The sequence below is a fragment of the Gordionus sp. m RMFG-2023 genome, chromosome 2 (genome assembly GCF_954871325.1).
Source record: "Gordionus sp. m RMFG-2023 chromosome 2, tfGorSpeb1-WG-v2, whole genome shotgun sequence".
NCBI lineage: Eukaryota > Metazoa > Nematomorpha > Gordioida > Chordodea > Parachordodidae > Gordionus > Gordionus sp. m RMFG-2023.
The window spans coordinates 34,831,066-34,975,244 of NC_088776.1; the positions used below are offsets into that span (position 1 = coordinate 34,831,066).

General features: G+C 26.4%; 2 protein-coding genes across 4 annotated transcripts; one reads left to right on the top strand and one right to left on the bottom strand.

Moving 5' to 3' along the window:
* The first annotated feature begins 55,410 nt into the window (after window positions 1-55,410).
* On the top strand, window positions 55,411-75,678 carry LOC135924539 (uncharacterized). Of its 3 annotated transcripts, none has more exons than XM_065459599.1 (4): window positions 71,235-71,313; window positions 71,525-71,671; window positions 74,319-75,358; window positions 75,565-75,678. In XM_065459599.1, the coding sequence occupies exons 3-4, from the start codon at window positions 74,354-74,356 to the stop codon at window positions 75,592-75,594; spliced, it is 1,035 nt and encodes a 344-aa protein (XP_065315671.1). In that variant the 5' UTR covers window positions 71,235-71,313; window positions 71,525-71,671; window positions 74,319-74,353; the 3' UTR covers window positions 75,595-75,678. The 3 variants fall into 3 exon arrangements, with proteins under 3 accessions (XP_065315672.1, XP_065315671.1, XP_065315673.1); XM_065459601.1 differs by lacking the exon at window positions 71,235-71,313 and adding an exon at window positions 71,418-71,480; XM_065459600.1 differs by lacking the exons at window positions 71,235-71,313; window positions 71,525-71,671 and adding an exon at window positions 55,411-55,452.
* A 10,086-nt stretch (window positions 75,679-85,764) lies between these two features.
* Window positions 85,765-113,547, bottom strand: LOC135923317 (uncharacterized). Its single transcript, XM_065458000.1, has 12 exons — window positions 113,253-113,547; window positions 113,107-113,205; window positions 112,904-113,065; window positions 112,588-112,691; window positions 96,201-96,324; window positions 95,980-96,111; window positions 92,028-92,101; window positions 91,294-91,353; window positions 88,194-88,323; window positions 87,842-87,926; window positions 87,550-87,648; window positions 85,765-86,053 (listed from the first exon to the last, which is right to left on the bottom strand). The coding sequence occupies exons 1-12, from the start codon at window positions 113,499-113,501 to the stop codon at window positions 85,842-85,844; spliced, it is 1,530 nt and encodes a 509-aa protein (XP_065314072.1). The 5' UTR covers window positions 113,502-113,547; the 3' UTR covers window positions 85,765-85,841.
* Window positions 113,548-144,179: the final 30,632 nt, after the last annotated feature.

Here is a 144,179-nt window from a genome sequence, read left to right on the forward strand (position 1 = left end):
ATAGTAAGTTATTTGATTGAATCTAAAAATGCTTTTAAGTGATCAAGATTTTTTTTAATTATATAACTTTTGATTGATTTTCATTCTTTGTAAACTATATAATTTCTCAAAAATTGAAATTATTATTATAGATAGAATGAATTAAACATAAGAATTTTGGGTTAAGTGAGTTTATTGTTGCTAAAAGATCGTCAATGTAAATGAAACGTTCAACTAAGTTGACTAAAACCTATGAGCCTTTGACAGGTTTCACTGTATTATACTTTATTTAGCCATTATATTTTTAAAATTAAATCATGGTCACTATCAAAGATTTCTTTAAATAACATATGCAATAACACCATGTAGCGCATGAAATTATTAACGAATTAAAAATAAGAATCATGTTTTAGGTCTTAAATTACATTTCTATTTATATCGCCTTCCCAATCATTCATTTAAAACTTCATATCATAAATGTGTTTTATACAACTGAATCGCTTTCCATATTTCTCACTTTTAGCCCCCCTCTTTCCCTCCTCGCATCTCCTAGAAAGAAAATAAGTAAATAAGTTAAAATAGTTTTTCTTTAAATAGTAAGTAAAATCGAATTTTTTTAAATAAAGATATATTTCAATATTTTAGAAAAAGTAGAGTTTGTGAAAAAAATCTTCAAAAACTTTTTAAGCAAAATAATTTTATCAGAATTTTTTTTTAAAACATAATATTTTTTTTTTTTAAAAAAACTTTGCAAAAAAAGTATATTGCAAGTTATTTTTATAAATAATACAATACAACATTTTTTAAATTTTATTTTCAAAAGAAATTAAATGATAACACAATTTAGATAATAAACAAATGATTGCACTGAAAAATTTACAATTTTATTTATTATTGAAAAAAATTATCAAATGCACCGAAAAAAATATAATAACAAAATATAAAATTATTTTTCGTTAATATTTGAGCTTAATAAATTTTGATTTTAATTTGCAAAATTTGTACCAAAATTTAGATTAGTTTTTCTTCAAATAAGCTTCCGTAGACTAAACAAATGTTCTACAGGAGCCCTCTATGTAAGTGATATACTCTATTTAGTAACAGTCAATTTAAATTTGGAAAATCTTAATACAAAAGCAATAAATAGATATATTTAACATATTTTAAACTTAAGAAATAAAGAGTTACTTCTGTCATTATATTCCAAAATATGTAAGAAGTTAATTATTATTTACTTATCAACACTAGAAAAAATAATCAATCAAAAATTAAATATATAATGCAAAACCATTATTATTTAAAATAAGAATAATCCGACATAAGGTCTGGAAGCACAAAGAGGGTATAGAGGTTTCTTGAATGAATCCTGGCTATTCCTATTACAACAGTATTCTCTTCCAGAATAACTTTAAAATATAACACTAGATTAAAATGGAAACTTTAATATTATAATTAATTAACCAACTGTCAACCTTCTAATTTAAATTATTATATTTGTCCTAACATTTCGATTGTTAATTATATTGTAGTTATAGTTGATTTTTATTATATTGTTATCAATCGAGATTTCAGCCAGATTTTTCTGTTTTTGGAGATGATGATAGAAGTAATCTATGTGTTCAGAGAAAATTTTTGTGATGATATATTTTTTTTATTAGACACCTTATAAAACAGGTAAAATCTACTCTCGTGTAATTATCTCTTTAGTATTTTATTCAAAATTAGCAGTATTTATTTTCAATAATAATAACAAATTATCAGTATTTTATTTATTCTATCAGTATACAAAATAATGTCAGTTGGATGAGTATAAAATTTTCAGTAAATATATTTTTTTTTCAGTATTTATAGATTTGCCATTAATTTTTTTTTTCTTAGTTATTTGATTGATTTCTCATAAAACATATTTTTCCTCCATTATTTTAATTATTACCAGCAAAATAAGTACATTATTTAAATTAATTTGATAGTAAAAAAAAAAAGATATTTGATTTGTAAATATTAATTAGAATTACAAAAAACGCTCTGCGGATTAAATATTATAAATTATATTCTCTAATTTTAATTATTTTTGATAAAATTATCAAAAGATTTAAACATATTATATTAAATACAAACAATAGGGCAAAAGTTACATTTAATCACAAGTAACAAAAAAGTTTATATTTGCGACTGCTTTATATTTGTGGATCCAAATGTATATATATACATGGGCAATTAAGCCTTGTCGACTTAACCTACATAGCATTTTTTAATAGAATTTTTATTTTTTATATATTTTTATAGATATAGTATATCAATTTTAGATATATGTATTTATTAATTTTAATCAAAAATTTATCTTATTGTAAATTTTTAATATTGAATACATGTACAAATTATTAATTTATTATTAAAATATGTATCCAGCATATTTATAATTAGTTGTTAATGTATAAGAAAATAAATTAAAACTTAATTAATAGAGCATATAAATAAACCTGCATAATTTGCAATTACCTTGACATTTGTTTAGTCAAACTTCATCTTTTGACTTTATTTGTCCAAATCTCCTACAAGAGGTGAGATTCGATAAAATGTTCGTCACATGACAGGAACTATCTCTAACCCTCTGAGTCAATCAGTATGAGAAATTTGAAAAGGGCACGATCACAATGACCTCTATCACTAACCAATTTCATTACTCGTTATAAAGAAAAATAAATATTTTATTCCTGAACAAATTTTATTTTATTGAACAAATTTTTTTTAGCTGATCCTTTTTTTTGTCATTAAAAAAATGCTGAACAATTTTATATTTAATTAATATTAATTTTATAATGCCAAGGATGGGAAAAAAATATATTGATAATTTCATTAAAATGAAGTTTTAATCATTCGTGTAAAAAAATTCGATTTTTTTGCTGTTTTAGTGAACTAAAAAGCATGTTTTGGAAGGAGGGAGGGGGGGGAGAAAATATTTATTAGCTTAAAATGATATCTATGAGAATAGGCAAATTTCTGAACAGGAGGAGGGGGCGATTTCCCTTTGTAGTTTGCAATTTTGACTATAAATAAAAATTAATCTCCTAAATTATTAACTATTTGATTAGAGTGCATCATACATTTATTTTTCTGGCACCTCCTCTCTTTCCCATCTAGCCTGTTTTTACTAAATAATGATAAAAGTCGAGTTTTAACATACTCGGCTCGAGTCTTATATTTTTAATATGGCTGGGTTTAGAAACAATATTTTTGGCCCTGCCCGGATTGGTAAAAAATTTTCTACAACTCGATCTTGGTATACGGGTCAAATCGAACTTCAGGCCTGTGTTAGTTTTATATAAGGGGGGATTCAAAAAATTTAATAAAATTCTTCAATTGGTTCTGGTTGTTTTTAAATAATTTTTAAGTCTGATAACTAATTTTAAGATATAGTATCCTGTGCTTAAAATCAATCTTCTGTCTTCTCTTTTAATTTTGGGCTTATTTTTTATTTTTATTAATTATGCAAATGATTTGGTAAAATGGATAAAAAAAGGTCAGTTTAAATCTCGAATTCATACCCAATTAAGTTACATAATATTTAGTTTTATTTGAAAATATTTAAAGGTGAATTTATGATAATATGCTATTATTAAATTAGTATTATTTATAAAGAGGTCGTAAATTTTTTTTCATGTAGTAATAATAATTTTACGTAAATTAATGAGATTAAAAAAAGTAAAACTATATTATATTATATATCCACATTTTTTTATATTACCTATAATATCAAAGAAATTTAGAAGAGAATAATAAATAACTTAAAAATAAAATTATAAAATTTAGCTTTTAATAAGATATATTATACTATTTATTTTCTACTATATTTAATTTTAATACACTTAAAACTTCAAAAGTAAATTCTTCTTATTGGATTAAATTTCAAATTTTACTTATAGTAAAAATAAATTTAAATGGATTGAAAACATTTTCGATAATTGTCATAAAACCTTTTCGCTTTTAAAATATTTTCTGTATTATGGTTGCCAAGTCAAAATACCTTTTCACCATAAACTTGTTAGTATATGCCATCTACCAATCAATACCATCTGGGCTTGTTAAAAAATAAATTCTCATGATCACGCGAAAATAAAATACCTTTTAGCCTGTATGTCAAACACGCTACCTAGCAACTCTTATAAATTATACAATATTGAATCTCCATAAATTTGAAATTAATAATAAATTTTGATTCTCGAAAATTTTTAATATAAATATGGATGATATATACATATAATATAAATTATTAACAGAAATAGTATCAAGTTTCTCTTATTAATTGGAAGAAACACCTGAGATATTTATCACCAATTTATAATTTTTATGTAATATTACTAAAATATATTCTTTTCATAAAATTATTATTAATCTTTAAAAACTAAAAATATTATATATAAAATATGACGACATTATGATTAATTTTTTAAACTAAAAAATAAACTAATGTAATCCTTTTTTTACAATTTTTTTGTAAAGTGGAACATTCAACAATTTAATAGTGGTTTTTTATGATCCTCTAAAAAAAATCATCCTCCGAGTTTCCACTTATATTGTTATTATAATTTAGATAAATTTTTAAAAAATAAGAGTTTCTGGAAACGATTAAATTTGTTATCAGGATTTTATAAGTATAACGGGGTTTTTTGAAATTTAAATATAATTATTTAGGCGGTTTAATTTTGTCGGTTTTATTTGACAAATATTTTAAATAAATTTCCTAGAAAAGAAATAATCTGAAACAATGCAAAAATTCGATAATTAAAGTTGGTCATTTCTACATATAGATATACGAATAGTGTGTTTAAACGTCTTGATTTGAGCAGATTTTTAAAAATAGCTAACTCAATATTTTATAAAGATATTACACAAGCTTGATGTTTTTGCTTATAAATGGTACAAAGTTTTGGACATCTATTAGCAAAATCTCGAAGCTTTGACAATATCTTTGTTAAAATATTGAGTTCACCATTTTAAAAATCGGCTCAAATCGAACCATTTAACAACACTATATAAGTGTATCTAAAATCTATATTAAAATGGCTCAAAAAAAGTTAATAAGTTTTCACTTAAAACTATTTCAATAGAGAATTCCCCCTATAAATATTTCAATCTATGTGTTATATAATATTTACTTATATAATTTTTTTATTGTTGTAATAATGTATTTATATTTAAAATGGTATATTAGTTTATTTATTCAGTTTGTTGGAGAATATCTTTTTCTTGTGAGATTAGCAAAATAATATATACGATTTAAACGATTATATTATATAATAGTAAATTTATTTTTATATTATACAAATTTAGAGTATGAGATATTATGTAAATAACTTTATTATAAAATAAATGCCTATAAGCGGCCGCTTATTACTGTGCGCCAATCTTAAACAATTGATCGTCTTTGATTTCTTTGTCTTTTAAATGAGAATGCAAGCATAGAAATAAATAAAGAAAGAAAGAAAAAGAAAGAAAGAAAGAAAGAAAGAAAGAAAGAAAGAAAGAAAGAAAGAAAGAAAGAAAGAAAGAAAGAAAGAAAGAAAGAAAGAAAGAAAGAAAGAAAGAAAGAAAGAAAGAAAGAAAGAAAGAAAGAAAGAAAGAAAGAAAGAAAGAAAGAAAGAAAGAAAGAAAGAAAGAAAGAGAAGAATTCATAAAATTATATTAAAAAATTCTAAAAAATTATTAGAAAATGTAATATTTATAATTTATATGGATTAAATATTTTTTCATGTATTTTCTGAGATTAGGGTATATATTTAATAATACATAGTTAAATAACGTTTTCAAAAAACTAATTTTTAAAATTTTTCTTGTTCGACGTTTTTCAAAGCCTCAATGAAATTTTGAGGACGATTTGAAGGCTTAATAGAACTGAAATTATTGTATCAACATTTAGTATTTAGTATACTAGTACCTTTTGTTGTTGTATGATATGATACAACTTACATTATGTAATTAAAGTGGTGTTTTCAATTACATTTACGTTTAATATTACTTTTTTGACAAATGTTTCACTTAAGGCGAAAAGAAGATATATTTAGATTGTAATAATATATTAAAGGTGGTTAATTGTATAACACGATTGGATACAATTGATTTAAGATATATAAAAATCATCTGAGATTATAATTTGTTATTAGTAATACTTTACTTTACAAAATTTTGTTATTTTAAAAGAATTTATTCCCATATCAATATTCTTTCAATAGGATTCTTAATAAAATTGAATTGATATTTATATTCGTTTTTCAATAATAACCACCTATAATATTGGAAACATATAGCAGCTTACATCTTTATACCAATCAAAATACAATCGGTTGTAACCAGGGATGCGAACCCTTCGACATAAAAAAAAGGGTCCAGGTCCGGGTACAGGAATAAAATTTGAAAGGACCCGGGTCCAAGGTTCGGGTTCAGGGAACATAAATAATGACTCAAAATAAGATTTTTTTTATTCATTTATTATTATATTTAATTTAAATTTACAAATGAAAAATTTTAAAATGAAATAATTTATATTTTAAATGTTTTATTCTCGCACAATCATAATATCTTCTAAAATATCATCCTTGAGATTTCCGCGTAAAGTAGACAATATATATTTCAAAGATAAAAATTCACGTTCTACCCTTACCTAAAATAGATAGTTATCTTTATAAAATTATTGTACTTGTATCGCCGGTACAGCCATGAAGATGCTAGATAAGATATATAATTCTGGATAAGAATTTTAAAATATTTATATCCTTATTATCTTAACCTCTTACAACTTTACTATTAAAGATGCAATAATAGGCATTTTTTGATCCCCCTTTCTATCTGAAGATAACTTGATTTTTTTTCTCTATCTAAAAGTAAAATTTCAAGATCATCAATGTTGCTATCATCATTATTATCTTATCACTACAACCAATAGGTATTGTCGTAGCCTCCAATATATTGTAAATAATGGAGTTTTGCTTATGCCATAAATCCTTAAGATAGTCTTTAGCCATTTGTTTTTGCTCAATACTCAAGGGTCTAATTATATAGAAGCGTATACAACATGCAAATATTGTTGCTCTCGAATTTTCATGTTTTCTAAAATTTCGTATAAAAAGGACTGTAAATTTTTCTAAATCTAATCGGCATATAATCCATATGCCTTAAAATCAAATAAACATAATTGTTCTGGTTGTAATCTTAATATTGTTATTTTTAAACGAACTATGACACTAGTAATGTCCTTTATTTGGCACCAATCATCTTCCGAGAAAATGATTTCACATGCTCCTATGATAAAATTATTACAGAAATCATCGTTCTAGCTTCATACAAATTGAGGACCAACGTGTTGGGCATTATCATTTAAATTAAAATATTATTATTTGTATTACAAAATAATTCACTTTCAAAATAATCAACGTATTTCTATAACATAGCATATTAATAAATTTATATAATAAAATATTATTACACTGGAAAATAATTTATGATATCAATCCCTAAATAAAATGGAAGTCCAGGAAGAAAATTGAAAGAAAAACGCAAAGATAGGTTAATAAAATTTTAAAAAATTTATATTATTTTTTAAAAAAATATTTTATTTTTAAAATTTTTTATAACACCTAGAACCCTTGGACCCTTCACTTTTAAAAAGGGTCCGGGTTCGGGTTCACATCCCTGGTTGTAACATTTCTTTTCTATAACTTGGTAATAAAAAAATGAAATGTTTTATTATTTTATTTTTCATAAATTTTATGTTATTAATGTTATTTAAAAATTTAAATATTGAGTTTTTATTAATATTCAAATGTTATTCTTGGGATAGGAAATCATGTAAAATATTCCAGGTTTTTACTAGATAAACTTAGTAAACCCATTTGAATCAAATAAAAATTAATTGTAGTACATTATCTAAAATATTCAATATTCTAAAATTTCTGTCTCTTTTAAAGTTTAAATTATGCTCCGAATTATCGCTTGATAACGGGACCTGAGAAATCCCAAATAAATGAATAAATTATTATAATGAGTAAAGTTTAAAATAATAAATTTTTCATAAGAATTAAAATGTGGATCATTCAATGAGATTATTGTTGTAAATGAACGCGTTCGTGAACGAAGTTCGTTTTTTTGAAAAAAGGTGATGAACGGCGTTCCTTTTTTTTTGACGAACTTTGAACGTGAACGCGTTCCTTTTCTTTGATGAACGCGTTCAATTTTACGTTCGTTCAATTTTAAAAACACTTTTTATTTTTATTTATTTGAAAAATTAATATTAATCCGCATTTTTTAACAAAAAAGTCTTATATTTTTATTTATTTGAAAAATTAATATTTAATCCAATTTTTTAACAAAAAAGTCTTATATTTTTTAATCAGCTTTTTTTACTTTTTCCTTTTTCATATTGCAATTAACGTACCTGAGTGCTACTGCTAGAGAAGATAAGATTAAAGTTTATTAATTTGAATATTTTATATTTTAATTTAATAGATTAGCATTTGAATGGAAAATATTTCATCATCAGATTCTGAAAATCAAAATTCAATATTAGATGAATTAGAATTACCATGGCCCAAATATCAAAAATATTTCACTGTTTTAAAATCAATTCCGAGATATCCTTTTTTTTTGACGAGGAAGAAGAGGGCAGATTGGAGGATGATAACATAGCTCAATTTTTTGAAACAATGGATAATAAATTCCCCCTTTTAAAAGAATTGTTTATCAAGTATAACACCGCAATCCCTTCATCTGCCCTTGTTGAGCGAGTTTTTAGTATAGCTAACGCTGTATTAACTGACAAGCGTTCATGCCTATCAGATGAAAATTTTGAAAAGCAATTATTATTAAAAATTTATAAGAATTTTTTTATAAATTTATTTTTTTATCGCTCTATTATATTGTATTTATAATTATATTATCAAAATAAAACTATTATTTTTTATCATGGCTAATATATTGTGTTAAAAAATATAAGGCATTTATTTATATTAAATTAAATTTTAAAAAAAATTCATAAAATTTTGAACGTATGAACGCGTTCATGAACTTGAACGCGTTCCTTTTTTTGAATTTGAACGTGAACGCGTTCGATTTTTGTCAATGAACGTTGAACGCGTTCGATTTTTTTAAAAATGTTTCACTAAATGAGATTGATTAATTTAATAATTATCCCATATAATTATTAAAAAATTATACATTAATATATATAGTGTAAACATTTTTGAATTAGAGGGTGTATTAACCCGGAATTACATCCCGTAGTTAGGCATTGTAAGTACTTGATTATTGTTTTTTTATAAAGGCTGTGCAATTGCATGTATTGGTATAGTAATATATTATATTTATCGACATAAGATTCGATTTAAAGATAATACAGATACGCAACATATATTTTTATAATTTTAGATATGTATTATACAAAATGTTATATTTTAGAATTTTACATTAAACAAAAAAACGTTAAGTGAGTTCTATATTTACAAATTTACAACCACACGCCCTTGCCTTCTTTAAAGAGCTGGGGAAACGGATCTCTACTAGAATCGAAGATCCCAACGAGGGTTACTACCTACGCCAAAGATTAGCCCTCAATATAATAAAATCCAATTACCTCAGCTTCATATTCTCAATGACTGATACCCCCTAATTACTTACAATTTATATCTAAATTTTATTATTGTTAATTATCTCGCAAATAGTTAGAATAGTTAATGCCCGAGTAATAAAATAATTATATAAAATACGATTGAATAATTTTTCTGGATTTTTTCCTAAAACAAGTCTAATGGTTTATTTTAATGATTTAAAATAATTATGATAATATTAGAAGGAATTTTAAAAAATTGACCATTTATGAATTTATTTTAAAAAACATTATGAAACCTTACTTTTTACCGTTGGTAAATTACAGTTAATTGGGATGACTAAGTTCCCTAATGAACAAATTCTGAATTTTTTAACCCATTAAAGTTAAGATAAATAGGCAGGCGTCATAATAATAATTTCAGAACAATTTTCACTAGTGTTGTTAAATGGCTCGATTTGAGTCGATTTCTAAAAATGGCTAACTCATTATTTTGTCCAGGAAATAAATTTCAAACCTTCAGGCTTGCTTAATATTTTCTTGGATAAAACATTAAGTCCGTTTTTAAAAATCATCTCAAATCGAGCTGTTTAGCGCTATTATTTCTACCCTTACCATCTATCTTCATTTTTATCAAATAATAAATAAAATTCCTTTAAGGTCACAAAAAAATGACTTTTTATTAATACAACATCAGAATTGATGTCAAAATTTTAAATTTTTGATTTTGATGTTTTAATTAAAATTTTCCCAACTGCGTTATTAGCCGTGAGTTATCTTGTTCCTAGGGTGGGGAGGGGGGAGGTGAATGGGATATTATTTGATAAAAAACATTATTTTATAATAATTTTTTTTATCCAAATTATCATATACAATTATATAAAAGATAAAACATATAATTAAAAAATTATATATACGTTGCACTGACAACATTTGGATACTATCGGCAATTGCACATTTTTTATTTGTACCTTTCTCATATTTCCTCTATCTTGATAATGAAATGATCAAATGTCAAAAGAGAAGAGTTGTTAAATTAGCGCGCTACTTTTTCGAAAATAGCGGTAGCAAATCTTCATTGAGTTTTTCGAATTTTACATGATGACTATTAAAAAAATACTAAATTTTAATCTATATTTTTATAATTAATTTCATGTATCTTTTCATTCCAATAGACCTAACCTGGCTCGCACAAGATTCGGGGTTAGAGCACAAAAATTTATCAAAACCCCCGATAGAGGGTTCTATTTCCGTGAAAAACACGCCATTCAAGTCTTATACTCAAACTATCATTGTTTATGTCTACGGACTTATCTCAAAAATTTAACATGTTATTATTTTACTAATTGTATTATTATAATATGATCAAATTTTTGATCAATATAAACCATAAAATTTATTATCGATACTTAAAAAATTTTCCGTTTTTAATTTAATTCTGATATATCCACATTATTTCTAATTTATCAAGTAATTTAAAATAAAAAAAAAGAGAATGAGACAGATAATAACTACAAGATCTTATAAGTAAGTGATGTTATGAAATTTCCTTTTCCAAGATTTGCAAAATATTTTGAATTTAATAAAAAAAATTAATACAGGATTTAACTTTAGATAATGTATAAGGTTAATATCGTCTAATAAAACAGCTTCAAACTATAAATAAATAGCGGGTATTATTCATTAAATTTAGTACTGTTTTAAATTTAGAATACCCACAACTCAAATTTTAAAAAGATCGTATCTCAATAATTTTGTTGTGGCTATATCCAATAAATCAAATTTCTTCTTAATAATCATCTATAATTGATTCAATTCAGATAATTTTCTTGGTCAATAATCTCTCTTTATCAATCTGATTGAGAGATCATATCCTGGTCATTGTTTTCAGACTTTAATGGCAAGAACCTTGTCCAGTTTTAAAGAATTAAAGACTGTTTATTGTTAGATCTATCAGATGTCCCTTACATCGGCACAGCAGGAGGTTGTTGGACTCATATATTTTAACTCACAAATAAACGATTTCCTAAATTTTGATGATTTTAAAGAGGTTTTTTAATATTATAGTAAATACACTTATTTATACAAATTAGGTTCTAACCTATATGCTGATGATAAGTTGCTAGCTGCCTTTATTCACACCCAATTTTAAGCCCAATTAACCTTATATTGACTTAATCCAAAAAGCAGCTAGAATACTTTAAGAACGGCATTTGCTATAAAAGATTTTTCTTAAATCAGTGATAATAATGCAGTAAAATTTTTTTGACACATATTTTTAAATCTAAAATAGTCAAATGAACATTTTTATTAAAAACATGTTAATATAAATAGAGCATTATCCTTAATTGCTAATATTGAGAGATTATTAAGTACGCCAAAGCTTATGCTTTCTGATTGCCACCCTAGGCGAGGAGAAAATATAGAGATACTTTTATTGTTAAAATGTAAAAAAAAACAGATTTAAAGTTTTAGTTATATTTTTATTTTAATATTCCTAAAACGCTATAATATTTCTCTTAAGGTTTTGTCCCAATTATATTAGTACTCATTTCCATTTCGAAATCAAGGGATCTCTATATATATATCTACTTGAAACATAAATGGTCTTTATAATAAAATATCTATCCTTACTAAATTGCTCTCTAATGAGAATATGGACATAATTGCCCTACAGGAAACTCATATGCGCAATGATTTAAAAGCAGTTTTCAATCAAAGATTTTACATTGCTGAGTTCTGGAACTACTATAAAGAAATGGTCGGGCACTGTCTTTTTAATTAAAAATGTTTACCATTATATCAGGAAATTTGTTCCTATGTCAGAAAGAATGGCTGCCCTATACATTAATACAGCCTTTAGACCAACTATTCTCCTAAACACATATATACACCCCCAATTCTATGGGAAAGAATTCTTTTTTTTGATGAGTTAAATATATCGATTCTCTACCCAAGAGATACAACTTGATTATTCTAGGTGACTTAAATACTAAGATCGGTAGAATAGAATCGTATTTAATGAACAACAATACTATCGGTAATGCTACATTATCATGCCCAAATGGGACAGCCTTTCTTTATTAGAATTATGTAAAAATAAAAAAGGTAGTTTCAACATAAAAATCAGCACATCTTCACTTTCTATAGAAATAAATATACTTCACAAATTGACTTCATTTTATCTAATATTCACAATTGGTTTTATGATGTGAAAGCGATCACTCTGACCATAAAATTGTCAAGGGACATATAATGATTAATAGTGAATTGTGGAGGAACAAAAATATACTATGTACATCTATGAGGAGAATGCCTAGCCAATAAAATCTTAAAGAAAATTAACAACTAATGCTTTCGTTTAAGATGTGGTTTCCCCAAAACTTCATTAGTTATAAATCGATTCTTGCAAACTAGTCGGAATTCAACTCTGGAATAATGCTGAAGCGATTTTAAACACATTTTATTATCCAACTGTAAGGACTATACTAGAGTGAGGGGACCTCCTCTTAAGGAATGGATTTCCCCACAGAATCCAAAATAGCGGAACTAAAGGTCAAGAGCCATAAAGATAAGGATCTGTGGAAAACTATACAGAGACGTCTAAGGTCAGATAAAAGGAAATTTATGGTTAACAGGGTAAACGAGATCGAGGCTGATATGAAATGTAATAGATTATACGACGCATATAAAAAATTAAAAATTTCCGCTAATCTTCAAATTTCAAGAGGAACAAATGAAATTATGGTTCAATCATTATTCTGAAATGTTCAACTCCAAACATACCACCTATGGAGAGTGACCTACCCCCCTCCCCCACCAACTCTTTTACTACTTTAGAGATTAGGAAAACTATACTATAGTTAAAAAAACAACAAGGCGGCTGGACTTGACTGCATCAGAGCGAAACATTCAAAAATCGCTACGGATTATATTTCTATGTTTTTTTAATAGTTTTTAACAAGTTTGGGCTTCAGGTGTTACCCCTAAGGAAAGAAATTTATCTTTTATTTGCAATTTTTTAAATGTTCCGAACCCATCCACTTTTGAAGACTATAGAGCTATGCGCTGACGTCTATTGCTTCTAAAGTTTTCATGGTACTCCTATGAAAGCGAATATTAAACTCTATGAGCCATTTGTTTTCAAATAATATATGTGCATACAGACCGGGTAGAAACATCCTGCAACCTATTTTAGCGTTGAAATTTACTTTACATAAATGTTTCAGATACAAACTTCCTTTTTTATTTATCTTCGTGGATTTTAAAAAAGCATTTGATTGCACTAAACATGAAGTTCTGTGGAAAATTTTAACAGACAGCGGTGTAGACCTGAACATAGTAAAAATCCTTAGAAACCATTATGGTTCGCTAATGTCTACCTTTAAAGTGGAAAACGTTCAACCTCCTTCCTTTTTCATACGAAAAGGAGTTAAGCAAGGTTGTATACAATAAATTATACTATTCAATATTATCATGAATAAGATCATCTCAGATACGTTGTGAGCGTTCAATTTATTAAGTTTATTCTGCCAGGATAACCTTCACATGAAACACCTCATTATTCTATAGACGATATAGTAATTATTAGTGATCTGAATCGGGCCTAATTTTTCAAGCCCGGCCTAGCCCGAAATTTATTTTATAAAGTTTTGCCCGACCTGGCCCGATTTATTTAAATATAGAAATTAATTTTTATAATTACTCAAAATAAACAATATATGTTATTTGGTGTCTACTTTCTATAAATAAAATCTTATATTTTTATTTTACATTAAAAATTCAACATAAAATTGATAAATTTAGATATATTTAAAAAAAATTTTAAGGCCCGACCCGGCCCGAATTTTCTTTAAAAAAATTGCTTCGGGCCGGGCACGGGTCGGACCCACTTTTGCAGATCTCTAGTAATCATTACTAAATCTATGGAAGAAGTTTCATGTATCCTTGATTACTTAAATTGTATAGTGGAGAAATCGGGCTTATGATCAACTTTAAAAAACAATCATTATTCCCTCTCTCTAAGTCACACTATTGAAAGGAAATTAGTTTGGTCAAGGAATTCAAGTACCTGGGGGTAAATATGGTAACAAAGGTCACATAAGGAACGAGGTAGAAATGAGATTAAAACATACAAAATCAGTATTTTACAGTTATCTTAAATTATGGATGATAAGGAAAATATCGGTTAAAAGTAGACTGCAGTTATTTAACTCGATGATCATCCCCATTCTTTTATATGGAAGTATATTTGGGATGTTAATAGAATACAGATTAATAAACTTCAAGTTTTTATTAACAGATGTCTGAGACTTATTAACGGCTATATATATCCTAGAGTTATTTCAAATGTTAGTTTATGGAAACTATCTAAACACACTCCAGTTGCAGTGCAACTGAAAAAAAGAAGAGTAAAGTTGTTTGCACATATTCTGAGAACTGTAGAAAACAACTTACCTATGAAGCCCTCAGCTGTTTCCCAGTTTACAAAAGCAAAAGTTACTGCAAAACGTACTGGCTTAACAAAACTCTAATGATTATCCTAAATATAAATATCAGCCTAACACAATTTACCCTTCTAAACAATAACAAAGGCTCCATAAATTAACTACTTAGATTAAAAACTGATTACCTTATAAACCATTAATTTCCCCTTATAATAATAGCCTCATCCTTTTGTGGGTTCATTCTTTTTTCTCTTCTTCTACTATTTCAAGTTCAATTTCAAAGTTTACAACGTATCCTTTATATTTCTAAACCTAACATTTTACACTCATTGGGATAGTTATTCGATTTATTTTGCTTAACGTAAGTCTTTAAACCTTATTTTAATATATTATCCTAACATTATGTTTCTATATTCATTCAAGCCAAATTTATATTATTTATTCATACTTATTTTAAGGTTTCTTTTAATACTAATTTAAAATAAAATTAATATAGCCAATATTACCTTTCCATAATCAAATTTTATTTAATCGCGCATGGTTGCCTCTCCTTTTATTTTCCCATGGGCGTTTAAGTAAGGGGCTTTACCTCTTGCGCGCACAGCTAACTGCGGCCTGCCCAAAAAACGTGGATGGTCCTCTTAATTATTTAATTATTTAACTATTTCCTATCTTTTATCCCAGTTAGATGGGTTTTTTCATGAGAGAACCAAGCGTTGCTCTGTTATATACATATATCTCTGATATATATATGACATTTTAGGACTAGTGCGCTTAATATCACATATCACGTAATTTTTGACATAGATTAGACATATAAATATTATATAATTTTTTACAAAGTAGCCATACAATATTTAAGTGTTTCCAAATCTACCTCAAAATTTTGAGGCTTTGAGAAACTTTGAATAGCATTTAAGCCTTAAGACCAATGTTAAAAATTGTTATTGATAGTAGACAAATGAGCATTTTACACATTGAATATATAACAGATTTTACTCCCAGAACCGAAAATAAAACGGCCTAATGAAATTCCTAATTTACTTAAACTTAAAAAAATCCTGAAAATAAGGAACTATATTCATCATTTTTAAAATGGGATGAATAAGTAGCTTAGAATATAAATTAAGTATTATTTGAATAATAAATTATATTAAAATGTAAAGAATTTGTAATTAATAACTTAATCAGGTAATATTTTAAACATAATTTATATATTATTATTACGTAATTTAAAATTACATTCATGATTAAATTTAAGAAACATAATTCGGAGGCCCTGGGCGGTTGCCCTACTCGCTATCCTGTTTACACAGACTTGCTTACTTCAAAGTCCCAGCCATAAGAATCTAGTAGAAAAAATGACTAATTCCGATAAGAATTAAGCTGACAATTTATTTAGATATATTTTTACATTATTTCTTATTTTTATATATTACCTCCTATGATAAAATTCAAATATTTTTACCCAATATATTTTTCTTATCCTTAAATTTTTTTTAGATTTTTTATGCAATTTTTATAAAATTCATCAAATATCGTTTCTTTACCATATTAAATTTATTTATTAAGGGTTTTAACATTTTTATTATTATCAGCAATTTTGTGTAATTATAGTTATGAATACAAAGAAATATATTTAGAGGTTCGTAGAGCAAATGTAAAATTTTGAAGCAAAATCTCACAAGTGATGCCTGCGAAAAATTTTTAAAATCCTGGTTACGCTACTGATCGATCATATATTTTCCGACACCTTCAAAATGCAATTGAAGCAAGGATAATTCAATTAATAACTAAATGTTGATCTAAATTCCTCTGGATAATATATTTTTTATTAAATTTTCTTATATTTTTTTAAGATTTTAGAAGTATAAACTTTATTAGTAATATAATTAAAAAATTTAGAAGAAAAATATGTAAAATTTCTATACTAAAATTAAGAAGCATATATTTATTATTATTAGTAGATTGTTGCTCTATGGGCTCTTATCCACCTCTTGAATAAAATCATAATTAAGAAAAGTATATTAATCAGAGAACTGTAGGCCCGGCCGTTAGCCCGACTCTAGTACACGGGCAGGCGGTATCTTAATTCTTAAATATACCCGCGCAGGGCCAAAAAAATTTTAAATACCCTGGTCAGGCCGGGCCGAATATTAAACTAAATATTTTAGATCGCCATTATTAACTATAAAAATTAAAAATAAATATCATATATTTAAAATATATCTGGGCCAGGTTTGAAATATTTTTAAAAAAAATTCGGGTCGGGCTTGACCTAAAAATATAACCAGCCGTTCTGAAGAAATGGTATCTATGCAGGTCTCTGATATTAATATAAAAATCTATTATTATAAAATAAGCAAAGTAAAAATCAATATAACTATCAAAACTCGATATTTTTATTCAAATTTTAGTATAAGCATAGATACAATGAATATCTATACATTTATATGGCTAACTCAATTTCTTTAAAAATCAATTGGAGCAATTCAATTATCGAGCGAGATAATTTAAATAAATTTATTTTAAAGTGTGGAAATAATTTATCAAAAAAATTAAACCTTCCATTTTCATAAGGAAATTTATTTCTATCCTAAATTTAAAGATTTTTGAATAATAAATTAGATATATTATTTTTGTGAGCTTAATATTTAAAATCTGAACCCCTCTCAATTATTTATCAATTTATATTATTTCAACTGTGTAGTATGAAGCGTCTATATTTTAATATCATTTAGAATAAAAGAAAGAATACTTAGCTTTTAAATAATATTAATAATTTACAATAAATAGAAAGTTCGGCCGATTTGAAAATTTTTTTATTTTATTCTTCGGCATTTTCATAAAATTCTGGAAAATCAATTAAATTATGAAATATTTTATCAAAGTTATTTTTCTAATAACTTCTAGAAAATCTTTAAATAAAGGTGGGATACTTGTTTGCGTAAAAACTTTCAAAAAATTTTTTAAATCTAAAATGTAAAATTTTTTTTATAATCAATAATAATGTAATTTATCACTGTTGTTTTTTTGACAATATTTTAAATTAGTGTTTTAGAGTGTTATAAAAGCAAAATAATGACCATAGGGGAGGACACGCAATTTATTTATTTAGTCTAATATATCTTATAAATTAAAACGATCATTTAACAATGGATTTTTGGCTTGCTATAAATATGTGACTTTTTGTATTTATTATAAGTTTAGAAATAAATTATGTATAGAATTAAAATATTTCATAGTTTATTAGATAGATTTTTAATTAAAAAGAAGATTAAGGAAACCGCACAATACTTTGTTAAATATGGCGTGGGAAGGGGGGTCTTAAGTATAGTATGGTTAAAATATTTAATGTGGGGCTATGGGTAGAACACACATAATTCCTATATAAAAAGATCTATATTTCTAATGATAACATTCTCTTATATCATAAATAAATTAGCCATAATATACATAGCATATATTTTAAATTTCCCTCTAAAAAAATTTTATTTTAACAAATTTAATTATAAAAAAATTTATTTTTAATTAAATTCCAGTTAAAAATTAAAAGTCAAAATCCCAACGAGAAATTTTTATTAATTTTTTGGTTGGATTGGGTTAGGAAATAGATTTTTACAATTTTAAATATAATCAGTATAAATCACAGTTAATGTAAATAATATGTTTACATCATTATTATACCTAAACAATTTCATTTAAAAAATCAAACATAATATTACAATTACAAGTAAGAGAGAAAAGCGGTTAACATTTTGCATTTGTAATTTTTGCCATAAAAATTAAAAACCAAAGCAAAACAGGACATATTGTAACAATCCCTCTTCTACAAATTAAACGAAATGTTACTCTCAATATTTTAAGAGTTATGATTTACATGAAATGTGAGAAGCACCAGGACAAAGTGGTAAAAAATAAAATTTACATAAACTTATTGTTTTATTAAATAAAATATTAGAGTTTTAATAAATATGTATAGTTTTCAATCAAAAACGAATCAATACAATAAGGGCAAGCAAATAAATATCAAAATTAGTATATTTAGAGTGTTCCTATACTAAAAGGTAATTTTTACATTTGATGGGGAAACGGCTTTAAAAACAAACCAGATTTTCCCAAAGATGAAAATGAGTAAATTATATATAAAAATACATGTACGCAATAAATTTAACGTCTTTATATACTCAAGAATTACAAAGTTATTTACGTTTACATTGTTTTCCCTTAAACAGGTTTTCCCAAGTCTTTCCAACATTTATGGAAACAAAATATATATAATTTATAAATGTTATTTTTTAGCAAAAAAAATTTTAATGTTATATAATAATAAAAAAAATATTGCAAAAAATGTTGAAGTGGCAATTTAATACAGATTCGTTTTGGGTTCGATAATCAATTATAGTTAATACCGGTTTAACCCAATCCCGGTCTGGATTCCTGGATGAAACTTCTTTTCTTAAACGACATTTCTATTTTATACAAGAATTTTACAATTTCGTATATTTTGTTTATTTAATCTAACATATGGAAAAATAAATAAATTTTTGTCTAAAAAGCTTTAATTTTGAGTGGGGAAAATATAATTATTTTATGTTCGTTTAGGTAAGTGAATTTTATTTTTTGGGGTTGATAAAATACTTTTTATCCCACTGTTAAGATTAGACCAAATTGTTTCTTCCTGGTCTATATTCCAGATATCAAAAATTTGTAATTATAACTTTCAAAAAAAAATATCCATTCCTTTAATATAAAGAACTTATTTTATTTTTCTTGATATCTAATAATTTATTTATTACCTCCGAGTACACGGTCTTTATATCCAGTATAAAAGAGTAGTTTTTTTTCATCACATCAAAGTTGGCTAAATGAACAGCTTGGAAGACACTTCTCCTTTCATAATATCTTGCAGCTTCAAAAATAGCGATCAAGCTCTCTAGATTATTTAATTTTGTCGGATCATGGAATGAATTTAGAATAGGATCGTTTACGGTAACATATTCATTGGGAAATAGGCCCAAGATATGAACCTTGAATTTGTCATTTATATTTGTCATGCTTATATGGCCTTTCTCGGTCTGTATGAACCAATCGTCGATTATATTTTTTATAAAATGGTATCCTTTTACTTGTGGATATTTTTTTGAATAGGACCGTTTTTTAGAAACCGATCCATCTTTTGCATATTTATGATTTCTTCTTTTCCCCTTGTGGGGTAAATTTTTATTATGTTCTTTAGGCACGCTTGATGAGGATTTCAAAGATAATCTATTGCAAAAAATATGCTCCCTCAAAGACTTATAATTAAAATTATTGTAGTTTATTTGATGATCGGTACTATACAGAGGAACTTGACATAAATTAATATTCGCTATACGATATAAGGAAGAAATTTTTGTATTGTTTCTATCGATTTCAGGGTATGCTAGCGACCAAAGAATATTTGAAAAGATTGCATAATTGTAAATTATAATCTGGACATTGATTTCTATGACTTTTAATTTCATCTAAAATAATTTTTCCTCTAATTAGCTATTAATTTTGATCATTTCTTCGCAAAACTTTTTATAGCGACATACATAAATCATAAGTTTGATCGATTTATTTTTGAAAAAAAATTAATTTAAAAATGTGATTTATATTAAGAAAAACTGTAAAAAAAATTTTAAGAAAAAATAGATTATTTAAAAAGCATTTAAATCTTCCCCGCTTCCTATATTATTATTATTTTATTAAAGAAATAATATATTTTACGTTTTCAAGAGTTTCTAAACCATTTAGTTGTGCAATAAAAAAAATTGCTCTAATAACAAAACTAAAATTAAAATTATTGGCTTATTTTGTACTAAGATTTTTTTTTAAAATGATAGAATATTAATGATATTTTTCACCGTATTAAACTATTTTTAAATGAATTATTATATATAGTTTAATTTGAAAATAATGCTTTATTTTACCTAAACTAAAGTAACTAAGCCGATTTGGGTTCGGATTATTTTATGATATGGATATGGCTAAATTATTTTTTTCAATGTTTATATTGAGGATATGGCTAAATTATTTTTTTCAATGTTCATATTGAATGAAATTTTTTAAATTTTTTTTTAAAAATAAAGCCGATAATTTATATACTTCAAATTTAATATTATTTATCAGTTAAATAATAATAATTTTATTTTGAAGATGTACAATTCCATTATAAATCCATGAAATGAAATTTTTATTTCCCGATTCATCTATTAGTGAGAGGAGGGAGATTTTAAATATCGAAAATATTTTTATCTATATATTTCTTTTTTATAGACTTAGAGAAAAGTGTAGTAAATTAATTTCTAATTTTTATTTTAAAAGGATATATACACATCATTATTTAATCATTTTATCAAGAAAAATCAATAAAGTAGTTAATTTTAAATCAAAATTGATGTTTTAATTTAACTAATCATCTCCAAAATCATAATTATTAAAAATATATTATAATTGAATTTTAGGTCAATAATTTTTGAATATAATATATTCAAAAATTTTAAATTAAGATTGAACTTTAAAATATTTAACTTTAAATTGATAATTTATTATTTAACAATAATATCGTATCATTTAGACAATGTAAAAATCTAGAATTAGTTAATATAATGATTCCATAGTATAAAATTAACTTTAATTAAAATAAATTTAACTTACTTTTTTCCTAATCATTTGACTTCAACTGACTCACGGAAAGCCATCGCATGAGGATATTGATTAATTAGTTATAGATGGATATAATCGCAAAGAAAAATTGTTTCTAATCTAAATATTTATAGATCCTGGATTCGAAATATAATTCAAAGATTGAATACATAATTTACACATTGAAGAATTATTACATTAAAAGTCACGAAAATAAATGATCACGTTTTAAGTAAAGTAAAAATAAAAAAGGCATACATACCCTAATATATCGAAGAGTTTAATTCAGTTCTCGTTCAGGTTGTGTGAGATCTATCTGCAAAAGAAAATCGCTTGTTCTTTTATATGATGAAAAATATAAGTTATAATATCGTCAATATTCTACCCTTTTCATAAGACTAAACAGCATTTCAAAAAAAATAAAAAAATTCGATTAGAAATAAGCATGCAGACTAAAATTCCGAAAAATTAATCAGATGAAAGCCGATTTATTTGAATACAGTCACTAATTTTAATCTTTTATTGAGCAAGAAAAAATTAAATGAAGGGATATGATTTTCTCCAAAATGTGGTAATCTGTGATTACATTAGTAAAAAGGTCTAGGAAGATAATTTTTTTAATGTTGAAAGTTAAAACTACAAAAAATAAGTTTTATAGCACCTTATTCAATAAGATATTAATGTTGTAAGTTCTTAAAACTACAAAAAATAACTCTTATAGCACCTTATTCAATAAGATAGATGTTATTTTAATATGTGTTTCAGTATATTGGAGTTCTTATAGCATTCGTCAAACAAATTCCATGTTAAAATAATGATTGTTAAATATTAAAAAATAATAATAATAAAAGTAAAAATCCCAAATTTTACAAATTTGCTTTTTTGGGCGTTTTAAAATTATAATTAATAATATTACAAACAAAATGTTTAAATTGGACTTTCATGAATAAGATTTGTTTATTTGAAAAGCATGGCACATGGCATTCCTTTTATTTTAAACGAAGTTTGAAAGTATTTATTTTTTCTGGCGAGGGCGTTGTTTTTTGCATTCATTTAATTAAAAAAGTTAAAAATTTTATTTTTTTAAATTTAAAATAATATTAATATTTTTGAAAAAATTTTTCAACCGGACTAGCATACCTTCTATTTATTTGAGATGGTTTATACTTAGAGGCTGGGTCTAGTAGAATCGATTTTTGAAAAATCAGCTATAACTCCTATGTTTTTTTTAGATATTATAAAGGACAATATATGAATCGACACCTATAACTTCCATAAAGGTTCCTTATAAATATTTTTAAAAATATAATCATATTTTTGAAATTATATTTTTATAAAGGTTCAAATCTTGCCCAACAAGCCCCAATAATGCATTTTATTTATAAATGATGATACGTATAGAATGATTTTATTTTTTTATTGCTAAAAATATCATAATACTTTTAAATTGAAACCAATTATATATAAAAAATTGAAACTTATTTTTGGTTAATTTTATAAACATTTCGTGCATATAAAAATAAGGATCTTAAGGAGAAATTATGATCTCTTCACATAAATCCTAAATACCAATCATATCAGTAATAAAATTTCCTAGATTTTAAAAAAATTTTTCATATTAAGTGCCATAATTGACGATATGGCTAGCAAGCCCAATTGGCTAATCATGATTGAAATAATATCTAGATAAAATAAATACTCATAAAACTTTCTTAAACTAGAGGGTTAAAACTTTGTTATAAAATTTAATTTATATATAATTGATTTTAAGATTTTTTGCCTATAGATGCATACTAATAAAAGCTATATAAGATAAAATTAAACTTTCTAGTCTATATAATTTAAGATCAAGAGTTTGCCCAAGCCTCGGAATTTATTTAACTCCAGTCTCCCCTACTTTGATAATTAAATTGGTAGATAAATTTTCAGTTTTTAATTAAACTCTAATGGCCTTAGATCCACAAAACGAAATGATAAAAAATATACTTATATCACATTTAAAGAAATCGACAAAAAATCTAGAATTGAAGAAGCATCTTTCAGTTCTTAAATCTAGTTTTTTTAACTATAATTAATATCAGGTTTTAGTATGCGATTGTCTATCAAAAAAATTCAAACAATAGATAAAACTAGGGAAGCTCAATCAGCACGTATCGTCTGAATGAAATGATTTTTGAAACCAAATGGAACAATTGGAAGAAAAATTTGTCATCTGAACCAAATCTTTAAATAGATCTGTAAACCTTTCATTTTAATATCCTAATTTAAATGATATTTTATTATAAATTTGAATAATAAGTATCAGTAGCTATTTAAAAATATTTTATATAATTGTATTTGTCCCAAGTTAGCGAATAGAAATGTTATCAACCATAAAATAATTTACTTTCCACTTAAAAAGAGACTCTAGTTTCCGCTTTTAACGTTTCCCGCATTTTACGTTAATATAGATTTCCTTGAAAAACATTAAATATGAGTTGACGTAGACCCGATTTAGGGGGCAATTATTTTTATTACCCCCCCCCCACCCCCATCTGCAACTCTCATTTTAAAAACCGATAGTTTTAAAATATTTTCTGCTAAAAATAATTATTGTTTTTATTATTACAATTATTTGCTATCTTTTAAATATTTTAACAAACAATATTTAGTTTACGAAAACTATCGGAGATTTTTGTTTCGATAAAGATGACTTAGAAGTTTGACTTATTTTTGTAATTTAATCTCAATTAAAAAATAGAAGGAAGTATAATAAAAGGAAGCCCGACTGACTACTAATAAAAATCTATATTATAACAAAGTCAAAAAATTTACAAACATAGAATCTGAAATCTATAATAGATTATTTATTATTTTATAACAGTAATTAAATATTGTTATTTCGAGTTAATACAAAGGTTTATCATGTTACAGTTGAAATCGTTATGTGAAATACTGTATAAATTAATGTTGGAATTTTTTTCTTCTAATGATAATAAATTTCAATATTGTAAGCAAAATTATTGCCTAAATACCGGAGTTGCCAATAGAGACTTAAATAAATTTAGAGATATATTTTTACACAAATTTCGAAGTGAGATAAAAAGTTTATTGAGCTGATATCAATCTATATACAAATATTTATAATTAAAATAATGATTGTGAGATTTTAATAATACATATACAAAATGTTCTCATTAAAATCATTTTTATATCTCTATCAATTTAGTTATTTTTTAATAATTTCAGTGCCTCATAATCCAAATTCCAATAGGAACCTAAGTCTTCATTAGGAGTGGTGAGATTAGACATGAATTAAAAATCATCTAAAAATCATCTTCCTCTACAATTGCTAAGAACTTATCAGCAAATTTTGCATAAACATTTGTATTTTTGAGTAAAACATTACTAATAATTTTATATCAAAAATAGGCTATTATATAATGTGAAACTATTATAAAATTTATTATCATTATTGCATTCTTATATAAATTTATCATTATATTTCTAACAAATAAAATTTTTATAATTAAAAGTTGTATCATTTACTTTATCCTTTTTTTTTAAATAATGTATATTGCTTAAATGATAAATAAACTATAACAGATCCCAGTTTTAATAGGTAAGTTTAATAAATTCGATTCCAAATAAAATAAATTTAAATTATTAAAATTTGTAAAATCAAGTAAAAATTATTTGGATAAAAATATAATCATAAGGAATTTTTGAGTATTTAGCAAGGAATAGGAATTTCGGAAATCTATTAGTTCGCTCTCAGTCAGATCTGAAAAGACTGAGAAAAGGGGGGGGGGGGTATTTTTATTGAAGATATTTGAGAATTTCCGTGCTCATGGGATGATCGATTACAGTATTATGATTTGTTATTCAACCATTGCAGAAGCAAAGCGTGTGTCAAGTTTCCTTCCAAAAAAATCTTTGATATTATAATAAGAATATTTAAAATTTTATATAGTTTTGAAGAAAAGAGAGTATGGAATTTATTATTAATTCAGTAGGCGCCCACGAAAGAATACATGAATATTGAGTTGGGTAGATATTTTTGTTAAAAATATAATGTTTCATTGAAACTCAATTTATAAAGTATTAAAAAATAATGGGCTTAATATATTATTGAACTAGAGAGAAAAGACGCGGGTCGGATCTCTTTTTTAAATAGAAGAATAAAAATTCAATAAATAAATGTTTTATATAAAGAATTTTTTTTAAATCTATCTCGCTTATATAAGTTCCCAGTTATAGCGATTTATAAACTTTGCTTTTGGCTATCTGACAAACATATAAAAGTCGGTAGACTACCCTTGTTTGAATTAATTGGTCAGATTCGTTTTTATGTAAATTGAATTATTATTTTTTTAGATTTTATATGCATTTTTGTAGTAATTTCGAATATATATTCAAAACAAATCGTGTTTTAATATGAAAAAAGTTATGAAGCTCGTTATAACAATAACATTTACATAATTATTAGATTGTAAAATTTAGTTTTGCCATAAGAACATGGATTATTTTTAGTCAAGTCAATATTAAGTACTCTAACCCAAATTTTTAAAACATACTTAAAGCTAGATAATTTGCCTTCCTATTTGATCTTTAACTTTTTAAATATTTTTGAACTGAATAAACCTAACTAACACTTTCTTGTAATTTAATCATATTTTTCATTACTAACGACTTGCGCTTAATTAATCTTAATATTATTAAAACATACTTTATACCATGTTTATAGCCATTCAATCAAAATGCATTGAGGTTGATGGTCATTGCCGTTCTCAGCTTTGCCATTATTACAATAACCGAAGCTACCAATATACAAATGTCCATAAGTAATAAACGTAGCAGTTGAAAAAATTTTGATTTCATCATTAAATATTTTTATACATGGAAATTACAAATGATTTTGGAATTATTAGGTAAAATTTGATAAAATATCTCTGTTCTTCAGAAAAAAATCTTTTTTGCTCAAAAATATTTTGAAATTTTTATTTTCAAACTCTGAAAATATATACTCCACACAAATATGCTTTCATTGGACCATTGATTTTGAAGATTAGAGAAATTTTAAGTCGCTCTCAGGTTAATCGAAGACTTAGATTATGTTTTAGAATCGAATCACTTTTCCTAGAAATCCACTTTTTTTGTAAATGACTTAAATTGGCTGAGTAAATTGTTGTTTAATTCAACTTTGATAAACCAAAAATGTTTTTAAAAAGGAAAAAACGATATATTATAATAAAAAATATAATTATTATAAATTCCTTTTATTGATTAAACTCAAAAGTCCTAATCAATCTTTATGTTATATTATACCAAAAAAAAATTATTCACTTAAAATTCATTATTCAATATAATATAAAATAAGGAAAGGAAAGGATTATTTTATGTTATTATAAAAAATAAATCTTATAGAATATTAAATATGAATTTATTCGAGCTTTGAACAAGCAAAGAAAAAGTAGAAAATTTTAATAATCCCTGTAGCTAGCTATCCATTTCCAAAAATTTATATTTGCAATAAAGATCAAGTTTTAACAATCCAATTTATCATCTAGAATCAAATAATGTTTTAATAATTCTAATGATCATTAAATCATGATCGAATTATTATTTATTTTATCTATAAACGCGAGGTGTTTATTTAAATGACCACAAAAAAGTATTGAGAAGATAAAAAATTTACACAAATTATATTATGTTACCGACAAAATGCCTAATCCTGGATGTGTGTAATATATATCTTATAAAATCCTCTAAAATTTATAGGGTAGGCATTTACGCATTTTAGAATATTTCTCGTGGAAATTAGATTTTTTTAAATTAAAAAAAATTCGCTAATCAAGGGATTTAAAATTGGAAGAACAAATAAATTGTTAAATACGTTTTTATATTTTAAAATCTGATTTTGCCGAATGCGTATTCGCATATATGCAAAATGCCTATTCTATAAATTTTAGAAAATTTGGGCATATTCTTGTTATTTTTAAAGCATCAAAAAATAATTTTAATACAAAGAAATTTTATTTAAAAAGGCACATTTTATGAAATATAATTTGAATAAAATTTTAATTTATGTTACACATTTATATAACCAAAAAGGCTCTAAAAAGAGGACAAAAATTATTCGAACAGTTGATCAATAGATATAATCACTCAAAGTTAAAACAATTTATAATTTCCATTTCTTTTTAATATAATAGTAAAATACTTTCACGTCATAAAAAATGTATCCATCATGTAAATGTTATTCTTAAATTACCACACATTTCTTGATCTTAATATTCACAATAAAAACAAATGTGAACTAAAACTTTAAATTAAAGCATTGAGCCCATATTCAATCACAATTGACCACCTCCATGGTGAGAGCTAATGTTATAAATGACTAAACAGTATACACGAATTTTATATACATATTCTATCCCAATTGGCCACTTACATGGTAGGAGCTAATGTTATAAAACTGTTGAAACAGTGTATAATTAGTCATGCCATTTGCACTATATGATCAGTAATAAACCCACTCTATTAGCAGAGTTCTTATGTAAACTTTTTCATGGGCACAATAAAAATCAATGCCCTTTATCAAATAAACTAGCACTTATTGAATTAATCATTTATTGAACTTTCCATACCCAAATTTTACCAACAATTACTATACAAAACAAAAATTCCCTAACAGACATATCATCTCAACCTTTAACCGATACCAACTATAACTTAAGCAACATGCAAAGTTAAGCGAATCTCATAAATGGCTCTCCTTTTTAGCAATGAACAGTTCTATACACGAGTATATTAAAAATAAATAATTTTCATACCTTGATATGTTTTTCTTTCTCTCCCTGTAGTTTACACAAATTTTATATTTTTGGTAATTTTTTTATGAACCCCTAATTTTTTCCCTATGTTTTAAAAATATATACCGAAATGTTTCATGCCCATCTGGATTCCCCAACAATATTTTGCCCCTTCCAAAAAACAAAAGACAATCATCCAACTCCAATAACTATTTAATCTCCTAGAATATCCTACATAAGAACTCATTTAATTGGAATAACTTCTTAGTGAGTAAAAAACCTAACCTCCTTTTAAATATTTCCAAAAAGATAAATCTGATTATTGGCAAGATATCTGATATATGAATGTAAATTTGAATTCTTCCTTCGATTATTACTTTAAAATTAGGATCAAAAACTATAATACCCTAATTTCACCCAAACCTAAGGATATGATCCCTTCTATCTTATTCATTTATACTTATCCCCAAAAAATAAAATAAATCTAGGAAAAATAATAGGGGCCCTAAATTTAGTCACATCGTCTGATAAATTAGCCCCGTCTACAAGCCACCTTGCAGGAGAAACACCAAGGCTCCCTTAGAATGTATCCCCAATCCCCGGATTCGCTTCTCCTCTAACATTTACCAGCAAGAAAGTAATTAATACAATTAAACTCTTCAATAGAAGTTCAGCCGGAAAACTTTGATGGCTATCGACCTTATTATTTTTTGACCCTACGTCCTTAATAATCCAAATTTTGGACCTATAATAATCAATCTCACCTTATTTTTTAATAAAATGATTAATAGAACCCTAATTGAGATAGCCTTTATCCTCCTTGAGAGACGGCACATTGCATTAACGAAGCTAGGTAATGGTATAAGGCCCATAGTTGTTGTTTCCTTTTTCGTGGATTAACAATCAAATTAATGTGAAAAGCTATGTCTTCATCGAAAATCTTCCTCCAAGTTTAGTACTATGCAAAATTGATTTAAAAATTTTTTTAAATAGTTTAATAGCTGTCCTTTTCTCAAAGTTTTTGAAAAATTTCCTGACTATTTCAATTATATAAATTCTTGTTGATGTCAAAATTCTTTCTTAGTTTTGTGGATAAGATTTTGATTATCGAAGAAGGGCATCCAACAAGATGATCCCTTAGTCCCACTGCTCTTTTGCTTAGGTATTCGTGAAACTGTTTATAATATTAATAGAATTTTATCTGTTCTAGGAGCAAGTGTATTGTAAGCCATCAATTTTTTAATAAAAGAATTCAAAGCTATGCGTTTAATATTAAATAAGGATAAAATTAAATAAGGATAAAATAGAGATTTGTTTTTTAGATGGATTTTGGATAATTTTAATAGTTTTAAGGTTATTGATTGGAAGTCAATCTCTTTATTGGGATCCCCTTTAAATCATGCCCATCCCTATAATAGTGAGCCTTAAAAAGGGAGAATTTTTCTTAGCAAAGAAGCCATCCTAGAAATATTTAAGCCCCACAATCTTTGTATTTGATAATGTTATTTTATATATGTTTAGGGCTTTATCTTCGTTTTTAAATTTTTAACCATTCCTTCCTCTTTTACAAAATCAAACATTTCCTTTAAGTCTTCCTTAACATTTATTCCTCCGAGTTTAATTGGTCGATTGCTCAACTTCCGAACAAATAAGGTGGTTTGAGGTGTCTCCCTCTAAATTTGGTATCTTTGTAAGTCCTCTTTTCTTCCTGTCTTTAATAAAAAGAGATTATTAGTAAGATTGTAGAGATAATCTAATTAAAACTGCCTGTGACTTATGGAGGAAAATTTTATGTTTCTTTCTCTTCCACAGTTCACGACACAAGGTGATTTTCCTAACCCTCTTCTGGCTAACTTAAAGATTATATTAGATAAATATCTCTCCATTTAAGGCACTTACATTCTTGGAACAAAACTCGGGCCATGAATGGCTCTGAAACTGTTCCAAATGCCAATCTTGATCTTTTACTATCAGATAAAGAGTTGAGGGTGATAATGGCTAAGATTAGGATGCGATATATGTTTACCTTATTGGCTAACTATCCAAATCTTCTATAACCCGCTCATTTTGATAGCAATAATCAGATGGCCTTATAAATATCCACTGGTTTAGAGGAAAACATTTTATTTGGGTCACCTGTATCTCCCAGGTCTCCTCTAACTTAAACAGTGACCCTATTATAAGACCCGAAAGATCAAAATCAGAAAGTACAAATTTTTATTTTATCCCAATAGTTATTTTTACAATTGGTCCTTAGCTAACCCCCCCCCCCTTCTCCAGGTTAGATTTTAAAAAAGTATTTGTAAAATAATGGGGATCGAGGTAAAATTTTTATCATTTCAAATAGCTGTGTTCGGAGACAACTAAGTTTCCACGGATCTCAAATGACTGTCTTCTTTCTTTTGTTTTGAATTCATTTTTTTCTTCCGTCTTAGATATTTTTTACATGATTTTTAATTTAATACCGTTTATATATTTCTTATTACATCTAACCATGTTTTTGTGTTTTTTCCCCGATTTCTACATTTGAAAAACAGTTTTATTTAAAGTATTTATTTTTACTTCTCTGCATAATTCTCTGCTACTCCGATTTTATTTTATCTAAATTCGCTTTTATTAATGTTTTTTTTAAGTTTTAACTAGATATATTTTTATCATCTATAAAAATTATTTTGTCTTTTATAATCTTTATAAATGTATATAACATTTTTTTTCTCTTTTAATTATGTCGATTATAACAAATCGACATGTTAGGAAATTTTCATAAATTTTAATTGTGTAAAGACCGGACTTCAAATGTTTTTTAAAAATATTTATTATATTTAAAGTGATATTAGATACATGTATAAGTAAAGAAATTAGTTAGTTAAAAATGGCTGATCAATATTTTTTATGGTCCTTATAAATTTAAATTACTTATTTTTACTACTAATCCCCTAATTGCTATTTTACCATCAAAAAAATAATGGAAAATTATTTTATGAATCATTTATCCTCTTAAAATACTTAATTTTAATATCTTTTTAACCAATGTTTTTTTTATTACACAAATTTTTAAAAATAAGCTTTATTTATAAATTAGCTTCGATTATAAGATATTTTTAATTCATCAGGAAATTTTTATGGTTATATAGTATGCTATGTAAATTAAGTTACCCATGAAGATAAGAAATGTCGCTTATTTTTACTAAGAATTTAAGCGAATATTATTATGATTGAAATGTAAAACTTTCCGATTATACTTGCCCACCGCTGACTCACACTACGGCTTTAGCAATTTTCTTTACACCAAAAAACTGCAGAGTTTTATAAACGATGGTATGTGTTGTAAAAATTTCAAATGCTATATTTTATTTAATTATCAAATATTTTATATTTATAAGTTAAAATAATTTTTCAAAGCATCATTATACCGGATGGTGCAAAAAAATATCGTACTTTAAAATCCTTATAACTCTAAAACACATTAGTCGATTGCTATGAAATTTCGCTCTCATAGACATGTAGGACTATAAGTTGGGGGTAAATTCCCACTAGAGAAAATATTACAGATAATTACATTACAAAATATTTAATTAAAATATATAAAATAATATAAAAAACAGTTTTAAACTATAAAAAACTATGATAAAAAGAAAAATCATACTATTTAATTGTGTCCTTAAAAAGAAAGTATAATAATATCTAAAACTTTCGATTTGAATTTTTTGCCTAATGTAGAGTTCCCTGGCCTAGTTTATTAGGATTTTTAATTTTTTTAAAGCAATTGGCCAAAAATAGGATTCTTATATTTGTAGGTTGGGGTCCGCATCATATAAATTTTTTTACTAAATTATTAAAAAATAAAAATATTGTTTTTTGAAAAGATCTCATAATATACATTTTTTTAAATATATTTAAAACCCCCAATTTACCCACACACTAAGAAAACAAAATCAAAATTATCAAGGAATAGGGAAATAAAATTCAGCAAAAAAAAAGGAAATTAAATACAGCAAAAAAAGGGATCCCAGGAAATTCCCCGTTTTCATGGGCCTGGAAAAATAATTAAGCAATTAATTATTAAAAAATAAAAATTATATTTTTGGAAAGATCTCAAAATTTACTTATGGCATAGGCTATTTGAAATAGTTAATGTATATTTTATTATATTTTTATTTTTCTGTAAAATCTAATTATAAGGATTTTATAACCAACATTCTCATACTCTGGGTACGTTGGTCAGACAATAAGTGATAGTCGGTCTTATAAGAAACTGCGGGTATAAATATAATGAATTTTTTTTTAAATATTATTATAATACTAGAGGCTTAAAATAAGTGATATTAATTTACTGGTAATCATAACTTAATACCCAATAATTAAGTAAATTACATTACATTAAATTTAGAGATTTTTAGAAATATTAGTAATTTTTGTAAAAAAAAATTATTTATAAAGTATATTGTAATGAAAATTAATAAAAATATTTAAAATATATTATAATAAAAACTAATATAAAAAATTATATTATAGTAAAAACTAATATAACAAATTATATTATAATAAAAATTAATATAAAAAAATTATTTAAAGTATTTTATAATAAAAATTAATATTTCAGATTGATAAATAATCATCTAAATTATTTGCATTTTGTATATAAATTTTTACAATAATTTTTTAGGACAACTTATTTCGGACCAACTATCAACTTGCCTTCTGATTCTATAAATACCATCTAAACTCATATTAATTCATGTTTTACAATTCTAAAAAATTGTCAGATTTAAAATCTATTTATTGAAATTTTTAAAACATAATTTATAAATCGAAACGATAAAGTTAGCAATTAAATTTATGCATTTTTATATGCTAAAAAAAGCATTATCTTTGTAAAAATTAAAATTTCTAATTTTGGCAAATGATGCATAATTATCTATAGTGTTATGATGATTTAAAGAAACATATTGACGATTTAATTAAAACACATGCATATATAATTATAATCTTAACAAATGTACAAAAAAAGAAATAATAAAAGAAATTTCAATAATGCTTTGTCTATATTTTAATTATTTTTGCAAATATTATCATTTTATATGAATGGGTTTGAATTTAATCGTCAATATGTTTCATTAAATCATCACAACAGTGTATATTAGGCAGAAACCTGCAGACCCGGCCCTAAGCCCGGCCCGGATACCAGGGCCGGGCCGTATTTTAAATTTTTAAAATATACCCGGGCCGGGCTGGGCCTGAAAATTTTTTTTTAAAAAATACCCGGCAGGGCCGGGCCGTATTTTTTTAAAAAATTTATACAACATGAATTATTATATTCGTCAATTAGATATGGTTATAATGATTATATATAGTTTTGATTAATATAATGTTTGGTGAAAGTTAACACTAGCTAACACTCATAGTATCTATTACATAATAAAATTATAGTTTTCCTGCCATGGAATAAATACGCAAAGGATTAAATACATTATTATATAATATATAATATATATGTTATATTTTTTATTAAAAATATCATTTTTATTATTTTTATAAATACATAGTATTTGTAATATACTAAATATCTGTTTAGAATAAAAAAAATTTTGCTTATTAAATGATAATACTCGCCGAAAAATATGATAAAATATGAAATAATGAATTTTTTGAATATACCAGGTCGAATATAATTTTTAAAATATCCAGCCGGGCCTAAAAAAATTTTTTTTTTAATAGCCGAATACTCCTAATTTTAATAGGGACCCCGCTAGTAATATGGATCCTGATGTCGACGCTTCTACATGAGCCTTAGGAAGCCAGAGATGAAAAATGTAAATAGGTAATTTTACTAAAAATGCTAAAATGATAAGGATTATTGTCCCTGAACCTCAACCTCTCAAATTATCAGATATCCCTAGTTCCGATCATGATGATAATTTGAGGTTGAGGTTCAGGGACAATAAAAGTAAAAGCAGCGGCGTTCTCCGGTCCCCAAAAATTTTTTTTTAAAGTATTCGGGCCGGGCTGAAAATTTTTAAACCCGGGCCGTAAAAAATTTTTGGAAAAAAAATCCGGGCCTGGCCGAAAATTTTTTAATCTGGGCTGGGCTGGGCCGTACAAATGGTACCTCTGCAGGTCTCTTATTAGGTTTTAATTTTCACTCTTATACAATAATAGTTGAGAATAAATGAAGTGGACTGACTTCCCCTCATGCTTCGATCTCCCTTACATGTAAAATTAAAAATTATAAAACTTATTTAATTTATAAAATTATAAAAATAAATTGGTAAATTATTAAGAAATAAAAATATTAACGTTTTTAACACTTATTAAAATATTAACTTTTTTTAATATTTATTAAAATATAAAAATGTTGGGCAGTAATTAATTACAACTCCATTCTTACAATTTCATTTTTGCAATTAGTTGCTGTAATTAATTCCACTTTAAAAAAATAAGTCGGTAATTATAATTAATTATATTTTTTCAATAATGTAATTAGGAATTAGCAGCTATAAAATCCATTTTTACACTATTTAATTAATTTTTATTAAAAAGGTTTAATAAGTGTCATTCATTCATATCTTTTATATATAAAACTATTAATAATTGCAATATAATATTTATATTTTAGACGGGAATATAATGAGTGATTCTGAATACTTTTACATAGGATCTGACGCTAACGCCAAAATTTTTCCTCCTTACAATCAGTAGAAGATAAATATAACTTATGAATATTTATCCAAATTACTTAAACTAACTGGAAAAAATGATAAAAACAAGCGCTGTTTGTGCACTCTGCAATCAAATCGTAAAGGGTTACAATCAAACACCAGTAATGTCTTAAAACATATAAATGTATTTAAATATTAACTATTTATTTCTAATTTTGTTCCTTAGAAAACATTATTCTATGTTAAGACAATTTAATCATTATAAAGTATTTTTAATGAATTATCAAAAACAAATATTTAAGAAGCTATCTCCAGAAATTTTTTCAAAGTCATCCAAAATAAGTCATCAAGTGGCTAGCAATTTAATTGTAAATATTTTCTTAAAAAGTTTAGAGCATTGCAATTTTCATCAGCACATTAAGAGAGACTATCTAGCTTTACCACTTTGCTAAATAAGTATTAGAGAACACTTTTAAATAACGAAAAACATTTTTTTTATATATTAGTTAAGAATATATTCGATATTATTTGTTAATTAGAATATAAAAAGGGCTTCAAATGTTAATGCCCATAATATCTATTTATATTTAGACATCTTAAATGATATTGCATTTTGTAACAGAAAATTTGATTGCATTTCTTGACATCAAATGTATAATATAAATAGGATATTTATAATAATTTATATATGTCTTATCTATTTTATATTAAACATGTAAAAACTTTATATAAACTTTGGAAAAAATTGTAATAAAGAGTAAAATTATTATATAATATTATATACATAAGGTATCGCGTTATTTTTTATGATTTTTATCAAATCCTACTTTAATTATGAATTTTACTAAGGGAATTATAAATATTCTGGAAAATCACGATTAAATGTAATTAATTCCCTTTTTTTACTATTTTTAGTTAAGGTATTAGTAATTATGGTTATATGCAAAAATTTTGTAAGTAATTCTAATAAGAATAAATTGCTATTTTGAGTAATTATGCCCACCCCTGCAATATAATTCAAATGATAGAAAAGTAATAAATCAATCATGTTCATAATTAATCATTTTCCTTTATATATTTTGCAAAATAAAATTCCCATAGATAGAAAGATAGATAGATAGATAGATAGATAGATAGATAGATAGATAGATAGATAGATAGATAGATAGATAGGTAGATAGATAGATAGATAGATAGATAGATAGATAGATAGATAGATAGATAGATAGATAGATAGATAGATAGATAGATAGATAGATAGATAGATAGATAGATAGATAGATAGATAGATAGATAGATAGATAGATAGAAATGCCTGGACATTGTTTGATATCTTCCAGTCTGACGGGATTCTTTCCCGGGATCCGCTATCCCATATGCGTTTGAAGTGACTCTGTACTACGCTGTACATGTGGACTCCACCTGCCGCATATAGTTCGATGGGAATGCCATCGGTACCGGCAGCCTTTCCGTAATCCATACTATTTATTGACGAGGCAATCTCCTCCATCTAAACGGTTCATCAAACTCGTAGAAAGTCTGTTTGATTGGGACGTCCACTTCGAAGTTAAAAGCGTTTTCGTTTTTTCGTAAGGTATACGGCGGCGTAATGTTGCCTTAATTTTTCTACATCCACACCGTTAGACATTCGTTCTTTTGTTTGAGACTGGCCCCATCTGTTACACCCTTCTAGGAGAGTCGAGATAGCGCGCTTAGCCTCCCAGAGATCATTGCGATCTAGCATTCCGTTGATAGAGGCGGACTGTTTCGAAAGCCAATCTCCTTTTTGGCGTTTACCTTTTTAATCTCCTTGTCGAGTTTTCGATAGGCAACCCAGTCTTTTTGCTTCCCGCCCTCGGCTGCACTACGCCTTAATCGATTTTTCAAAGAAATCATCGGTCTTAGCTTGCCAGCGAGAAACCATCCTGCACTTTCTTTTGCCACACCGCGCTTTCTCACCATGCCGTAAGCCGAGCGAATTTTCTTCTTTAAATCAAGACACCTCTCTTCCGTAGTATAGGTATCTTCGTCTAATGGTAGCGTTGTCCGAATCAGATCTGTCTAAGTTCTTCGGTACGGTATCTCGGCACCGACTTAGCTGGACAAACAACGCGTTCCGGTTTCCTGGCTAGCTTTATATAAATAAAATTTGCCTGGTTTACCTTTAATGGTACAGACAACCAGTTTATGGTCACTATGAAAACCAGAAAAGTTAACCGACTTGACATTTTGTAACTATTTGGCAAGCCGGGTTGGAATAAGGAAGTGGCCAAAGATGAAAACATCCTTCCCATTAGGATGCGTCCACAAGAAAACCAAAACCATCCTTCCTACCAGCTCCTTCATTACTCCCAGAGTTATAGAGGATATGGCTCCCCATATCTCTAACTACATTACCTTCAATGTATGTCTTTTGGAGACATAAGACGCTGACGCCCTGGCGCTGCGCCTCGAAGACTAGGTCGAGAAGGCTTAGAGGGTCATTCACCCCTCTCACGTTCCAAGAACCTATTTTCACCACGGCTTTGTTCGGGCCGTTCCTTCCGCCAGGCTTTGGTGTCGTTATCATTTTATTAATATTAATTTCATTTGTAACCATAATCATATTTTCTATCATATTTAGTTGTAATTTCATAAATGGAAGAGAGCAATTTGTTCGGTTACCCAACAGCTTGCAAGACGCAGTGGATTGCTTTCTATCTCGAGACCTAGCTAACCGTACAAAACTAGGCCTTGCTATTAATTAATCTATCATGACTCGCTGCTTGGCCGCCGACCGAGGTTGACGTTTCCAGGTTGGATCCCGTGGAGGTGAGCGAGTTATACCTGTACAATAAAATACTGGGAAATGAAAAGATCCCTCAAAAATAGAGGCAGAGCTATCTATTCCTATCTTCAAAAATAAAAGGAATCCACACAATTGTCACAATTACAGGGGCATAAAACTAATGTCACACTGTCTTAAACTCTACAAAAAAATAATAGAAAAAAAGGTTAAGAGACATAATCGAAATAGGAGAGACTCAGTTTGGCTTTATGCCTGGAAGATCAACAACTGATGCAATCCACACAATTAGGCAAATAAGCGAAAAATACAGGGAAAAGAACAAAAGTCTACACATGGTCTTTCTCGATCTAGAAAAGGCCTTCAATAGAATCCCAAGAAAACTTATCTGGTTAGCGCTACGCCACAAAAAGGTTCCCGAAAAATATATAAGAATAATACAGGATATGTATATGGGCCATACAACAATGGTCCGTAGCACAACTGGTACTTCAATAGGCTTCACAATAGCTGAGGGAATTCATCAAGGGTCGGCTCTCAGCTCACTTCTCTGCATAACAGTAATAGATGTATTAGCACAGTCTATACCACAAGCAGTCCCATAGAATATGATATTTGCAGATGATATTGTGATACTTTCTAATCCAAGGATGAAATGAAAGAAAGATTAGTGATTTGGATAAATATCCTAGAAAAGCACGGACTAAAAGTAAATAGAGAAAAGATGGAGTATATGGTGATAGGAGGAGATGAAACAAAAAGCATTGATATAAATGAATGGCAGATATCGGCATTTGAAAGCTGCAAATATTTGGGCTCCACTATACAAACAAACGGCACAATAGAAAGAGAGATAAAGAGTAAAATTATTCAAGGGTGGTTAAAGTGGATATCTTTATCTGGAGTGCTATTTGACAATAGAATCCCACACAAATTAAAGGGGATAATTTACAGTTCCATAGTACAACCAACTATTCTATATAGTTCGGAAACATGGCTAACCAAGGAATCAGACGAGAGAAGTCTACAAACGATGGAGATGAGAATGCTGAGGATGATTGCTGGGGTAACAAGAAAGGATAAAGTGCGCAGTACAAGAATACTAAGTAGTTTAAAGGTAGTGCCCATTAAAACTAAGTTAATGTTAAACAGACTTTGGTGGTATGAGCACACAACGAGAAGGTCTATGAACTACATAGGAAATAAGGTTGAGAGTTTGGAAGTGATGGGCAAACGTAAAAGAGGAAGGCCAAAACTTCAATGGGGCCATAAAGTTAGAGCCAATACGAAGAAGTATAAATTAAATAAAAGAGATAGTATGAACAACATAAAGTGGAGAGAGATATTGAAGGAGCTTACCACCAGAAAAGATGAGCTAAAGAGAAAAAAAAATTATTCATCTCAAATGAATATAATAAATTAGATATCTTTTCTTTTCTTTTTTTACGTGTTTTTAGGAAAGCGATTTTTTCTTATTTGAAAAACAGTTACGAGTTAAATTTTCAATACGAGTATATTTTTGATATTATTACAAACTACTATTATTTTAAGATATAATATATCAACCAGGGTGCGACAATAATATATAAAATCTTAATTGCTTTCATCATATCACTCTGGTTAAATTGTTTCATTTCTAATATGGCATCCTTGCCGTGTAAATAATTTAAGGCTTCAATATATTTACATAATTTCTTCTAAAGGTTTTTAGTGTTTTTGATTTATCAATTTATCTAACATAATAAATTCTGATATGAGTTAACATCACGAGTGTCATGGCTATGACTGTAAATAAACCAGCATCTATTATTTGTGTGGCACTGTAAGTTAAGATTATTACTACAGCTGCTGAGAGCATATGATTGCATATTTTAGATAAGCAATAATGGTCAACTGTGTAGTCGTTTATATATTAATAAAAATGGAAGATAATCTTTTAGAAATTTAATATATCACAATAATTTTTCTATTACTTATCTAGCTTCCATCATATCATCTAAGAGGAAGTTCTAAACCACAATATAGTTTTATGATTGTCGTTTATAATCTCTTCTTCAAGAATTGTTGACTTGGTTAGGCCTATAAATTTTTCCTTATTTGTTGTTTCTATAAAACATTGTCTAAAATGGTAACAGAGAATATTAGTTTCATGACATTGTAAGTTGCTTTGAATTATATTATGTGGTTTTTAAAAACCATTATAAATTGAGGCATATGTAAGAATTAATTAACCTTTTTCACTTGTAATTCTTTAGACGCAAAATATTTTTATATCAGCAATCAAAAATATTTATACTGTAATAAATAGATTTTGTATTAAAAAATAATATTTTTAGAAATGTCTTGTATTGTTTTAATTATTTATATGCTAGTTTATTTTGTAAGCATAGTGTAATAAATGACAAAATATGAAATTTAGAATAATTGTTCAGAGTGAGCAAATTTTTAAAAAGTATAATATACCCCATATAATTTTTTTTAGTTGAGCCCCCTGAGATTGTAAAGGCTAGCGACGCCCCTGTAATATTTATATATTTGACATTTATATATTCGATATAGATATATTTGTTATTTATAAATGATGTGGTGACATTTATATAATTGACTTTAATAAATTTGACATTATTACATTTGATATTTATACATTTGAATATATTTGGCATTTACACAATTGTATATATATATATTTGTTGATATGACCTATTAATACTAACCTTTAAATTGTTTTTTTTGTGTTTATATAAATTGATTTTTTTTTTATAAATTGTGAAAATTAATTTTTTTTATATAAATTATTATATTAATATGTAAATTGATTTTCTGTTTTGTAACATGCTATATAAGCATTACATTTTTAGTTTTTAAACTGAGATAGAATTTTAAAAATAAATTAAATAAAATAAAAATTAAACTCGTTATACTTAATCTCTCAGAAAACATTTTGGTGGCAGTTCCGCTACATATTCGAGGAAATCGTAAATAAACAAATATGAAACAGATTCCCAATAATAATTTTAATATAAATATTGAATTTCGAATATACTCAGGCAATGGCGATCTTTTTTTGAGTAGATTCGAAGACATCTTCAAGGACACGCAGATCTCGGACATCGAAAAAGCAGGTTCCTTTACAAGAAGACTACCAGATGAGGTATATATCAAGCTCAAATCGATATGTTCACCTACCGACTTCATCAATCCATTGATATTAATTGAAAAATTTAGGTTATTATGCGGAGGAAATCTACAAGTTACAACTTATTAGTATTTAACGCAGCTGCACAAGGTAAAAACTAAAGTTACATCAATTGGGTAAGTAGATTATGCATTTTAAAAAATGAAAGTTTGCTAAGTGATAGTAGAGTTATTGAAAAAATAAAAATTTCATCAATCAGCAAAAATATTAGGCAGAAAATTACGTTAAAAGAAAACATTACATTAGCAGAAGTTCTTAATTTAAGAGATTATTTTGAAGAGTTAGAATTAAAAGAAAATATAATTGCTAAAGTTGAAAATATTTCTTTAAACGAAAAAACAGAAGATAATACAACCGTGAAACATGAAGAAAGGCAAAGAGGCAGGAAAACAGAAGAAAATAAACATTTGGTGAGATATGGAAACCATGACGAACGACAAAATTTACAATCTAATTACGATAACAGACAACGATGGACAATAAGAGGCCATGACTTTCAAAGAAATAATTATCAAGGAAATAATTACTACCCTAGATATCAGAATTAAAACGCGAATTATTACAACAACGTCAGGGCAAACTATCCAGGATCGTACAATAATTCTTCGAGATTTGATAATAGAGCTAATTATTATAACAATAACTATAATAATTATAGGTTTTGATTATAATTACAGATGTAACAGACATTATAACGATTCAAGATTCAAAGACATAACGATAATCATAATATTGGAAATCAAGGAAGAAATCAAGTATGCAACTGTAAATATCAAAACAACGATAATAATCAATCAAGATATACAATAAAGTAAACACTGTAAATATAGAAGAGATAAAAGAAGATGATAATGACAAACTAGAAAGAAAAGAATATAATTTATACAATTTAGACATAAACAATATGGATACCGATAATGATTACACAGCTAATGATGCATATAAGGTTACTGTATATTTGAATGACATGCCTATTTTAATGCAAATTGATACCGGTTCCAGGTATAGTATCCTACCGATTCATATCGCGAAAAAGATTGGAGTAAAAATCTTAAATAAATAAGATATTAAATTGACTGGATATGATCGAAACACAATAAATGTATTAGGCACTACCAAAGTTAAGGCAATATTCGAGGACTCAAATCTTAACTGCTTATGTAGTCCAGAGTGATAAGATTGCACTGTTAGGAAGGACCTGGATAACAGTTTTTGGGAATATACTAGATAAATTTGTGAATATGGTCGAGGATGATTATGATAATACTATACAAGAATTAATTAAGCAATGCAATTTTAAATTTAACAAAAAACCAATGCTTCGCAGCTATGTCAAATTACGTTTAAAACACGATGCCACACCGAAAATCATACCGCCAAGGCGTATACCATATTCTAGAATTGATTTGATAACAAAAGAACTTCAAAAGTGGATAAACGACAAAATCATTGAACCTGTTGAAGACGTTAGATGGGCCAGTCCTCTCACTCCCGTTTATAAGAGCGATGGCTCACTTCGGCTCTGTGCCGACTTCAAAAATACTATCAACCCTGCTTTGCAAGATTTCAAGTACCCTATACCACGCATTAATGATTTAATCACAAAGTTATCTAAAGGTAAGAAATTTACCAAGATAGATTTTAAAAACGCGTTTCTTCAAATACCTATACATAAAGAATCAAGAGATTTTCTTACAATATCAACACATAAAGGCTATTATAGGTTTACGAGACTGCCGTTTGGTTTAAAAACTTCGTCGGCAATATTCCAACAAACTATGGATAACATTTTCGGAGACATGAAAGATGTGATATTTTATATCGATGATCTACTGATTACTGGGGACGACGAAGCTCATTTGAATAACATAAAATTGGTGTTTGATAAGATATCAAAATATGGGCTTACACCAAACTTTGCAAAAAGTATATTTTTTTTAAAAAAACTACGGTTCTTGGGGCACGATATAGACGACAAAAGTATACATCCGAATTCAGATAAGATAAAAGCTATTTTTAACATGCCGGAATCGAAGACAAAAGATGAATTGGCAACTTTTTTGGGGATGGCGAGCTATTATCGAAAATTTTCATGTAATTTTGCGGACATAATACAAAATGGTTAATAAAGACAAATGGTTATGGGATAGTACACATCAAGAAAGCTTCGACTACCTAAAAAACTGATAAGTACTCCGCCTATGTTAAATTTTTATAATCCGGATCTACCAATAGGTATTGCAACTGATGCTTCAAAGAAAGGTCTAGGCGCAGTCTTATTTCATATTGAAGGTGATGGCAAAGAGAAACCCATTGCTTTCGCGTCAAGAGCTTTATTAAAATCAGAGTTTAATTATACTAATATAGAGAGGGAAGCTTTATCTGTTATATACGCGGTAAAAAAGTTTCAAGAATATTTAATTGGTACGAGATTTACAATAATCACAGATCACAAGCCACTCGTTTATATATTTACGAAGGGACTCAAGGATAATTCATCCATATTAATGCGACTTCAAAAATGGAGTTTAGCTATGGGAGCTTATGACTTTACGATAATTCATAAGCCCGGGAAACGAAATGTAGTACCGGATTGTTTGTCAAGATTACCCCAAATGAACACAGAAGAAATGGTACAAGAGATAGATGATGAAATAATTGATGACAAATTTTGGGACTTACCAATAAATTTTAAAAGAATAGTTCAAGAAACTAGTATTGATATCGAATTAATGGAGGTAATTAACAATATAAAGAATCATGAACAGATAAAGAATAAAATATATAAAAATATGGAAATGGAACTGAGCTTAATTAAAAATTGACTTTATAAAGAGAATAGGATCATTATACTGAAAAATATGATAAAGGAGATATTACAGGAATTACACAAAGGGCATTTTGGTGCTGGGAAAACGTAATTGCTGGCAAGAGATTACTTGTGGTGGCCTGGTCTAAACGCTGAAATAGATCAGGAGGTGAGAAACTGTGATACGTGTAATAAATATGCTGACAATCCAATCTATAAAATCCATGGAAACAGCTGTAAAAGTGTTCGAAAGCGGGCACATCGACTTTGCACAATTTGAAGGTAGCAATTTCATGGTATGTGTTGACGCATTTAGCAAGTTTCCTATCATTAGAAGAATGAGAGATATAACTACTGAGTCAACAATCAAAGAATTGTTAAAAATAATTAGCTTATTTGTATACCCAATAAAATAATCAGTGATAATGGTACTAATTTTACAAGTAACTTGTTCAAGAAATTTTGCAATGATCATGGAATTGAAGACATTTTCACCGCGCCTCACCACCAACAGTCCAATGGTCAGTGTGAGCGAATGATAAGATTAATGAAAATATGCATGAAAAGGAATATGGAAAGTAATAATAAAATAGACTTAGATATAGCTTTAGAAAAGTTTTTATTCAATTATCGCAACACATTAAACGCGACAACCAACAAGATACCAAGCGAAGTGATGTTCAACAGAACCATAAGAACTAGATGGAATTTAATCAAACCACCAGAAGATAAAGTGAATGAATTTAATCGCAATTTATCGTCAAATAGAAATATCATGAATGGTGACAAAGTTTGGTATAAAACCTTCAGGGATAATATATGGGACAAAGGCACGGTAAAACGCAGAAATGGGAATTTAATATTTGAAGTAGATACAGGAAACAAAATTATTAGAAGACATTTAGACCAAATTAAAAAAAGGTCTACGAGTAGCACACCTCTTGATAAAACGACACATTTGAAAACAAATACTGAAAATGCAATACCTTTTACTTTAAGTTTTAGAAGAAATGATGATCAAAATTTAGGAATGCAAAAATAGAGTCTTGTTAGTCAAAGACCAAGCAGGAATATAATTTTGACCAAAAAATTCGATATTTTATAATGAAATAAAGACTAAAAATATATTTAAAAAAAATATGTATATAAATATATAATAAAATATTTTTCTTTTAAATAAACTTTCAATAGCAAAAGTTAATGAAATATACTAATGATGACAATATAACTATCAAGAAACGTTGCCTGCACGATAAGATTCAGCAAGAAACCCTGAGTGGAGATCGTTTTTTTAAAGGGTGGAATGTTGATATGACTGATTAATACTAACCTTTAAATTGTTTTTTTTTGTGTTTATATAAATTGATATTTTTTTTATAAATTGTGAAAATTGATTTTTTTATATAAATTATTATATTAATATGTAAATTGATTTTTTGGTTTGTAACATGCTATAAGCATTAGAGATCTGCAAAGTTAGACCTGGCCCGTACCCGGCCCGAGTCCGGCCCGAACGGGCTTCGGGCCGGGCTTGGGCCTAATTCTATTTAAAATAATCGGGTTTGAGCCGGGCCGGGCCTAATATTTTTTAAAAAAAAATCGGGCCGGATCGGGTCGGACCTTGGAAATTTTTTTAAATATATGTAAATTTATAAATTTTATATTGAATTTTTTATGTAAAATAAAAATATTTGATTTTATATATTGAAACTAAACGACATATAACATATGTCTTTTATTTTGAGTAATTATAAAAATTAATTTTTATATTTAAATAAATTCGGGCCGGGCCGGGTCTGTAAATTTTTTTTTAAAAAAATTTCGGGTTCGGGCCGGGCCGGTAAAACTTTTTAAAAAAATTTCGGGCCGGGCCGGGCTTGAAAAATTAGGCCCGATGCAGATCACTAATGAGCATTACATTTTTAGTTTTTAAACAGAGATAGAATTTTAAAAATAAATAAAATTAAATAAAAATTAAACTCGTTATACTTAATCTCTCAGAAAACTTTAATATTACATTTATATTACTAAATATTTACATTTATACAAATATATATTGGCATTTATACAATTGTATATATATTACATTTATATTACTATATATTTGACATTTATACAATTTTATATGCATATTTGATATTTATATCATAATATGTATATATATATATATATATTTATATTCCCCAAATAAATTTATCCTACTCGCTAAAATGCGCTTACCCCCTAACCCCCTCAAAAATTTGGATGCAAACTGCCCCCCCCCCACTCATTTAGACACTGCGTGTATTTTAAACATTGAAAGAAAGAATATAAAAATTAATAATTTTTTAAACTAAAACTAATGGTTATACTTCATATTTTTTGGAAAAAAACATTTACATTAAAAAGACTTACTTATTTTTTGATACCATCTCTTGCATATAGTAAATAGCAGAGTTGTTAAAAGATACTTTTTGAATGGATCTAGATACAGATACAGATACATAGTCTCAAAAGTTATCTAGATACAGATACAGCGTCTAAAAAGTTATCAAGAAAACCGGCTCACTCGTTGTTTTTAATTTAATTTATTTAACCCGTACGCCCACTTATAATTTTTTCTAAAAAATTTACCCGCCTGCCTGCCCACTTATCTATAAATAATTTAATGTTTAAAAATTATTTTATTGGCTTTATGAAATAAAACTATTATTTTTAATAGATTGAAGTTTGTTCTGCTCTTTTCACCTGGAAAATATTAAACGCCCACTCCCACCCATTACTTAAAAATATTTTAACCCCCCCGCCATCCTCCCATAGTGAACCCGATTAAGCCCGTCCGAAGTAGAGTTGGGCGGGAAATCTTTATTCTAGACTGACGATGAACTTATTAAAATATAATAAAAAGTGTAGATACATTAAAGTCCACAATTGAAAAGCATTTAGACGAAATGCGAGGTACATTTAGACAATATCTAAAAGGAATGTAGACGAATTGCTTTTAATGAACTACACCAAATGATATTCACTACCACTGATTTTATTATATGAAGGTGAGACCGGGGTAAAGTGATTGATGGGGTAACAATGTTAACGCGAATAACTTTGTAACCCTTGAATACAAAACCTTATATTTAGTTTGAACATGTATTTTAATATCTAATTTCTAATATGCTTAATTTTTGAAAAATTTCCCCAGCTTGACATATTTTGCCAAAAAACCGCTTTCTATCCAAAAATTATAAAAATTATTTCTATAGTTTATTTGGCTTTTAGAAAATTTTATTGAGGTTCATATTTTAAAAATTTGAATATATGTTCTTTAAAGTCATAGCTGTAATATAAAACTTATCAGAACTTTATTGCTTAACTAAATACGCATAACGATTTGTATAATATAAACACCTTAGGGTAAAGTTGATATGGGTAAAATAGTTAAAATATTCCGTGTAATTAAAACTGTAAAAAGAGAATTTTTAAATGTTAATGCCTACATCATATAAAAAGATATTCTTGAGCAAAAATGATAATAAAAGTTTATGTTTTATTTGGAGTAAAATATTTTATAAATAGTCGTAAAAGGGAAGAATAATTGATACGTATGATATGCCTTGTGCCATTTTTGATTTAAAAAAATATTATATTCCCTTATTGTAGTGATAAGTTTATAAATAGATCTCAAAATTGCAATATATTTTGTTCAATAGAACAATAAAATTATGTTCAACATTATTTTAACCCCCTTATAAGAATACTTAGCCATTTTACCCTGGGTATGAGGTAAAAAAGCGAAAATAAAACACTTCACTTAATCAATCATAGCCCTTAAAGTAATATAGGTAGAGAGAGCTATACTTTTTTTATTTTGTAGATGAGGGATATGGCTACATAAAAATATATAATTTGTACTGTTTTATTTTTGTTTTAAAAATTTATGATAAAAGTGCAAACTACCAATCGTTTTACCCCGATCTCCTCTATACTTTTGATAAATGAATCTTTAGTCTATGTCCATATTAATGCTCGACCCTGTCTTTTAAGTATGGAAAGGGAGAAGTTTATCCCAAATGAAGAAGTGGATTTCGGTGGGAACCGGTTGGCGATATAAAAAAAATTTGGCCGTCTTTAAACAGAGGAGAGAGTGTGGTTACTATTTTTAAATCTATTTATAAAATTTGGTTTTTAAAGGTTTATAACTCATAAACTAAAAACATAAATCATTTCGATTTACTAATATTGATTTTATAATGTTTAGAATTAAAAATAATATAATTATATAATTAAAAATAAAATTCTATTTTTAGACACAATTATGGTTCCTTTTTGGGGACTCAATTATAGAATTTTATTTTTAATTATATAATTATAAATTTATAAATTATATTATTTTTAATTAGGTTTTATGTAAATTAAATAAGAATATATTGTTTAAAAAAAAAAAAAAAAATGTTTAGAATTGAAATATAGTTGTACCTTTTTGAGGATATTTCTAGAAAAATATACTTCTTAATGAATATAAAATGCGCACCAAAATATTATCAAAGAAAGTCATGAAAATTAAAATATGGCATGGTACCCTTAAAATTATTATACAAAATTTATTACGTATAATTATTAGTGCTGTAAACGTTACTACAAAAAAGAAACGCCTTACCGTTACTTGTTACGTATGAAAAAAACGCGCTATCGTTACTCGTTACCTTTTTAACAAAAAACACGCGTTACTGACTATTCAGAAAAGTAACGGGTTACTCGTTACTTAAAAAATTAAATATTATATACAAAAAAATATTTATTTTTTTCCTACAATATATAATATAAATAAAACTATAGAAAAAGAATATATAATACGATAAGATCTTTTTATAAAAAAAATTTTCATATTTCTAATACACAGACCTCCCGTTTCAAAGTCGTATGTTTTAAGCATGCACCAACTTGAATATGATTAAACTTAAAATATTAATTATATATATATATTAATTAATAGCTGATATTTTTAAAATTCAGTCATTTATTACCATACTAGCTGACGGAGTTGAAGGGTAATTATTTAGTTTGTGTGTATGGTACTAAATATACTTTAATAATAAATTTTATATAAATATTAAAATTTAGGAGAAAAGAGGTAAAATTGTTGCAATGTATACTGTGAGCATATATTAGAAATATCAAAATTTAAATTTGTGATGGAAATCATATTGGATAAAATTTAAAATAGAGATGCTTTAAGATTTTGGAATTTTAAATATGGGTTATACATTGGCCTGAAAATTTTTTTTTTCAGACATAGGCAGGCCTGATCAAAAATCCAAGTCCCATGCAATTTTCATAAAATTTTGCCATTTATTTTTATTGTAAATTAATAAAAATGTCTTAAATTTAATTTTATATTTAGAATAAAATTTAGATTTGTGATAGAAATCATATTGTGTAAAATATAAAATAGAAATGCTTGAAAATTTTTTAGTTTTAAATATGGGCTTGACATTGGCCTGAAAATTTTTTTTGCAGAAATAGCCAGACCTGATTAAAAAACCAAGCCCATGCAACTTTCATATTCTGATTTTATTTTTAAATGAATTATGACTTTTATATATTTAATTTCAGTTCTCAACTAACAAAATTATTATGGTCTTTGGCGGGCTTGAGAAAATTTTCCCAACAATATGGTTTTCAGATATTTACCTATCTCCAGGCTTGGGAAAAAATACAAAATTATTATGGGTTGACCAGGTTTGAGAAAAAAATTTCAGGCCAATGTCTGGTCCATATTTAAAATTAAAAAATTTTCAAGCATATCTATTTTAAATTTTACCCAATATGATTTATATCACAAATTTAAATTTTATTCTAAATATAAAATTAAATTTAAGATATTGTTATTAAATTACAATAGAAATAAATGGAATACAAAATTAAATTTAAGACATTGTTATTAAATTACAATAGAAATAAATGGTAAAATTTAATGAAAATTGCATGGGATTTGGTTTTTTGATCAGGCCTGGCTATGTCTGCAAAAAAAAATTCAAGGCTAATGTCTACCCCATATTTAAAATTAAAAAATTTCCAAGCATCTATAAATTTTATTCAATATGATTTTTATCACAAACTTAAATTTTATTCTAAATATAAAATTAAATTTAAGACATTAATATTAAATTACAATAGAAATAAATGGGAAAATTTTTGGAAAGTTGCATAGGATGTGGGTTTTTGATCAGGCCTAGCTAGTTGTGTCTGCAAAAAAAAATTTTGAGGCCAATGTCTAGCCCATATTTAAAATTCAAAAATTTTGAAGAATCTCTATTTTTAATTTTACTCAATATAATTCCTATCACAAATTTAAATTTTGATATTTCTAATACCCTTAATGCTCACGGGTTCCATTTTACCTCTTTTTCTCCTAAATTATAATATAAAGCATATTTAGTACCATATACCCAAACTAACTAATTACCCCTCAACCCCGTCATTCTTGACGGGTTATTAGCTAGTATATAATATAAATAAAATTATATATTATATATAAGATAACATTTTTTTGTAACAAATTTTATTTTAACAAAAATTGATTTTCAAAATTTTAATCAGACAAACAAGAGCGCTTAGCACATTCAATTGGCGCGGAGGGTGGAATAGTTGTATTATATTTAACAAATAAAAAATTTAATTCGGAGAATTTATTAAGAATATTTATAGAATTATCTTTATTTTAAAAGCTTAATAGATCATATTCACAAGGATTTTAATTCATTTCCTCATCAAAAAAATTTAAAGCATCAAAAAAATTTAAAGCCATTTTTTTAAGTTTTAATATTATAATAGTTATCGTGGGAGTGAGATATCCCAAATACATTTTTCCTTCGCTCTCTAAAATTGAAAAAGCCGTAGCAATCGGTTCCATAACCTGTAAAATCATATATATATATATGTCATATTTCTTAATTAACAGCCATATAATATTCACCCATAAACGACTTGTCGTTAGCTGGAAATCTCTGTCATTCAGATTTATCACGATTCATCAGATTTTTGGCAATATACCTTAATAAGACTATCTATTAATTTCACGGATTTATAAAGAGTTCCATCTTGTTATAACCGGTTTAATTAGATATCTTTCAATATTTCCTTAAAAATGGCTGCACAGTTTGAAGATTTCCCATGTTTATTCCTCAATAGCCTTAGAAAATGTAATTTTTAAAATGGGCATCGTTACCTGCCTTTTCAATGGCAACAGAAATGATACTTAGGTAAGTATGAAATACTATTATTGGTATTTTGATTTTTAAATAGATCAAATAATGGCAGAGAAACTATTTCATCATCCGATTCCTCTCCTTGTTCATTTACTCCAATATATTTTTAATAAATATATTATAATTTTTTTTCTTGAAAGCTTTTATATAATTAGCATTCTGTAATGCATTTGGTGATTTATTTTGTATCTTATATGTAGTAAAAATTTCAAAGATTATTTTTGCTAGATAATGAAATATGTGTTTTTGGTTTAGCCTTTTACAAGCTAAGCAGGCTGAAACCCTCTCAAGAGTGTCTGGTTGTAACCAGTATACCGTCATCCCTAAATAAGAGCTTTTTTGAAGACAATATTATCAATTTATAAAATATATATTTTATATACCGATGATAAGCTAACCAAGAACCCACAGTTGTACAGGCAATTTTTGGGATACATAATAAATCCATTAATATCTTTGCCATGTGTCATATGCTTTGTTAATTTATACGTAAGTCTAGACATCACATTTTTAATTGGCTGTAATTTTTGGATAATATTAATAAATGCAGTGTTTTCTACAATTGAAAATGGTTGTAATTCTTCAATTACAAAATTAAAAACTTATTCAACAACAGCTTGTTGTGCTATTTTTATCTTTGATGTAGATGGATTCTGCATCTCAATTAGTGCGATTTGATTGGCTTTAATTTTTTTAATTACTATTCAAATGTTCATTAATCTCTTTCATTTTTGAGGAATGTACAGTCTATAATTTTTAATTAAAATATTATTAATACCTGATTTTTCTATAAAAATAACAGCTTTTTTAATAACTGAAGATAAATCTTTAAAAAATTTAATTGCATTTTTTAATCCCTCACTAAACTTATTGTAAAGGAAAACATTAAAAATTGAAATTATGATTCCCAAAGATAATTATTCAATTTCTTATATTTTCAGAACTCAGAATTATCATTTAAAAAGTAATCAGAAAAAATATCTAGGTTCAGTTCTCTAAAACAATACTGCTTCATAGTTTTATTCCATATATATATTTATTTAATATACAAATTTATTTAAACAAAGTATTTTAAAATCACTATTTTTAATTAAATTTAATAACAATTTGAATTTAAGTCAATAGCAATACTAAACAAGAAATAGAAGATATTGTTTAAATCCAATATAATATTTTGAACCAATACCAATATTTTGTTAATCTTGGGTTTTTAATGTTCATTCCCAGCCCTATACTATAGTATAATTTAATTGCTTATATTTTAATTTCATATTTAAACTTTTCAAAATATTATGAAAGAATACTTCTTTTAATGGTTATTTTATAATACCCATGATTTAATATTCTATTATTAAAGTAAAGTTTAAAATAATTATATATTAATTCATCTTTATACCATCATATACTTTTTTAAGTTTTAACTGCTGGACATTGAGGTTGAAATATTTACTTTGGGACATAATTTACATTTACAAAGTGTAGAATTTATATTCCTTAGTGGTGTAAAATATGTTTCAAAGGCCAGGGAAGGGTTAAATCATTATTAAAAAATAAATAAAAGTAATTTTATAGTATAATAAAGTATGTTTTTTTTTTAATATTTTTTAAGAAAAATATAAAGTAACGAGTGACGTTTTGCGTTACCATTACTCAAAAAAAAGAAAGACGTTACCGTTATTCGTTACCTCTAGAAGAAGAAATGGCGTTATTTTTCTTCAAAAAAGGTAGCGACGTTAGTAACGACGTTACTTTTTTTTTACGTTACTTTACAGCACTAAATTGTAATATTACAAACTTATTTATTAATCTTACTTGAAAAAATAGCTAATCTACATAAATTAAAATATATCAATTTTCAAAACATAACCAATAACTTATTTTAAAGCCCAAGAGTTTGATGATTATCAAAAAAATCAAAAAATTATTTTAAGAATTTCCCCGATACATTCTAATTATAAATTTTGTATATAGCTAAATAAAAAATTAACAATAAAAAGTGATCTGTATATGAAAAAAATAGAAAAGATTCTTGGTTTTATTAAAACTCCAAGCTATCTAGTAAAACGGTATAACAATATGTTATCTTGTAATATAATCAGTTTTATATTCGGGTTACATACAAATTGGAATTAGGTAGTGGATAACTAATTTAAGTTTTATAAATTAATCAGGCCTGATGTAAAATCAATTTCCTCAATTTATTTTGATATAATATTGGTTCTTTACCCGAAATTGTAAGAGGTCTTTAAAAAAATATATAAAGTTGCAAAATTTGCTAATTATATTCAGATTGAAAATTAAAAAGCTTTTTCTTTAAAATTTTCTTGGAATTGATATAGTTTCTGCTTATCATTACAGTTTTAGTTTTTTTGATGATCCAATTCTTCAGTGCTAAATTGTTGTATAGACATCAACAATAAAAATGTAGGAATAATATATGTACCGATTTGTAAAATCACTTTTGGCTCAGTTTCATTCCTATTATTTTTTGAACAAACTTCCATCGATTCATTCCGGTTTATAAATTGATATGATTCTTTTCGGTTAGTCCAGCTTAACTGCCAAGTCTCTCACCGGATATATGCCTAGGTCCTTAAGGTAAATAATATTATTAATAAAATAAATTTATTATTTATAGAAAAATTATAATTTTTTAAGGCTCCATTTTGCGTTATATAGCTAAATTCAAAATATTTATATTTTTAAATGTAAAATGTTTCTCTTTTATTATGTTTCTGAAGGAAAATATTTTTTGGTCAGAGTCCTACTTATTATATTTTATATTTAAACTAATAAATCAGCTATATTGTATTAAATTATATCAGAAATCTGCAGGAGAAAAATTCGCCTCGATATAAATATTTTGATTTAACTAATAGAATGAATTGTCTATCATTAAATTTTCATTCATCATTGTCTCAATCAGACACTTATACTAAAGTCAGTGACGATGTTGCCCCTCTAATATATATTTGCACCGATTTAACAAAATATAATATTTATCTTTCATAAAAATTTGGTCCTAATAAATTTTTATTTGACTTTTTTAAAATTTCTAAGCGCGCTACTTTTCTTCAAAATAAGCTTCCTTAGACTAAATAAATATTCTACAGGAGTGCATGATGTAAAAGAAACATTATATTTAATAAAATGTAATTTTAAATTTACCAAATCATCATAATAAATGAGAATGAATGAGAAATATCGTTATTTTAATTGGTGTCATTTATCAAACTCATAGTGATACTTTTTAAAAACATGTTGCCCGGATCTAATTAATATTAAAAAAGGATATTGTGAAATTAGGTTAATTAATATTAAAAAAGGATACTATGTGACCAAAAAAGCTATATATAGATCAGAGACCTGAAGGCCCGGCCCTAAACCCGGTCCGGGTATTTCATTTTTTTAAATATACCCAGGCCAGGCCCAAATTTTTTTTAAAAAATACCCGAGCCGGGGATGAAATTTTTTTTAAAAAAATACGTTTTTTAAAATAAAATATCTTAAATCTCCAAAATAAATATATTTTTAAAAAATGGGCCGGGTCTGAAATCTTTTTAAAAAAATACTGGCTGGGCTTGCAAATGATACTTTTGCAGGTCTCTAATATAAATATTTAACATATTAAAAATAATTGAATAGGTAATTTTTTTATCGTTACATTCAAAAAATATAATTAATTAGAATCACAAATACCAGTTGCATTTTTTTTTAAATCTAAGCCCCTAACTAGTTTATAAATTAACTGTATCAACATATAATATATTCGAAATTAAATTGTCTGAATATCCCCTCTAACAGTGCTGAAAAAAATATGTTCTATCTATGCCAAAATAAACATTGTATAATAATTTAAATTATATCTTTTTTTAATTCTAACTTTTATTTTTAAAATAATAAATCTAATTCAATTAAAATTTTTATTTTATCCGATAATTAAGTTCTCCATTGTATAACAATAAATAAATAACATATTGTGACTTGTTAAATAAACATATTAAATTTTATTAGAAAATATTATAAATAAAAAAGATACAATTTTAAATTATTTTCAAAACTTTAAAATTTTTGACCACGTTTGTAAAAAAATTAATAAAGTAAAAAATAAAATATTTAAATAATCATGAAAATTCTCCACAATAAAAATAAAAAATCAATATTTATTTAAAATATTATTCAAAATATTTTAATTTCAATTTCAATTATATAAAATTTTAAAAATCTTCTATTTAAAATTGCGAATTAAACGGAATATTATACAATTAAAAGGTAAAATTATAATTATAATATTTAATCCAATGATTTTAATGAACCATACCAGATGTTAAAAAGGGATATTATTTCTACTACATTTAATGTATATTATTTTTACAAATATTGCCAAGATTTAAATCAATAGGAATTCTATAGTTCAATTATTTAAGCAATTTATTTCAAAATATTTCTTTTGATTGTTTTATTTGTCATTCATAATGCATTTATACCATATAATTATATTAAGCAGATATTAAATTTATTTTTACCTAGCTCTACCAAATTAGTTATGATTTTTTTCGCAGAATTAATTAGTTTGCTGCTAAATTTGGTATTTAGTCCGACAAAATCTATTTTTTCAAACATCAGCCCTCTAATTGTTTTAATAAAAACGTTTAAAACTCAATAAAATATATTTTTAATACATATGTTTCCCAAAATTAGCTAACGATAATTCGTTTCTAATAATGTACCTTTGACGCGATAACATTAAATTTAGGCCATAGGCATATCTAAGGATGACATTGGGATATCCCCCTTCAGAAATTTACCTGTTTTTGTAAAAAAAATTAAGACAATAAAAATTATCCCCTTACCCATCCCCTCTCCCTTCCCAACTGTAATTCAAAAATTTTAGAAATAAATATTTTAAATTTTATATATACAAAAATGGTTCCTTTTTGGGGACTCAATTATGAATTGTATTTTCATAGTGTATTAATTATATAGTGTTTAAATATTATATTGTTTTAAATATTCTGATAGAAATTTTAGAAAAAAATATTTAAAATTTATATAAAAAATGTTCCTTTTTAGGAACACAATTATGAAATTGTATTTTTATTTTTATAGTGTATTCATTTTAAAGTATTTTAATATTATAGTGTTTTAAATATTATGATAGAAATTTTTAATAATATATTATTTATTGTCTTAATGATTTCCCAAAATCGCTTTTTATTAGAATATAAAGTTTCATTTGCGCTCCTGTAGAATGTTTATTTAGTTTAGGGAAAACAGTAACTTGTAATGTAACGGTAGTTAGTTACATTTAAAAAGTGACTTTTAACAATATTACTGTTTTCGTTTTAAACATATTATATCCAATTAATTAATTTATTTATATGAACATCCCTTGAACATTAAAATTACGCGAATCAGCAAACTTTCTATTCAAAAAAATTTTAATCTTTTTTTCGCAAAATTCAGTACATGAGATCTGCAAACGGAGCGTCCGTTTGAGCCCGTTAAGATTTTTGCGCACGTTTCCTAGCCCTCTTTGAAATTTATATATTTGTTCGGCCCGTTCCGGCCCGATATAATCTTTTACTAATTTCCCAGCCGGTACCGTTTAAATTTTATAAAAAGTCGGTCTCGGCCGGGACCTTTTATTTTTTTAGGCGAATTTTTTTCAGGCCAGTAAATTTTTAATGTCCATTTTTAATCTAAATCTAATTTTTCTCAATGTCAATTAGGGATCTTATATTTCTACTCTAATGGCTATATATAACAACCGTTTTATAAATTAATGAAATTTTGAAATCTGTTTTATATATATTTATAATTGAATACTATCATAAATAACTTATTTAATTTTTTGTAAATTTATTATTTTATTTATAGATTTAGTATTTTAGTTAAACAACAGCTTTTAAAATATAAGAAATAAGTATATTGTAATTTATTTTTAAATAGAATTTATCAGATTTAAGAAATATATCAAATTTTAATTCCCGGGTTGGGCCATTAAAATTTTACAAAAAATCAAAGATATACGAGTTGTCTGACCTGTTTATTTTTTATTTACAAATCCGGCCTGACCGTCAAATTTTTTGCCTGGCCACGCCCGTTATAATTTTTTAAAAGGCTGGCTCTCTGACTGGTCGGGTTTCGCTCTAGTACATACGCATTTTGCAAAAATACAATTTTTTTTAATTCGCTGATCCACGCAATTTTAATGTTGCGAACGAAGACGTAGGATAATGATTCAAAAATTTTACGATAAATTTCGTAGCGAATATTATTGAGCTAGGACGAGGTATAATTGAATGCAAAAAATGGTTCAAATAATGTTATAATAATTATTTTAATTAATTTGTGATTAATTTTAAAATTTCATCTTATAAAATATTAATCTATGAAAAAAGAATGATTTTTCTATAAAATGTTTTAATTTATTAATGCTATGGTAGCAATGATTAATTTAAGTTATTTTCATTATCGATCAACTAAAAATTAAAATAGTTTGAGTGAAAATGTTAATTATAAAAACTTAAATTATAATTTTTATAATAAATTTCCTTATTTTTCTAAGGTGTCGAATCGTTAGTATAACAGTTAGGTGCATACAGATTTTTAGTTTATTTTTCAAATGGTCTAGCTTCATTACATAGGTCCATTGTGGTATGTTGATCATTTAAAATTAATATAATTTTAAGAACTGATGTAAATCGGATTAACTCGGTTCGAAAGTATTTATAATGAACGGTTCTATTATGGTTACGGTTCAGAAAATTGGTAGACGAGCTACGCAGCCATGAGGCTATAATATAGTTTTTTCTATTCAAAATTATGTTTATTTTATAGTATTTTTTTTAAATTCAAATTTCATTAAACGCGAATGGTGTTAAACAATTTTTATAGACTTTTAATAACTTGATATATCTCGTAATCAAGCCCTAATATGAAATCGAGCAATAAGTGCATTTAGTAAAATTGTATGTTAATCCAAGAAAAATATTTCTAAAGGTATTTCATCAGGCGTGGATCCAGGAATTTGTTTCAACAAGAACATATAAACATTTTAGAAATTTCATGAAGCATAGTCTATAATTAAATAAATATCAAGAGGAAAATAGAGTTTTCAAATAAAATTTTTCTTTAATTTTTTTTTTTTAAAAAAAAAATTGTATATTTATTCAAAGCTGAAATGGACCTCCAGAATATCGAACGAATAATGAAATATTCATTTGTAAATTTCGAAACGATAAATTTAATACATATTTGTACTAATTGAATAATTGTATTATTGGTATTCGTTATATGAATAACGAATAATTCGATTTTTTAAATATTTTTAGATACTCTATTTAGTACATAAATTTATTTTACATTTTATTGAAAATTTAACATCATAGGTAAAGTACAATCTTAATAAGAAAAACTAATTGTAATTTTAAAATGAATTTTAAAATAAAGGCATAAGATTTTCCTAATTGTTTTTTCTTTTAGAGACATGCTATTTTTGGTAATCAATGTCTATGATAATAGATCGCCGGGGTGGCCTAATGGGTAAGATGTACGATTGGAAACACGAGTATGAACAAAGACGCAGGTTCAATCCTGGTAAGGAACAAAAACTTTCAAAGTTTTTCTTCGATGACTGATGTGTAAAGACATATGGTATGATGAATTTCGGAGCTTAGAGATGACACCCCGGTCACCGACAGGCCTGGACAGCCGGGTGATAAGGATACCTGTACAAAATGACAGAAATAAATGGAAATATGAATATGAAAGCTAGGGCGTTCCCTCCATGCGACGCGCAGGGTGTAGACCTCCATCCTGTGAAAAGTAAACTAAAGGTCAAAGCAAAGAAGACAAGACTGGCAAGTTTGAATATTGGGACGCTTAAAGGTAAGACGAGAGAATTGGCATCAATGTTGAACAAGAGAAAAGTTGATATAGCGTGCATACAAGAGACGAATTGGAAAGGTAAGAAAACTTTGATGATTGGAGATGGGTATAAATTGTACTATAATGGATTTGTTAGCAATAGGAACGGTGTCAGCATCATCCTCAGCCAAGACCTAACCTCTTCAGTAGTAGAAGTCAACAGGATCTCTGATAGACTAATGAAGATAAAACTCTGCATTGGTCAATCAATACTACACATCCTATCAGTATATGCTCCTCAAACGGGTTGCAAGGAAGAAGAGAAAGATGACTTTAGAGCTATCCTTGATGAAGCTGTAATGGAAATCCCTAAGGATGACCTAGTCATAATTGGTGGTGACTTAAATGCGCATGTGGGGAAAGCAAGAGATAGCTACAAAACGCATCATGGTGGTTTTGGATATGGAGAAAGGAATGATGAAGGAGAGCACGTACTGAAATTTGCGCAAGCCTTCGACCTTGCCTTAACCAACACCTACTATAGGAAAAAAGACAGTCATTTAATAACATATGAAAGTGGTACTAGGAAAACACAGATAGATTACATGCTAATCTCTCGCAGAAGATTAAAAGATGTAATAGACTGTAAAGTCATCCCAGGAGAAGATATCGCCCCACAACACAAGCTACTAGTCATGGATTTACAGATCTCAAATAAATCCACTCAAAACAAGATAAAACTGGAACCATGCATCAAATGGGGCAAATTAAAAACAATGGAAACAATAAATTGCTCACAAGTCAGTGAAAAAATCTGGACAGACCTTTCATCCAGATTAATAGACACTGCAAAATCGACGCTAGGCTTGACAAGAGGAGGCAACAAATCACACAAAGAACTATGGTGGTGGAATCAAGAGGTACAAACCACTATACAGGAGAAATAAGCCCTTTATAAAATATGGTACAAATCCAAAAATGCAGATGACAAGTCAAGATACAAAAAATCCAAGAGATTAGCTACAAAGGCGGTGGCTAGAGCCAAATCTATGGCATACGATGACATGTACGAAGATCTACATACCAAAGAAGGGCAAAATAAAATATACAGATTAGCCAAACAGCGAGAAAAGAACTCTAGGGATAAACGGAGCTCCGAAAGTAATCAAAAATAAAGATGGGAAATTGATAATAAAGGAAAAAGAAATAATGAATAGATGGAAAGAATATTTTCAGGAGTTTCTCAACTTTAATTCCTACATATTGCATCTCGACGAACACTCCCCTTGTCAAAACCTTGTACAACCTATAACAGAACAAGAAATAATCACATGCCTGAAGCATATGAAAAACAACAAAGCTAGGGGTCCAGACGATATTCCAATAGAAAGCCTTAAAGCACTAGGAGATGATGGAATACATCTCCTCACGAATCTGTACAATAAAATACTTGGAAATGAAGAGGTTCCCCAAAAATGGAGGCAGAGCTATCTAGTTCCTATCTTCAAAAATAAGGGGATCCACACAATTGTCAAAATTACAGGGGCCTAAAACTATACGAAAAAATAATAGAAAAAAGATTAAGAGATATAATCGAAATAGGAGAGACTCAGTTTGGCTTTATGCCTGGAAGATCAACAACCGATGCTATCCATGCAATTAGGCAAATGAGTGAAAAATACAGGGAAAAGAACAAAAAGCTACACATGGTCTTTCTCGATCTAGAAAAGGCCTTCGATAGAATCCCAAGAAAACTTATCTGGTGGGCGCTACGCCACAAAAAAGTTCCCGAAAAATATATAAGAATAATACAGGATATGTATATGGGACATACAACAATGGTCCGTAGCACAACAGGTACTTCAGCAGGCTTCACAATAGCCGAAGGAGTTCATCAAGGGTCGGCTCTCAGCCCACTTCTCTTCATTACAGTAATAGATGTATTAGCACAGTCTATACCTCAAACAGTCCCGTGGAATATGATATTTGCAGATGATATTGTGATACTTGCCGAATCCAAGGATGAAATGAAAGAAAGGTTAGTGAATTGGATAAATATCCTAGAAACGCACGGATTAAAAGTAAATAGAGAAAAGACGGAGTATATGGTGATAGGAGGAGATGAAACGGAGAGTATTTATATAAATGATTGGCAGATATCCGCAATTGAAAGCTGCAAATATTTGGGCTCCATTATACAAACAAACGGCACAATAGAAAAAGAGATAAAGAGTAAGATTAATCAAGGGTGGTTAAAGTGGAGATCTTTATCTGGAGTGCTATTTGACAAAAGAATTCCACACAAATTAAAGGGAAAAATTTACAGTTCCATAGTACAACCAACTATTCTATATAGTTCGGAAACATGGCCAACCAAAGAATCAGACGAGAGAAGTCTACAAACTATGGAGATGAGAATGCTGAGGATGATTGCTGGGGTAACAAGAAAGGATAAGGTGCGCAGTACAAGAATACTAAATAGTTTAAAGGTAGTGCCCATTAAGACTAAGTTAATGGTAAACAGACTTAGGTGGTATGGGCACACAATGAACTACATAGGAAATAAAGTTGAAAGTTTGGAAGTGATGGGCAAACGTAAAAGAGGAAGGCCAAAACTTCAATGGGGCCATAAAGTTATAGCCAATATAAAGAAGTATAAAATAGATAAAAGAGATTGTATGAATAACATAAAGTGGAGAGAGATGTTGAAGGAGCTTACCACCAGAAAAGGTGAAAGCTAAAGGAAAAAAAAAATGTCTATGATAATAGACTCTCAGTAAAAGCCATTATTTCCTCTCCCACTGATTGCATAATCATACAATATATATTTGTTTTAATTTTGTTTTAGAGATTTTTAAACGAGAAGCCATTATCGATATAGTTAGTTTTAAAAAAATAAAATATTTGATTAAAGTGGCTGTAACTTTGAAAAATTTAATCATTAATATTAGCAAAAAAATCAAAATTAAAAGAATAATTTAAATTTAATATTCATAAAATTTTCTAATATCATTATTCTTAAATTTCAAATCGAATAGTAAATCATATATTCAATAATTCTCTAAAAAAATACATGAGATCTGCAAATAAATCTAACATATATCTAATGTTTATCCAAATATGTAAATTTTTAAATAATCAAGATGGGGCAGGGGAGGGGGACTTCACACTTTTAAACAATAGATGGGCGGCGGACTAAATTTTTGAATTAATAGCTGAGGCAGACTTGTGGGGCTACCACCAGTTGTAACCTCACTATCATCAAACCCTTCCCCCATTTCCGCCATTGACCATATAAAGATTATCTAAAGAAGAAATATACCTAATGTAAAATATTTTTATCAATTCATTATAAAAGAAATTCAAAATAAAGAAAAATTTAATTTGAACATGGGACATTTTTACATGATGAATTTGATCAATTAGTTTTATTGAAACTTACAATAACTGTCACTAGCAATCATGTCATTAGGTGGGGGGGGGGAAGAAGCAGAGGCTCGAGCCCTCTGAAAAATTTGAAGAACCCCCTCAAAAGTTTACAATTTTTTTTATACCAATTGTAATTTTCAGAGTTGTTAAAAGATACTATTAAATGGATTTAGATACATATACAGATATATCGTCTAAAAAGTTGATACAGATACAATTTTTATTATACTCTTATATAAAGTTTGCATAACCCCAAATTAGGATTCTATTGTGAAAATTCATGCAATGACCTAAAAAATTTATTGACTCGATATCTCATTTATCAAAATATAAATAAAATAATTAGATTTTAATATTATAATATAATGTATGAAAATATATGATTAAATGATTAAATGATTATAAATAATTATTAGATTTCAGTAATAAAATATTTTCAAAATTTTGGTCATTAAGTCATCTTTATATGCAAAGGTATTTTTTATGGTGTTATTTTTATTGAATAACAATTTTATATCAGGATAATCTTTAAAAATACTAAAATCTCGAAATTCATTTTTGAAAAATTATATAAAAATAAACGAAGGATTTTAAAAATTGAAAATGACTGAATGCCAGCTATAATAAAAGCTGTTTATAAATCATCTAAATTGATTTGGGCTAAAGTTTAAGGTCCCTTGGCAAAAATATCAATGGATGATGAGCCTAGTCCAATATATTCTTTAATAGATTTATTCTCCTTCCCCTTTTTTATTTTCATTAACAATGTTTGATATTTGCACTTAAAATTTAAAATTACAATTGTAAACATTTATTTAGCATCTATACCCTTAAATGTTATACAATTTCGCAAGTTGAGGTAATGCTAATTTTCGTATTTTTTGGTAGACATGGCAAACATTTTACTATCAGTGATTGTTTTCTTTATTTTGAGATATTATTTTAAAATATGCTCTATAAATTGACCATGGAAAAACATCTGAACTTGTTTATGCTTCATTTATTATTACTTCTTCCTCTTCATCACTATTAAATCAACCTAAAGTAAATTTTTAAAATTATTATGATAAAATAAAATTAACCAATTTCATTGAAAATATAAATGGCAGATTCCTTGAGACGGATTGTAATATCAAAATTTGTCTGGTTTATTGATAAACTCGGACATAATATTTAATTAATATTTATATATACATTTATTTATATATAAGTTTTAATATTTTGTATAATATAATATTTGTATTTTTTAATATATATAATACATGCTCATATGAAATAAAATAAATTTTGAACTCAAGTAGTATTTTTATTTATAATATAAAAAAGCGTTAAATAAAAGTATATCAAAATGTATCTTAAAAAGTATTTAAAAAGTGATACAGATACCTTTAAAATAATATCTAGATACAGATATTTTAAAAAAACACTATCTAGATACAGATAACACATTTTTTTATCTAGATACTTTAGATGGGAGATTTCCCCTTGCCCCTTCCCCCTCCAGGGTCTATGCGTAGCATAATAGAGGTTAACCCAAAAATGGAGGGGGTACGAATTTCTTTCGATGGGCTTCGGCCCAATATGGAAAATTGTAATTTGATATTTTTGTCTAGAAAATTTTAGCGAGAAGAGCATTATCGCGAATGAATTACCGCGGATGTCGATTACCACTAAAAGTATTTTTGCGAATGCATTATAGCGAATATAATATTGCAAAATTAATATCGCGAGCTCATTTGCGCGAATATATTACAGCGAAAATATTATAGCAATGCATTAGTGTTAATGTATTACTGCGAAAACATTATAGCATATATTAAAGCAAATGTATTATATCGAATGTATTAGCACAAATATATTATCGCGAATGCATTATCGCGAATACATTCTCATAAATGAATACCTCATTTGCAACATTGAGAATACAGTTTGGTGGAAATTACATTTTTATATTTATCGGCCTTTCTCTAGGAAGGCATAATGGAACCTGAAAATAGGTCTAAATTCGGGCTTGGATCTAAAACAATTTTCTGTCCAGTTTGGGATTTTCATTTTTTTTTGACTCCAATTTTATAAAAAAGATTATAAGCAATAAAATAGAATGTTTTTCCTAGGATTAGGATAAAGGAATTAAATTTTTATATTATTTGTTTAAATGTACAGTTTATTTAATGCAATTTAGACCATTTTTTGTTTATAAATTTTTATAAAGTTTTTTTTATAGCTTAATCAAAAAGAAAAGGCTAAAGTTCATCATAACAATAGATGCCGTAATATTCAGTCATAGGTTTGTCGAATTGAATGGCTTTCTATTTCAGAGCTTAATTCATGTAATCTCTGATGATGAAATTACTATAATTGCAACTCATGAATTGTGAAACAATATAATGAATTTTTTTAATTTATTCTTGTTAGGTTCTTGCTTCCTGTCCAGTTTATCAAGAGAAGATCTGATAATGATAAAATTTTACCACGATAAGAAAAATTGGAATGCATTATGTTTGACTCTACATTCCCTGTGGAAAAATGAAAAGAATATTCATCCAGTTCAGCGAGATAAGATACCTCAAAATATTGGTTTTATGTACCAAAAAAATATCAAGTAATAGGCTACTATCTTTTGAATCATAAAAACTTGAAAGAAAAATTGGTAAAATATGCCCTTAATTTCGCAAGAAATAATCAAATTGCCGTTGATTGTTGGGTGTTATACTAGAACAGAAGGATAAACATAATCTAATTATAATTATTATTTTGATAATTCTATAAGATTTATAATTAATATAAAAATATCTTGAAAAATGGCGGGCGTCAGCTCTAAATCAACATAATGTGAACCCTTCTAGCCCATTTTTGAATAAATAAAAATAAATGAGGGTCATAGTTTATATTTTGTCAAATATTAGTATTTCTAATTTTCTAAAATACGACTCAATCTAGTTAATAAAAAAATTGAGTATATCAAATTCCATATATTCTCTATAAAACGAAATTTCATAAATAATGAGGTGTTTTAGAGTTATAAAGATTTTAAAACGCCATGCTTGTTTGGCCACCCTATATACATGTATATTTTATTGTATTGTATCATCAACACAGAATATCCATAAATATTTTCAAATAAATTTTAATTTAATAATAAATATTTTACAATTTTAATGGCCGCCAATATATTTGAAGCGATGAAAACATCTCTTAAAAATCAATACGGTATTGATTCTACAATACCAAAATATCACTACGGTATTGAATCTACAATGATAATATCAATACGGTATTGAAGCTACAATGGGTACTGATTTCACAATCCTACACCGGCACTCCCAAAAGGTAACAAAATTATAATTTCCGAAATACTTAGAAAATGAAGATATATTAATTGATGAGCTGTTTAAAATAGAAAAAGTGTATAAGTAACAAAGGTATTTTAATATTTTATATTAATTATATTAACTATTTGTCAAATACAAATAAATCAAGATTGTATTCGCGATAATGCATTCGCTGTAATACATCCGCGATGATACATTCGTGATAATGCATGCTGTAATGAATTAGCGATAATACATCCGCTAGAATATATTCGCGATATTATTCTGGTGATAATACGTTCGATCTAATGCATTCACTGTATTACATTCGAAAATTGTGCCAAACATCTCTTAAGAAATTGAAAATTGTTTATTCATAGATTTTTAGAAGGTTTTCACGTATTAAAATAGTAAAGGAAATTTCTGAGATGATTTTATATAAATAAAAGATGAAAATTGAGAAGGAATTTTTATAAATTAAAAATAAACAGTAAAAGCAAATGTCATCCCTATCCTATTCCCATTGGGGAGTGGGAGAAGTATTTAACACCCCCCCCCCTTACATTTTCATTTACATATTACGATAAAAATATTGAAGGAAAAGAAGATTTACTCATCCTTCCAATTATTATATTATAATAGGGTTTATCCAAACTTTTTTTAGTATACAGGTTCAAATCCTGGGTATTTCATATTATTTTGAATTCTCATAAGATCTTCCTCCTTTATTACCTGTTTTAAATAATATACATATTTTCCCTTACAAAATAAATAATTAATCCGATAATGATTTGGCATTATTTTTAAAAAAATTTTAAATCAATATATGAAGTATTGAAGAAATATAATAGAATATAGAAATCTAAAATTGATAATATTTAGGGCTGAAATATTTTATATTACAAATCTTTTATTAATTTGAAAATGTGTGGCGGTTTTGAAAATAATTGATATTAAAAGTATTGATTTTTTTTTATGTATCCTAAAATAAAAATTTCATATTTTTTTTAAAAAAATAACAATGTTAATAAATATAAAAAATTTTTAATTACAAATTTAAAAAAACAAATTATTATATTATTTAATAATGGTTATTTTTATATAATATTTATACTTTTAATTAATGTTCATATATGTTCTCACATATAAATTTAATCTGAGCACTAAAAATTTTACTTGGGCAACAAAACTGATCCATGAATAGACTTATAGAAAAGTTATTAGCACGCCAAAATGATAAGAATCTAGGCACCTCCACCATTTTTAATTACTATCTTCATCTAAGTTTCTAATATATTAGATTGTGTAAAAATCTAAATATTTGTAATTGTGAGCATTATGAAAAAACTTTTTAATTCATTATGGATTATGTTTCCGATAGCAATAAAAAACTATCAATACACATTATCGAAATAAATATAGACATTTTTTAAAACTATTATTCATTAAATATAATATAAATGATATTTGGAAGAATGAGGGGGAGGGGGTTAAAGTTAAATCAGTTCTTTTAATAAATAAGCAGGGCGTCATTAGCCTTTACAATCTCAGGGGGTTCAAAAAAATTGTTTTCAATTATTTTCAAAACTAATTTTTTTAAGCTAACATTATCTATAATTACCAGAGTTGTGCCGTTCTCGTAAATATCATTATAAGCTAATAAAATCCCCCTCTAAAACATTTTTATAAAAAAAATGAAAATCCAAAATTTATAAGTCTAACACACTCAATAATAAATGAACCTAAAGACTTACAATAGAATTGATGGGGGAAACCCCACCTAATAAAAATAACATATACTATTATAATTATAAATATATGTGGATTCTTTGTGTGCGATTCGAAAAATTTTATCATTTAAATAATTGTAGAAAATTTTACCGATAATTTAAAATATCAAAATCCTCTATAAACTCTTTTTTAAATCTAGAGATCTGCAAAAGTAGGTCCGGGCCGGATCTATTTTTTAACAAACAATCATCTTAGAAAATTTTAGAATATATCTAAATTTATAAATTTTATGTTGAATTTTTCATGTAAAATAAAAATATTTGATTTTATTTATAGAAACTAGACGCCATATAACATATATCGTTTATGTTGATTAATTATAAAAATTAATCTATATTTAAATAAATTCGGGCCAGGCCGGGCTTGAAAAATTAGGCCCAATGCAGATCACTAATGCTTATTATTATTTTGTCCGAATTTTATATTCTAACAAATTTTCTATTATTTATTATTTGTGATATATATTACCTATGTTTTTAGATCATTATAAACGTTCTAAAATAATTTTTAAAATCTTATATATTTTGTAATATATCACAAAGATGGGTGGCATAACAAGCTGTTTTATAAAAAATGTAGTCTGGCTATCATCGCCACAATTTACCTTTGAAAAAATGTAACCTAGATACATTTGTAGCCAACTATTGCCCAACCTTGTTATATTATTGGTTGATTTTTATATAGTTCCTTCTCCTCTCCACATATTGTAGCATTTTGTAAATCAAAAAATCATTCTTATTTTATATTTTTTCTAAATTATTTTGTGTCGCTGTGGATCGATCCTTAAAATTTAAGGAACGCATTCTTATTTGAGAAAAATATGAGCCATCCTAAATAAAACCAGGGTTCTGGACTCTAATTCGGGTTCAGAAATTAAACTCTATTTAGCAGAAATTTTGATAACAGGAACTTAGCCGAAAACCGAGATCCACACCCCGGGCCTATATTACCCCGGGTTAGATGGGTTGTCCATAAATCAATCATTGTTTGGTCTGTGGCCTCAAAATTCCCAACCAAACTATTTTAAATTTCTGAACCCAAATTCGGGTTCAGAATTCTGAATAAAACTGACTTTTAACAAGTCTAAATGATAGGAGCCTAGCAAAGGGGTGAAATTTATAAATGTAACTAAGAATTCGTCTAAATAATTGTATGAATTTATCGATAATTATGAAGTATTTATTACTATTATTACTATTATTGATTTATATTATTTTGGTATTATGTTTAGTTCTAAAATCTATTGATTAAAAAAGATTTATATAATGCATTAAAATTTTTAAAGGATTTTATAGGAAAATTCCGATACGAATGAGTTAGACAATAAATGACATATTTTAAAATAAAGTGAAAAGCCATTTAGGGGGTTTGGACTACTTGGCTCTTACATCCATTATTGAAGACCTCTCTAAGAAAAGAAATATAATGGTAAATAGCTCATTTATTTTTATAAAAGAGTTTTGGATAATTTTTTAATACCACATATAAAATTTTTTAAGTATTTTAACGCAGTATCGTTTCCTTATGTTTTTTTAATCTTATACTGATTGATTAACTCATTTAGATAATCAATATTTATAACCTTCCGTTATGGCATATAAACTAGAGGTTGCATATTGGGGGTTTTAGCCAACTCACCCCCGCTCCCCTTCTAAACATTGGGCGGGCGGGTTAAAAATATATTTCGAACGAAATGAGCAGAAGGAACCTATAATTATTAAAATTTAAAAAATTTTATTTCATAATATTGTAATTGTATATTAATAAAATAAACAAAGAGGCAAATTAAAATCAAATAATTTTTAAACATTGGGCCAGCGGGCAAGTTAAAATGGGCTGTGGGGTAGGAGGAAGGTGAATTTAAAGAAAATGATGAGCCGGGACCTAAAAAAATTGAATTTAAGGCGGTCGTTAGGGTCAAAGAACTACCCATAAAGATCTCGAGTGTGAACTTTGGCAACAAGCGCGGCCAGGGTATTCATCTTCGAAAATTGCATTGATATTTGAACCAATGAAATTAATTTATCTTATCTAGTGGTCTATAGAAAATATTTGCAACCAGACCCAAGACATCCCTGTTCGAAGTCTCTAATCAGTGGCTTATCAATAGAGGGTGGATTCAGGATAAATTCCTTCTATAAAGAACTATATAGAATAAAATCATTGGTTTTCATAATGATATTAATAATAAAAATAATATATAGGCATAAATAGGGGTTGTAATTGAGAAGTCATCAATGAACCCGAACGCTAGTCCTTTAAAAAAAATTTAACCGATTCGTCTGCCCACCCATAGTTTTTAAAAAAATTACCCATTCACCCATCTAAAATATTTTTTTAACCCGCTCGCCCAATTTTATAAAATTATTTGATGGTGTGTAGTTATTTTTTTTATTCTATATTTATACTAAACTTAAAAAATAAAATTTTGAAATGAAAAAATAACTTTTAATAAATATAGGCCCCTTCTACTCATTTCTCCCAAAAAATATTTAACCCACCCGCCGAATTTTTTAAATTTTTAACCAGCTGACAACATGGGCCAACGTGGGTTGAAAACATACCCGTTGCAGACCTCTAAGTTTAAAGAAAAATAGTAATAAAATTTGTTTTGATTTTTTTAAATGATACAACTTCTCTCAATAAACTTTTATTACTCCTAATTCTCAGAAATGTCTTCTTCCATTTTAAAAAAATATCTAAAAATATTATAAAAAATATATGAATACATAATAACATGATATTTATTTCAGAAGATGATAGGCACATTTAGGTTTAACAAAATTTTAATTTAAAAAAAATTAAACATGTTATAAATAATAAATCAAATCATTCCATCGTTTTGGAAAATGGGATACTTCCTTAACACGAAAATTTAACTGGTTGCGCTCCAATGAGGCTAACCCTGTGTGTGGATCTCCTAAACTCTCTAACAGGTACGATGCAATTTCCCATTAAAATCTCGGGGGAGGGGGGGGAAGGGGGGGGGGGGGGACGCATAGTTAGACGACGCATAAATATACATTTTATTAAATATTGGCATCGATTTTATAATTAGCAATCGTTAGACCAACTTCACGTAGCTGATAATTGATATACATATTTTAAAAAAGCAACAAAAATAACAAAGGTAGAATAAGAAATATTATAAACAAAAATCTTTAAATAAAATTGCCGGCAAAAAGAAGATAGGGATAAAAAATCGTACCCCCCTCCCTCTTCCCATAAAAATCTTAGCTTTGCAGGCTATGTATATTAATCTTTTTCATTTTACTTGATTTTAATTTTATTAATCGATTTTATTTTATTTTTTTAGAAATAATATTCAATTCACACTCAAAAAAATAAACATTTTTTTAACATTAAACATGAATATAAAAATTAAAAATTGAATTAATACATCTGAAAATTTCACTTAAAGTTATCTCATATTACGTAAGAATAAAATAATGAATAATAACTTTTTCACTTATTAAAATAAGCTTAAATGATAAATGAGATTGTGGAATATATAATTTTTTTTGTATAAATATAAAATGAAAATTAAGTATATATGCGACAAATATAAAAATATTATATATTGTATACAAATCTAGAATATATCGAAATAATTATACATTTTTCTAACTTTAATCATTTAATGTAGAACAATTCAAATATTAAATCGGACTGAAGTTTTAAAAATTCAAAATTAAAATAAAAACATTGCGGCAATATATTCTCAAGGCTAGTAATTTAATTTTTTATAATGTTAACTGGGGTTAGTTATTGTAATTTCAATATGGCTTAAGAAATGATTTGAATTTGATGAGAGAATTTACATAATTATAGAATTATTCTTTTAGAAAACTATAACAATATTGAGTAATAAAGATCTCTCAGCTAAGCAATCAAGAGGTTATTTTTATCATATTAATAAACTGTGTCAACCTTATCTTCAGGTTTAGAGCGTGACCAACTGAACAAATTCTATACAACTCAAAATATGCCTTAGAGAAGACTTGGGAAAATTTAAGGGGCACATTAGTCCAACTCAATCTACTTTAAAATCAATTAAGTCTAAAGTCTGAAATTTAATCCTATGAGAGGTAATTATAATTTGCACCTATCGATAGAAATTACTTTATTTACACCAACTCATTTTAATGATATATTTAAAAAAATAAAAATACTTTTATACCTTAAAAATAAAATTTTTTATCATTTTTTTTGGTTTAAATTTTTGCTTATCATGTTAATCTTAAGCAGAGGCGTAGCCAGCGAGTGGCGCGTAATAAGACAATTTCCCCTATCCCAGAGCCAAAAAATATAGTTTTTATTTCTATGGAGTTCAGGAACAGAATTATCTGGAAAAGATACCCCTTATAAAAATACCCCTTCTTGGTCTCAATAAAATTCAATTTTTTTCAATAGAATCAACAAATTATTTAAATATATACTACATACTTTTCAAAAATCATTGATAAAGAAATTAAGGCAGATGGTAACGTGGAATTTCATAAATTAGGATTGTTGATTTTAAACCAAAGATTTGGGAATTTGATATTCGCTTCGCAATCGTTCAAATATTAATATAGGATCAATAGAATAATATTATGACATAATAAATCGTTTTGTCCTCCTTTTGAAAATAATTTTTTTAAGTCAGATAAATGAAAGCTTCTTGATTCATCAAGCGGTCCTTACAAATCGATGTTTCTTTTCCTAGTAATATTATGATTTTGACCACTAAATATACTCATTAGCACTTGCACAAATAAACAAATATTTTTTTCTTCAAGAAGAATAAAAAATTTATAGGAAGTGCCCTATCTCAAAAAGTAGATTGAATCATTTAGCCCTTCTAAATATATACATAGGAATTTGACATCAAATACTGATTAAATAATTGAAAAATTAGCTCAAAAATATTCGGCTTGGCCCTGCTTGTTGAAAATTAAAATTTTTAGGCCAGGCGGGTTTAAAAAATGCCTTGCTAGTTTATATAAATGCAATATATCTTAAGAATATTTTGTGAATTTATCTATATTTCTAAAATTTTAATTTTTTTAAATATAAGATCATTTTATCATAATCTATAATTCTTACTAATTTATATAAATTAATGTTCAAAAATTCATTTTTCATAGAAATTACTTTTTTCAGCACACATTTATTCAATTCAATTAGTTGGTAGTCGATTCCAAAATGGCAAAACCGAGTTATTAGCTAAAAACTGGTAGGACCAAGGCATGCAGACCCATTTTTATCAAAAAAATTTATCCGATTGGAATCGAGACCAGAACTCGAAACCGTAGGAACCGATACAAATCTATAAACTAGAACCCAATCCTCATTTAAAATTTATAGAAACAGGAAGAGAAACCAGAACTCATTTTAATTTATCTTCTAACAAAAGTGCAAATAATTTATATATATATATATATTACTAAAATATTAATTATATAATAATAGTCCGTAGTGGAGAACCCTCCTAAAGAAAAATTTGAACAAATTTTTTTGCACAAATTTTGGTTGGAATTTTTTGTTTTCTTTGCTTATTTTAGATAAAATCTCCTGCTCATTTTAGAATAGAATTACCATTTAAAAAGGGAGCACTGAAGTTGAAAAGGCTAACGTCGCCAATGTTAGACAACAATTTTGTCAGCTACTCTTTGAGATATTTCTATATTTTGTTAGTACTCAAGGCTTCTATATAGTTTTCACAAAATTCTGCTTGGTTTGCCTCCATCCCCCATATCTGAAGAAAAATTTAAAGAAATTTATAAAATTTTATGATTTATTTTTTAATAAAAAAAAGTAATTGTTTTCTTTTTAGCAAATAAAATAATTTAATATGATTGTCATTGTCCTGTTCCGGCTCAAGAGAACCTATATCCATGTCCTGGTGATAAATTTGAATTAACTGTCCATACATTTCTTTATATGATATAGTATACTTAGAAGATTACGATAGCTATATAAACATACTTAAAAATGTAAAATTCTGCCTTTCATCCTTAATGGCACTTATCAAATTGTCTTAATTATTTCTTTGATTTATAAAAATATGCTATCACATTTTTTTTATAAACATAAGGAATTATCGAATTAATTATTTGTCAATTGAACATATTTATTCTGGATTAACAAATCACAGTTTGTTTTATTTTTTTGAAGGCAAAATGGCTTAAAAGATTAGAGAATACTATTAAGTTTTTTAACAATATGTTAGTTAAAATATTTGTCCAATTTAAAAATATAAAAACTCTTTAGATATTTCAACTGTTATAATTATGTTTAGATAGCATTTTAATATTATAAGTCAATGCTAGCTTTGAATATTAGGATTTTACATTTAAAAAAAACTATTATCTCTGATTTATTTTATCATAAATTAATTGGAACATGTTGCACATTTAATATATATATTATGAAACAAAATGGGAAATCGATATCATATTAATGGAGCTATAATAAGCTTTGAGGTCGCGTTTTACCATATAATCTATTATCATTTATGCTTTTATTAAATATTAATTTACCAAAATTTATTTTTAAATTCTTTAAAAATAATTGTTTATTATTAATAAATAATACTTAATATTTATGAATTTAATTATTTAAAGTTTAATCTGAAATGTAATCGATTAAATATTAATTTAACAATCATCAAATTACCAAGGGAGTTATAAAGAGGGGAAACCTTATTTCAAAAGATTATACTTTATATTATAAACATTTTTAAAAATTTAGGGCAAATTCGTATTTTAATCGTAATATTCTGAAGCATGAAGAGTCGGGATAACGGTCCAAAGGAATATCAATTTACCCCAATCAAAACAGATCCTGGTAATGCATCCGCTTCACCCACCTTCAAACGATTTGATAAACTCTTATCCTCCATCCAGTTGAAGTCTGAAACCAAATCGGGAGTTAAACGTGCCCATGCGGACTCTATTTATAATAGCATTAATGTCAAATTTGTAAAAAATGAGCCTACACAATCCCCATGCCATATCAGACCCTTAAACGTCAAACCTTATAATAATAACTTAAGATTATCGAGCCATCCCCTTCCTCCCTTTTCAATAAACACAAACAATTTACAAAGCGATATACAAAACTTGAAGCATCGAGAAAGCGATTACAACACTGATAACGGATCTTCTTTATCAGCTTCAACCTTCACTCTTGAATATGAAGAGGAATATGATGACAGGTTTGATAGACTAACCAAATTTTCGCAAACGGATATTGAAGGAGAGGATGAAGGAGTTTCTTATACAAAGGATACCATGGGAACTCGTTACGACGACGAAGATGATATAATGAGCGACGTAACTCAGGATAGGAGATATGTTAACAATAGGAAGAAAAATAGTAATGCGATTATTATTCCTGACTCCCACTTGAGATATCATTATAAGCACGCAGTTCCTTTTTCTCCATCATTCGGTCAGCCCCACAGAAGACACAAACATCCGACTACCTCATCAACAATTTCAAGAAATAGTATCTGTCAAACATTTACATTGGATAAATGTACACTGGAGAGAGAATTTTACAATGATATCAGAGAAACTTCAAAGGAAACAGCTTTCCCGTTGAGATATGCCGATACTCGAGCTCCTATTTACAAGTGCAAACATAATGTCATAGGCAGTGTCGAAGACATTCGCAAGTTTAAAGCCCTTAGGCTGATTAAGAAATTTAACAGCACTAACTTCGCCACTCCATCAAGTCAAATTGATATCAACAAATTGGCTGATTTCGATTGCGATATCGTACAAAATGTATAAAATATTAAAAATTCCCATATTTTTTATGAGTTCTTAAATTTTAAATATTATTTTTTCGTCACAATGTTTTATGAGTGCAATCATATTTATTCATTGAAATTTGTAATCGACTAATTTTCTCATTTGTAAATGGTATAAATAAAAATGCAATTTATTGAAATTATATGTTATACTTAATATTAACATATTTAATAATATAGAAAGAAGCGAAGTTATACGAAATAAAATAAATATAATATATGGTATACCCACGTGACTTCGACTGCTCCTATATAGTTACCATAAATTTATTCGTTAAATACAATTACGAGTTACATTTTAAACTTTGTTTTTAAATAAATAATAAATTACAACAAACTTATATAACATAAAGCTTAGACTTTTGAGAATAATTATTATTTTTAACATCATAATTAATTTATATCATTTTTTATAGAGAAAGTTTAATAAATTATCAACCTATATCATCGATTGCCATTACCATTTTATTACACTTTTTTTCAAAATAAATATTCCTATATTCAATCCTAAGCAATTTTATAGCCATAGAACTTTTCATTTTTCTTTTGTAATTATGCTATCATCTCCGATAATCAAGGACGTGTAAATATTGCTTAAAACTCCGCCGGCAAGTGAAAATATTAATTAATAATAAAATACCAGTTGATAATGAAATTTCTTTTTAATTTGTATCTGTCGTTTCTTTAAAATTTTAGTACTAATTTGATTAAAAAAGGTTTATGCTTTTTTAAGTCACTATTACTCTAAAAGAAGTTATATATATATATATCATATCAATATACCTTGAAACCGTTTACATGAGAAACGTTGAAGAGATTTTTTTTCGCATTTATCTGGTATTTAGCATAGATGTGATATTCTTAATTTATTTTATTATTAATATTTTGTTTAAGTTATAATATGTATTCCATATACATATTCTTTACCTTTTAAGAAAGCGTATATTCAATATTTTTCCATTCTTTTTTTATTTTTAAATAATTTGGCTTTAGATTTAAGCATTCGAAAGTTTTCAGCTGTTAAATATTATGAATAATTAGGGTGTTTGATTAGACAAATCTCTCGATTCGCAATCAACCTATATTGTTAAACATTATATGAATATTAAAGGGACTTTAAAATCTTGGCATTTATCCAATAATTCTCACAACCGATTTGCAGGTATCCTATCATAATTAAAACTTTTCAAGCAATATTTTCAAAATAGTGCATTTTTTTCGCTTATAAGAATATTGCATTTAACCATTGCTCGTTTAAACTGTAAAATTTTGCAAATAAATATTCTTTTATTCACATTTTTAGTCTTAAGAATTTATTGGTATATTTTCACTACATGGAAAAATTAATGAAGAGATATGACTTAATTCGTAAATTGCATTGTTCTAATTATATTTTTTGCCCTTGCCCAATGACAAAAATTTTAGTGGCACAACTTTTTCATAAAAAAAAATTAGGAAATATATTTTAAACCTACAGTATTTCTTTAATCTTCTTTCTCTGTTATAATGTTTTACATTAAATTTAAATTATTTAGCAATCCTTAGGTTTGTGATATTTTTATTTTATTTATTACAAAATTTGAGAATATGAAAAATAAAACACTAAGAAATTAAATGAACCTGACTTTAACTATCCATATTGATGATGTAAAAATATTAAAGAACCTTATCAGGATTTCAGCGTGTTCTTCATTCTTGTTAAATGAGGGCATTAGATAAGAAATTTTGTCAACTCTTTGCTAAAGAAGTGAGTATAATAAATATTTTTTTTGATTACTTCTCGCCCCACTACCTGATTTTTTTTATAATACTTAATTCGATTTTTATTCATTTTATTTTTGATATTCAATCAAGAATGAGAAATTTAAAATTAATCTAGCCTCAAAAATATTAATCCTAGGTCAATATTTTATTGATAATGTTACAACCCACACATTTTGAGAGCTTTTCTGTAAATTTGCATAGTATAGTAATTTGAGGTGCTTCCGTAGTTTATAATTAATTTGCGTGCTTCGTCTTTGTTGTAGCTGTTGAAAAAAAAGAAGAAATAAATTTAATTTAATACATCAAATGTCAGTTATTTTCTGACAGGAGAATTAAGTTTTTCCTGGTGGATGGAGGAAAAACGTGATCATCACTTGGGTTATTGTTAAAGAAAAGTCTTTTGTTGGAGATTTGGAGTGAAGATTTTGGATTAATTGGAGAAGATGTCAGCTGGGAGGAACAAAGAATGGACCTTTGGGAATGAAGAATATATGAAGCTGGATAATTATTATTTATAATCTTTATATTTTTTTTAATGGATAGATAAATATAATTATGAATAAATTTGGATCTTTTTATTGGTAAAGAATGGACCTGTGGGATGAAGAATATATGAAGCTGGATAATTATTATTTATAATCTTTATATTTTTTTTAATGGATAGATAAATATAATTATGAATAAATATGAAATCTTCTGATAAATATAATAATGAATAAATATGGATCTTTTTAGTCTTTTCACGTATCTTGTGTAATTTGTAATAATTATCTGCACACCTTTTGCTGTTTATACTTGCATGGTTTTGTAATTATTTATTGCGTAGTTCAGAATTTACGTATTTTGCTATTTTTACAATATTATTTGAAACATTAACAATCTCTCATTACAATCCCACGATATATATACTACTCCAAAAAGCTGCGCCTAAATATTTTATGACACAAGTGCAATCCAAAATAAATGTTTTCTCTAAACCAAGGTATATGTGTAAGGTCATCTGGTCTTTTCACATCAGATAGGGATACTCTCTTGAGAACATTTTCATTTAAAATTTTTTTTTAAAAGACAAACTTGCTTGCGTTTTTCAAAACTTCTTAAACTTTGAAATGATAAAACTCTTCTAAATTGTAAGAAATTATTATTAAGGAACATTTATCAGGTATTGATTCCAGGTATAAATATATGAGAATATTAAATATAATTAGCTTAGCATTGGAATTCCCTGGTTTTGGTAACAGTCAGCGTCTATATGACAGTATATTTACTGGATGCAAACCCTCCTCAAAAATATATATCTACCCCCCTAAATATACCAAAATGTTATCCAAAGATAATTTAAAAATGTAATGGAAAATTTTCTAGATTATTATAGCCACCCCCCAACATTCCTACCCCCTACCACCCACCCCTTTATAGATATTAGGATGCAAACTATTCTTACCCCCCCCCCCCGCTCATGTAGACACTGGTAACAGTCCTCTTTATCTCAAGAAGAGATTATGAAACTTCAAGGATCAGCTGAATAAGGAGAAAATAGGAAAACCTTTAATTAAATATTCATGTTATTTATTTTATTGGTAAGTTGATAATAACTACTTGGAAAATAAAGAGTAGGGTTCTGCCAATCCACAAATTCTGTTCTGATAATACTACAAAGCCTATCCAATACTGATCCAAAATTTATATTGATTTTATTTACCATCTATATTTGAATAAATCCTACAAGATATTTTACTATAAAAAATTATAAGTGTATTTTGTTTTATTAATACTCAAAAATTTAATTTCCTCAATTAAATATTTGAAATATTAATTTTCATGTGGAACTCTCAACAACAAAAAAACCTAAAGTACTGAATGAATTTAATAGGTTATTAAATTTTGGAAGAAAAGCCATATGGGATGCAGTAAAGCTTATTTTTATCTAAAATTTATTAATATTTTATTTAGACTTTTTATGGATAGCCTTATAGAGGATGCTGAAATCTTAAGTTTAGACAACCAAGTGCTTTTAAAACTGAGGTTTTAAAATTTCTAAACTACCTGAAGACAAATGGTACCTTACCAACACCTACAAATGATTCTGCATTGACATATTATTTATTATAAAATTATATTAAATAAATTTATTTATTATAAAATTATATTAAATAAATTTGTTTTATTCAATATTTTTTAATGATTATAATAAACAACAGTTACACTTTCAGTACCATAGTTAAATGAACGATTATAAAGAGAAAGAAGTAAAAATTATGTTCAATAATACAACTAATAATAATTCTATGTTAAAAAACTAAATGATGGCTGTCTCCTCCCCCACTTTAGTTATGGATAAACTTTCTCGTGAATCACTTGAAATTGTCTTATTCATTAAATTTTTAACCAAAACTGGAAGTCTATCTTTTCTAGTTGTGAGATGATGGGGGCCCGCAGAAGGGTGGAAAAAGAACTTGCAACCAGGGATCCAACCCGAAACGAATGGTTCGGTTCAGGTAGGGATAAAAATAACGGTTTAAGGTTCGGTTCGCAAAAAATAAAAATCAGTTTAGTTCGAACCTCTAAAAACCGGTTTGAACACTTTTGTATTCAAACCTACATTAGGATTATGTATAAGGAAAATAAAATTTTTATTTCATAATTAAAATACTTTCATCTTTATTAATTGCACATTATAAAATACTATTTAACTTATAAATATAACAAATAAATATATCAATGATTAATTTTAATATGAACAATTACTTAAATTTTTTTTATTAAGCCGCACAATTAATATATTTTTAAAATTCGTCTCACTCAAATTACATCTATAAGGAGATAATATAAATTTAATTGTTGAACATCTTTCCACACTAACTTGGGTAGCTGGCATTGCCAGTATGATATCAGATTTGATGTGTCATTTATAATATATATGTAAATAATTTATATATTAGATTTAATTTTTTTCTAGGCATTATAATTTATATTAAAATATTTAAAAAATATTGTAAAATGGCAATATACTAAAGTTTATAAAAACTATGACTGATGTTTATCAATCAAATGTGATTGATAATAATTTTTAAAACAATATGAATATAATTAAATTTTTGCAATATACTACTAGTAATAACTTACACATTTTTTTATAAGCATATAATTATGAGACTCCAACCGGTTCAGAGGCATTTTAGCGGTTCGGTTCGACTAGAAATTTTTTAGAGGTTTAAGTTCGATAAAAAATATCGATTTTTAGCGGTTTAACGGTTGGCTTCAGGTTCGGTTTGGATCCCATGCTTGCAACTACCTTGAAAAAATTTTACAATATATTTATAATATGATTAAATGTTCTAAATATTATCATTTTATAATTTATATTAATATAATATATAATAATAAACAAATATATATATTAGTAATAAGGAAAAGAAAAAAAAGAGAGGGGAACGGTCACAAAAAGTATTGAAATTAAAACAAATCATCTTGTGAGATGAGGCTGCCTATGAAGCTAATATAATTTGCCTTGTGTATCGCTATGGCGAGTCTTTGACTTAAGAAGAAGCCTTCGCGAGGTTCACCCGTTAGTTGACAAATGTGAGAGCCAAGTTCCTTGAAAAAAAGATAAGGCACATTTCCCAAAAGTTGTAAGGGGTGGAAATGATGGGAATGAAAATATATTATTGAGAAATTTCAGAATATTTAGCTATTTAAAGTGGCTACTTTTTCTCAAGAATATTAAATATTTAGTTGGATGGTGCAAGAGGATCAATACACGAGTAATTCAAGACCAAGAATTGACCGCTCCAAGGAATTTAAGAAATCTCGTTAGGCCGTTTTTCATCTGATCTGCAAAGACCGGAAGGTTCAAGAATAGAGGGAATTTGAGCAGATCTCAAAGCTCTAAGGATTATTGAATTGCATTATGTCTAACGATACGACCTTTGCACGAACGACAGTAGAGACTATGTCTACCATTACCCAAAACGGCAGAACTGCAACCTGAACATGTGTGGGGTTGGGTAATTAGACAATTTAACCGAATGCCAATCGCGTGAGTGAGCTCGTTTGGGTTCAATTGTAATTGCAAATTAACAGAAGGAATACTTTCAAGGAACTCATGGCTTGAACCATTAAGCAGTGAAGAGAATAAAGGACGGTCAGATAATTGTTCTGAAAAGGAGTTATTCAACGTAGAATGCAATAATAGGCCTATCCCAGTCCTTCTGCTTATTCGATTCAGAAAGAGGGTGATTAGCAATAATTCGTGCCTTCCATTCGATGATTGCATCATTATAAGAAGCGTCGGGTTTTAATGAAAGAGAATTTACTATATTTTTTGTTAAAAGACAACTGGCTATGAAGGCTGTTAAGGCGAGATCGGACGGAGATCTGAAACCAAGACCTCACATCTTGGTTGGTAAAGAGGCTTGTGTCCATGCAATTTCATCGAACTTAAGATTTAGAATATTTTCGATAAGGACTTTAATCCCATTTTCATAAACTCCGAGAGGAATGGTGAATTTAAAAATGGCGGTTGAACGAAGCGCATAAAGAATACAAGGAATATTGAAAAAAATTATCACGAGGAAAAAGGCTTTATGGGAGGGAATAAGGAAAATAAATCAGCCAACTCAAAAAGTGTTTCAAGTGTGGACTGAAGGAAGGAAGATATAGCAGTTACCACCAACAGGGGCACCTAAATGATGGAGTCCATCAAGGGTAGTTAGTTTGAATTTATTGAATTAGGTTCGATAGAATTGATAGGGATAAATTCAGATTTCTCAGGATTGATGGAGTCTGATAGCAGATCCAGCCTGCTTGATAATATTCACAGCTTTATTTACCACATATTTGGAACCACCAAGGATACCATCATCTATATACCAAGTATGTAAGGATAATGAGCAGATCGTATTAATGGATTTAATGTCATTAATACCTAAAAAAATAGGGAACCTAGAGGGTCTCCCTGTTGAATGCCCTCAATGGAAGGAATTTTAAAGGTATCAAATTGTAGGGTGGAAGGCTGTTAACAAGAATAAATGAACTTTGTGTAACTGGGAAAAAGAGTACTAGAGGAACTCAGGAAGGAGTTTCAGGAGAGTGTATTGTAGGCATTAGAGAAGTCTATTTTAACTAAGGATTCATTAGAGGGTAGATTTTCAAGATATAATCTAGTCATATGTACCACCACTTCACAGTCACCGGGGATCCCAACACCTAGTTGGAAGGGGCTTAAGAGACGTGAAGCATCAGGCTTAATTCGAGATGATATCATCTTGGCGACTAAACGACGAAAAGTAGAACCGATGGCAATTGGTCAGATATCATTATTGGGCTTTTAAAGTGCGATTAGCCTAGCATCAAAGAGGATAGGAGAAACAAAACTTGGAACTTCACCTTTTAAAATTTTGTTTAGAAAGAATGGATGTTTGTGAGCATGTAGAGGGAGAAATGATGTCCTGGAGAAAAATGGGGCGTATGCCATCAAGACCATGAGCAGAATCACGATACTTTTGAAGTAAAAAGAGAAGCACAAGTTGAGTGAGGTTGAGGGGAAATTGGGATAATGTTATCTGTGGGGGTGTTTTTGACATAACTTTATATAAGTGGACATGGAAGGCTCAGCCAGAGAGTCATGTGTGGACACCAATCTGTGCACCTTTAATATTGAGATTGTCAATTTTCTTGCAAATCAGATTGGCCTTCATCTCAATAAATGTTTTCTTTTATTTAAGACAGGCTGTGACATTTGGTATTCATGAAGATGAAGAGTCTTAATTGAAGCAGCATCCTTGATTTTCTGGGTAAGGGATTTATGTGAATTTTTGTCAGGCACTCTGAAGGTACTATATCCATAGAATAGGAATTCTACCCATTCATGCTCATTGCTTATATTCTTTTAATAAAATTTTTATATATTTATATTTGTCTCTATTTTCACATTTAATAGATATATCAATTTAATTTTTCTTAACATTCAAATTATATTAGTGTCTAAATTAATATTTAATAGAAATTAAGAAATATATCAATTAAATTTTTCTTAATATTCAATTAATTTAGTTATATTATTTAATTACTATGGTTGATATTGAAAATCTATTTATAGAAGCAACAGATAAATCTTATTTAGATATATAGTTTTTTTTACTATAAAATAATTAAATTATATGTCTTAAATTCTATAAAAATTTCAATTGTATCAAGTTGTAAGAGAATAGAATTAATATTAAGTTTGAGGTTCATTCCCCAAGCTTTAAAATAGCCCAATGGGCTACATCTAGAATAGTGTCCAAATTAACATGCAATAGAAATTAAGGGATATATCAATTAAATTTTTCTTAATATTCAATTTATTTATATCATTTAATAACATAATTGTCTATAAAAAATAAAATGTAACATAATTTAATATAAAATATTTTCATAAATATATTTAATACAATATAAATATAAAAATTTAATAATTTATAAAATTTTTAAATTTGTCTCTAAGAATTTTTGATTCCATCGAAGTAGAATTATTTTCCCTACTAGTCAAGAAAGGTTTTGTAATGATTTTTTGTTTTAATGTTTTAAATGCTTCATATTGAAAAAATAAAACTTAACGCATCAATTTAAACATTACTGCGTTTACGTTTTTTTTATAAGCGTTTTGAAAGGCTGAGTTGCAACGTTCAATTGGTGCGCACTATAACGTTCGTAAGAGAAATTTATTAGTGATGAAATCAATAAATCAGAATTTTGCTATTTAATAGAAGCCAAAAATACAGTTATTTTGGAATAAAAATAAGATATCGGTAAAACTGATGCAATGCTGGCTTAGAGGTTTATATGTTTCTCGGAGAAAAAAAGATAAAATAAATGTTAACTATAAACTTTGTTAACAAAATTAATTAAGAATAACGAGAACTTATTTAGAAAAAGTAAATTATATCGAGATTATTTATGTCATATAGGCTTCAGTCTGGACTTTCAGATTAATTTACTTAACAATAGTGAAGGTCATCTATATCTGAACTATAGAAAGATTTTGCTGTATATATATAATATCTTTTAATTCGTAAAAATTAAGCAACCATTAAATTTAAACCAAAAATTTTATTCAATTCCGGAAAAAAAGGGGAAAAAAGTCGAATTAAATCAGAGGAGCCAAAATTTTAAACAAAGCTTTGGAACACATTTAAGAAAATTTGATATTAGATCGGCCAAATCATTCGTGTTTTTAAAAATATTAGTTATCCGCCGATATCAATAAATAGACCGATTTGATATATCGAAATAGAGGATAATAAATTTTTGTGACAGAATGTGAATATTGAGACATGGACTATTTTTAAAGAATATATATTATTCATTTTAAATTAAAATTGCCCATTTGCTTTATATGAATATTTTTGGATTATTCTATTCCCTATAGATATTTTTACCAGGTTAAATAGGTGGATATCGGTGAAATCGGATAGGCATCTTAAAGGCTGTATAGGTATATCTCTAACACATTAAATTATACCCAAGAAAATTTCATGAAAAAGGTGTATTTCATCTTTTATGGGAAGTGAGTGAAAAAAATATTAGCTAAATATATTAAACTGTTCAAAAATTTCTACAGTGAGAGTTTTAGATAAGTGGTGTCGCTATCATATTTTATATAAGATTGAATATTTATTTTATTAAAAATTCATTTATCACTGTATATATCATTTTATCGTCGATATATATATATTTTCAATAATATAAGCTTACTCCAGTCTCTCTTGACATTTTTATCAATATGTTATAGTTTGTATGTAATTTTTACATACCATAGTTTTCAGGATATTTAAAATGATTCATTTAAAGGTAAAATTTTGTTTTCAAATATATAAATGGGAGATGAGAGTGATATGAGATTCATTACAAAATATAAGAGCATTGAAAACAAAATCCTCTTATCACTTGGAAATATTTTAAATTCTTAATATAAAAAATTGATTTAATTTTTAAAAATCCAGAAAAGCTTAATAAAGTAAATGGTGTCAAAAACGTTAATCATTCAATTTCTGAATATAGGTTTGTTGAGATTATCAAGATATGTATAATTGGCTGGTTACCTCCAGCCAATGTTTTTAAAAAAGAGACGCCGCCGCTGATTATAAGGTTGTAGACGAACATATCTACCTATGACTCATTAAATTATATGCATGAATTTTTTATCTCCATTCAAGCAATTCAACATTCCAAACCATTTAATGTTTAAAGACCCAAAACTAATTTTTTTTAAAAAATGTTTATAGTATAGAATCATGTCATTTGGGGTTTTCTCATGTTTGGTACAAGATAGTTTGTGGATTTGTCTCTTATTAGTTTAAGATTCGAGTTATCCAACTCAGGCCTGAAGATACCTCCTAGGTTCCCAATTTTTAGAAATCATCTAAATACAAAAATGTTATTTAATTTTTACAGATAAAATGAGATGATACGTTTCTGGGTAGAGCAAAATGTAACATATCTCATCACTTAAATAAATACTTTATTTTTTTAGTATTATTTTACTAAGAATTAATTAATTTTATATACCACCCCTCCTCCCCCCCCCCTTTGTTTTGTTATTTAAAACTATTGTAATAAGATAATTTATTTGCATTAAATTCCTGTGATAATTTTTTTAATTTATTTCTTATTGTAAAAATATCCTTTTTTCTAAAATATTAAATAGAATTTCAGTCGGTATAAGCTTTGTACGATATCTGTTTGAGTCTAGTGACCGCCGCTAATGGATCTAAACTCTCGTAAATGTCTCGCCCTACTATAATTATATCGCTCATGGCTTGAGATATAACGTAATCTGGAGTATTATAAGCTTGGCCTAAATCATCTTGATATTTTTTTATATTTTCGTGACCGTTGATTAATGTTTGGGGTAGTTTGACACCTAAAAATATAATTTTTGATAAATTTTTTAATGTTCCAAAGGATATCAAGAATACTAGATATTTATATTAGAGATATATGATATGATTTTAATTTTAAAAAATGGACCCGCTTTTTTAAATCCAAAATTATCGTATGAAAAAATTTAAAACAAGTTTACATACCATTAAAAACTATAAAATTGTAAGTAAATTTTAAGAGATATTTCGAAGTGGGTATTATGACAGAGAGAACTACATGGGTTGCCCGTAGCCCGACCCGATATTAGTGTCAATTAAAATAACATGTCATTTTTTATCTAACACATTTCATCATTAAAATGTCAATCAGAATAACATGTCATTTTTAATTATTATTTTAATAATATACGCAAACTATTTTGTTATTATATTTTTGTGTTATTATTTATTACATACTTTATATAGATCATATTCTATCAGGTTAATTAAATATATTTATCTAATATCTATTTAATTAAATAGCCTCAAATTTTGAATATTTAAAATCGTTTACCAAATCTTAAATTGGTGGAAGACTTAAAATGACTTTACCAATTAAGTGTTTTGGCTCTTAAATTCTTGGCTATCCCTGCTTCCTCGGTTAACAGTGAAAGTGCGCTTTCAGTGGTGGTAGGGCCTTTGAAGATAGGAGGACTTGTTTAAAGCCTGACGAACTCGACTCCTCATTATTTATATATTACAATTATTCACTATGTGATACTATTGATAATGATATTGATATATCATTATAATAAGTTCATTATATCATGCACATTATTTTTATATAATGGCAATAATTTTTAAATTCGATTGAATTTCAACTTTTTTAATATTTAAAATGAATATATTATAGCTGTCAAATAAACTTTTATAGTAATACACATAATTTTAAATTGTTTTTTGGATATTATAATATTCAATCTCACATTTTAAAAAATTTAGTCAGGTTCAGGTTGTGTTGAAAAAAAAAATTTGAATTTAAGTTCGAAAAATTTTTTTAATTTGGGCCTGGTCCGCGAAAAATCACTTTGCAGACCTCTAATGACGGTAATAATGCACTATATATTAATTTAGAATATGTGAATCCGAAACGTTTAATATGCATGTTTAAAAATTTGTTTCAAAAATCGACATTTTGAAAAATGTATTTTAAAATAAATGCTATATTTTTCAAGAATAAATAATTATTACTTTAGATAAGAATGTGATAGGTAGAAGTATTTTGTTTTAAAAAAATCAATAATTTTTATTTATTCCTTACGAAAAATTTTTTAAAAATAATAATTTTAATTATTCTTGTAGTTAGATAAGTATAATGAGTAGGAAAATTTATGGTTTGATCACTTTACTATATTTTTTGATATGGAATGCAATAAAGAATTTGCATTATTATTAAATTATCTTATTTTATAAACAAGTAACATGAAAAAATTAATAAGGAAGTTTAAAATTCAAAATCAATGCAAATATTATTAGTTTATAATCTCTTAAATATTACCGGGTGTAAAATGAAGGAAAGAAGGATTATCTAAAAGCTTCCTTTGACAAACCAAGCCCATAACAAAATCACCAGAGGCCTCCACTAGATTACATACATCTTGGTAGAAAAAGAGTTAATTAGAATATTTTTTGTTTATTTTTTACACATTAAAACTTAGAAAACAATGAAAAGTTTAAGTTAAGAATATTTCCATGTAATATTAAAAAATTCGTGAGTTTTTTTAACTTAAAATAAAACAAATTTTTATATATGAATAATATTTATATTTAAGAATTTTGAAATGCTAAACTTTTAGTGTAATCGTTCGTTAAAAAATTATCTTGGCAACTCATCTCAGCCACTAGAAGGCACGCTCTTTCTCTACCAATCGAGACCTATAAAAAATATTTCGCAAATAAATTATAAATTACTGCAAATAAAATTCAAAAATATAAAATTTTGTTATAAATGAAAAAATTAAAGTTAGGCTGTAGTCCACAATAAAGCATTTTACCAATATTAAAATTTTAAAGTATGCCCGAAATAATAATAATCATATTTTCAAAGTATTTTTAGATTGCCACAAGAAATTCTTAAGAATTTTCTTAACATTTTATTGTATTTAAATTTGTAAAATTTTAACCGGCCCCCCATAAATTTACTTTTTTCAATGCTTCGATAGCCCAGTGACCAATCAAACCATGGACTGTTACTATGTCAGCCCATTCGACTATTTTGTACATACCACCTTCGTACTGTAACTTTAGTATGTTACCAATATCGGCAAATTTCCTTTGAAAGTTTATGTGTTGAAAAGCATGAAGTAAGACAAAATAAAATCAACACCACATTCTGTCCCAATTGAACTGATAGTCTTTTTGTTTTGGCAATAAATCTGTTAATTTTAATAATAATTCAATAAAATTTTATAGAATACATTCTAAGTTGGACAAACAAAATTCAAACTTTCCAACATGAAAAGATAAAAATTATTTTTTTGCAAACTGCATACCTTACTTACTAATAATATGACTTCATTTCAATTCAGCAGACTATAATAAAAAAATGGTTTTCAGTAAAATGACTTGAGTTTAGTAAAAGAAAAACCTCATATGAAATCAAAAGTTGATTGTAAAAATGGATGCTACCAGATTAGCAGAAAAACGTATGAATGTGATAGATCACGCACAGCTCATACTATGGAAAATATTGATTCTGTTGAAACACTTGTATTGAGCTAAGAACAATGACCTGTGGCACCTATATAAAAATTCGTAAAGTATTCGTAGAAACTGGTAGTTCGCGAACTTCAGTGCATCGGATTATCCACAGAGAAGCAGCTAAAATGTTTAAAAAAGAAACAAGCCCAGGACCTAACCGATGCAAATAGGATTGCCTGTCTGGTACTTACTACAACTTATAGCAAAATACCCTCAACGGTTAGCAGAGTTGTTAAACCCAACTTTTAAAAGTAGCGTGCTACTGCTACAGATATTTGTCAAAAAAAGTAGCGCGCTACCGATATCACTACCCATTAAAAAAAGTAGCGCGTTATTAGCCACTATTTTTTAAAAGTAGCATTGGCTACTTTTTATAAAAAAAAATTCGAAATAAATTTGTTTTATTTTTTGTTTATAATATAATTGCATAGTATATAATACATAAAAATCAACATTTATAAATATTTATTTACATATAGTTAGTTTTGATTATAAAAATATTTGTAAAAAAACTAAATAAAAAAAACTATTTATGGTAATGTTCATTTTTTATTTTATTGTTACATTTTAATAATAAAATCATTTCTATATTATCATCCCCAAATCTAAAGTGACGACGAGAAAGTATGTTTCGCCTTACTAAATAATCTCTCAACACTAGCACTTAAGCGCAAGGCAATTTTTAATTTTATATAATATTATTAATATAAGAAAAAATCAAAAATACTCATTTGTATTTTTAGATTTAAAAAATGCGTCTAGATGATTTTCTATTACATTGGCATCCTTTATTTCCAAAAAATAATCAATGAAAGTCGTTTTTATGGTTCTAACTAGGACATCTTTGTCTGCTATCTAAATCAGTAGTGTCTGACAACAAAAATTGTTGTTCCAGAGGATAAAATTTTAATCATCATATTATCAACCAATGACATTGGCTGAATTGTATCAATTATAAAATCGACAATAACTTTATCAGCTAGTTTCTGAGAAATATTGGCATGTACAATATTTATTATTAATGTAATATTTATTATTTAAATTTAGCTTGAATTGAATTGGTCTCTTTGAATGTAGTCTCCCCTATAACAACATTATTAAGATGCTTTCTATCTCTATAAAACTGTTGGCATAAACATTCTTACAAAATAAAAATACTGTTAAAATTTAAGACAATTGCCTTTAGGTGTTTTTTGAGATAGCTATATTGAGGATATATTTTTACAGTTTGAACAAATAAATTTCCACCTTTTGTTTTACATTAATTTGAAAATATTTTCAAACTTTGAAAATATAAAATTTGTATTATTGTTATCAAGAACATTTTATTTCAGGATTCCATTTCATTAATATCATAATTGTTTGAATCACTTACATCGATTTGGATATCCATTTGCAAGACATTTTAAATAATTTACATCAGATGATTTAGATTTATAATACAAATTGGAAATATAAATTACAAAAATATAAATTACAAATTAAAAATATAAATTTCAATTTCAAAATTAAATGATTAATTATGATATTATATTTAAATTTTCATGTTTATTTACATTCATTATATTTTAAAAATCAAAAAAAGGAGCGCTCTTAAAAAATAAATAAGAAAAAAAGTAGAGCGCTACGAGCTACTATAACAACTCTAAAGGTTAGTTCATTTCATTAGGCTCACTGATGAAAAGCTGTTTACAGTAAATCTGCAAAATCATAGGATGTACTTGAAGCTCCAATGAAAAAAAACCAAGTTACAAACAATTGATATAACTCGTTCAAATTTCCCTAAATTCGTCCTGGTTTCAGTCGGGATATCAAGTCTTGGCTGCATAGAGCTCTTCTTTATCAATGCAGTGATCAAGATTAATGGTGCACATTATCGTGATGTTTTACTTGGTCAGAACTTATTGCCTCATTTTAAAGAATAGTCGGACAGTAAATTTTTCAAATTCCAACCAGTGCTCCAGCTTCTGTGGATCTGCACAAGAGAAACTACAGATTTTATTTCACCTACTATTCCCCCCCCCAATATCCCTATCAGGTTCAATATAAGATATGGAGCACCCTTCAAGAACGTGTTTATCAAACCCGCACATGCGACGTAACCATCTCAAACAGCAACTTGTGGAGGGGATGGAATCGTTGATAGTGCAATCAATGAATGGCGAGATCGCCTAGAGCATGTATTCGAGCTAATGGCGAGTATGTGGAATATTAGCTTTGAAGAACATTTGACTTAATTAATTTAATTATTGATGTTTTTATAGACGAATTACAAAGTTTAATAAAAAAATTTACATGTTAGGTTCGAAATTTATTTGTCCAACTTTGAATGTGCATTACTTTAGATTCTGTTGGTAGAATTGATAAAATTTGCAGAAAACATTAATAATTTATTAAATTTAATAGAATTATTTTTAACAGATTTAAAAAGGCATCAGTTCAATTGGGACACTGAATAATAATTTAAGAAGGATATTTTTAAAATGAATATTTAGAGAACATCCTGTTAATAAAAATTTATTTTTTAAAATATTGTTATTACCTATCTTCCATGATGAGGAAATTATGCTGAGAGGCGAGGGCTTTGAGCTTGTTTATAAAGCTAAATATTTTAAATATTGTATTAAGCTAGATTATATTTCAAAAAAGAAATCCTTAATGTAAGTTATTAGTTTAACTTATTGAAAAAAAAATATAGTCGTTATTTTTACATTTAATCTGTTAAAAAAGGAAATTTAAAAATAAAATAGCAGATTCATGATAAAAAAAATTGTATTTATATCAGAGACCTAAGCTCAGCTGGTAAATGACATGATTTTAAAAATATGGGCCTGATTTAAAATAAAAAATTATAAACCGAGGCAGAGCCTAAAAAATAAATAAAAACAAAAAAAATATTTACATTTAAATCAATTAATCAGTTGGAAAATTATCATTTTCAGTTTCCCATTGTATAAATAAATTCCGTTTAATACCGAAATATTAAGAATCCAGGTGTGGACAGTAAAATAATCAAAATAAAAATTCGGGAGAGGCTTTAATATAAATAAAAAAGGGGTCACCACCAAAAGATTTAAATCCAGCCCGGGTTTAAAAATAAACAAAAAATTCAAATCCCGCCCATCCCTAATAATTTGACCTCTGCAGATCTCTGGTTTTTATTACTAAACAAACTTAATAAACTATGAAAGAAAAATAGGAAAGTTTTTGTTATATAATTTAAAAAAACGCCAAGTATATATATATTTTTAAATATCAATTCTTTTTTATATTTACTCGACGGAAAATCGATTAATTATATCGACATGCGTTTTAACGCAACAAACATGGGGACCAACCAAATCAACCATCTAAAAAAAATGATATAAATAACTTATAAAACATAAATATAAAGTAAAAATTTTCTTTTTTCGAAGTTGAGTCCGATCAGATTTTATTACTGTTACAAATAAGTCCGAGTGCAAATTATATTATGAAAAATATTTTTCCCGGCTTATTAATTTTTCAATAAATGCGGTAAAATTATAAACAGAAAAGAATATTCATAAAAGCTTTTAATGAAACAAATACACTAAATATTTTGAAAGTCCAAGTCCGGCCTAAAGAACATTGTGCGAGCCTAGCTAATTATTATATTACTAGATAAAATGATTAACTTGAAAAGTTTCCTTTGACGCCCAGAAAGTTGAAATGCAAATTTTTTTTGAATAAATTAAACATTTTTTATGAAAATTCAAATTATTAAAAGAATTTTAATATGAAGTGAACCTTAATTTGGTTTGATTATTGAATCTATATACTTTTGTTATTAATATTTTAGTTGCCTATATTCGTTCAAAATGTAAATCATGGTATCAAGGACTTGGAGTTAATATCTTATATATTCTGACTTTTTTAATTATGAGTGATATAATTAAGTCGATAGTATTAGGACCATTCATCAAAATTGTGTCATGTTACTTGCTAAATTTAATCTTATTAAATTTGTAATTTATTTATATTACAAAATCTGATTAACAATTGTCAATATAAAATAAATTCAGGTATCCCCATCAGCATGGCCATGAATCTTTGAATAATTCCAAATTAAAACAATTGAGTTCAAAGCTTGTGGCGAATAAAAACGCCCTCTAAATTAAGAATCCTGAGATCTAATGGTTTCATTTACGAATAAACATGATGTCTATAGGTAAAGCTCCAATACATTCGCCACCATTAACCCACGATTTAATAGTATACCTCAGGCTTGCTAAATCTCGAAATTCAAACAGTGGAGTAAATTAATTTATCGTTTTTTCCCTAAAAATTATATCTTCATTTTAAAGGATTTGATTATGTTGAAAAAATATAAATTGGCTTTTTATAAATATATTATCTTTAATTATGGTAAGAAAAAGTGCAAATTTTTTAGCCATTTTTAATTTCTAAAATGTTCCCTAGTGTTCCACTCCTTAATTTAAATGTTGTTTTAATCTTCCATGTTACGTTAAAAGTTAATGATAGAGAGTTTTCGATATTGCTAAAATGGAGAAAAATCCTTTTTTATGTTGTAATAGTGGGTTAAGTATATTTTCACTGCATATTTAAGAATTTCACAGTTAAGTGATGCTTATGAGAAAATATATTAGAAATCCTCAATTCACATTCCAATGAAAGTGATCTGTAAATAAGGTAAAGTGAAATTAAATTTGTTTATAACTTCTGTATATTTTTTGCTCATAAAGATTTTATTTGTCATTGTGAAAAAATTCTGCGATGCAGCACCAAATGGAATTGTGTCAGTCAAGTGGTTTTTATGATTAAATAAGATGTTCCCACACTTTAGATTTAATAGTTAAGTTTTTACTATTTATAGTTTTGGAGTGAAGTAGAAGTTTGTTATAATTATTATTTAGCAGGAAATTGGATTAAAGATGGTATAGTTGATTAATCGGTATTATGTATAATTATCTCAACTATAAATCAAATACCTAACAGCCAACTAAAGCAACTCAAGTAGAATTAGCATAAGGCAGACATATTATATACTCCGCATAATAGTATTTCAATTCATTACTGTTTTAGGGCAACATTAAATCTACTTTCTATTTAACACCTAATATCTCCCCCTTCTTAGTAGCTGACAATATAAAAGCAATGTTCTATATAATAAAAAAATGACACATATCGCATATGAAAGCACATTTAGAATACTGCCAAATCTCAGTAATTTTTTGTAATATTTTTTAATCAAAAGCTTAGAGCAAATTAAATTTATAAAACTTCAATCTTTGAGTCTCTAGTTACTAATTATTGAGATATACAGAAAAAGATTATATGATTTGTAGGGTTAATTCCAATAACGAACGAGATGTTAACCTACTTACTAGAACGTCGATAATTTTTTCACCGGCGAAGCTTCTTAGATGGTCAAGAGACGATATTTTCAGTTGCACGAGATTTAGCAATAGCAGATCTATGATTCACTTAGATGTCAGGGGCTGCACGCGCGCTACATTGAAAGAATCAGCGTAATTATCTACCTGGTCCGAAAGAATATTCTGAGAAATTCGCTGAAATTCTTTAGTGATGGGGATAGAAAATTTAACTATTTTAGTTGAAAAGAGAATTCCCAGTAAGCGCGAGTCATAAGCCGTTGATTACATCTCTGCCCTTACTTAGTAAACATAAAAACTAACCGATTTTTGGTGACTCTGGATACTTTGTTCCGAGCAGGGTCGGCAAAGTATATTTCAAATGTCTGCATTGATCAACTCTAATGGTACGTTATATGCCTACCATGGTCGTAACGGGTAACAGAAAATCAGGGTTCGATTCCGGTGAGGGATCCTGGTCACGGCATCACTTTCTAAGAACTTATTTTATCTAATTTCTTAGTGCTTAATTTATCTGAAATATATTTCTTTTTTTTTTATTTAGCCCTCATGATCTGTCATATTTTTTTCTTATAAAATAAGGAAGATAATAATTTTTGTGTAAAGCAAATTTCTTTTTTATTCAATTTTCATCAAAAATATAATAATGAATTTCGTTTTTAAGAATATTATTATTTTTTTATAAGTATATCCAATCAAAAGTATAGATATTTTGGCTGGCATATTAGTATCACATTATAAATAATTCAATATAATAATAATTCTACGTTTAGAGACCCTAAGTAACAATTCGTAGAAGATATGCAGAGACCCTCAGTATCTCAGTTCGTGGAAGATATGCAGAGACCCTCGGTATCTCAAACAAATCACACAATCATTGATCAGGAGGAAAGAGTGGCGCCCGCTCCAATAATAACCACCACAGACATGCTTTAGGAGGACCTATTGTTAAGATAATAATATTCTATCCAAGGTAAAGACATTAACTGGAATAAAAAAATTTTTTAGTTTTTTTTAAATAGATCATTATAATGTATTTTTGATATATATTTTGATTATAATGTATAGGCTGGGCATGCTTCTGGCCCATAGATTGGTGGCTAGTCGCAGCATCTCATATTATTAAACGTAGATATATTATTATATAAATGTGATAAGTTATAAAAAAAATAATATAATTCTTAAAAAATAATATATGGAATTCATTATTATATTTTTGAAGAAAATTAAATAAAAAAGGAAAATTTTTACACAAAAATTATTATCTTCCATATTCTATGAGAAAAAAATATAATAGATCACAGGCTCAAATGAAAAAACCCAAAGGAATATATTTTCGATAAATTAAACACAAAGAATTAAGACAAAATATGTTCTTAGAAAATTATTATTATTTTAAATCTTGGTAAGTAATTAATTTAAACCTAAATATTAACAATTCGTTTTGAATGATTGATTAAAATAAAAAAGTTGTATGTAAAATAGTTTTGAATTGATTGATGACATAAAATTTGATGGGAATCCAAGTCAGATATTGGGTGAAACATCAAAAAAATAGTGATTCTGTCCTGAGTTGTTTTATATTTCCTTTTCCCTGGATTAAATTTCACAATTAAAAAAATGAATAAAAAAAATAAGTAAAACACAATAGAAACATGAGGCAATTTAAGTTTATTTTCCATAAAATAATATTTACACTTTTTTCGATATTGTAAAAATAGTACAAAATCAAACTCTTATTGCCATTTATATTCTAAAGGCTGGATATCGGGCTGCCTTAGGCTTAAGTTTTTAACCAATTTCTTGCCGAAAAAAATCTTTTCGAACTATATTATAGATTAAATATTTCTAACTTTCAATAATCGATCTAGATCAGAGATGTCGGCCGAAAAAACGAGGTTAGATTTTTTGTCGTCGATTATCTTACAGAGCCGTTTGGTGACGCCATTTTTAGACGTTTCACCTCTTTCCGAAAAAGTTAATCTCTGAAAAATAAGTAATATATTATAAAAATAAATAAAACCTTCTGAAAAATACTTTAAAAATAATAACGAATCATGGAAAAGATTTTAACTTTGGTAGGAATTGTAGGTGTTTTGCCAGAGTAGTTATCCATTTTCATAAATGTTTGGTAAATATCGGGAGATATCTTGCCGTTTTCAAACAGAATTTCCATCAATTCCGAAATTTTTAACAAGCTTTAAAATAATAATAAAAAATTCTAATTTAATAAGGTGAAATTTTAAAGATAAGTTCAATATAATTATAACATATATTGGTTTAGAATAATTTAATTACAAGAGCGCTTAATTCAATGACTACTTCTGTGGGAGACGATAAATAATTAGGTACTTGAGTAGGATTTTATGCAAGTTCTTTTTAAATTTATTATTAGCCCATCCATATTTACTTTAAGGCTTAAATTAAATTAATACAATTCTAGGGATGTACCGATATTTTTAATCAAGGAGGATCGAGCATATCATTCATCATTTTAAAATATCGGTAATCAGCCGATATTATTAAATTTGCCAATACGACCCGATAAAATGGCGTCTTCATTTTTTAAAAAAATTTCCATCTGGCTATATTACCAATTCAGCGCAATACAAAAGGAATTAGTGGAATGCATCAATTTAGAATACTTAAAAGGAACTGCTAGTCATGGTGAGCATGATAAAGGTGTCCCGACTATGAAAGATGCGATGTATAAAAATTACTATGAGTTTTTCTTTCTTATATTTTGTAGTAATATTATACATATTATACTTTATATTTTAATGGTTTTTATTTATATTATATTATCTGTTTATACATTGTTATGCGGTTATAAATCAAATATTTAAAGTTCGATAATTGTAAAAGTTAATTTATTTTTTTGTTGAAATAATATTCAAATGTTTTTTATATACAATTAACTTTTACCGAAAAATATCTAATATATATAATCTCCATAATCAAAACATGATCGTTTTCGTATCTTCCTAATGTATTTATAATTTAAGGAGACTAGTGTAATGTTATTTTTTTGCTCTCTACGAGAGTCGAACCACAAACCTCCCGTTTCAAAGGCGTATGTTTTAAGCATGCACCAACTTGAATATAATTAAGTTTAAAATATTAATTAATAGCTGATATTTTTATAATTTTGCCGTTTATTACCATACTAGCTGACGGGCTTGAAGGGTAATTATTTAGTTTGTGTGTATGGTACTAAATATACTTTATTAATAAATTTTATATAAATATTAAAATTTAGAAGAAAAGGAGGTAAAATTGTTGCAATGTATACCGTGAGCATGTATTAGAAATATCAAAATTTAAATTTGTGATGGAAATCATATTGGATAAAATTTAAAATAGAGAAGCCTTAAGATTTTTGAATTTTAAATATGGGTTATACATTGGCCTGAAAATTTTTTTTTTGCAGACATAGCCAGGCCTGATCAAAAAACCATGTCCCATTCATAAAATTTTGCGATTTATTTTTATTGTAATTTAATAAAAATATCTTAAATTTAATTTTATATTTAGAATAAAATTTAGATATGTGATAGAAATCTTATTGGGTAAAATATAAAATAGAAATGCTTGAAAATTTGTTAATTTTAAATATGGGCTAGACATTGGCCTAAAAAATTTTTTTTGCAGAAATCCCAAGCCAGATTAAAAAACTAAGCCCATACAACTTTCATATTCTGATTTTATTTTTAAATGAATTATGACTTTTATAAATTTTATTTCAGTTCTCAACTAACAAAATTATTATTCTTTGACGGGCTTGAGAAAATTTTCACAACAATTTGGTTTTCAGAGATTTACCTATCTCCAGGCTTGGGAAAAAATTACAAAATTATTATGGGTTGGCCAGGTTTGAGAAAAAAAATTTCAGGCCATTGTCTGGTCCATAATTTAAAATTAAAAAAATTTCAAGCATATCTATTTTAAATTTTATCCAATATGATTTCTATCACAAATTTAAATTTTATTCTAAATATAAAATTAAATTTAAGATATTGTTATTAAATTACAATAGAAATAAATGGCAAAATTTTATGAAAGTTGCATGTGACTTAGTTTTTTGATCAGACCTGGCTATGTCTGCAAAAAAAATTCAGCCCAATGTCTACCCCATATTTAAAATTAAAAAATTTTCAAACATCTCTATTTTAAATTTTATTCAATGTAATTTCTATCACAAATTTAAATTTTATTCTAAATATAAAATTAAATTTAAGACATTATTATTATTTTACAATAGAAATAAACGGCAAAATTTTGGGAAAGTTGCATGGGACATGGTTTTGATCAGGCCTAGCTGTGTCTGCAAAACCAATTTTGAGACCAATGTCTAGCCCATATTTAAAATTCATAAATTTTGAAGCATCTCTATTTTTAATTTTACCCAATATGATTCCTATCCAAATTTAAATTTTGATATTTCTAATACCCTTAATTCTCACGGGTTACATTGCAACAATTTTATCTCTTTTTCTCCTAAATTTTAATATAAAGCATATTTAGTGCCATATACACAAACTAACTAATTACCCCTCAACTCCGTCATTCTTGACGGGTTATTATATATATATATATATATATATATACTGATAAATTGCATATCAGGTCAATTCAGCGAAACTTTATCGCGAATGTCGTTTATCGCGAAAAATTTTTATAGCGAAGGTAAAATCGCGAAAACATCTGCGAATTTATCTCCGCGAAACATTTATAGCGAAGAAAATTTCGCGAAGCCATTGTCGCGAATTTATTTCCGCGAAACCTTAACCGCGAATTTATTAGAGCGAATACATTTTAGCGAAACATTTTACGCGAACACTTTACAGCGAATTTTTTATCGCGAATATGTTTGAGCGAAGTATTACCGCGAAACAATAAATATATTGCGAATGCATTTGTTTAAAAGAAAACAACATATTATTTATTATTTGATGTTTTTTAATAAAAAATGATATGCTACTATTGTAATATTATTTTTGTTACAATTTATTAGTGATTTTCACTCCCAAGATTTTAAGTAAAAAATATTTTTTGAAGTTCAAAAAGATTTTTGAACATATTATGATAAAAATTTTAAATCTTCTTTGTAAATATATCTTTTTGAGGAATTCTTTTGTCAAATTTATTATATAAAATATACAATTTTTAGGTGAAATCTTTTATAGTTTTTTTTATCATTTTTGTAAAATTATCTATTTCTTAAGTATATTAAAAGAGGTAGGTTTTCTAGATAATTTTTTTTTAAATATTTATATTTAACTTATTTATGTTATTTTATGATCTTATTAAGGATAATATTTTAATGTGACATTTGTCATATTCGTTATTTTTAAGATTTTTTGACTCAAAAGGGTAAAAATAATTGTAAAGATGTTAAATTATAAATTCAATGAAGATGTTCCTTGGAAATATGGCAATTATTATAATCGGTATTTTTAAACATATTAGATTTTTATAAAGCTAATGGGCAAAAATATGTATTTTTAACATGTTAAATGATAATTTCAATTTGGATGTACCATATAAAAGCGACAATAGTCATAATCATTATTTTTAAAGTTTTTTTTACAATTTTTTGACGTAAATGGGCAAAAATATAAGTTGTTACATGTTAAATTAAAATTTCATAAGATCTAACATTGAAAAGTGAAAATTGTCATGATCGTTATTTTATAACTTTTTGAATTTTTTTGACGTAAATGGGCTAAAATAAGTAGTGCAAACATGTTAAAATAAAATTTCAGTTAAGATGTACCCTAGATAAGTGATAATTGTCATAAGCATTATTTTTAAACTTTTTTTGACACAAATGGGTAAAAACATTGATTGTAAACATAAATTAAAATTTCATGAAGATCTACCATTGAAAAGTGACAATTGTCATAATCGTTATTTTTAAAGTTTTTGGAATTTTTTGACCAAAATGCGTTAAAATAAGTATTGCTAGTATGTTTAAATAAAACTTCATAAAACTTCAGTGAAGATGTACCCTAGATAAGTGACAATTATCATAATCATTATTTTTAAACTTTTTTAAGGTAAATGGGTAAAAATATAGATTGTAAACATGTTAAATTAAAATTTCATGAAAATGTACCATAGAAGAGTGACAATTGTCATAATCGTTATTTTATAACTTTTTTGACGTAAAGGGCTAAAATAAGTATTGCTAACATGTTTAAATAAAATTTCAGTAAAGATGTACCATAGATAAGTTACAATTGTCATAATCGTTGTTTATTTTGAATTCTTTTGTTGTAAATGGGTAAAAGTATAGATTGTAAACATGCTAAATAATTTCATGAAGATGTACCATTGAAAAGTGACATTTGTCATAATCGTTATTTTTAAAGTTTTTTTGACCAAAATGGTTTAGAATAAATATTGCTAGCATGTTTAAATAAAACTTCAGTGAAGATGTACTCTAGATAAGTGACAATTATTATAATCATTATCTTTAAACTTTTTTTGACGTAAATGGGCCAAAATAATTGATAACATATTTAAATAAAACTTCAGTGAAGATGTACCCTAGATAAGTGACAATGTCAAAATCGTTATTTTTAAAGTTTTTTATATTTTTTAACGCAAATGGGTATAATTATAGGTTGTAAACATGTTAAATTAGAATTTCATGAAGATGTTCCATAAAAAAGTGACAATTGTCATAATCGTTATTTTATAACTTTTTAAAATTTTTTTGACGTAAATGGGCTAAAATAAGTATTGCTAACATGTTAAAATAAAATTTCAGTATATAAGTGACAATTGTCATAATCGTTATTTTTAAAGTTTTTTGAATTTTTTTGACGCAAATGGGTAAAAATATAGATTGTAAACATGTTAAATTAAAATTTCATGAAGATGTACCATAGAAAAGTGATAATTGTCTTATTCGTTATTTTATAACTTTTTGAATTTTTTTGACGTAAATGGAAATAAGTATTAAGATGTACCCTAGATAAGTGACAATTGTCATAATCGTTATTTTTAAACTTTTACGAATTTTTTTGACACAAATGAGTAAAAATATAGATTGTAAACATGTTAAATTAAAATTTCACGAGGATGCACCATAGAAAGGTGACAATTGTCATAATCGTTATTTTTATAATTATTCGATTTTTATAGACGCAAATGGGCAAAAATATAAATTGCTTACATGTTAAAATAAAATTTAAGTAAAGATGTACCATAGATAAGTTACAATTGTCATAATCGTTGTTAATAAGGTTTTTTTGAATATTTTTTGATAATGGGTTAAAATATAGATTGTAAAACATGCTAAATTAAAATTTCATGAAAATATACCATAGAAAAGTGACAATTTTTATAATCGTTATTTTTAAAGTTCTATGATGTAAATGGGTTAAAATATAGATTGTAATCCATTTTAATCATAATATAATCTTAACATTAAATTTATAGGATGTTGATTGTATCATATTACTAAAGAATATTCATATGGGTTCTAAAAATCCTACCCATTCAGACTCAACACTATATTTTGCCACGAGTATACAAAAATATTTGCTAACTATGAATGCAAGATTATACATTTTTATAATGTAAAATTAAAATTAATTAAAGGAATAAAATTGTGAATCCATATCTTAAAAGTTTAGAATTTAACATAGGTTACAACTATCTTTAATAATCACTCTGCATATTTTTATCAAATTTTAAGCAGGATAAAAGGAACAACGATTATGAGAATGAAAATATCGATTTGTTTTTTTTGTTTGGCTGAAATTTTAATTAAACATGTTAACAATTTATATTTTTGTCCAATTGGGTCAAACAATTCAAAAACTTTAAAAATAACGATTATGACCATTGTCACTTATCTAGGGTATATCTTCATTGATATTTTATTTTAACATGTTAGCAATTCCTATTTTTGCCCATTTGTTTCAAAAAAATTCAAAAAACTTTAAAAATAACGATTAAGACAACTGTCACTTATCTAGGGTACATCTTCACTGAAGTTTTATTTAAATATGTTAGTAATGTATTTTTTGCCCATTTGCGTCAAAAAGATTAAAAAAAACTTTAAAAATTATTATGGCAATTGTCACTTATCTTGGGTACATCTTCACTAAGGTTTTTATTAAACATGTTATCAATACTTATTTTGGCCCATATACGTCAAAAAAAGTTATAAAATAACGATTATGACAATTGTTACTTTTCTATGGTACATCTTCATGAAATTTTAATTTAACAAGTTTACAATCTATATTTTTACCCATTTGCATCAAAAAAATTCAAAAAACTTTAAAAATAAGGATTATGACAATTGTCACTTATCTAGGGTACATCTTCACTGAAGTTTTATTAATACATGTTAACAATACTTATTTTAACCGATTTACGTCAAAAAAATTTAAAAAACTTTAAAAATAACGATTATGATAATTGTCACTTTTATATGGTGCATCTTAATTAAAATTTTAATTTAACATGTTAAAAATATTTTTTTACCGTAAAAAAATCTAATATGTTTAAAAATACCGATTATGATAATTGTCATTTTCCCAAGGAACATCTTCAATAACGAATATAAAAATTGTCAGATTAAATTATTATCCTTAAAAAGATCATATACATATACTTAAAAAATAGATAATTTTACAAAAATGTAAAAGATATCACATAAAAGATTGTTTATTTATAATAAAATTCACAAAAGAATTCCTCAAAAAAGATTTAAAATTTTTATCAAAATATATTCTAAAAATCTTTTTGAACTTCAAAAAATATTTTTTGCTTAAAATTTTGGGCGTGTGAAAATCACTAGTAACAAAAATAATATTACAATAGTAGCATATCATTTTTTGGTAACTCGCTGAATCACGGGGAAATTTTTAATATAATTTTTTTTAATATTTTTTTTTAATTTTTATTTTCTTTATTTATTTATTTTATAAAAAATAATAAATATAAGATCGTTTGGATATTTTTTTGGTGTAATTTTACAATAAAAACGGAGTATATTTAAAATTTTAAAAAAAGGAGTAAATTTAAAAGTTTAAAATTCAAATTGGTTAGGGTTAGGGTTTTAAAAATTTTAAAGGACTATATTTAAAAATTTTAACAAACCGAGTATATTTAAGAATTTTAAAAAACAGTATATTTAAGAATTTAAAAAAAACAGAGTATATTTAAGAATTTAAAAAAACAGTATATTTAGGAATTTAAAAAAACGGAGTATTTTATTTGTGAAAATTTTCATAATTCTTATAATTTACTATTAAATCAAATACTAGATAATTATTCAATTTATTTGAATAAATATAGATATATATTTTTAAGGAAAAACTATAATAGTTCTATATAAATTTATATCATTTAAAAATTTAATTAATTTATTTATATTAGACATATTTTTAATATTACGAAAATAGGAATATTCACATATATATAAATGAGAGGAAGATTTTCTTCCATTTCTGGGGATGCTAGCCTTAAGATCCCTCCATAAACGCTCAATACTTTGATTGTGGGTTGAAATATCATTAGGGTATATAAAGTTTTTGCTATGATTGACAGAGTAATGATCACATCCATTTTCATTTAGATTGTTATTACTTGGAAAAATATTTAATTTTAAGATTTATCAATATTTAATTTACCCCTTCCATTAAAAAATTTCTACCAAAATCCAGACGATCATTTATTTATTATTTTTTAATAAAAAAAATAATCTAAAATTACGCCAATTCAACCAAAAAGGTATGTAAAATTCTTAAAACTTTTGAGTAATGAAATTTTTAATTATTATTACATCAAAAAATTTATACCAAAATCCAGAAGATCTTATATTTATTATTTTTTTATAAAAAAAATTTAAAAAAAAAATAATATTAAAAATTTCAACGTGATTCAGTGAGTTACCCATTTTTCTATTTTCGCGCCCATGGATAACTTTTGGAATCATAATTTTTCAATAGTAATTTATATGCATTAAAAATGGTCACTGATAACTTTTGAAGTCATATTTTTAATTTTTAATATTTGCTCTTTCGTATTTTATCACTAACTATTTTGTTTCATATGTTATTATATCATATTATAGTATTAAAAAATCACTTTTCTTACCATTTTCGCGCCAAAATTTTCGTTCATATTTTCGGTTGTCAAAACTTGCTAAAAATATAAGTAATAATTTTATTATTAATATATGTATATGTTGTATTCCATATCAAATCAACTGAAGATTCAACCCGACCCTCTTCGATTTTTTTTAAAATTTGCATGATGGTAGTATATACACTAACTAGCAGTAATATAAAATTTTAATTCTCAACCAGCTTACTTCATGAGATATGGCCATCTTTAGAAACGCGAAAAGTTCAAAATACACCATATTTAATTTTAAATATCTCAAAAAGTAATTAAGCTAAAGGTATAATTTAAACTTTATTAAATAACTCTAGAATAGCCCTTTAATATGATATAAAATTTATTATGTTAAAAATAATTTTATTACCAAAAACCGGAAATGGTTATAAAATAAAAATTGCCCTTTTTTTTCTTTCAAAATTTTTTAACAAATAGACATTATATATCATAATATTTGTACAAAATCCTAGATTGGGACCCTTACTGGGCCAATAGTTATTACGCTTTAAATATAAATAGTATGTCTTAAATTCTATATTATACGAAATGAGTAATTTTTTTTTTAACAAAAGTGATAATATTTGTGAATAATAGTATTAAAACTGAAATCCGAACCCCATCTTAAGATTTATATTCGCCCCCCCCCCCCAAAAAAAAAAATTTTCTTCTTAAATTCGAGATTTTTGACCTGGCAATTCTATGAGTGAATTATGTAGATTATTTTCTTTGCCGGATAAAAAATTATCTTTATGATCGTCAGAAATATATTTTCATAAAGATTATTTTCTACTTATAATTAATTATCAAATAAAATAATTATCATAAAAATCAAATTCAATTCCAACAGCAACAGCCGTCATTTATATTGATTAATTTTATAAAGCCATTTTTCTAAGAAAATTAAATTATCGGTATTCATTATCCAATTTATTTTTAATTTAAAATAATTATATAAAATTAATAGATATCTTTTATTCCTTACCAAAAAATTTAAATGTCTAAAAAAGTTATTTCTATTCCGGTAAAGTGCTGTAATCCCTTTAGAATAAAATCTCATTCAGTACGTTACGATCTTAGAAATGTTTTACAATGGATGATAGAAGTGAATTCTAGCTTATCAATTAATCAAAAAATTTGTAGCTCTTGCCGGAAAAAATTAAAAAAATATTCAACAAATCTGATCTCACCTTTTACTTCTACGATCCCGATCACATTACCTTCTATTTCTAACTTACCTTCTACCTCAACTATTAATGAAACATTTAGCGATTCTGAACCTGATCAACCATGCAATAATCCCGACTCTTATACAGATTTCAATACTTCAATTTCAACTTTAAATGAAACTTTGCCATTTTTAGGGGAGACACCTATTAAAAAGAAAAGGTTAAATGAAAAAAAATATCTTGTAAATAAATTTTTGAAAATTCAGGGAAAAATTAAAAAAGTTTTTAAAATAAATCTAGAGGATCAAGCAAGAAGCCGAAATCATAAATCAATTGAAAGAAAAATTTGCTACAAGCTCTCGCAATGAAAAAATACAAATTTTAACAGTTTTACCAAAATCTTGGACTCTTGATAAAATTGAAAAGGAATTTTCAACTTTTTAGCGGCCAAACTAATTCCCGGGACACAAAAATATCATTCATTTATTCCAATGGAAGGAAAAATGAAAGTCAAACGTTATTCTAATTCATTAGATAATTTAATGTATGATATTATTTAATTTAATATGATAACAATATTAATTTTCCATTTGATATTCATGTAATATAAATAATTAGCTAAATAAAGTTATAAATATTTTTACAATTATTTTCTCTCTAAAATAAAATCGCTAAACTTATATGTTAAATATGACATAATGTCTACTAGTGGGCTCACAGCCCGAAACATTTATAAAAAAAATATAATCAGCCCGATCATAAAGGAATTTTCTTTTTATTTGTTACGTAAATTACTATATATTTGGTATAATTTAGGATTTAAGCCATACTATTTATATTTAAAGCGTAATAACTATTGGCCCAGTAATGGTCCCAATCTAAAATTTTGTACAAATATTAAGAAGTATAATGTCTATTTGTAAAAAAAATTTGAAAGAAAAAAAAAGAGCAATTTTTATTTTATAGCTATTTCCGGTTTTATACTTCCGGTTTTTGGTAATAGACTTTTTATTAATAAAACAATTTTTATATCATATTAAAGGGCTATTCTAGAGCTATTTAATAAAATTTAAATCATGCCTTCAGCTTAATTACTTTTTGAGATATTTAAAATTAAATATACTGTATTTTGGAATTTTCGCGTTTCTAAAGATGGCCATATCTCATGAAGTAAGCCGATTTGAAAAGTAAAATTTTACATTTTTATTAGTTAATGTATATACTACCAATATAAAAATTTTTAAAAAAATCGAAGGGGGTCGGGTTGAGAATCGACTTTTTTTGGTTGATTTAATATGGAATACAACATATATATATTAATATTTTTATATAAAAATTATCATCTTTTTAAACATTTTAGGTGCTGGAATTTGAGCATAATGCCATTTGGCATCAATGGTCATTTCTTATGCACTAAAATATTTTTTTATCAATAAATGGGAATTTTTATCAAATTATTTAGGATATTTAGATTTAGGGTTAAAACCAAAGTGGGGAGTGGGGGGGGGGGGGGGGGGTAATGAGATTATATTTTGATAATAGTTAACTGTATTGATTATTTAATGTCTAATAGTTTTCTTGGATATAGGAGAAGTCCTAATAAATATTTTATATATATAACATGTAATAATATGAGATACTTTTTAATTACTATGCATTCAGATATGACTAGACTTAACCCGAGGGTGATATTTCTGAAGAGCTCAGATGAAGAAGACAATTATTATCTTTTGCTAGGAGATGATTTGTCAATTTCATCTTATATTACAAATGAACTAGGTCTTGGATTGGAGGATATAATCGAAGATACTAATATAACTAAAATAAAAGATAACCCTCTTTGGTCTAAGAAAGACATTGGAAACATGAATACAGAATTTACACCTATGGTGGAGATTCCTGAACCAGATTCAACTCCTCTAACCTATTTTCGTAAATTTTTGGACAACCAAATGATCAGCAATTTTGTATCAGAAACAAATATTTATTCCTTCCAATAATGTGGAGAATCTATAAATAATTATAGCAATGAAATTGAAAAATTTATTTGAATATATTTGTATACTAGCTTAGTTAAGATGCCTTCTATACGGCAGTATTGGTCGGTTGAGACATCTATTCCACAAGTATCAGAAACTATGTCCCGCAATCGTTTTCTTTTGATCCGAAAATTTTTCCATATTAATAATAACAAAAATATGGTAAATAGAGAAGATAAAGGTTACGACAAATTATTCAAAATTCAACCTTTCATAATGCCAGCTAAAAAAAAATTTGAAAAAAATTCAACTCGAAGAGAAGTTAGCTTTAAACGAATTCATAATTCCTTTCAAGGGACACTCTAAATTAAGGCAATACATTAAATCGAAGCCCGATAAATGGGGGATAAAAGTGTTTGCCCTATGCGGCTCTTCTGGATTTATGTATGATTTTAAAATATACCAGGGAAAGTCTACTAATACTATAAAATCATATTTAGGTATCAGTGGAGATAACGTACTTCGCCTGTCTGAAATAATACCATCAAATAAAAACCATAAATTATATATGGATAATTTTTTCTCCTCATACCAATTATTTATGATTTATTAAAAAAAAAGATATTTGATGTCCGGAACGGTAAGATCTAATCGATTATCAGGATGCGCACTTAAAAACGATAAGGCTTTAAAAAAAGGAAGGAAGAGGCGCTGTAGATTATAAAAATGAAAAAAACGGTATTATTATTTGCAAATGGCTGGATAACAAAGCTGTTATTACAATATCTAATTTTAGGTGTTTTACCTACGACCAAAATTAAACGATGGTCTGTATAGGACAAAACCTTTATAAATGTAGAAATGCCCGCTATAATTAAAAACTATAATGAGAGAATGGGTGGAGTAGATCTTCACGATATGCTGGTGGAGTTATATAGGACAGATATTAAATGGAAAAGAAAATTATATGCGAATGGTTTTCCATTTATTGGATTCTTGTGTAATAAATGCATGGCTCCTTTATAGACGCCATATGAAAGCAAATAATATCAAATTTATGACATTATTGGTATTTAAATCTCAAATAGCAAAAGGACTGATGCTAGCAGGAAAGGATAACAACAAGAAGACTGGAAGACCTTCCAGTATAGTTGTAAAGAGAAGAAAAGCCATAAATATTGTCCCCATATCGGATATAAGATATGACCAAGTAGGTCATTTCCCAAAGCCCGTAAAAATTAAACAAAGGTGCAAGTATTGCGTAGATGCATATTCAAGAATTATGTGTCAAAAGTGTAATATTTATTTATGTTTAAATAATAAACTAAATTGTTATTTGTCATTTCATATGAAATAAAATATTTTTTTAAATGAACTTGCATTTTACCCATTGATGACATTTGGAATCATTGAATATTTTTTGATAGAAATACTCGAAATAAGTTTTTTGATAAAAATGTGTTATTTGTGTCTATAATAAGTATCTCTTAAAAAAAATTTTTCATCGAGGGAAAAAAAGTCGGGCGCGAAAGGGTTAAAAAAATATAAAATAAAAGAAATCCATTTTTCATTTCATAATATAATAATATAAATAAAAAATATATATCATATATGTTTATTTATTGATAAATAAAATATTAACATTAAATATAAATAAAATAAATTATTTTAATAAAAATTAAAAAATAATAATAGGCCGCGTTATATTTGGCGAATTAGTTTTCGCTATATTGTCCTCGCAATTTATGTTTCGCGATATTGACTTCGCTATAAAAATTTTCGCGATTATTGATTCGCGATAAAAATTTCGCTCTAATGTATTCGCTTTAAAGGTTTCGCGATAAGAGTTTCGCTATAAAAAATTCGCGATATTTGTTTCGCTATATTGTTTTCGGGGAAAAATATTCGCTAATGTGGATTCGCGATAAAAGTTTTGCTATAAAATTCATTCGCGATAAACGATATTCGTGATAAAAGTTTCGCTGAATTGACATGGAACCGATAAATTGTGATAAAGATTATTATTTTTTTATTACTTAAATAAATATCATTAATTCTTGTTTAACTCGATCCTTAAAATCCTTATATATTTATAATGGAAAAATATACTTCCTAAACAATTCTGGATCTCAACTTTAGAATAATCTTCTTTTCACTTCAATCAATACTTAATAGACAAAAACTCCCTCTAGAATGCGTTAACAGCAACTCTTTTAAGGAAATTAATTTATTTAGTCTACGTAAAAAATTAAATTAATTTTAATATTGCTTTTCATTATTTATAAGTACATAGACAAAATATAAACATAAAAGAAATTCAATCAATTTCAAGAACAAATTCAACTGACATATTTAGTTTGTGTGGATCTTATACTTTATTTAAAATTTCTTAGTATATTTGTTTAATTTAATTAATAGATAAATAAATAATATATTTATAATGTTATTTATTATATAAATAAACGATTTATCAATAAAAATATTTTGCATACTTTTAAATCTGTATATATATAATGCAATCAGATGTGATATCGGATACAGATCAGTAATCGGCAGATATCTAATTTAATATCGGTAATATCTGATTGGATCGACCTCCAAAAAGTGGTATCGGTACATAGCCTTTACAATCTCATAGAGCTCAAAAAAAATTTAACTCCTGAATTTTTTTGCTACTTTCGAAGATGATCTTTTTAGCTAACATTTCAAAATGACCTGTTTTCAGTATTCTCAAAAAATGAAAATTTCAGGGGGCTCTTCAAACTTTTCAGGGAGCCTGAGCCCTTGTGCGCCCCCTAGTGATACTCCTGTCGGTACGCACCTAAGAACCACCAATGATATAACAATACCTAGACTGATGATTCATTCATTTAAATGTGTATCTACAAATCAGCTGGTGGGACAGAATTTATAGATAAATTTTCTCCTTTTTTAAGATTAGTTACATATATAATTAAAAAATATATATTGGAAACCAAAATGGGCTGTCACTATCATTTGGTATTTACTATATTTTTAGCCAACTAAAAATCAACTAAACCAAGTTTTTAGACAAAAACATTCACTTGCCTAGTGTTTTTCTTAAAAAGATAGCAGCTCAAATTTGGGGAAAACTAATATAAATTAAAACGCCTTAATGTTAACGGATTTTCTCCAGGAGGGGGGGGGTCGCCTGAAGATTGAGCTGAATTAGCTGACATTTAGCCATTACCAAACTATAGTTATCACCAGATAATTTGTATTCAACTACACCACAAAATGCATTTTAATGAATAAATATCCCCAATTACATCATAATTTTAGTTTCATGATAATTATCAGAGACTTGTAAGCCAGGCCCTTATTTTAATTTTTTTTAAATATATCTGGCCAGGCCTAAAAATTTTTTTAAAATAGCAGGTCCAGGCCTAGAATTTTATTTTTAAATTTGCCGGGCTGGACCACATATTTTAAATGGTCACTATTATCTATAAAAAATAAAAATAAATTATATTTTTCAAAATCTGGGCCAGGCCAAAAAATTTTCTTATGGTACTCTGCTGGTCTCTGAAATTATATTATAAAAAATAAATTTTACTACTCAAGTCTAGTTTAGATAAATATTGGCATTCTGCTGACAAAAAATGTATTTTATAATAAAATCTTTCCCTCCAAAAAACATTAGTGGTTTTAATTAGAATGTTATTTTTAAAATTAGTATTAATATAAGTCCTTTTTTCATTATAAAATATATTTTATTGCAAAACATCAAATATAAAAATGTATATTCATTCCATGTAAATTTAAGCAGATTTGAGGTTTGGATAAAATTATTCAAAAAATTTGAAAAATCGAGATATCGAAAATATTTATAGGAAAATGGGTACACAAAGAAGTAAATTGATAAGAAATTTGAGCTAAGTAATTAGAACAGTGTTCAAATTTAACATGCCAGCCCATATTTTTAAAGATATCAAGGATTAACCTAAGAAAAATATTAGGTAAATAAAATAGTTATTAATTTAAAGACCAATTCTTATTTTTACTCAATATAACATTAAAAAATTAATTCATTTCACCAAAAAACACAAATGCACTCTTTTATTGGCATTAACTGAAAATTAATGTTCATGTTAGAATAAAGGTAATTTTTAAAATTATTAGATATTAAAGATTTTATATTAGCTGAAAAAAACCATAAATGCAAAATTGGTATATTTATTTAATACCCAGGTCAAAAAAACTGTTTTATAAACCAGTCTTAAATTTTTACAAGTTCAAGCTATCGTCTGCAACATAAAAACGCCAACCAGATATTCTAAGTATTTAACCACAGCAGTGTTCCCAATATCTTGAATTCTCTCCCCTGTGATAATATCTTTCCTTTCATCTTAACTCATGCATGCCCTGTCTTAAAACATGAAGTCATTAAATAAACAAATGTAGCCTACCTTATTATTATCTACCAATATCTTGAATTCTCTCCCCTGTGATAATATCTTTCCTTTCATCTTAACTCATGCATGCCCTGTCTTAAAACATGAAGTCATTAAATAAACAAATGTAGCCTACCTTATTATTATCTAGTTATAGCTAAGGCTTTAGGTCATATAGCTTCCAAAGGTCTAGATTAGCGTTATACTATCAGAAAAATCCTTTGGAATTTTATTATTTAAAGCAGAGGCTTGAAATTGAAATTCTCGTAGAAGTTTTTTCCATTTATTTAATAATTCTTGTATACATATTTACACCTTTTAATACAAAAAAACATTACTTGACTTGAATTTTATATAAGGAGATTTTTTTTTATAAAAACAAAGTTGTCAAAAAAATATGTGGGAAAAATTTAAAAATTGTGATAAAACTACATACAGGTTATTTGTGAGTTCTGTGCATGCTAAGGGAAAAAGTTATATTGCTGAAATTCTTTGAAATGAAATTTTAAAACAAAATAAAATGATCTTAATAAATGAACAAATTTTATCTTACAAATTATTTGCAATTATATTATGATGTATAAATTCATAAATTTTTTAATGTATGATCATTTAATTGAGATATTATCCATTATTTTTAGAATTATTTTTTTTAAAAATAAGAATTTTTCCCACTTTATATTTAGTGATTAATAATATCTAAAATTTTATCAAATATATATATAAATTAAAATAAACATTCTAATAATGTTTACTAATGAGCTTTGATTCCATTGCTAGTTAGATTTTGGATTCCATCTCCTTCTCTATCAATAACAAAACATGCATCTGTGATAATTAAACCATTCTTTCTTAATATCTAATTAAAAAAATTTTAAAAAATATTATTTTGACATAAATAGTTATAAAATTATATTAGAAATATGATGTAATAAGCATTGCTAATATTGTAACTCATTTTATTACATCCATTACTTGGTAAGTAATTAGCGCTCTTATTGTAAAATATTTAATAATAGTTTTATTTTTAAGTATCACTTAATTAACTAAAATTATAATATGTTATAGTACTTTCACAGAATCTATGATGCTGTTCCCACTTGTTACAACATCTTCAATAATTAAACATTTATCATCTTTCTTATATAGACCTTCAATAAGTGTTTTTGTACCATGTTCTTTAATTACATCTCTTTTGAAAATTGTAGGTATATTTTGGTCCAAGCTTATACTCTAAAATAAACAAATTTTATAAGAAATTATACAAAATATACTGTGGCAATTGGAAGAGCTGTATTAGGAATTCCACATATTACATCATATGATATATGGTCAGCTCTGATTTTATTGAATAAATAATTAGATAATGTCCTCTATATAAATTTATTTAAGATAAGTATTGCTTAATTAATAATTTTACTAAGAACAAAGGATAGGATCTTAGCAATCGCAAATCAATATAATATGGGGAAGTTATTCCACTCTTAAGAACAAATGAGCCAAATTTTATAGCACCAATCTCATATAATTTTAGAGAAATATGTTTTTTGTCACCATGCATTATTGTATTATGGAAATACTTAAAAAAAAAAATAAAAAAGTCACGATTGCACTTGGAGCAGGAGTCAATTAAAAATATGACATTATTTATAGAATTATTATGATACATTCACTTTATGTCACTAGCCTTTGTATTCTCACCTTGCGTAGTTAGATCGAATTGCACAAAATATGATATAAATATAATAATTTTACATTTGTATACTTCGCCGTCGCGCTGAGTACATGCATTACCTTTTTATAAGAAATATTTTTCAAAATACCTTTTTTAGATATTTTCTAAAAAATATATATATATTTGGAGGCTTTTTAAATTTTTCGGGGGGATGAGACATGGTTTTCATTAGCCTTTACAATCTCTGGATGATCAAAAAATATTTTTTAATTATTTTCAAAATTACCTATTTTTTTAGCTAATATTTTCAAAATTGCCTTTTTTTACGTTTTAAATTGGTTTTTATGTATTAAAAAAAATTCAAATTTCCAGGGGTATTTTTTAAGGGGGGGGGGGGGGGGGCTAGTCATAAAAATTTTTATTGGGTTATTTAGAGTATAGAAAGGTTTGCATTCTTAATCTTAATCATGGTATTTAAACTTCTATCAGGTAATATTGAGCATACATCGGACCTAGGGAATTTTTTCTCAAAATTGTCCTGTTGCTATAAAAATAGATAAAGGATACCATAGGCGTAGCCAAGGGGGGAGGCATAGGGAAATCCTCTCCCCCCCCCCCGTTCAAAAATTTATCACTTTTTGTGAATATCATTTTAAGCTAATAAAAAATATCCCCCTTAGTCCTCTTCCCACTCCCTGAGCCCAAAAAAATATGCATTTATCTTAAACAATTTGAAAGAAAGAATGTAAAAGTTGATATTATTTTATAAAACTATCATCATAATTTATACATTTTTGGAAAAAAGCATTTATATATAAAAAAGTGAACCAAACATGCTTTTTAAGAATGAGTAATTTTAACTTATTTATCTTAATAAAAGTAAAATAAAATTATAAAACTATTGATAAAATTTAATCATAAATTAAATAAAAAAATTAAAGCATAATACAAATAGTGGAATATTATATGTCGTAGATTTACAGTATATCTAATTTTATCAATTATCATATGACAATCAAGTAATTTTTATCAATAGTGAATTATATATTTTACAGAAGACTATAAAATATTGATAAGGACATCAGAAAATATCTTTTAAAGACATTGTGGGATAAATAATATGAAGATTAATTTTTAATATCATTTTTTTAATAAAATAAATAGATTGCGTTAATAATTGAATGCAAATTGTTGCAATATTTATTATCAAGAGCATTAGTAAAATTTGTTAAAATATTCACTGTAATATATTTTCTAACTGTCCAATATGTCTGTAAAAGTGGAATTTTACCTAGTATTTTGTAACTAATTCTATATAATAGAGGAATATCAACTATATGTATACTTACTTTTTATAAATAAATTTCTTTGTTTGTAATAAATTATTACCATACTTTTATATTAACTAGTAGATAGCCCGTCAAAAATAACGGAGAATGAGAATTTTATTTGTTTTTTTAAGAAAGATGTTATTTTTTATTTAAAAATCATATCCAATTTATAGTATTTTAAACCCCCCCCCCTCCCCATTTAGCTCAAGTCCAACCAATGTCATTGAGTCCATCCCATTAGGACTAAGATTGGAAACTATTTTTTGAGTCAAAATATATTTAAATGAGCTTTTACCAATGACATATAATTATATGTCATGGCTTTTTACCCAATATCAAAATTCTTTGTAAATATATTACTGATTACATAAGACTAACATTTAACATTAAAAAATTTCAAGCAAGGTCCAAGCTCATAATATTTGGAAAAAATTTACAAGCTTCCAAGACCTTATAATTTTTAAAAAAAATTCTCAAGCCTAGCTCAACCCATAATAATTTTGAAAATTTTTTCCTAGCCCGGCCCATAATAATTTGTAAAAGATATTCCCAAGTCAGGTGCAAGCAAATATTAATCTTGAGGAATATTTTCCAAGCCCAGTCCAACCCATATTAATTTTCAAAACTTTTTCCCACCCGGAGATAGTTAAATATTTAAATAATTTATCATCTAATGAAAGGGAAATCTCGGATTTACCAATTAGTGGGTTAACTCCTTTTGTCAAAAAATTTGATAAGGGCTATCTATATCTTTATGTTAAGTACAAAAAAAATGCTATCTATTTAAATTACAAAAATGCCATTCAATACTAATGAAACTTATATGCAATTTATTTAATTTTTTAAGAAATTTGTTTTTCTTGCCATATAAATTTAAATAATTTTTTAAAAAATTTGATAAGGGCTATCTATATCTTTATGTTAAGTACAAAAAAAATGCTATCTATTTAAATTACAAAAATGCCATTCAATACTAATGAAACTTATATGCAATTTATTTAATTTTTTAAGAAATTTGTTTTTCTTGCCATATAAATTTAAATAATTTTTTAAAAAATTGATGAGGATTAATTATTATTTTGTGTGTCTGATATAATTAAGAGCAAATCCTTTATGACATTTTAATTTTTGATGGAAAAAGCGACAAAATAAATCTGGGCAGTCGTCTGCAGAGGAAATAATTAATGTATAATATCATCCCATTTAGGGTTGCATGTGAAAGTAATGAATAATGACGGATTACCAAAGCAGTGTACAATACCCATTGCGTCCTGATAAAGCTGAGGCTTTGGGCTACTGGTAAAAGAAGAACGCAAAATAATATTTCTGCCAAAGTGTCCGTTTTGGTATCCCCCTCTAAAATAGAATCATGAACGACATTGTCAACTCAACCATAAAACGGTCGTAAGTATTGTTATAAAGGCCATGACAAAACTACCGCATATTTTCCCATTAATAATGTTAATGAAATTCGCCGCACTACACATTCACGTTTGAACATCCCTCTAAATATTCATGAAAGTTCCTCAGGGAATCGGATAAAGTATTATTTAAATTAACTCCTATTGAGGTGAATGATAGTGGAATTAAATGCTTATATTTGTTAAAAATTAAGCAGAGGTGGCATAGGGATTGTGGTAGTAGTGATAGAAATATCATTTAAAGGCAACTGGGTGATATAAAATAAACATATAGATATAAAACACTAGATAAAAAAACAAAATTAACCTTTAGAGGAGTTCACGGTTCCTTATTATCTTGGCCACCAATAACTCTAGAACGGGTAAGGCATTTGTTGCCATTTTTTTTCTTTGCTTATCTTTAATAATAGATTCATCATGTTTTGTAACAATGTGAGGGATTAAGATTGGGTTAGCCTAGACAAATAAATAAATCAGCCATAATTATAAATAAACTATTGTTGAAATTAAACAAACATTAAAATACTGAAAACCTGTAGAGGAGTCAATATTATAAGTATATCTAGTAATTGGGGGGCTATAATCAAAAAAAAAATTTGGGGGGACTTATCAAGCTTATCATGTTCTTCTAAAGGTTTATTTTGCATTTGTTCATTATTAATGACTGATATATCAATATTTGAACAATTATAAAGAGGAAATAAGATGGGGATAGTTAACTAAAGTAAAAACAAAACAATTCTCAAGTTAATTTTATAAGGTAGGATTAAAATAAAATACCATTCGGAGAGTCCAATTGGCAAATTTAAAAAAAAATAGGAACCTTGTTAATAGATATAGAATAATTTAAATAATATAAATACCGTAGTATGTATTTTTTTTGGAACAAATGTAAAATCCTAAAGACAGAAAACCCCGTTTTGTCTTTTTTATTGAGTTATATAAAAAAAATTAGTAAGAATAAAAAGGAGTATTGTTAAAAAGGTAGGATCCTTAAGAATAAATATATAATTTTAATTGAATAAAAAAAATATTGTAATAGATATATCGATTTTTTGGATAGATATAAAATCCTATATAAAATTATTTATAATAAGAATAATGTACTTATTTTTTGGTGAGTTATACAAAATAATTAGCATGGAGAATAGGACAATTGTGGATCCGACAAAAGGCAAGCTTTTAAAAAAGTAGGATCCTTAAAAATTGATATATTAATATAGTTAAATACTAAAAATAATGTACTTTGGATATTTTTCTGTTAGTTAGACAAAATATTCATCAGAGATGGCATATTGTGCGGCCCGAAATGGATAGCTTTAAAAATACGTAGGATGCTTAAAATAGATATATAAATTTATTTAAATTATAAAAAATATCATACTAAGTATTGTAAATGGAAAGAAAATAAGGAAATTAAAAGGGAAAGGAAGCTAAAGAGAAAGAATTAGTAAATTAAAAAGTTTGAGAAAGGTGAAGATAATAAAAGAAATTTAAAGGGAAGGAAAGGAAAATAGAATAGTTTTTTTAAATTTTTTATCAGGCTGATTTTTCACATATTATTTGAGACTATTGTTAAAATAATTAATGTTAGTGACATCTTCAATAATGATATATGTGTTGTTGGCGTAGCATAGCCAGTCTACATTTTGTAGGTTACTGGTATTTGTGATGTCACTAATTAGTAGATTGAAAATGGGGGGTGGCACATCCTTGTTTTATACCACATTTTTGTTTAAAAAAAGTTAGGGTTAATCTTTTGTGTTTTGAAACTATTTTCATAAATATTTATAAAAATTTTAAATGTGTGTAGCTGGAATGGGAAAGTTTAAATTATTGATGTTATACTTTTTGTAAACTAAGGGTGTATGATGATTGTTTGATTTGTAAAAACTCATTTTTATAAATTAAAATTATTATTTACCCTTATTTTGTTTTTCTTCTTAAAATAAATATGGGCTAAATTATTAATTGAATGATATTTATTTTTTGATATCAACCCTTGTAAAAACTCATTTTAATATAAAAAATAATAATTTACCAGGATAATAGTTGCTTAATCAGCATCTGTACAATCATTAAGAGAGGTTAAGACAGGGCTTGTTATCTAAAATAAAAACATAAGAATAATTTTAAAAATATTAATGTATTAAACCTGAAGAGGAATCAATATTAGGTTCAACTCTCTAGAAAGAGTGGGAATATCATCAGAAGCTAAAATTGATGTATTCTAAATGTAAAAAAATATAAGCATCTATAATTTAATTTATTTGAAAGAATTGAATGATATTTATTTTTTGATATTAGCCTTTGTAAAAACTCATTTTTTGGAAAATAAGGGTGTATGATTGTTTGATTTGTAAAAATCATTTTATAAATTAAAAATATTATTTACCCTTACTGTGCTTTTCTTCAAAATAAATATGGGCTGAATTAATAATTAAATGATATTTATTTTTTGATATCAACCCTTGTAAAAACTCATTTTAATAAATAAAAAATAATAATTTACCAGCATAATAGTTGCTTAATCAGCATCTGTACAATCATTAAGAGAGGTTAAGACAGGGCTTGTTATCTAAAATAAAAACATAAGAATAATTTTAAAAATATTAATGTATTAAACCTGAAGAGGAATCAATATTAGGTTCAACTATCTAGAAAGAGTGGGAATTTCATCCGAAGCTAAAATAGATGTATTCTAAATGTAAAAAAAATATAAGCATTTATAATTTAATTTACTTGAATATGAATTGAATTAAGAATTAAATGATATTTATTTTTTTAAATTAGCCCTTGTAAAAACTCATTTTTTGGAAAATAAGGGTGTATGATTGTTTGATTTGTAAAAATTATTTTTATATATAAAAAATATTATTTACCCTTTCTTCTCAAAATAAATATGGGTTGAATTAATATTTGAATGATATTTAATTTTTGATATCATAAATTAAAAATATTATTTACCAGAATTATAGTTGCATTTTATTTGAGTCTTGCTTTCTTGGATTTTCTCAAAATATTTCACCTATAAAAAAAGTAAATAAATAAAATTTTTTATAAATTATAAATATAATTTACCAGGATATAATAGTTGCATTTTATTTGAGTCTTTCTTTTATAAAAAATAAATTAATTAATAAAAATAAATAAATACGTAGCGATGACATGACGTCATAATGACGTAGTGAGGACTTCGGAAAATTATAATATAGATGTATATACAAGTAATTTATTATATTTTATATAAATTAATAATATATTTCGTATTTGTTCCAGGCTTATATTAACCTATTATATTGTAAAAATATTTTATGACTATAACTAAGGAAACCGCAGCCTAAAATGGGGTCTGGGGGCGAAGCCCCCAGTAATTTTTAATCCCCCCCCTTTAGGAAAATTTTGGCTATGCCTATGAAGGATACTATTTTATGATGCACCTTGCGAACGAGATCGTTGGTAGCAAACCAATGGGCCTGAACCGATTATAAAATTTAATTCAACAAATGTAATTTCAAGATTGTTTCAGAAATATAATTCCCAAAATATAAATTGAATCAAACCGGATACATCTTTAATAGTAGACCTCTTCATTGTGTATATATTTGTAGTAATTCTTATAATTTATATTCGATTTAAATAATTTGTATTTCTATTATAAAATTGTTGAGTATTGCTGATTATTTTTTTTAACTCTGAGACCTTCTAGGCATTAGTAATAGAGATTTTTTTCACAAATATTTATTTTTTCAAACTTTATTTATTATTTAATCTTTTACAAAATGTGAATGATATTCATGATGAAAAATAATACATATTAATTAAAGATTTTTTAAGCTAAGATATTAATGATTTTCATTTTCTTCTTTTTCATATAAAAATAAAATATATCTCTGAAAACATTGTATAAAAAAATCAATTAATCCAAAAAAAACATAAAAATAATCAACAATATTATTATTATAATATTACAACCAAAATAATCATATGCATAGGCGTAGCCGGGGGGGGGGGATTTACCCCCCCCCCTTTTCAGAAATTTATTACCTTTTGTAAATATCATTTTATGCTAATAAAAAATATCCTCATTATTCCTCTCCCCACTCCCTGTCCCCCAAAAATATATGCTAAACAATAATTTGAAAGAAAGAATGTAAAGGTTAATATTTTTTAAACTAAAACTATTCATCATAATTCATACTTTTTTGGAAAAAAGCATTTATATATAAAAAAGTGAAAAAAAAATATTTTTAAGAATTGAAATATAAACCAAAGATAAGTCTTAAGAAAAAAGTTTTATTTATTATAATTACTAATAATAGATCCATAAAATTACTAAATAATATAATATAGCAAATATATTTTTTATAAAGTGAGTTTATTTAATAAAAGTAAAATATAATTATAAAACTATTGATAAAATTAAATTATAAATTAAATAAAAAAATTAATGCACAATACAAACAGTGGAATATTATATGTTATAGATTTATAACATATCTAATTTTATCAATTATCACATGACAATCAAATAATTTTTATCAATAGTGAATTATATATTTTACAGAAGACTATAAAATATTGATAAGGACATCAGAAAATATCTTTTAAAGAATGTAAATGAAAAATATAATTCTACATTAGCGTCAATATCTAATAAGGTATATCCATTGTTGGATAAATAATATGAAGATTAATTTTCAATATCATTTTTTATTTAAAATAAATTGATGGCATTAAATAAATATTGTAAATTATTGCTTATATTTATTAGCAAAAACATTGATTAGTAAAGTTTATTAAAATATTAACTGTAATATATTCTATAATAACCAATATGTCTGTAAAAGTGGAATTTTGCCTAATATTTTGTAATCAATTCTATATGATAGAGGAATGTCAACTATATGTCTATTTATTTTTTATAAAGAAATTTCTTATAAGTTTGGAATAAATTATTTGCTTTTGTATTAATATATATATATAAGTAATTTATTATATTTCATATAAATTAATAAAAATATATTACATATTGTTCCAGGCTTATTTTAATTCTGATGATAAAGATTAGATTATTAACGATTCTAAAATGCAATTATGTCAAACTAATTTTTAAGGCAAAAAGTTTTTCTTATCGATTATTTTTTATAAAATAGATGATTTTTGTCAGTAAATTAGTTTCCAACTAAGAAAATCCTATTCAGAGTAGTTGATCTACCTTGTCAATTATAATAATTATCGATTGATTTGTTATCAATAGAAATGACAATATGATTAAATTAATAGTATAATTTTCGGATTGAATGACGTCATGTCATCGGTACAGCCACGTTATGTAATTGTTACGTCAGGTTATCGCTATGTCATGTCATTTCTACAGTATGTTAATGCTACATAGTGTAGCTAAAGCTTGGTATAGCAGCAGCGTAATATTTTTCAAAATATTTTTTTCACATTAATTTTTTAAAACGCGTTTTAAAGTAAGATTATATAATATAGTTAAAACGAGATGAACCCGTATCACTCCTTATTCTTTAAAAGAATAAATTCTTAAAGAGATCTCTTTAAATCCCATAATTCTGGATAGTATTGATTCCTTTAAAAATTACGACATATATAATTTTTATAAAATTAACAATAAATTCTACCAGAAAGCTAAATAAATATTTAGGGGTTGTTAATTTATAATAATTTTGATATGTTTAAAATAATGTTCATGTTTAATTCATTTTATTATAATTATATTTTTTTTTCTTTATTAACAATAGAACAAAATTATATTATAACATTATTATATTATAAAACTATCAGAGTTGTTAAAAGATACTTTTTAAATGGATCTAGATACAGATACATAGTCTTAAAAGTTATCTAGATACAGATAGTCTAAAAAGTTATCAAGAGATAGATACAATTTTTAAATGTATCTGTATACAGATACATTTTTATTATGCTCTTATAAGTTTGCATAAACCTAAATTAATATTATATTGTGAAAATTCATGAAATGAGCTAAAAAATTTATTGACGCGAAATAACATTTATCAGAATATAACTAAAATAATGATTTTAATATAATATATGAAAATATATGATTAAATAATTATAAATAATTATTAGATTTCAGTAATAAAATATTTTCAAAATTTTTATCATTTAGGCATCCTAGTTTATCTGTAAAGACATTTTTAGCAACACTAAATAGTCTTTCCACAGGGGCGCTTGAAGGAATTGTAGTGTTATATTTAATAAATAACAATTTTATATCAGGATATTCTTTAAAAATGCTAAAATCTCTACATTCATTTTTGAAAATTTAAATCATTATTAGATATTATATCTGCTGTAGGGTACTGAAAAAAATCTGAAATTAAATTATTTGTTTTTTTTGGCAGGTTATTTGCTTGCAGTCAGTTGATGATTTTGATAATTCACCAGCTAATCTTTGTATCAATTGTTTTCTTTTATTAAGATTTTCTTCCATTTGCAACCATGTCCAATCAAGTTTAAAAAAAGGGTGGAGCATGGTTGCTATAATATTATCATCTTCAAATAAGGTCACAATAAACCTAGAAATATTAAATATTTTTAATTTATTATATTACTTTACCTATCCTCAATCCCTTTAAGTAAGGCATCTAAGAGTGGTAAACAGAATCTCAGGTTCATTTCTTTAAAATTCTTTAATTTGATAATAAGTTGTGAAATAGTTGCACAGTAATAAGCTGTGTACATATACTTATCTCCCTGCAAAATATCAAGGGAATTAGCTATTGGCTTCATTAGCTAATTTAAAATAATGCTATATATATAAATATTATTACTTACTAAACAATATTCATGAATAAAATCACATTCATTAGGTAAAAACCTAGGTAGTTTTATTCCATCACATATCTTATCCACTTTGTCAGATTTAGTTTTTATAATTTCTGATATTAATTGTAAGGCATTATAGGTGGAGTTCCATCTAATTATATTAGGACATATAAAATAACGACCAATATATTCCTTCTTAATAATCTCAGATGAAATAGGAGACTTATTTTGCCTATTCCATATATTTTGGCATTTATGTAGTGTTGTGCTATATATCTAATGAAGAAAATATTACTTATTTAATTAAAATTAGTTTTACCCTCCTATATTGTTTACACTGCATGGCTCTATTGGCATCCACAGTGGCTATAAGATTCAATGTGTAACTGGCACAACATTGGTGATGAGGTAAACTAAATGATTCTGATAATTCAGAATCCTGTGCAGTATTATAAAGATTTGATATAGAAATTGGCACAACTGCTTCATCTTCCAGATCATCAATTGGTTCACTTGTATTATTTTCAATTGGCTTGAAAACTCTTTAATAAATTAAGTAATCAATCATATATTATGTTTATATTTATTTATAATAAAATAAACCTAAAACATTTTATAAAATTTTTGGCATTATCTGTAATGGTCTTTGAAATTTTATTTTGAATGCAATAATCCTTAGCTACCAGTCATTCTTTTACAAGCCAACGCTATATTTTTTCTTTCCAAACTTATTGGATTTATATAGTGAGCGGTTACTCCTATGTATGAACTAAAAATTAAAATTTCTTAAAATAGCTGAAATAATTTATTCTTAATTAATTATTATACAAATTTAAATGTTAGCTATACCGGCGATAGGCACTCCAACAATCTGCTGTTGTGCATATTAATGATGGTTCTATAAGACTTTTAATTATTTTTTTCTTTTCATTTTCCCATCTTTGGGAAATTCTACCAACAACTGTCTGTCGGCAAATTATATTTTTGTGTGGAGCCAAAGTGTTGATCCATTTTTTAAAAGAAGGATTTTCAACAATTGAAAATGGCTGCATGCTATCTATAATAAAAGCAATAATTAAATCATCTAAAGTGCCTTGAGTTAAAGTCAAAGGTCTTTTAGCAAAAATATTATTGGAGGATGAGCCTTGTCCAATATTTTCTTTGGTAGTTTTATTTTCCTTCCATGCTCTATAAATTGGCCATGGTAAAGCAATAGAACTTGTTGTTGCTTCCTCTTCTTCATCGATATAGATCTAAATAAATATATAAACTTAAAAATTTAGTTATAAAATAAAATTTACCATTTCCATATTGTAATATTAAAATTTGTATGGTTTATTGATAAACTCGGACATAATATTTAAATTAATGAATATTTATATATATTAATATTCTATGTATATATAATTCTTTATTATAGTATTAATAAATATTAATATATAATATATATATATTTATTTATTTCATAATCTCATATGAAATAAAATAAATTTTACAGTCAAATATTTTTATTTATAATAAAAAAAGGGGTATATAAAATGTATCTTAAAAAGTATCTAAAAACAGATACAGATTCTAAAAAAATATCTAGATACAGATACCTTTCTAAAAAATCTATTTAGATAGATACTACATTTTTATATCTAGATACTTTAACAACTCTGAAAACTATTATAAAAATACCCTTTTTAACTTTCAAATAAATAAAATTCAATCTATTTATAAAAAATTTACTTATCACTATCTTACCAGAGGTCATTACATACATAAACCTTGAAATCATAGTGGCGCGATTGCGATCGCGATTTTTAAAATCCGTTTATAAAAATAATTTTCCTTTATTAATATCATTGATTCTTAGATTATTATTATGAATTGAATTAAAGATAAAATTAATGTTAGTGAATAAAAACTGATCTCATTAACAGATTTTAAAAATCGATCAGAGGTTAAATCGCGTTCGCAATAGCGCCACTTTGAATTTAAATTAAATCGATTGAAATTATTGATCAAATATAAATTGATTGATGTCCAAATATAAATTGATTGATGTAAAAATAAATAAATTAAATATAAAAATTTATAGTAAAAGACAAAATATATATTAAAAATTTTAATAAAAATCATAAGTTGTATTAATGTCAAATTCATTAATCTGTTTATCGCCAAAGAGGTAAAAAAAAATTATCATTCGTTTTTACATTTTAAGCGAATTGGTAATAGTTATTAATTAATGACAATAACTATTTTAAAATTATAATTGAGATAATATTTCATTTAAAGCCTAAAAGTAAAAATATACATTACTCTATAAAAAATAATTTAAATAAAAATACAATTCAAAAATGATTCAATTGTATCTATCTTCTTTAGCATCATCTATTATTCCTGATTCAAAATACAGATTTAGTACTAAACTAAATATTAACATTTTTTATTATATATATATAATTTAGCTACATTTTTATCAATTTACATAAGATAGAGTCAATACTGGTTTTGTGTCTTCTATCAAATTTAATTAGAACATATAATAAAATTATTTAGAATTCATAACATTATCCTTATAAATATTTAAATAGTTATACAGCTGAAACCACTTAGCGAAACGTTGGAGAAAAAACTTGATAACTTAATTTCTTTTTGGATTTATCCTGTATTTTGAATTTATTCTATAATTTTAGTTTATTCATTATGTATCTTTCTTTTTTAATAGTTAACTCAAAATATATATTCATATGCATAATTTTTACCTTTAATAAAAACTTTTATATTTTTAATATATGATTCTCGTTTTTTTATTTTGTTTTCACCTTAAAATAAGTAAGTTTTTGTTCATTCATTTAATAGGTTTATTATTTGTTAAACATTATAAATAAAAATTGCACTTATAAAAAACTCCTTTTCATTATCTATATTTAGTTATTCATTAATAAATACGTTGCCTCACCCAACACATAGCGAGGGCGGTAGGAACTTGCATCATTTATTTGAGGGGGATAGGATAAATTTATTGTGGGTTATTTATTTAATGAGGAGAAAATATATTGTTGTAAAAATTAATACTTTTATTATAGACCTATTATTATAAAATGATATTGCTGATCGTCGACCGACCAAATCTATATATAGCAAACAATCATAGACATTATTTTCCAAATAAGGATTATACATTCTCAGCAAGCTCATATTCATGCTAAACAATTTGCGCATTCATTGTAAATGAAGAGGTTTTTAACTTAATTTATGATCTAAGAAATAACTATTATATTCACAATAATTTGATAGTTGGTAATAAAGCTTAAATAATTTTAGTTATTCTTTTTAAAATTTATGAAAGGAATGTCATTATAATTAAAAAGGTGTAATTAATAATGTAAAAAGGCGCCGGAAATATTTTAGGGGGGGGGAGGGTTAGGCATAGGTTTGTCATGTAGACGCTGGTCTCACCATCCGAATTCTCTAACAACTTAAGTCATCTTCAAGTTTGAGATAATATATAAATTCAAGAACACCTAAAAATAATCCTCTTAAATGGCATAAGATATTATTAAAAATATTTTAATAAAACATTTTCTAATTTTTTTTAGTAGATGACCAATAATTTTATGGCATGTATTTTTAGATGACATTAAAAATATTGCATTTAACTGATTCATAAATCTTTAATTTAAAATGTTTAAGAAAACCTAACCTTAAAAGCGGTATGCTCTGCAGATACTACGGATTGTAAATATGTGAACAGCTTCGTAAAATTTAATTATTTTAAAAGTAAGAAATCCGATATTTACAATGACAAAACATGACAATACTCTTCACAGCAAAAACATTTTGGGAAAGCTTCTTCTGAGATATATAAATCAATCAAATTATTCAAAGGAGGATCTATTTTTGGAATTGGCCGCCTTATACACTATTTATCTTTAATAATGGATATTACAATGATTGATTGATTTATAATTGATAAATTAATAAGACGATCTATCAGGACTTTTGAAGTTTAAAGAATGATTTTGGGACCTACAAAAATAAGGTGTCAAACTCAATTAAAAGTAAGCATTATTGCTCTCCCAACCATGTTAGTCCATCGAAGAAATAATTACCTCTTGAGATAAGGGGGTCGAAGCTAGCTAGGTTTCCGCATAATAAATGTAGAAACCAGGGATGAAAATATCTTATCAGTCGATCCTATTTCTAACTTTACACTTGATCTGAAAATCTCTTTTATCATTCGTGTTATATATATGTATTCTTTTTTTTGAATTTTGCGTATTCAATGTCAGATAACCTTTAGTTTTGCGTAATCATTGTAATTTTTTTATTTGGATTATTTTGTCAAGTCATGATTATCAAAAATATAGATTATTAATAAATATTTATTTATTTTACAAAATGCGCAAGATATAAAAGACATAAAAAAGGAAAAATTTATTATTATTTTTATTTTTTGATTTAAAAGATACACGTGTATTTTTATTTTATATTTTAATATATTATTGTGCTTTAAAAAAATTGGAAATTATTATATTTCTTTTTGCCCGATCTATACTAATTTGTATTTGAAAATAGTTGTAAGAAAATTATTATTAAATAAATTATTTAGCCTAAAATTTTGTGTCGTTTTACCTAAGTCCTCTTAAGTGAGGCAGTTGAATATAAAAGAAGAATACCTAAGTCCCCTTAAGTGAGGCAGTTGAATATAAAAAAAAAGGATACCTAAGTCCTCTTAAGTGAGGCAGTTGAATAAAAAAAGGATACCTAAGTCCTCTTAAGTGAGGCAGTTGAATATAAAAAAAGGATACCTAGGTCCTCTTAAGTGAGGCAGTTGAATATTAAAAAAAGGATACCTAAGTCCTCTTAAGTGAGGCAGTTGAATATAAAAAAAAGGATACCTAAGTCCTCTTAAGTGAGGCAGTTGAATATAAAAAAAGGATACCTAGGTCCTCATAAGTGAGGCAGTTGAATATAAAAAAAAGGATACCTAAGTCCTCTTAAGTGAGGCAGTTGAATATAAAAAAAAGGATACCTAAGTCCTCTTAAGTGAGGCAGTTGAATATAAAAAAAGGATACCTAAGTCCTCTTAAGTGAGGCAGTTGAATATAAAAAAAGGATACCTAGGTCCTCTTAAGTGAGGCAGTTGAATATAAAAAAAAGGATACCTAAGTCCTCTTAAGTGAGGCAGTTGAATATAAAAAAAAGGATACCTAAGTCCTCTTAAGTGAGGCAGTGGAATATAAAAAAGGATACCTAAGTCCTCTTAAGTGAGGCAGTTGAATATATAAAAAAAAGGGATTACCAAATTTCCTATCAAGCGATTTTCACAATAAGGTCTAATAACGAGCTTTGTAGCACGGAAGTGCTGCCCGTTTTTTGTGAGATTTTCACAAGTTATAGTAAGCTCTGTCGCACATATGTACTGCCGAACTTTTTTTTACAATTCGTTAAATCATTAATGAATTATTATAGACGTGCGACACAAGGGCCTAAATCCAACGACTGAACAATGTAAATATATGTAAAATCGCCACTTTTATAATATAATAAATATTTAAAATTGAAATAAAATGTAAACCAAAATACTATGTTGAAAGAATTTGGCAGGTTCTTAAATCTAAATTAGATTTAATCTTAGAATTACAGAATAATTGTTTTTTTGTCTTATATATTTAATTACGAGGTCAATGTTCACAATGAATGATGCGTACATTAATATTTTTTCTTGTGGAGCTCAATCATTGGCTCAAACTTAATTACTCAGAATAAACTGACCTCAAAAATAAATAATCCTTAAATCCTTAGCATATAAATTCAACTTTTATAAAAAAAATACTTAGCTCGGAATTAAATCTTAATGCCCATACAAAAAACTAAATAGCTAAGAATAGATAATCATTTCCCAGAATCAGCTTTCGATTTAGGTATAGAAAAAATTTACATAGCAAAAAATTTCAGCGATTTTCTTCTTAGAAATAATGTAATAAATTCTGAGAAAATCAAAGTTTTACTTGATATTTAAGTTTAAGAAAATCAATTAATATTCTTTACCCCCCCCCCCCCCCCAAGAAAGAAAAGATTTTAGTCCGTGATGAAATTTATCTTTAAAAATAAACGTGTTCTGTATGTATTAACGGAAATTATTTGGAATATTTCATTTTAATTATTTGGTCCATACCTGGCGACTTGCGGGCACAAAGGGTCTGATTTTTTTCCCTTTTATATAGAGGTAAATCTTTTTCATTGATATACAATTTCTTAAATTTTATTTTCCTTGATTTTTGTCATTCACTTTTCTAAAATTTCCACCTGTCCTTTTTAATTTATGATCCTCAAATTGAATTATCAAAATTCTATTTTATATGTTCAATTAGATTTAATATTTAGATTTTATCTTAATTAAATGTATCCTATTGAATCAATATTTTAGCTTAACAATCATTTTATCAAATAAATATATATCTAAGTTTTAAAATTTTAATATTTTTAAATGAATATCAAAAAGTATTTACATAGAACATTAATAATTTCATGGCTTTTTAGATTCCAAAGTAAAGTTTTCTCTGTAAGGTAAAAATAAATAAATATATACACAAAGTAAAATAACAAAATAGAAACATCCGGTTGCTAATGAAAATTATATTTATCTTTGCATACAAGATATTCCATTAAAGGACTTACTCAGTTCTACTCTAGTCTACCCCCTCCCCACATTTTGCACCTAAGAAATCCCTTCCCCCTCCCATCCAACGAAATATTGTAGATTTTGCGCTTTTAGCCATTTCTAAATATTTGGAAGTGAATTGTAATAAAAAATATTTACAATATAAATTAACCTTAATATCAAATAAATTATTAATATTACATAAATTATTAATATCGCATAAGTTATCATTAATTACATAAATTGTGATACATAATTTAGTCTTTTAACAATTTTTTATATTTTTCTAACTGCACGTTTTAATTTGTTTTAACTTCATATTTGAATCAACTAATTCGCCATAAAAATGTCAAAATTGTTGAAAATATGCAATTTCCAATAGAATCAGAGCGATATATGTACTTTCTGATAAAATATTTAAGTCACCCCCCGCCCCAATCTCAGTGTCCTCTGATAAAAATTTCCTAGTTATGGCCTTGCACTAAACAAATAAGATACATTAATAATTACTATTTAAATATTATTCCTACAGTTAAAATTTGTAATTTGGATAATTAAGCTAGTCCAATCATTTTGTAAGTAAAATTAAACGTAAGAAAGACTAAATAATTAGTAATTTAGAAACAGTTATAATAGTTATTAAAATATTATTAAGATTATAACTTTGTAATTTAGATAAAGCTAGCCTAATCATTTTATAAATAAAATTAAATTTATGAAAGTCAATTGATAATTTTACAGTGATAATATTGTAGAAAACTACAAGATTTTATAGAAAAATATTAAAGAAATATTTTTATTCGAATAATATTCGAATATTATTTTTTGCTATTTGAATAATATTTGTGAATATTAAAATGAAATTATTCTATTATAAATAAAGATCGAATATTTAAAAAAATAATTCAAATATTTGTTACTATTGCCATCAAAAAATGCCATAAAATTTTCGAAGCAATGCTAATGCTTGCAAACCTTCTCTCACACAATAATTGAACCTTTTGAGAACCCATTTACGGCAGAATATATATTCAAGTAAGTTATAAAAAAATATTTGCCCGACACTCTTCCTGGCTCATTCTTACCTTAATGATATTTCCATGCATTCACCTTTAAATCTTTCATTTACATGTTTTTTATTATTTTGACAAAGTCAGTAAGTGATTATTAATGCCACCTGTTATTATATAATATATTAAATACCTTTTTTTAATGTATCTAATTTAAACCGTAGAATTAAACATGCCTTGAGAATAATAATTTTATAAAAAGTTGCAATACAGTATAATCTCTTTGTGAAACCGGATATGGTGAAAATTTCCTAATGTATCCAAATCTCAAAGTCCAGCCAATTATACTATTTGTAGTGGTATACATATAGAATATAGTAGAATTTTAGTTTTTGGGAAATATTTTTTTATTTACATTGCATATTAGATAGGTTAATAGTAAACCAAAAAAACTTCCATAAATCTACTCGAAATTTACGACGTAGGGTTTGCATTCGAAATTACCTTACCTCCATTAATTCTTGTTGGAATATTTTTTTCGTATAATAACTTTATATCGGATATAATGTAAACTCGATATGGTAATCGAAATTTCCTTTTTCACATCTAGTATATACTTTTCCAAATTTCCTTTTTCACATCTAGTATATATAACTAAGTTTTCCTTTATTATCACACTAAAAGATGGGATAAAAATGTGTCACCTTTAGATAAGATTCTATTTTTAGTCACAAATTTCTTTATTCTTAAAAAAATTTTTATTTACCATGTTGTATGGGTTTAGAAAATTTGGGTATAAGCAAATTTTTAAAACTTATAAATTTCAAACAATATTATTCTTAACTTAACTACTATTAATAGATTTTCTATATAGATTTTTTATAATATAAATTAACAAAATTCATGAAGAAAGTTCTTGAAATTTACAGGATAAATACTTTATACAATGAGATTCCGGCAAAATCAGGTCTTCCAAAATTTAAAAAAGCATGCCTTATAGATAATATTTATTTATTTTTTAAAAACCCCGGGTTTATAAAGCATAGTCCTGATATTGATAAACCTACAACATCCTATACATCTCATTAATAAATATTATGTTATAATAGCCCAATTATAAATTTATACATTCATTTTAAAAAATTTATAATAGTACAGAAGATGCGAATTATACGGATACAGAAAGTCAACCTTATTTCCCATTCTCAACCTTTTTCAAAAAATTGACCAACGATACGTCCAAAAATTTTGACAATCCTTTTATCTTCAATACAGAAGAGTGGCATATAAAAATATGGGAGGATTCCGATTTAGAACAGAGAAGAGGAATAAGGAAGGCCTTCAGGACAATATTCCCAAGGTTTTTTATTCTTTTATCAATAAATTTGAAATAAGATATTGGATTCCGATTTAGAACAGAGAAGAGGAATAAGGAAGGCCTTCAGGACAATATTCCTAAGGTTTTTTATTCTTTTATCAATAAATTTGAAATAAGATATTATAGCTTTCATTTTGAAATTTTATCATTATTATGAGATACAAATCATAATCTAATAGCTTAAATCTTAGGTTATTATATAGATTAACGTAAATTTAACTTTGCTACAAAAATAGGCCATAAATTATGTTATATATTTTTTTTAAATAGTAAGAACTCCGTAATGTACCGAAAACACATTTATAACAGACTTCCGCCACTTCCTCCAAATGAAGGTTTCCTATAAAAAAATTTACATTTTGATTACCATAATCTAATGTAAATATGATATATATATATATATATGTGACATAATTAGATGAATAAAACATTAAATTATAATAATACGGATTTGAGGCATTATTGTGTCAAAAAAATTTATAGCCTTGAATCTAAAGATTAAAGAAAAGAAATAAAACAAAAAAAAATGAAAAGAAAATGTTTTACATTCTTTACATATTTAGCGGTTTGCTTCAAAAACCATAAGCATAGTGTTTTCAAATTAGAATGGTTTTTAAGAAAAAAAATATAAAATATAAAAACTCAAATATAATTTGCACGCTTTTCAAAAAAAATTAGAATTTTACCGATTTGGATGTTATCGTTTAAGGTTAAAATGAGAAAGAGGATTAAATAATAAGAGCGATTCAAAGATTTATCATAAAAAATAGGGTTAAAATCAGGCTGTACACGTTTATTGACTTAGTTTAATATTTTTAATATCTTAAATTGTTTAAAAACCTATGGGGTAGGTAGGGTAGATTATTGGGATACAGTAGGCCAATGGGGCACATGAGTTAAATTTTATTGTCTTAAACTAGATTAGACCAATAATATTAAGTATTATATATATGTATCAAATGAAAGCTTGAACTCTGCAATATAACCTATGTGAGTTTTATATTATATCATAGCATCACCTATTTGTATTTTTATATTATCTTTTATTACAACTTCGGATTAAGAGCACTTAGTATTGGGGCATGTAGGGTCAATTATATCATTAAATATAACATTTACAATTATTTTATCTTAATTTTGTTTATTAGATCATAAAATTTTCTATTTTTAGTGTTTCCCATATTCATTATTTTTTTACATGTGTGATCCTATGTATCCCGTGTGTCATTTGTTTTTTTATTTAAAAATTCAAAATAAGTTAAAAAAATTAAATTGATTTTAAAAAAATTAATTATTATTAGAGACATCATTTAGTCAGCTATTGTTTGTGAAAGTTTGAAATAATTTTTATTAAGAGTTTTTGCAATATCCAATCCGCCGTGCCCAGGTCTTCCCTATTCTGCACACACTGGAATAAACTTCCGACAATATGATATTTTTTTCATTTAAAAAAAGCGCACTGATTTAAATTTAAAGATATCACAATAATTGGTTGAAAGCCTGGCTCAGGATTAAAATTTGGTGGGGCCGGGCCCTGTATTTAAAAATATCAAAAAAAAATTAAAAATAATGATATTTTATTTTATTAAAATAAATTATTTTTTGAAGAAACATGTTATATTTTTAATATATTTGATTTGAAAATAATAATTTTTAAAAGTTGTTTATAATCGTTCTGCCACCTAAATTTAATACACCTAAAATATTTTACTGGCTAGAAATTCGCAACATGTGGGTTCCGAAAATTTTTTTTAAGCAATGAGAGAGCGGCGGGCGATATATCATTATAAAAATAAATATATAGAAAGTTAGTTGCTATTTGCGGCACCTTTAGCTAATTTAACATGGCTTTCACTGCCTTTTATTAATTTAGAAAAATAATAGATACAGGCTTATGAGTTAGTCCATTCATTGACGTTTAATTTGAGAAAAAATATTTTGAGCACACCTAAATAAAAAATATTAACTTTTTAGTGCTCACGCATAATGAGAAAATATAGCGATATCCCTGGTTCATATTTTATAAAAAAACATCATTTATTTTATTTTTCTAAACAACAAGGATAATACAATCTGTTTAAATTATTCCTATAATATTATAATTATCATATTTATGCTAAAAAAAATAAAGTGAGATGGGAATGCAACCCATTCTATTCGGGGGTCGATTTTTGTGGTTCAAATGCCGATTGCGTTGAAATTGAAGCCTTGCAAATTACAAATGAAACTATAAAAAATCCAGAAGGGGCAGCAAATAATAACACCGTAGCACCTGAAACCACATTACCCTTAACAAATAATGTAGCATCAGAAGATGAAGTAGAGTTTTTTAAATGCATATGTGATCAAGGCTGGACAGGAAGATTTTGCGAAAAGGGTATTTCTTTAAAAAAAAATACTAAAAAGTTTATATAAAGTTTCTATTTTTAATAGCAATTATAATAGTACCTATTAAGGTATACGATTTTAAGAGTAGTATATATATATAAACATAAAATTTGAGGTTTATTTAATTTAAAATTATTTGACCCTAGGGAAAAAGCCTGAATACATTAATGGGAAAGTATATTAATCATTGGTTAATATAAGAGGGGGAAGATTACCTATAAAGATATTAGGAAAGTTTGCTTAGATAATTTTATACATTAATTGGATAGAATTTTGCAAAATATATTGCAAACAAAAATTTCTCCCTGTTTCGGGAGGAGGTCCTTAGGCCGCAACAATTAGATAATTTTAAGGGCCGCCAAATTTGTTTTTCTTATGCATTTTAAAAAAAATCAAAAATTATTTAAAGTACTGGTCTAGATTCTAGAAAAAATTTAAAAAGGATTCAGTAGGGCCCCAGGCAAGCATAATGCAAGTCAGGTTTGACATGAATTGAAATTACAAGTAAATTACTTAAAACTATTGATCGAATAGTATGTTTATTTTGTAATAGTAATAGTGAAAAAAGCTACCAATGGCTAATTATCTAAATGTTTTACTAATAAAAAATTTGAAAAAAGATAATTTAAATTGTATTCTAATGCATTAGAAGTAAAACAAAAAATTAAATTAGGGCGTATCCAAATAATTTTTATTTTTATTAGAAATTAATCACAAAATGATTACAATTACCCTGTCCTTTAAAAAGAGAGGGGAAGGGTATGTTCCGGATTCGTAACCCTAAACATTTTTGGACCCTGGTTCGGTAAGGATTCCCAGAACATTGATTTAAGTACATACAATTTTAAAGAATCCTTGACTTATTTTATTCTTTAAAGGGGCATGATAATGTGAGTATAATATTTTTTTACTAGTAGAGATAGCTCCTCGACCATGGTCCTGATATCAAAAACCAATTTAATCGAACGATTAGAATTGATATTCAATCAAATTTTTCTTCTATATACTTATTATAGATTACAAATTATCGTTGTCAATGCGAATATTAAATCATTATCTTTGCTTAGTATATATATATATATAAAGAATTTCTATTAAATGCTGGTAGTCTAATTCTTTCACAATTCGTTATAATTGGATTTAAAAATTGGAATTTCTTAACTTATTTCAATTTGCGCTTCAAAGTTGGCATATTAAAAGCGAATATACTAAAATAAATTTCTTATGTTTTCTCGGATGAATTAGCTTCGATACTTCGATCTAGATAAACTTAAAAAATTTGGAATAGAAAATTTATTTTGATATAAGTTATTCTGATCCTAAATGAGGCAGCCAGATATGTCATGATTTCCTCCGCTTCAAATAAAAAATGCCACTTTTGTATGATTATTAATACTTATAAAATATGACTAAAGCTAAATTATAAAAATTTTTAAAACAATTCCGCGGTTAAATTTTCTGTAAACTATAAAGTAAAATAACTCCAAAATTGAAAAAATTAAAATAAGGTAATTATAATCAATGATTAGACTTGGCTTCAAATGCCAGAAAATTTAAAGAAAGAAAAAAGAATTGACACAGCGATTAGGTGATAAGATTGCAAAGTTTTCAAATAATACTAAGGAAAAATTCGCAGAAAAAAACAAATTATTATATTATTTTCATCATTATCAAAAAAATATGTATAAGGTATATATTATTTAACATCTATCAAACTTTGAATGATTATTTAAAAAATGAATGTTGTGATTTACTATAATTAAAGATTATCCTGATATGAAAAAAGTATTTAAAATTGCTACCCTACCTACCTGCGCATTAGTTAAAAGACTTTTTAGTTTTGTTAAAAATGCGTTTAAACGGGGATGCCTCAATGATGAAACCTATGAGGGTTTTCTTAATAAACAATAATATTTTATAATCATCTTAAATACTATATTACATATATAAATAAAATATCAAACTCAATAAGAAATGTTTGGTTCAATTCACAATTTGAGTTTTAAAAAAGATTTTTAATTTTGGCATTATACACATTTTACATGTTTATAAGTTTAAAAAATGATGAATCTTAATTGTATCTTAAATATCTTAAAAAATGGATCTGTATGTAGATACATAATTCGGTCATGTATCTGTATCTAGCTATATTGCAGGCCATGTATGTTATTTCGATATATATATGAAAAAATCTTTTAACAACTCTGATTTACTGATACTCTACATTTTTTTATAGATATAGATGAATGTTACTTGACAAGTAAGGGAGCGAATTATTGTTTGAATGGAGCAACGTGTTTAAATATGAAACCTCCTCTAATGTATTTATGTTTATGTCAACCTTACACTTTCGGGAAAGGTTGTGAAAAAAGTAATCATTCTATTTTATTTCTACTACACTTCAATCCTAAATATTTGTTTATCAATTTTACGGGATTGAAAAATGGTTTAATTTTAACTAGAACTTTATAATTAAGTGTTTATTATTCTGTAAATGAAAAGAGTAGATATGCAACCATAAAATTTTACTGGGGTGAGAGAGAGGGGTATATATGCAAATTTATATTTTTATCTGGTATTTAATTTGACCCAAATCGGGTGCGCAAGTGGGGTAAACATTTTAATCTTTTGAAAAAAGTTTAAAAAATTGACATTTTTAATAATATATCAAAATAAAATTTAAAATAACCAATATTCATTAATTCAAATAAATCAAATGCATATAGTTAATAAAATATAATTCTTAGGGAAATAAACTAAACCTGAACTCAACCCTTACTATTTATCGGACCGAAATAAAACCTGAACCATTAAAATTTTCGGTACCGGAGCCTGAACTTCTAAAAAGAAACCGGGCTGAATCATTTGGCACAAACTAACTATTTAAATATAATTATCAATAAATTATATTGATTGATAAGCAGTCGCCATTTTTATATATTGCTATTATTTGACGATGCCACCTACCAAATATTTTCAACCATAAAATTTATTCTTTCTCCTTATATGTATTATTTGACAGAAGATAATCTCAAAAATATTTTAATTGTAGACCTCAATATTATTTTTTATGGAAAATTATTGAAATAATTATTTATATCATGCCTAAGGGGGAAAATGGGGGCATTCTTCCTCTTCGAAAAATTGCCTGTTTTCGTAATCATCAGTTTAAACTAATAAAAATCCCCTAATACTGACCCACCTCCCACTACTCAAAAAAGCAATAATTTAAAAGAAAAGTAACTAGCTAATGACTTTTCTTTTAAAATAATAAATATAATTCAAAATTCTGAGAAAAAATTTTTTTAAAAATGGAAAGTGCAACTAAAGAAAAATTACAGTAAAAATGATGGGTTAACAAATTATTTATTTAGTCTTCAATGTAACTATAACTAGTGGCTATAACAAGTCACCTTTCAAAAATAACTTTTAACAACACAATTATTTGCATTAAAAAATATAAAATATATATTTGCATCGAAAAAATATATATGTAAGTGAGGCATTATATTTAATAAACAGTAATTTTCAACGTAATAAATGAGATATATAAAATATATTATACTATTTACCACATTTTTAAAAGTAGTTTGAAAATTAATGTAATTAGTTACAAATATTTTTCTTAAAAATTTAACTAGCTACTTGAACATAACTAGAATATTCCACCTAATAGGGTTTTCCTCCCCTAAGTAAAACGCCTATGATTTATATTAAAGTTAGTAAATACTGTTTAGTTGTTATAATTTATTTATTAGTTATATATGCATATGTATAATAATAATTATAAAAAAACATTAGTTGCTTTTATATGAGTTTTCATGATAAAATCTATATTGAAATAAGGTTCAACGCTAATCGATATAATTATTTAAGAAACAAACTTAAACCATAAGCTTATTTTATCTGAACCAGAGCCTGAATTGATATTTGTTAGGGCTTAAATCCCTGAATAAAAAAAATGAATTTCTTACAAAATAAAAATAAAATTAAAAAGATTTTATAAAAGTAAAGAAACCATATGGTTCAAAAGGGGCCCCCTGCACCCCACCTAGCCATTTTATCATATAAATCAGAGACCTACAAATTCTAGGCCCTGTCCGAATTTTTAAAAAATTTTATTTCGAGCAATGACTGACCTGAATTTTTTTTTTATTTTAAAGCATGGGAAACATTTTGAGCAGTAATGGAATATTAAACGCTTTATTGCATTGACGTATGCAGCGGGGGAGGGGCAGGGGGACAAATGCCCACCCCAAAGCCAAAAAATGCAGATGCCGGATATATTTTTCAAAAATATTTTTGTTTAGAGTGTTAGTTTAAACATTTCCATATTTTTTAATTCGTTTGTAAATAAAAATTTTAACTTGTAAAAATTGATAAGAATATATAAATATGTTATTTTAACAACTTTTTACAAGTCAAATAATTTTATTTTCAAATAAAATAATAAATATGGAAATGTTTTGAATTAAATTTACACAGTACATATTAATTTATAGTTAATATTTATTACTATCTCATATTAAATATATATTTAATTACATTTATTATCACATTCATAACTAAGTTTATCAATTAATTTCGATTTCAAGTTTTCCGGCGTAATATTTTCTAGTCAAATAATAATTATTCTGAAATTGTCCAACAGGGAGAAAGAAATTGCAACCTTGCCCTACGAGATAGAGTCTCCACCATCAAGCAGTAACAGCTTTTATGGAGTTAGAAGAGCCGATTATTTGCTATTACTGACATATCACAATGGCCTGAAAGAAATTTTTCCTTAGAAGCAAGAAAATTATTGGATTCAATGTTTATTCCACATTTTTTGTCTCATTAGAATGTACAACTATTTTATGTATTACTTTTCAAAAACATGATGACTTGATTAAGAAGATGAGAATAGCGGAGAGCATTTTATTAGAATTCAAGGAAATTAGGGCTAATGTTTATGAAGAATTTCATGTTTTATATGTTATTGTTAAGTCAAAAGCAGAGCTATACGTGTTTAATATTTGTCTCACTCGACTTGCAGCAAGGCAAGCTCATAGTAACATTAATAAAGGATCAGTAGAAGAGTGTATCTTAGATACAAATACATTGATAAACCAAATAAATGAATGGTTTTTAATTCATTATGCAGCACTTACCAATCTGCAAATATTATTTCCATAAAAGCCTTCCCAACCTTTCTCAGATGGTGATAGAAAAAAATATTTGTTGGATTTTTATCATGAAGATGTTAAAGTATCTTATTATGATGCCTTATTAGCTGAATAACTATGTTTATAAGATTAACTATGGTTGATACAGTCCCAAAAATTGCTATGGATGCTCTGCATTATTTCAAACACATTTTAGATTATATTCCCAATGTATTAAAAGGGTTTATATATATTAGCAACTCTTCCCAATAGTAAACTCATGAGAGAACATTCTCTTTTTTAAGAAGAATAACAGAGCCCTGCAGAGTACCATTTGCAGGGAACGACCCTGATTTTTTTAAAGATTTTTACGGCTAAGCTCAATTTTTTTAAAATAAAATTTTCAGACCCGACCCGGATTTTTTAAAAATAAATTATATTTATTTTTGATTTTTATAGCTAATAATAATGATTTCAAATATAGGCTGTTTTAAAATATACAGTCCGGCCCGGATATTTTTTTTAAAAAAATTTTCAGGCCCGGCATAGATGTTTTTTTTTAAAAATTCAGGCTCAGCCCGGGTGTTTTTTTTAAAAATTTCGGGCCCGGCCATACGGTCCGGCCCGGGGGCCGGGCCTGCAGGTCTCTGAAAAACATACCAAGAAGTACAACTTTTGAAAGTAGATTGAAAGGTTTGGATCTTTTGAATATTCATAGGCATTTGGCAACAAGCAAGGATGAGATAATTGAAAAATTAGCTCAATCCCAACGAAGATTGGATTTTACATTGTAAATATATAACATACAAAATACAATTATTCCCTAAGCTTTTTGTATATTAATTTATATTTCTAACATTTAAATTTTTTATACTTTATATATAAAATTTAAAGCTCAATAAATTCAAATTTCTATTTTGGGTCATTTAAGTGATTCTTTACATATAATTATTTTATAATTCACATTAATTTAAAATTGTGTATTAGAAATAGTTATTAGTCCTAATAAATTTATGCTTGATATTTTTAAAAAACAATAATATTTCTTAAAAAATTTTATTATCCCCCCCCCCCCAGACCAAATTCCCAGACCAAATTCCTGCGTACGCGTATGCTTTATTGTATTACTTTCTAATATTTTCCAACTCATTAATTGATATAATTTGAAAAAAAAATTTAATTGGCCTGGATTTAAATTTTTTTAAATTTTTAAGCCCTGACTAGCCCAGATTTTTTAATTTTAAATTTTAAAGTCCGGCTTGGTTTGGATTTTTAAAATCTTACCATTTTACTACCCATTCCGAGCTGGTCCTTACGGGCCGATTTAGGAGTGGGCCTGTAGTTCTCTAATATCAATTAATATTCAGCAAATAATAAATTTTGACAAATAAATTGTGGTAAATGACTTATTTATAAAATTATTGGTTCATTTTCTAATTCTAATCATTTTTTTTATTCAAAACAAATTGCAAAAATCTACAGAAAATTTCAAGCAGTTTTAAAAAATTTCTCTTTCCAGCCTTGCCCGGGTCAGTTTTTATTTTCGAGTCAGACTGGGTTTTTTATTTTTTTATTTATAAAGTTGGGCTTATGATTTATTCATTTTACGGTCTGGCATATTTTTAAAACTTCCTGAAATATTGAAAGAGATAGAATAGTACCCTCACCCCCAACCCGTATTTACGGACCTGGTAAAATTTTAGAAATCTTTAACTTTCCACATGCAACCTATAAAATAATGCAATTACCATAGTTGAGAATCCTTATTTTTAAATATCGACCCATTTTAAATATACATTGCATTAAATTTTATTTTCGATAGCATCTGTTTAGCTTTAAAAAAATATATGTTTTGATATAAAATTATTTTTAAAAGTTTTCGATAAAAAGAAAATATATTGTAGTTTTCGTCAATCGTAACGTTTAGTAGCGATCAGGGTCCCCTTCAACGGGGGGGAGGGGGGTCCGAAGCAACTGCTTCAGTAAATTTGAGTGGGGGTACTTTTTTTAAAAAAATTTTTTTATTTTAATTTTTTTTACATCCATCATGATCGTGTGATTTCTGGTTTATAAACGTAATAATAAGAGCCCCCCCCCATCACTTAATATTTATTAGTAAATTTTATTTATCTCGTAACCAAGCCTTCTGGGGGAACAGGCAACAAGAAGGCAATATGATGGCCCTTATTAAGCTTATTGCAGATTCTGAACCTATACAAAAAATGTATATACAGCAAAATGAAGAAAGAAAAAAGGATAAAAAAAATAATAGATTAAAAACGAAATTATATTCAAACCTATTATCATATAATAACTGTTATTATATGATAATAGGTTACATAAACATTCTCATTGAAACCATGAAAAATATGGTTATAAAAAAAATTCAAAATGAGATTACATTTAACAGGTGCTTTTCAATCATAGTTGATGGCACATACGATGTTTCGAAATCAGAAGCAATAGCTTTGATAGTAAGATATGTTGAAAATAGTGAGACGCCGAAGCCTGTTGAAAGACTGATTGACATATATTGTACGGGAAATACCACAGGTCTCGATATAAAGCATAATATAATATCCAAACTTGGCTCGATGAATTTACGCCTTGAATATCTAGTTGGGCAAAGTTATGATGGCGCCTCAAACATGAGTGGAAGAATCAATGGTGTGCCAGCCTTGATTAGAGGAGAGGCGCATAAGGCATCTTTTATTTGGTATTATTGTCATCGATTAAATTTAATCGTTGTTCAATTATGCCAATCATTTAAAGAACTTCGAAATGTTCTAGGAATACTAGATGAGATTTATGTCTATTTTAATGGTGTTAAAAGATATGAGGTACTCAAAAAATTTCAGTGTAATGATCTGAAAAAATCGCAACGATTTCTAAGCGTCAAGAATACCACTAGGTAATAGTACCTTATTTATTTAGATTTAAAATGTTTTTTTATTTAGAAGCTGGCTATCCTCATATAAAGCTATTGTAAATTTTTTCTACTTTATGATGCCTTGAGGGCATAAGGATTTTAAAGATCCTGCCACTTCCACCATGGCTAGTGCTATAGTCTTTAGAATAGAAAAATTTGATTTTATTTATCTTATCACTTTGTGTTTTGGATAAAATATTGTTGATAACAAGTTTAGCTTGTACAAAATTGCAAACCATTTCGAAGGATATAGGGTTTGCAATAAATCAAATTCAATTGGCAAAAGATTGCTTGATTAATTTGAGAAGTATAATATAAATTATTTATTGTCTTAATTATTTTTTAATCTAATAGATAATAACACTGAATTTTTGGATATTTTTTCAAAGGCAAAAGATTTTATGAAGGAGAGAAATCTACCTTTTGATTTTGAAAGTTCTAAACTTCAAACATTACAATCCAAAAAGGAGAGGTATATATACTTTCATCAAATATAGAAATTTTTTTTAGCTTTAAAATAGGTGTGTTTTATGCTGCACTCGATAATTATTGCAGTTTAACGAAAGATTTAATGATGATTCGATGAAATTTTTACATCAAACATCATTTTTTACGCCAAATAATGTGGCAGAAAAATCAATTATTAAGGAAGATATCGAGGATATCTATGAATTTTACAATTTAAATTCAAGTCAAATTTTCGAAGAAGTGTTGAAGTTTAGAAATATTTATAAGATGGCCAAATCAGGGGAATGTAATTATTACTCATGACCTAGAGGTTCAAGAATCTAAAGAATTGTCAGATTCTGAGAATTGTAAATTTATTTAATTAAAATATTTTTACCAATACATTATTTAGCTTCTTCTGATGATGATGATAATTCAGGGACTTACGATTCAGATTGGAAAAACTATTCATTTATTTTACCTTATCGTTTACTTTAAAATTTTTCTGCTTTCCCTAATTTAAGAATTTTATATAAATATTTATTAACCATTCCCACAACCTCATGTACTGCCGAAAGAGTCATGAGTAAAATTAAATTAATTAAAACAAGACTGCGCAGTACCATGAAAGATTCTTTTCTCAATAATTTAACCATATTATCAATGGAAAATTTTTTATTTAAACAATTAAATACTGATGAAATTATAAATTCTTTCACTATCTCTTCCCCTAATTTATCTAAATTATTAATTTAAAAATAATATTTATAAAGTTATATTTTTTGCATTTTATTTATATTATATATTAAAAATTGATGCAATAAAAATTATTTTTGAAATTTATGGGTGTCATAATTATCATTTTTTCGAAGGGGGGGATACTTTTCAAGGGGGTACTTTTCATGGAGGTATTCTGCTTCATTCGCTCAAAAAGTGTAGGGGCCACTTGTAGCGATCATAGCCATTCCTGGGGGGGGGGGAGGTTACCCACTCCTTATTCAAATATTGATTTTATTGCTAAGTAATAAAAGATAGCTCCTAAAGTGTTTGAAAATTTTCTACCACGTGGGGACAAGAATATAAAGCAAGATCGTCATTAAAATTGGAAGAGGTGTCTTAATTTGGATTCCTTTTTTGCTGATTTTAA

Coding starts and splice junctions, on each gene's coding strand:
- LOC135924539 (XM_065459600.1), top strand. CDS start 74,354: ATGAAGAGTCGGGATAACGGTCCAAAGGAATATCAATTTACCCCAATC. Junction 75,359..75,564: donor ATTGCGATATCGTACAAAAT/GTATAAAATATT, acceptor TTAATAATATAG/AAAGAAGCGAAGTTATACGA.
- LOC135923317 (XM_065458000.1), bottom strand. CDS start 113,501: ATGTATCATAATAATTCTATAAATAATGTCATATTTTTAATTGACTCC. Junction 112,692..112,903: donor GCATCATAGATTCTGTGAAA/GTACTATAACAT, acceptor TTTTTTAATTAG/ATATTAAGAAAGAATGGTTT. Junction 86,054..87,549: donor TTTCCTTCATTTTACACCCG/GTAATATTTAAG, acceptor TTATATTTTTAG/GTGTCAAACTACCCCAAACA.